At 37.0% G+C, this 144,179-nt stretch overlaps 4 protein-coding genes, 3 long non-coding RNA genes, 1 other non-coding gene and 3 pseudogenes across 8 annotated transcripts; 7 read left to right on the top strand and 4 right to left on the bottom strand.

Moving 5' to 3' along the window:
• Nucleotides 1–26,970: 26,970 nt before the first annotated feature.
• Nucleotides 26,971–28,542, top strand: LOC140810789 (uncharacterized). Its single transcript, XM_073168681.1, has one exon. The coding sequence runs from the start codon at nucleotides 27,742–27,744 to the stop codon at nucleotides 28,411–28,413; it is 672 nt and encodes a 223-aa protein (XP_073024782.1). The 5' UTR covers nucleotides 26,971–27,741; the 3' UTR covers nucleotides 28,414–28,542.
• A 4,782-nt stretch (nucleotides 28,543–33,324) lies between these two features.
• LOC140810082 (uncharacterized) lies at nucleotides 33,325–34,008 on the bottom strand. The gene is made up of 3 exons (XR_012113236.1): nucleotides 33,771–34,008; nucleotides 33,561–33,650; nucleotides 33,325–33,450 (listed from the first exon to the last, which is right to left on the bottom strand). It is a non-coding gene; the product is annotated as an uncharacterized lncRNA (long non-coding RNA).
• Nucleotides 34,009–37,657: 3,649 nt separating this feature from the next.
• Nucleotides 37,658–51,134, top strand: LOC140809633 (NADH dehydrogenase [ubiquinone] flavoprotein 2, mitochondrial-like). The gene is made up of 10 exons (XM_073167321.1): nucleotides 37,658–37,849; nucleotides 37,943–37,975; nucleotides 38,071–38,136; nucleotides 38,793–38,909; nucleotides 49,575–49,652; nucleotides 49,746–49,851; nucleotides 49,961–50,007; nucleotides 50,464–50,541; nucleotides 50,660–50,725; nucleotides 50,799–51,134. The coding sequence occupies exons 1-10, from the start codon at nucleotides 37,784–37,786 to the stop codon at nucleotides 50,904–50,906; spliced, it is 765 nt and encodes a 254-aa protein (XP_073023422.1). The 5' UTR covers nucleotides 37,658–37,783; the 3' UTR covers nucleotides 50,907–51,134.
• Nucleotides 39,707–41,421, bottom strand: LOC140809635 (uncharacterized). Its single transcript, XR_012113142.1, has 2 exons — nucleotides 40,476–41,421; nucleotides 39,707–40,338 (listed from the first exon to the last, which is right to left on the bottom strand). It is a non-coding gene; the product is annotated as an uncharacterized lncRNA (long non-coding RNA).
• Nucleotides 51,135–56,130: 4,996 nt separating the features above from the next.
• LOC140810333 (uncharacterized) lies at nucleotides 56,131–58,663 on the top strand. Its single transcript, XM_073168208.1, has 2 exons — nucleotides 56,131–56,736; nucleotides 58,209–58,663. The coding sequence occupies exons 1-2, from the start codon at nucleotides 56,131–56,133 to the stop codon at nucleotides 58,581–58,583; spliced, it is 981 nt and encodes a 326-aa protein (XP_073024309.1). The 3' UTR covers nucleotides 58,584–58,663.
• Nucleotides 58,664–64,475: 5,812 nt separating this feature from the next.
• LOC140810332 (uncharacterized) lies at nucleotides 64,476–84,885 on the bottom strand (annotated as a pseudogene).
• A 699-nt stretch (nucleotides 84,886–85,584) lies between these two features.
• Nucleotides 85,585–88,936, top strand: LOC140810331 (uncharacterized). Its single transcript, XM_073168206.1, has 7 exons — nucleotides 85,585–85,947; nucleotides 86,027–86,230; nucleotides 86,310–86,402; nucleotides 86,475–86,576; nucleotides 86,673–86,738; nucleotides 88,548–88,617; nucleotides 88,714–88,936. The coding sequence occupies exons 1-6, from the start codon at nucleotides 85,585–85,587 to the stop codon at nucleotides 88,575–88,577; spliced, it is 858 nt and encodes a 285-aa protein (XP_073024307.1). The 3' UTR covers nucleotides 88,578–88,617; nucleotides 88,714–88,936.
• A 2,354-nt stretch (nucleotides 88,937–91,290) lies between these two features.
• On the top strand, nucleotides 91,291–91,401 carry LOC140810994 (small nucleolar RNA R71). The gene has a single exon (XR_012113388.1). It is a non-coding gene; the product is annotated as a small nucleolar RNA R71 (small nucleolar RNA).
• Nucleotides 91,402–121,125: 29,724 nt separating this feature from the next.
• On the top strand, nucleotides 121,126–132,644 carry LOC140810330 (tryptophan synthase alpha chain-like; annotated as a pseudogene).
• Nucleotides 122,768–125,377, top strand: LOC140809543 (uncharacterized). The gene is made up of 2 exons (XR_012113125.1): nucleotides 122,768–122,902; nucleotides 125,109–125,377. It is a non-coding gene; the product is annotated as an uncharacterized lncRNA (long non-coding RNA).
• Nucleotides 132,645–133,492: 848 nt separating the features above from the next.
• LOC140809050 (uncharacterized) lies at nucleotides 133,493–140,027 on the bottom strand (annotated as a pseudogene).
• Nucleotides 140,028–144,179: the final 4,152 nt, after the last annotated feature.

The raw sequence follows: 144,179 nt of genomic DNA, 5'->3' as shown, positions 1-144,179 counted from the left end.
GAAGTCTGACTATCTCTCTGATATACAACTCTGCATACTGTATCATGGTGAAAGTCGTCTTAATGGGCAAGAAGTGCGCTGATTTGATAAGATGATCGACAATCACCCAGATAGCATTTGATCCTCTGACTGACTTCGGCAAACCGGTCACAAAGTCCATGGTAATATTCTCCCACTTTCAATCGAGAATAGGAAGAGGCTTGAGCAAGCCTGTTGGTCTCTGATGCTCCGCTTTCACTAGCTGGCACGTCAGACACTCGGATACAAAACGTCTTATGTCCTTCTTCATTCCGGGCCACCAATACAACAACTGCAGATCTTTGTACATCTTTGTACTCCCGGGATGAATAGAGTACGGCGAGATGTAGGCCTCAGATAAAATATCTTCTCGAATAGAATCACTGCTAGGAACCCACATTCTGTCTCGATATCTCATAATATCGTCGCTAACTGTATACAAAATACTGCCCTTGGTCTCATCTCTCTGCTTCTACTTTGCCAACTGCTCGTCTGCTGACTGAGCACTGTGGATACGGTCTAGAAGGGAAGACTGAATCGTCAAAGTAGATAGACAGGGAACTCTACCTCGAGGATACATCTCTAGATCAAACCTCTGCATCTCAGTCTGAAGAGGCCTCAAAATCGCTAGATGAGCCATCACTGTGACTTTCCTGCTCAATGCATCCGCAACTACATTAGCTTTGCCAGGGTGGAAGCTAATCTCACAGTCATAGTCCTTTACTAGCTCCAACCAACGCCTCTGACGCATATTCAGCTCTTTCTGCGTAAAGAAGTACTTGAGGCTCTTATGGTCGGTATAGATCTGGCACTTCTCTCTGTACAAATAATGCCTCCAAATCTTCAAGGCAAATACTATGGCTGCCAACTGTAGATCATGGGTAGGTTAATTATTCTCATGGATTTTCAACTGACGAGAAGCATACGCTATCACCTTCCCATGTTGCATCAACACTGCGCCTAAACCGCGCATCGAAGCATCGGTATACAAAACGAACTCGCCAGGCCCTGACGGCATAGCCAAAACTGGCTCTGATATAAGAGCTTGCTTCAAAGTATCAAAGCTCTTCTGACACTCATCGCTCCACACAAATTTCGCATTCTTCTTTGTCAACGACGTGAGCGGAACTGCGATACAGGAGAATCCCTGAATAAACTTCCGATAATATCCTGGTAGCCCAAGGAAACTACATAACTCTGATGCATTCTGCGGCAAAACCAAATCTCTGACTGCTGCAACTTTCGCTGGGTCTACCTCGATACCGCTGCTAGAAACAATGTGGTCTAAGAACGCCACCTTCTCTAACCAAAATTTTCATTTACTGAACTTCGCGAATAGCTTATGCTTCTGTAGGGTCTGCAAAACTGCGGTCAGATGTCTGCTGTGATCCTCTTGATTCTTTGAGTAGATGAGAATGTCGTCTATGAATACTATCACAAACTGAGCAAGATACGTGTAGTATCCCGATGCCTAATTTGAGTTAATTATTGGATTAATTATATTTCGGTGGGATCGGAAGGACCGAACAGAGTTCGGATCGTCCGAAGAGGGTTCGAATCGTCCGAAGACAGGTGGCTGGACACGTGGAAGACATGCAGAGTTCGGATCGTCCGATCAGGGTTCGGATCGTCCGAAGACAGGTGTCTGGACACGTGGAAGACATGCAGGGTTCGGATCGTCCGATAAGGGTTCGGAAGGTCCGAAGTGTACAGTGGATCGGATCGTCCGAAGTGGATCGGATCGTCCGATCGTTGTCTATAAATAGAGGCGCGAGGCTTCACTTTTTACTCGCCAATTCCGAGTGTTCCAGAGCAGTTTTAGTCGTTTCTGATGGGTTTCTAGTCTTTTCCCGAGGTTTAGGCACTAGCGGGGAGCTACTGGTTTTGTAGCGGAGCTGTGCTCTAGTTGGGAGCTAGCGGCATCAGTGGGCTGACTACGGACGCAGACTTGATTCTAGGACTAATTGCTAGGATCTACTGATTTGAGGTACGAAAGTACTATCCGAGATAGCAGGATTGATTATACTTTACTATGTGTTGCATGTTTATATGTTGCATTATTATCTGTCATATGATGCATGGTTTTTTATGCGGCATTTGCATAATCATGTTGAGCCTGACTATTTTTGAGATAGCCTGTTGAGAGGTTGCTCAGCCCTCGTTTGTTGTGGATGGTTGGACCCCGTTGGCCGACGGTGGTCATGGTCACCGGTATATCCACAGGTTTATTTTGGTATGGGAGCCACCTCCTGGTGCGACGGCGCAGAGTGCTACATACCTTGACGTCATTTACCTGAGCAGTATTTCGATATACCCAGATCCTGGTATCCAGTAAATTTTGCATACATGCATGTCATAGTCTTGTATACTCATGCTTTCGGTGCTGAGCGTTTTATGCTCACGTCCTCGGTTTATCTCTGTTTTGGACACCCTATTCGATGGGGCAGGTCTCAGGTTGGACGGTCCAGGAGGGAGTGGACAGGGAGCTGGCAGAGGTTGACCTATAGTTGTTGGTATTTATTCTTGGATTTTAGTTCGATCTGGTTGTTTAAGTATTTTGTACTTACGGATTCGATTGGGTTGTAATACTGTTTTTCCGCTGTCTACCTGATTCAGTTTTAAATGTTAATTTTGCATGCTTAAGTTCTGATTAGTAGGTGATTCTAGATCGGGTCACTACATTTATGGTATCAGAGCATGCATTAAGATTTTGGGATTTAGAACTGTTCTTTTGGATTTAATCTCTGGTAACTTTTATAGCTAAGAGATGTCTGGTTTTGACGACGATGCTAGTAGTCATGGCAGCGTTGGACGCTGGGGAGACCGCGACGATCGGGAGCGTCGTCGAGAGCATCGAGAACGTCGTCAACACCGTCGTGATGAGCCTCGGAGTTTTAGTATGCATCGGTTCTTGCAGATGGGGCCGAAACCTCTTTCAGGCGGTGAGACCCCGGATGTTGCGGAGAACTGGCTTGAGAGGATGGAGAGCTGCTTCAAGACTTTTCAGTGCTCGGCGGAGCAGCAGATTGATACCCTTGATTTCTTGCTGGAGGGTGGTGCGCGCAAGTGGTGGAGGTCTACCTCTGCACCGATAGTTCAGCGACAGGGTCGAGTTCTTTGGGCCGATTTCCGAGCCGCTTTCATGCTGCTTTACTTTCCGCCAGCTCTTCTGCAGACCAAGGCGATTGAGTTGATCAATCTGAAGCAGGGAAGTTTGTCTGTTGATGAGTATCAGCAGAAGTTCTTTGAGTTGCTTCCGTATGTTCCGCATGTCAGTGGCAATGCTATGGCCAAGTATAATCATTTTCTTCAGGGCCTCAATCAGGAGATTTATGATCGGGTTGTTGTCTGCGATGATCCGACATCGTATGAGGGCCTTGTAAATCGTTGTCGCCAGGCTGAGGGCAGTTTGTTGAGAGGTCGAGCCATGCAGTCTGCTCGTCCTACTAGTTCTTTGGGTCCCCGCGCCCAAGCATTTAAGAAGGCTGGATCTACTTCTTCTTCCTCTGGATCTGGAGGAGTTCACCATTTTGGGAAGAAGAGGGGCCCGTGTCAGCACTGCGGGAAGGATCATCCGACGGAGCGTTGTCGCAAGGTTGCGGGTGCTTGTTACAAGTGCGGTGAGATGGGCCACATGAAGAGAGATTGTCCACAGACGGGCGGAGGATCAGGATCTGGTTCTCAGGCTTCAGTTCATCATAGGCCACAGCAGGGACAGTCTACTCAGGGTTCTAACTTCCGACCGCGTACTCAAGGGCAGGTCTTTGCTCTTAACCAGGATCAGGCTGCTGAGGAGGACGAGAGAGTTATCGCAGGTTTATTTTTATTATGTGGATTACCTGCTTACGTTCTCATTGACACTGGTGCATCTCATTCATTCATATCTGCGAGATTTGCTAAGCGTCATGCATTACCTTTCACTTCTTTGGACGTTGTGGTATCTGTTTCCACACCGATGGGTCATTCGGTGCTAGCTAGACGTCTAGTTTTAGGTTGTCCTCTAGAATTTGAGGGTAATGTTTTAACTGCTAATTTGATGATTCTTGCGATGGAGGATTTTGATTGCATTCTGGGAATAGATGTGCTGACTGTGTTTAGAGCTACTGTGGACTGTTATCAGAAGTTTGTGCAGTTTCGTCCAGTTGAGGGCGACAGTTGGTTTTTCTATGGAGAGGGAGCGCGACCCCCGATGCCTGTGGTTTCTGCTCTGTAAGCCTGTCGTGCTTTAGAGTCGGGCGGGGAAGGCTACCTTATCTATGCTATTGATTCGTCCGCAGATAGTGTCGGTATCAGTGACATTCCAGTGGTTTGCGATTTTCCGGATGTTTTTCCCGAGGAGATTCCTGGTTTTCCTCCCGTTCGGGAAGTGGATTTCGGCATTGATTTAGTGCCAGGCACGGCACCAATCTCTAGAGCTCCTTATCGTTTAGCTCCATCGGAGATGCAAGAATGGAAACAGCAGTTGCAGGATCTTCTTGACAAGGGGTATATTCGACCCAGTGTGTCCCCGTGGGGAGCACCAATTCTTTTTGTCAAAAAGAAGGATGGTTCTATGCGGCTCTGCATAGATTATCGGCAGTTGAATCGTGCTACGATAAAGAATAAGTATCCGTTGCCACGGATTGATGATTTATTTGATCAACTGCAAGGTACCTCTGTGTATTCCAAGATTGATTTAAGGTCTGGTTATCATCAACTTCGAGTTCATCAGGGAGATTTATCGAAGACTGCATTCAGGACCCGGTATGGGCATTATGAGTTTCTGGTTATGCCTTTTGGGGTGACGAATGCACCAGCAGTTTTTATGGATCTGATGAATCGGGTTTTTCGGGAATTCTTGGATAAGTTTGTTGTGGTGTTTATAGATGATATCTTAATCTATTCGCATGATCAGCAAGAACACGCACAACACTTAAGGATTATTTTACAGACACTTCGCGAGAATCAGCTTTATGCGAAGTTGAGTAAATGTGAGTTTTGGATTGACAGGGTTGTATTCCTTGGTCATGTCATTTCTAGCAAGGGAGTTTCAGTTGACCCGAGCAAGGTGGAAGCGGTATTGAACTGGTCGCGTCCGACGACAGTAGCCGAGATCCGCAGTTTTCTGGGATTGGCTGGGTATTATCGCCGTTTCATTGTCAACTTCTCTCAGATTGCTAAGCCACTCACTCAGCTCACTCGGAAAGATGTTTCATTTGAATGGACATCAGAGTGCGAAGAGAGTTTCTTGGAACTTCGCAGACGTTTGACATCTGCGCCTGTTTTGGCTTTACCGTCTGGATCTGGTGGTTTCAGTGTTTACACCGATGCCTCTTTACAGGGACTAGGGTGTGTTCTGATGCAGAATGAGCATGTGATTGCTTATGCGTCGAGACAGTTAAAGCCTCATGAGGAAAACTATCCTGTTCATGATCTGGAATTAGCAGCGATCGTTTTTGCTTTGAAAATCTGGCGCCATTATCTGTATGGTGAGCGATTTGAGATCTTCACTGATCATAAGAGTTTGAAGTATCTGTTCACTCAGGCTGAGTTGAACATGCGTCAGCGTCGTTGGATGGATCTACTCAAGGATTACGATTGTGAGATCAAGTATCATCCAGGATCTGCGAATCTCACGGCCGATGCTCTTAGTCGCAAGGTGAGATTATCTGCTCTTCAGACTTGTGCTGTATCTGGGATTATTCAGGATTTCTGTTCGATGGGATTCAATTGTAAGCATCGGAAGGGAACGGAGAGTATCCGTATAGCTACTATTTTGTCTGAGCCAGTTTTGTATTCTCGGATTAGAGATGCTCAGATGTCTGATTCTAAGATTCAGAAATTAGCTCGGTTGGCTGATGGAGATAATACTTCTGGTTTCCACTATCAGTCCGAGGGTCTTTTGTGCTTATCTGGTCGTGTTGTTGTACCGGAAGATGACACTTTGAGGAAGGAGATTTTGTCCCAGGCTCATCGTAGCAAGTTGAGTGTTCATCCAGGGAGCAACAAGATGTATAAGGATTTGAGGACTCGATTTTGGTGGAAAGGTATGAAACGTAATGTTTATCAGTATGTCTCCAAGTGCCTTGTCTGTCAGCAGGTGAAGGCTGAGTATCGACGACCTGGAGGTTTGTTGCAGAATCTTCCTATTCCGGAGTGGAAGTGGGAGCATATCACGATGGACTTCGTGACTCACTTGCCTATGTCTGTGGGGAATAGAGATGCTATCTGGGTGGTAGTGGATCGACTTACTAAGTCTGCCCATTTTCTTCCGTATAACAGAGATTTCACTTTCGATCGGATGGCACGGTTGTACATTCAGGAGATTGTACGGTTTCATGGTGTGCCCGTGAGTATCGTTAGTGACAGAGATCCTCGATTTACATCTAGATTTTGGGGCAGCTTTCAGCAAGCTTTGGGCACTACCTTGAGTTTGAGTACCGCATATCACCCAGAGACTGACGGTCAGTCAGAGAGGACTATTCGTACTCTTGAGGATATGTTGAGATCTTGTGTAATGGATTTCGGGGCAGCTTGGCAGGATCATCTGCCGCTGATAGAGTTTGCATACAACAACAGTTTTCATAGGAGTATTGGTATGTCTCCGTTTGAAGCATTGTATGGTCGACGTTGTCGTACTCCTCTGTTCTGGGAAGAAGTCGGAGAACGACAGGTCGAGGGTCCAGAATTGATTCAGCAGGCCATGGACAAAGTTCTTGTGATCAAACAGCGGATTAAGACTGCTCAGGATCGACAAGCGAGTTATGCGAACTCCAAGCGCAGACCTCTTCATTTTGATGCAGGCGAGAAAGTGTTTCTCAAGGTATCACCTTTTCGGAGGATTCTGAGATTTGGACTCAAGGGTAAGCTATCTCCGAGATTCATTGGTCCTTTTGAGATCTTAGAATGTGTGGGAGATTTGGCCTACAGATTAGCTTTGCCACCGTATCTGTCTAGTGTTCACAATGTGTTTCATGTATCCTTGTTGAGACGATACGTAGCGGATGAGTCTCATGTTTTGCATCCGACAGAAGTTCAGCTGAATCCGGATTTGTCTTTTGTGGAAAGACCGGTTTCGATCTTAGACCGGAAGGATAAGGTACTGCGGAATAAGACTATTCCTCTTGTCTTAGTGCAGTGGACAGCGCCGAGGTACTGAAGAAGCTACTTGGGAACTAGAGAGTCGCATGCGGTCAGAGCATCCAGAGTTGTTCTAGTTGTAGTATTTTCAGTAATGATTGTAATTTCAGTTGTACTTTCAGTTGTAATTCATTCTTAAGTTGAATGTATTGTTATTCAGAATTGTCATTCTTCAGACTCGATTTCGCGGACGAAATCCTTTTTAGGGGGGGAGAATGTAGTATCCCGATGCCTAATTTGAGTTAATTATTGGATTAATTATATTTCGGTGGGATCGGAAGGACCGAACAGAGTTCGGATCGTCCGAAGCGGGTTCGGATCGTCCGAAGAGGGTACGAATCGTCCGAAGACAGGTGGCTGGACACGTGGAAGACATGCAGAGTTCGGATCGTCCGATCAGGGTTCGGATCGTCCGAAGACAGGTGTCTGGACACGTGGAAGACATGCAGGGTTCGGATCGTCCGATAAGGGTTCGGAAGGTCCGAAGTGTACAGTGGATCGGAACGTCCGAAGTGGATCGGATCGTCCGATCGTTGTCTATAAATAGAGGCGCGAGGCTTCACTTTTTACTCGCCAATTCCGAGTGTTCCAGAGCGTTTTAGTCGTTTCTGATGGGTTTCTAGTCTTTTCCCGAGGTTTAGGCACTAGCAGGGAGCTACTGGTTTTGTAGCGGAGCTGTGCTCTAGTTGGGAGCTAGCGGCATCAGTGGGCTGACTACGGACGCAGACTTGATTCTAGGACTGATTGCTAGGATCTACTGATTTGAGGTACGAAAGTACTATCCGAGACAGCAGGATTGAGTATACTTTACTATGTGTTGCATGTTTATATGTTGCATTATTATCTGTCATATGATGCCTGGTTTTTTATGCGGCATTTGCATAATCATGTTGAGCCTGACTATTTTTGAGATAGCCTGTTGAGAGGGTGCTCAGCCCTCGTTTGTTGTGGATGGTTGGACCCCGTTGGCCGACGGTGGTCAGGTCACCGGTATATCCACAGGTTTATTTTGGTATGGGAGCCACCTCCTGGTGCGACGGCGCAGAGTGCTACATACCTTGACGTCATTTACCTGAGCAGTATTTCGATATACCCAGATCCTGGTATCCAGTACATTTTGCATACATGCATGTCATAGTCTGTATACTCATGCTTTCGGTGCTGAGCGTTTTATGCTCACGTCCTCGGTTTATCTCTGTTTTGGACACCCTATTCGATGGGGCAGGTCTCAGGTTGGACGGTCCAGGAGGGAGTGGACAGGGAGCTGGCAGAGGTTGACCTATAGTTGTTGGTATTTATTCTTGGATTTTAGTTCGATCTGGTTGTTTAAGTATTTTGTACTTACGGATTCGATTGGGTTGTATTACTGTTTTTCCGCTGTCTACCTGATTCAGTTTTAAATGTTAATTTTGCATGCTTAAGTTCTGATTAGTAGGTGATTCTAGATCGGGTCACTACAATACGGCTGAAATACGCGATTCATCAGATCCATGAAAATCGCTTGGCGCATTCGTCAAACCGAACGGCATCACAAAGAACTCGAAGTGGCCATAACAAGTCCTAAATGCAGTCTTGAGAACATCGGCGTCTTTCAACCTCAACTGGTGATAACCAGAACCCAGATCAATCTACGAAAATAGTGAAGCTCCCTGTAACTGATCAAATAGATCTTCAATCCTCAGAAGTGGGTATTTGTTCTTCATTGTAACCCTATTCAATTCCCGGTAGTCAATGCAGAGCCTCATCGTACCATCCTTCTTCTTCACAAACAAGACTGGCGCGCCCCATGGGAAAAAACTCGGGCGAATGAACTCCTTGTCAAGAAGTTCCTGAATCTGCTTCTTAAGTTATGCCATCTCTGTCGGTGCTAATCGGTACGGCGCTTTTGAGATCGGAGCCGTACCTGGCATAAGCTCAATAGAAAACTCCACCTCTCGCTCGGGTGGCATACCAGAGACGTCGTCAGGAAAAACATCTAGAAAATCCCTAACAATTGGGACATCGGAGACTGACTGACTGGGTGTCTCGGGAACGGATACAAAAGTTGCCAAAAATGCTCGACACCCTCTATGCATAAGCTTCCTAGCTTGGACACAAGATATCAAACGCGGTAAATGAAAGTAACTGTCTGGCTCAAATAAGAACTGCTCCATCCCAGGCGGTCGGACCAGAACAAATCTCCGCTGAAAGTCAATCAAAACTTTGTTCCTTAGTAGCCAGTCCATACCCAAAATGATATCAAACTCTGGCATCGGCAAAACGATAAGATCCACATAAACAATATTTCCATGAAGCTCGAGGTCTATATCTCGGATCACATTAGTAGCTGTTGTCTCCTCACCAGAAGGCAATACTACTGAATAGGCTATATCTAGCCCAATGGTCTTGACCTTGAGAAAATTAGCAAAGATCTCCGGAATGAATGAATGAGTAGCCCCTGAATCTATCAAGGCTTTCGTAGGTGACCCGACTATAAAAATTTTCCCTGTCATGAACATCGTCTCCGGGTTCGTTTCCGCTGCATGGAGAGCAAAGACTCTGCCTTAGGTTTGCATGCTCGCCTGCGGGCATTGCTGCAGCAAGTAGTCTGGACTACCACACTTGTAACAATTCCCTGAACCATACATACACACTCCAGTATGGCGGCGTGTGCACCTAGGACAGACTAGGTGCTCAAAAGTCCTCGGGACTGCGTGTCCCCGCTGCTACTGCTGTCCTCTGTTTCTGGGTGGGCCGTGGAAAGGCCTCTTACTCTGGGGCTGCTGCGGAGGAGGAGGGCGGTGTGGCACTTGGACTGGTCGCTTGCCCTGGCGGTCTTTCTCTATATCATTCAGATCATGCTCTGCAGCTAGCGCTCTGGAGACAGCGACATCATAATTAGTATGGCCAGCCACCCTAACATTGCGGCGCAAGATCGGCCGCAGACCATCTAGAAAATGCCTCAGTTTTGCTCCAGCATCGTTGGCAATCAGGGGCACAAAATGGCAACCCCTCTCAAACTTACGGATGAACTCCGTAACAGTCATATCTCCCTGCCTCATGGTCATGAACTCCCTGGTCAACCTGGCATGCACCTCGTCAGTAAAATATTTTGAGTAGAATACCTCGGTGAAGTGCGTCCAGCTCAGAGTAGCCAAGTTCAGGGCTACGGATGCTCCTTCCCACCATAAGCGGGCGTCTCCTCCAAATATATAGGTAACACAACGGACCCTATCTTCGTATCCAAGCTCCATGAACTCGAAGATAACCTCGAGGGACTTAATCCAGCCCTCGGCAATCATAGGATCTGAAGTCCTTGAGAACTCCTTCGGTCTCATCTTCATGAACCGCTCATAGGTAGCCTCAGGCCCTGCCGGCCTAGTTGCCATAACATTGTTCCCCGCAAACTGTGAGAAAAACTGTGTCATCCCAGCTAACATCTGGGCATTCATGTCTGGTGGAGGTGGAGGTGGTAAATCTATCTCCTGCATCTGATTCTCACCTTCCTCCTGGCGAGGCTCATCATCTCTCGTGCGCTCAAGAATGCGTTTAGGAGGCATACTGTTCCATACATAACCCATTCGTAACTAACATGCATAATCTCTATTATTTCTTTAAATTTAAGTAAATACTGCATAATCATAATCTAGACATAGATCATTTCATGAAAACATGCTGTTAAAATATTTCATGCTTTAAACGAATTGCGTAAACGTAAAACTTACAAACCAAAGGCGTGACTTCGTGAGCTTCTCGAGATCAGTAGTGGTACAACCTTTTACAAGAACATAAGCTCTGATACCAACTGTAGAGACACGTATTTCGTGTTTGAAAATTTGCGGAATAATTTAAAATTTTCCTTTAAAAGTAAATAAAATGCCTCATTCATAAAATAAGCTGATAAAAATATTTAATGTTCAAAGTAGCAGCGGAAGTAAATATCTATTTCAAAATAACAACTTAAAATAATTCATCGTGATAAAAATGAGTTTGCATAAAAATGATAAATAAACTGTTAAATGATGTCCTCGGGTTCCTACTACTGCTGACCCAAGATGGCTCACTGGTCCTCGGCCTCGGCCTCGACCTCATCAGTACCTACAACAATCAAGTCTAGTGAGTCTAAAGACTCAGCATGCATATATCATGAATAACGAGTAAATGTATCGTAAAATCTGGCGTAACGTAAAAATATCATATCATAGAGCGTAACGTGAAAAGTCGTGCCATGAATAATTATAAATACATGCATAACTGAAAAATCATACGTAAAATGTTTGCTCAATAGAGCCCTGTCATGAAATAGCATATCAGAATGTTTCTGTTGAGAATATGTTCTACGCAAGTGGCCCATAACATGAACTGAATCGTCTGATCAGACTAAACCACAGTATACTGGACGGTAGAGATCATCACAGCCCTTGGACTGGATATCCATACCCATACATGAACATGAACCGGTCAGTAGCCACCAGATGAAGTAATAATCCCATAAGCTTCAATCCCATGAGTGTGAAGTGGCCGCAAGACATATCGAATATATCTCAAAAATAAACTTTTATATTTATGCACGTAATATAATTAAATTCCTGAGTTATTTTACCAATTGGGTTGGATCGTTTCCAAGCTCGCTGCGACCTAATTCTAACATGAAAAACATGCAAATAACTTGACTTGACCATGCAAATAACTTATCTTGACCAACGCTTCAAAATCGAACTAAAAACGGGACTATTCAACAAACTTAATATTTAACCATGATTTCGTACCAACCCGAACCAACATCGAACCATCATTTAGTCATGATTAAAATACACCTAAAATACTGGAAAATAAGTACCAAGGGCTGTAATACATGAAAATTGTGCATGGAGGCCAAAATCATGAAACGCTCTTTCGAGAGTCACTTTGGCACATTGCACCGTAAATTCTCGTACGATCTCTAAACTTAACCAAATCACAAACAGCCAGAAAAATGACCTTCCTAACTCAATAAGGTACTGTCCAGTCCAAGGCCATAGGCTAAAAGCCGACCGAGAACTCAGACGACGCCTCTGAACCGAAGCTAAAGCTGCTGTCCAATAGAATACAGCAGCAGCTCTTGTGCTTTCGTGTTTCGTTTTTGAGACTATCGGCCATTGGGGCTTGAACCACCGGCCAGAGCCTCTTACCAACATCCTAAGGTATGGTTTGAACCATGGCTAAGGGCCCTAGGCCAATTACAATCCAAGCAACACCCGAAACAACTCACAAGCTCCACCCGAGAACACACCTCACAAACGTGGGGTGTCTTGCTTGTTCTTTTTGTCAAATGAAGGATCCAATGGTTATGAGGTTAACCATGGTCCATGATAGACATGATAAGGTGTTGTATGAGTCATGGCTAATGGCTAGAAGCCAATCACAACCAACTCAACACCAAAAATTCGAAACCCAACTCACACAACCAAAACCAGAAAAATGAAAAACCGATGGGGCGCTATTCTTGTTTGTTTTAAAAACCGATGGGGCCATGAACCAAGCCCTGAAAGGGACATCTTGGTTACGTCCTAGACATGTCAAGGAAGGGTTCTAACCATGGCTACAGGCCTACAGCCCCTAGGACAGCCAAGATTCGAACTCTCCCTTAGACAATCCAAACAAGAAAATTCGAGTCTCATAATTTGCAACATGGAGAGTTGCTGTCAAAATTGTTTTTGCTGGGGCAAAAGGGCTCAAAACAATGAAAAAATCCCTTCCTAACACACCCTATATCATGTCTAAAAGCAGCCTTGAACCCCTATAAATTGAGCCAACCCTGAAACCACAAAACATCAAAACCATGAGGTGCACAAGTGAAGGCCGAAATCTATGCAGAATTTTTTTGTGAAAGTTGCTGTAAAATTTTAGTTTTTGCCTTTAAATCATGATCATGTATGGTTTTAAAATATTTATATAACTAGATTGAAGAGCAAAGAAATAATATAAACATGCCTTGGATTTGTTTGAAATGAAAACAATTCGATTACGGCGACACGGCGCGGAGGAGACGGAGTTTCTTTGCTTCTTGTTTTTCTCTCTTATTTTCTCTCAAGCCTCACACGATTTTTTCTTGCTGAAGAACACTGATATTTTCGAGAATGAGGGGAGGGAAATGGCTAGGAGATGAATGAAGAAGTTTACTAATTAAATGGAATTTGAAAGGCAAGATAAAAATCTTTCTATCCTAGAATTTGAGGGATGAGGGAAATGATTTGATTTGAGGGAGATAAAATGGTGAGGTGACCGATTTCTTTATGTCAAATAAGGGTAGAAAATTGCTTAAATCAATAATTATTGATGATTAAAATGAAGAGATTATCTACCAAGAAAGGGATAAGGAAAGGAATCAAAGTTTGTGAGTTTTCAAATTTAATTAAATCTAAGAAAGGAGTGGCCGAAATTTGATGTTCAAAATGGTGGTAAAATTTTGCTTAATTATTAATTATTGAAGATTTAAAATGAGGGAATTAACTATTCGATGAAAAGATTAAGGAAATATATTAAAATGGAGAGTTGCCAAAAATTTAAATCTTTTAAAGGAGGTGGCCGATTTTTCTATGATAATGGTAGGGAAAATATTGCTTAAATAATGTATTTTAAATCTTTAGAGTTTTATCTACCCATTAAATATTTTAGTGAATTAATTAATTAATTATTGAACCTAAAATAATTTATTTACTACTTATCTCAAATTACTTAAATAAATCCTTTAAACATCCTTTTACATTAAATTAACTTATTATTTATCTTAAATAAATTTTAGGAATGTTTTCTTAATATTAAATTTTATCTTCATACTCCAACTCCAGTCCGGCCTCACTTATTTAACTGAAAAGATAGTAACTAAACTACTACGTAAAATAATCAAATTTAAGGAAAAGAATTTAAATCCTCATGCATAAAATCATTTTAATTTAAAAAATAGTAATTATGCATGACTTATACGTAGTCTGGTTTAACGGGTTCTACATTTCAGTTGGTATCAGAGCAAAGTTCTTGTAAAGGGTTGTGCCACCATCAGCGCCAGAAAGATTAGTTGTCAAGCCTCAATTTGTAAGTTTGCATTCTTTATACGATTTTATGATGTTACCTGCATAAGTACATGTTTTATATGTTCATGTCACATGTTTAATAGCATTATGATGAGAAATGTTTTATATGCTGTAGAAGTTTTATATGTGATACGATATGAATTAAGAAACTATTTGATTTCAACTAATGTTGGCTTTGTGGTGGAATTGGACGATGTTTATTTTTGGGTTTGGTATTGATGTTCTACTTTTTGGGTTATAAGTTAATCGTGAATATTATGAATGTTTTATGGGACACGTAGATTTTTCTAAGAAAATACTGATGACACATGGTTACTAGTTGAATTAATTTTTGGGAATTACTCATAAGAAATAATGATTCGAGGATTTGCAAGGACTTGGGAATAAGAAAATGTATAAATTGGGATTTTAAGTTTGATGAAATGTTAGATTGATTATGAGAATTGATTTTTGGGTAAATAAGTTTAAAATTATCGAAATTATGTCATGGGAAAACTGTAGATGAAATTAAGAATACCGAGAACTTATGGATTAATTGTAAGATTTTCAAAATTAAGGTCCAATCAGATAATTTTTGAGGAAATTAAGAATTTATTTTACAATTTTAAAGAATTTGGGAACTAGCTTAGCAATAAGCGAGAATTGAATAAGTTAAAGGATAAGAATTTTCGATAATTTAGACTTTTAAGAATATTTGGAACCTTGTGATATTTTGGTTATAATGTGATAAGGAATGTTAATCAAGGATTTTTAAGATTTAATCAATATTAGGCTTGAAAATCTAAGCGTTAGCGGATGCGCTTGGGATTTTAAGATTGAAATTGATAGATTGATGAACATTTTGGGTATAAATTAAGAAAAGTAATATACAATAAGTATGGTCATGCATATTTTTATTGGAAACTGTAAGAAAAGTTGAAATTCGAGGTTATAATAGTAATAGTACTAAGTTATAATGGCTCTTTTTAAGTTGCAATTCGAAAATAAGGATTTAGAAGGAAAATTTAATTGGGATCAAGGAGACGTAAGGACATTCTAGAACTTAAGTTTTATCAGAGTAGCGCAGGAGAAACGTAGATTTTTGGGATACTAGAACTGAATCTAAACTTCGGGTTATTAAAGATAAGCGAATTTCGAGGACGAAATTCAATTTAAAGGGGGAAGATTGTAACGCCCCGAAAATTTAAAGGCCACGCGAACCACATGCATTTGAATTATTAAATTCTCTTGTATTTTAATTTAATGTTTTAATTGCATGAATTAATTATGTTGTGCATTTTGCATGTTTAAAATATATTTTTCTACATGATTGAATTAAAATATATTTTTAAAGGTTATTCGAGTTGCGATCGAGGAACGGAGACCGAGGGCTGAAAAGTAGAAAAAAATTTATTGGTTAATTGTTTTTAATTATTTAAAATAAGGGTGATGTTTTTTATTATTTTTGAAATAAGGAGTTTTGAGGTGATTTTATACGCCGGGACGTAAATTTTATCTATGTTGGTTTTTCAACTAAAATACGAATTTTTAATTAACCCGGCTATTAGATTCACCAACCTATTTTTATCAAACCATTTTTATGATTTAATTAAATCTTAATTTAGACTAATGGACTTAATTTAATTGGCTTAATAGACCTAAGCCTAGTTAGTAAGTTAATTAGTATTTAATTTGTTCTAAACCCTACACTATGCATCACAACTCACGCCTCCCACTTTTCAATTCAGAAAACTCTCCCCAAAGACACACAACACACACGACACAACACACACAACACTTAGAAGGGTTTTCGAAGGAGTTCAAGGGAAGGTTAGCCAAGGTTGCGTCCCGTTCTTCGTCGTCAACGGATTTTTGTGCGTATATAACGCAAAGGCACGCCATACATCTCCTTTTCTCATCCATCATATCATATTATTGTTTGAATTATTGTTTGCATGAAGAACATGAAATATCTTTCAGAATTTTCGGAACATTGCATGTATGCATGAGGAAAGATGACTTTTGATTCAAATTGTTAGAGTAGATGCCCTGCAAGCCAACGGTTGGCTAGGGAATTTATTGACTCAAGTGAAACATACAATCTTTATTTTAATATAATTTAACTTTTTATGGTCTTGTTATACTTTATCTGTATACCCATGCAAACAGCATAGATAAAGTCCTTGATTATGCTTTAATACAAATGAATCGTAATTCGATGTTGAAACTCATTTGTAAACACTGCATATTCTAAATTCGTTCCTAGTCGCTTCAGCCGCCTAAAACAGGGATAAAGGCCGCTTGAGCTCGAGACTAGCATCTGTGATGTTGTGTACTGCGTTTCTTGGTAAGGGCATAGTGATGTCCAAACATGCAGATGGGTAGTCATATGATGATTATACCGAACAACCCTCCCTCGGACTTTCCAAGTGGTTATCATTCATCGAGAGGATAAGTCCGTGATTATGATTGTACACCATTAGTCCTTACGACCCGGGACAACACTGAGGCTCTATATGCTAGGGCTGTGCTTTGACTCGTTTACCGGCTCCAGGAGAGTCATCAGGTGGCGAGGTTGGGTATAGTTGCGACACATATAGGAGCCAGTGCATTGTAGTCGGGGATTCACCGCTCACCTGCGGGTGTGGATATCCTATGTGATCTAATGTAATAATAGTGCATGGAATCTCTGGCCAGAGTATGAGATGTACGTTGGAGAAAGAGTTCTCCAATAGTACATGCGATGCCACTATTATAGTTATCACATAGTTATCGAATTAATATGCAACCCTCGATGAACCAATGGTTGCAGATTCGATCGGGATATATGAGATGAAGGGACCGTACTGTACGTTAATCATAATCGACTGGTTCTTGCAGGCACTATCAGTGATACCTAGGGGATCATGGGGCGATGCTACTAGACGCTCTTACCATGATCCGATGGGTGCAATCAGAAATGAGTTCTGACATTCTTGATCAAGGTGTTGATAGAAAGAATGGGGCTAACTAGGGTAAGCCCGAATAAAGGATTCTGTCCTGAATCACACAGAGTTGTGAACCCACGGCTAGCTGTATCCCTGAACCATTGAGGGTCACACAAGCACTGGATCGTTTGTTCCCGTTGAGATAATAATTCAAAGAGTTGAATTTATATTATGATATAGTAAATTCAAGGAGTTGAATTTATGATAATTAAATTTTGAGAAAATAAATTCAAGGAGTTGAATTTATGGGTTAGTAAATTCAAGAAGTTGAATTTATGAAATTTGGAGAGAATAAATTCAAGGAGTTGAATTTATAAAATTTTGATGATTTAATTTATTAAACTCAAAAGTTGAGTTTATTAAATATTAAATTTTGGAGGTGATAAATTCAAGGAGTTGAATTTGTAATATTAAATTCAAATGTTGAATTTATAATATATTTAATTTATTAAGTTCAAAGGTTGAGTTTATTAAATATTAAATTAAATATATTGAGAGTATGTTTAATGGGCTTGTAGGAGTACAAGTCCAACATATTAAATAATTAAAGTTATTAATGGACCTTGATTAATTAATTAAACTAGTTGGACTAGCCCAATTGATCAAGCCCATTAAAGTTAATTATGGAATTTAGGTCAAGATTATTGTTTTTAATATAAAATATAGATTGACCTAGCCTCCACCCATCTTTTGGAGATAGCCATCCACGTGAATGGCATAAAAACTCTCCAAAATTATTTAGGCCATTTTTCAAGAAAAGGAATTTGATTCCTCTCACAAATATTTGATCTCAACGTAAAAGTTCTTCCAAATTTTCTAGTGCAATTTGGAAGAGGATCAAACAATTCAGTCGTGGACCTGATTAGACGAAACGAAAGGAGCCTCTTGAAGAGAGTTCGTAGGGATTCATCAAGAGCCAGATCTGTTATACCGGATCGGTTGGTGTCCAGTGATTAATTCGCCAAAGGTATAACGATTCTAACACCCTATGAATGTTTTGATTTAAATCATACGAGCTCCCAAACATATTTTGATCGTCAAAATAAATAAAAAATTTTATACTTCCGCTGCGTTTGGACGTGTAGAAAAACGAGATCCAACAGTGGTATCAGAGCCAGGTTTTTCTAAATCGTATGGTTTGATATTGAATAATTTATTTCTTACCACACAAGAAAATTTTTCAGAAAATTGATGAACCACGAAAATTTAATTTTCCAGAATTTCGAAATTAAAAAAAAAAAAAATTTAAATCTGCCCGGAACTTGTTCCGGGCAGTCCGTGCGCGCAGGCGTCGGACGCCTGCGGCACCGCGCGCGCGCAGGCGCCGGACGCCTGCGCGCACAGCGCTAGCGCAGGCGCTGCGCTAGCGTCGGACGCCTGTGCGCACCGCGCTAGCGCAGGCGTCCGACGCCTGCGCGCGGCGTCGGCTTGCCTGTGCACGTTCTGCGCGCACAGGGCCGCTGTCCGCTGCCCGAAACGTTCGGGCAGCGGGCGGGCGGCTGCCCGTGAGCGTCTCGGGAAGCGCGCTGAATAATGGGCTTGAATTGTTTGGGCCTATGGTGCAATTTTCTGATTTTTCAAAATTTTGGGTAAAATTGATATTTTTGAAAATTGGTTCAATTTTTATTTTGGAAAATTAATTTTTTGAAAATTTATAATTTTCTTGTAAAATAAATAATTAGAATATGATTTTAATTATTTATGGTAAAAATGAGTTTTTACAAGAAATCAATTATTATTGGTTTAATTAGAAATTAAATAAAAGAGTTTATTTAATTTATTAAATCCTTTAATAATTGTGGTGGTTAGTGATAAATTATTAGATATATGATTTATCAATTAATTAAATTGTTTAATTAAATTGATGTTAATATTTGATATTAAATGCATGAAGGATGATCGAGAGCCTTGACCAATGTGTTAGGTGTATGTTAGGATATTTTACTGTTTTTTTTATTCATTTTTATAATATTTGATATTATTAAAGTGGGCCTGGTTTATGGCCCGTTCCCACCCCCATGAGATGTATCCCTTATGTGCCATGGCTATTCAAATGTAATAATTAGAAATAGTGGGAGATCAAGACTGGAAGATGGTGGGCCCGATTATCAAGACGAAGACATGTAAAATATTGGAAGCTTTTGTAATAAGTTGCATTTGCATCCCTGCATTCACCTAGGTTTGGACCTGGATCCATGTATGGCTCACATGGATCTAATAGTGTTGGCGATCGATCATCCTTATTTATTGTTGAATGTCATATTATGATATATGCGATATATAGTAGTATGCATGTATGTATATTATTAGATAATTTAGTTGCATGAATCCGGCAAACATACAAACTCGTGGCACGCGTTTTTTAAATTAAAATGATGAGACAATTTTAAAATTAAAATCCCTCATTTTGAATATGATTCAAAATTTATATCAAACCGGAAAAGTAAAAATTAAAAGAGTTTAATTTTTCCTTGCCTTCCATCAACCGTGGTTGCATGTTGATCGCTACCCGCGGACAGCGTCTGGCTCATATTATTGGGGAGGCCTGTACGCCGGAAAGCTGTGACTTCCACCGGACATATGATGTGAATTGAGTGGAACTCCCATAACTTCGGCTCATATTATTGGGGGAACTTATGGCGACCGTCTACTACAATTCAATATTGATGGGCCGGTTTGACACGCGAAAATAAACGACGTCATATTATTGGGTCCTTATTAAACGTGAGGCAAAACACGCGGAGGTTGCATAGGGATGCAATTGGACTCTACCTTTTAGAAATTATAATTGGCTTATATTATTCGGGATTATAATTGGCTAATTGGACTCTACGTGCCCACTAAGGAAATACGATTTCCCTTTTTCATCAGAGGGTGGTGAAAATGTCAAAATAGTGGGAGGAAGATTTATAAAATAAAATCCATATTTTATATCTTAAAATTATTTTAAAATAATCAGCAACCATTATTCTGTTTCCGTATCAGTATATTTTCGATTTCGTCACATAATCCAATTTTTCTATTAACAAGCTAATCGAATATAATTTTCAAGACTGGTTGGGAAAATTGTTCTGAATTCAGAGAAAATAGCATACACACTAATGTCAGTCTTGTTGAACCGACAGAGCATGCAAGATGGTAGGACCATAGTATGCAAGCTAAAGTGTAACATGCTCGCTTCTATGTCAAATGAACTGTAGGGACAGTTTGAGGAAATGTTGAATGCTGCTGACATTCAAATACACATGCAAGAGTTGCATGGTGCGTGAAACTCGTACATGATGCACACCACTTTTAAAAGCTCATGACTACACGCATGCAAGATGGGGCTTTGGCCCATGAGCGTGGTGTACATATGACTGTGCTTATTGAATATGTGGTGGGCTTGGAATATGTGATTCCTAACGAGTTACTAGATAACATCATTTTGTTGTCTCTCTCTTCCTCATTTGACGGGATTATGGTGAACTTCAATTTGAATAAGATAGATGATAGCCTTGAAGAGCTAGTCAATACGCTTATAACTTATTAGATCACCATAAAACAGGGAATTGTTGTTTTTCTAATGGGCCTCTCATCAGACGAAAAATAGCCCACAAGGTAAGGGAAAGAAATGTTCTGTCCTTCACAAGAAAAACAATCTCAATAAGAGGCAAACTCTGAAGGACACTTAAAGGGCCTACAAAGCCTGATAAGTCAGAACATATTTATTTCACTGCAAGAAGTCCGGACATAAGAAATTATATGCGCCAGAAATGTTTTGGAAATAATAAGTGAATGTCCAAGTACACGCTATTTCAACAACAAAAGAAAGTTAGATGATTCAAATCCCACACAAATATGACACGCTAGACTAGGTCGTATTTCCAAATAAGGATGCACAAACTAGTGGGAGAAGACATGTTTGACTCGTCAGACATAAATTCTCTACATGCTTGTAAATCCTGTCTAAAAGGAAAAATGACCAAGATTCCATTCAATGGAAACGTGGAACGTGCGCATGGTCTACTGGATTTGATCCAAACAGACGTTTGTGGCCCGCTAAGTGTTAGCACAAAATATGGGCAATCCTACTTCATTATCTTTACTGATGACCATTCGAGGTATGGATATGTTTATGTTTATGAAACAAAAAAATCTGAAGCATTTGAAATGTTCAAAGAATTCAGATCTGAAGTAGAAAACCGGCTAGAAAGAAGTATTAAGGCATTTCGATATGATCGAAGTCGAGAATACTTAAGTGCTGAATTTTTGGGTTATCTAAAAGAGAATGTGATTCTCTTACAGTGGACTCCACCAACAACACTACAATTGAATGGTGTTTTCTGAACATTGTAAGCGAACCTTGTTGGACATGGTTCTATCAATGATGAGATTCACTGAATCGCTTACATCGTTTTGGGGCTTTGCGATTGAAACTGCGGCAATGTTGTTGAATAATGTCTATACTAAAGCAGTGGATAAAACACCATATGAGATATGGATGGGAAAAACTCCCAAATATTCTTACGAGAGAATATGAGGATGTCCTGCTTACGTGAAGCAGACAGTGGGAGACAAATTGGATAGTAGATCCACTTTGTGCTACTTTGTCAGAGATCCAAAGAATTCTGTTGGATATTATTTCTATCATCCCAATGAAGCAAAAGTGTTTGTTTCAAGAAATGTCACCTTTTTGGAAAGGGAATTTCTATTAGATAGAAAAGGCAAGATGATAGAACTTGAAGAAATTCAAGATACTCCCTCAGAAGTTGAACCCATTTCCCAAGAACCAGTAGTTGAAGTACAAGCTCCTAGAAGGTCTGATAGGGCTATTAGACCGCCTGCAAGATATACGCTTCTTCATGAACAAAGTCACGATGAGCATTGTGTTGGATGTGATCCAAAGAATTTCAAAGAAGCAATATCTGATACTGATTCAACCAAATGGCTTGAAGTCATGCAGTCAGAAATGGACTCTATGTATTCAAACCAAGTCTGGACATTGGTGGATCAACCTGAGGGAATCGTTCCCATAGGGTGCAAATGGATCTACAAAAGAAAGCTTGGAACGAATGGGAAGGTAGTGACCTTCAAAGCAAGGCTGGTTGAAAAAGATTATACTCAAAGGCAATGAGTTGACTATGAGAAAATTTTTTCACTAGTTGCTATGTTTAAGTTCATTAGAATACTACTAGCCATACCAGCATAGTATGACTATGAGATATGGCAAATGGATGTAAAGACTGCATTCCTCAATGGAGACATCAAAGAAGAAATTTATATGTCTCAACCTGAGGGATACACATCAGTAGGAAGTGAGCATAAGGTATGCAAACTTCAGAGATCAATATATGGTCTCAAGCAGGAATCAAGGAGTTAGAACCTCGGATTTGATAGCACTATCAAAGAGTTAGGTTTTGCTAAGAATCCAGAGGAACCATGTGTGTACAAGAAAGTTAGTGGGAGTGTAGTGACATTCCTAGTACTTTATGTTGATGATATCCTGCTCATTAGGAATGATGTAGGATTACTGCAATCAACTAAAGTATGGTTAGCAAGTAAATTCTCCATGAAAGACATGGGTGAACCATCCTATGTATTGAGAATACAAATCTATAGAGATAGATCAAAAGGATGTTGGGCTCACCCAAGCGATTTATATCGATATCATTCTAAATAGATTCTCTATGGAAGAGTCCAAGAGAGGATACTTACCAATGTGTCATGGTACTACTCTATCTAAAGCTATGTGTCCCAAAACTGATGAAGAGATAGAGATGATGACACGTATTCTATATGCGTCAGCTATTGGTAGTATCATGCATGGTATGATATCGACACGTCCTGATGTTGCTTACGCTTTGAGTGTTACAAGCAGATATCAGGCGAACCCTTGTCCAATAAATTGGAAGGCTGTGAAAGATATTCTTAAGTACTTGAGAATGACTGAGAACTTGTTCATGGTCTAAAGGGGTGGAGAATTAAAATTGGAAGGCTACACTGATTCTAGCTTCCAATGTGACGTAGATGATTCGAAATCGACCTCTGGTTTTGTATTCATGCTATATGGTGCGGCTGTCTCTTTGAAAAGTTCCAAGTAAGACACCGTTGCGGATTCCACCACTGAAGCTGAATATATTGTTGCATCTGATGCAGTCAAAGAGGTAGTTTGGATGGGGAATTTTGTCCAAGTGTTGGGCGTTATTCCTAATGAAGTTGATCCAGTCCCGTCGTACTGCGACAACACTGGTGCCATTGCGCAAGCAAAGGAACTAAGGTCTCATCAGCGATCCAAACATGTACTGAGGAAGTTCCACATCATACGGGAGATTGTGGGAAGAGGAGACATATCAGTCGAAAGAGTCCCCTCTGCAGATAATGTTGCTGATCCACTTACATAGCCCTTGCCAGGACCATTGTTTGAAAAGCATCGCGAAAAAATGAGATTAAAGTTAAGGGTAGTTGGCTCTAGGGCAAGTGGGAGATTGTTAGAGTAGATGCCCTGTAAGCCAACGGTTGGCTAGGGAATTTATTGACTCAAGTGAAACATACAATCTTTATTTTAATATAATTTAACTTTTTATGGTCTTGTTATACTTTATCTGTATACCCATGCAAACAGCATAGATAAAGTCCTTGATTATGCTTTAATACAAATGAATCGTAATTCGATGTTGAAACTCATTTGTAAACACTGCATATTCTAAATTCGTTCCTAGTCGCTTCAGCCGCCTAAAACAGGGATAAAGGCCGCTTGAGCTCGAGACTAGCATCTGTGATGTTGTGTACTGCGTTTCTTGGTAAGGGCATAGTGATGTCTAAACATGCAGATGGGTAGTCATATGATGATTATACCGAACAACCCTCCCTCGGACTTTCCAAGTGGTTATCATTCATCGAGAGGATAAGTCGTGATTATGATTGTACACCATTAGTCCTTACGACCCGGGACAACACTGAGGCTCTATATGCTAGGGCTGTGCTTTGACTCGTTTACCGGCTCCAGGAGAGTCATCAGGTGGCGAGGTTGGGTATAGTTGCGACACATATAGGAGCCAGTGCATTGTAGTCGGGGATTCACCGCTCACCTGCGGGTGTGGATATCCTATGTGATCTAATGTAATAATAGTGCATGGAATCTCTGGCCAGAGTATGAGATGTACGTTGGAGAAAGAGTTCTCCAATAGTACATGCGATGCCACTATTATAGTTATCACATAGTTATCGAATTAATATGCAACCCTCGATGAACCAATGGTTGCAGATTCGATCGGGATATATGAGATGAAGGGACCGTACTGTACGTTAATCATAATCGACTGGTTCTTGCAGGCACTATCAGTGATACCTAGGGGATCATGGGGCGATGCTACTAGACGCTCTTACCATGATCCGATGGGTGCAATCAGAAATGAGTTCTGACATTCTTGATCAAGGTGTTGATAGAAAGAATGGGGCTAACTAGGGTAAGCCCGAATAAAGGATTCTGTCCTGAATCACAAAGAGTTGTGAACCCACGGCTAGCTGTATCCCTGAACCATTGAGGGTCACACAAGCACTGGATCGTTTGTTCCCGTTGAGATAATAATTCAAAGAGTTGAATTTATATTATGATATAGTAAATTCAAGGAGTTGAATTTATGATAATTAAATTTTGAGAAAATAAATTCAAGGAGTTGAATTTATGGGTTAGTAAATTCAAGAAGTTGAATTTATGAAATTTGGAGAGAATAAACTCAAGGAGTTGAATTTATAAAATTTTGATGATTTAATTTATTAAACTCAAAAGTTGAGTTTATTAAATATTAAATTTTGGAGATGATAAATTCAAGGAGTTGAATTTGTAATATTAAATTCAAATGTTGAATTTATAATATATTTAATTTATTAAGTTCAAAGGTTGAGTTTATTAAATATTAAATTAAATATATTGAGAGTATGTTTAATGGGCTTGTAGGAGTACAAGTCCAACATATTAAATAATTAAAGTTATTAATGGACCTTGATTAATTAATTAAACTAGTTGGACTAGCCCAATTGATTAATCAAGCCCATTAAAGTTAATTATGGAATTTAGGTCAAGATTATTGTTTTTAATATAAAATATAGATTGACCTAGCCTCCACCCATCTTTTGGAGATAGCCATCCACGTGAATGGCATAAAAACTCTCCAAAATTATTTAGGCCATTTTTCAAGAAAAGGAATTTGATTCCTCTCACAAATATTTGATCTCAACGTAAAAGTTCTTCCAAATTTTCTAGTGCAATTTGGAAGAGGATCAAACAATTCAGTCGTGGACCTGATTAGACGAAACGAAAGGAGCCTCTTGAAGAGAGTTCGTAGGGATTCATCAAGAGCCAGATCTGTTATACCGGATCGGTTGGTGTCCAGTGATTAATTCACCAAAGGTATAACGATTCTAACACCCTATGAATGTTTTGATTTAAATCATACGAGCGCCCAAACATATTTTGATCGTCAAAATAAATAAAATTTTTTATACTTCCGCTGCGTTTGGACGTGTAGAAAAACGAGATCCAACACAAATAACTTGTTCTTTGCATGAGAAGGGGCTGCCATGATGTCTAGTTATGTTTAAGTAAAACTTTTATGTGAATCAAAGTCCCTCACACTCACCTAAATCACGGCAGAATCGAAGAAACAAGCAGGAAGCGTAAAACTTGATGTCAAAGGGTTGGGGTGATCGGGTTCCTTGTTCAAGGGTGAGGCACGGTCTTGGCTTGGGCCAGGGCACGGCCAGAGGCTATCATGAGTCATGGTGAGAGTCCTAGACAAGCTAGGACCCGAGTAGGGGTTGGGGAAAGAGTCCTATCCATGCTAGGACTCTACCCGAGAAGCTGTCCAGGAAGTGCGCAGAGTTCGCGCTGCTTCGAGGGGTTTGGGACTCGGTCTGGGGTTCAAGGGCTGGGTCAAGGTGATGCACTAGAGTCCTAGGAGGGTGCTCGGGTGGTTGGTTCAAGGGCTGGGCTCGTTGGTAAGGGTTGGGAAGCAAATCAAAGAGTCCTAGCTCCATAAGGATTCTCGGCCAGCTTAGGGGCTGTTTGGGGTTGCTCGTTTTGTTGTTTGGGTTGGGTTCTTAGTGATCTAAGGGTCCAGTAGGTTACTTTATGTTATTTCATATTGAGGAAAAAGGAGTTTATGTTTGCATGTCATGAAATGTTATTTTTACGTAAAAGTATTTTCACTGTTGCGTGTGGTTTTATATGTATTATTTGCTATAAAGATTATGGTGTGTTGAGTCTTTAGACTCACTAGGTGTGATGGATGCAGGTGAAGTTGAGGGAGGACTTGACGGATGATTTTACTAGACTGAAGGCACACACAACCCAAGGACCAGTGCTTCTACTTTCTCCGCATTTATGATTTATGTTAAAGATTTTAAGACTATTTATTTATGTTTTTTGAGAGATTTTCGAGAGGTTTAGTATGAGCTATATTTTTCAAACTTATTGCTTTTTACGTTTGGTAAAATAGTTGACGATTTCATTTTATGACTATTGCACTTGATTTTTAAAATGCTAGTTGGTTGATGTTTTCTTTTAAGGAGTAAAATATTTTCATGTGGTAAATGTACGTCGTCGAAAATTGAGTGTTTAAAAAAAATTTCTAGTGCTTTTTAAGCAATAAAAAAGGGAGACGTTTCAATCACAATATTATTACCTGGCTGCGTCAATTCGATTGCAAGAAAATGGAAACTTTTCGTTGACAAAAATGGATGCATAATTCGAAATTTTATGTCCTTAAACTGGAAATCATTTTAAAAAACACTAAAGCATCAAGAACTAAAATAGCATGCTCAATTGATCAACACAAAGCACGACGATATAAGAAAAAATAAGAAGTGACAGACATCAGCAATTGCTATCTTCAACTAGAGTCAAAATCTGACCATTTATTTAGATCAGCACAAAGATTAAGTGGTCGGACGCGGCGGGCGGTAGCAGGAGTGGAGGAGACCTAGAGTACGCCTTTGTTGGTGAAAGGAGACGTGTGAGAAGGGTAAGGCTATTTCTTGTTTCTTTTTATTTTTTTAAATCAGAAAATGACATTGTCTGCCACGTAATCAGTCGCTTTGTGATCATGTTTTTCTCATATCAAACCACATATTCCACGTTTAGCCTCTACATTTCGTCCTCTCTGTTTCATCACAATTTCTTGAAAACCTCTTAATTGTCGAAAAAATTTGGAAATTGCATCTGAAAGAAACTTAATATTAGCCAGTGAAAGCTGGATCAAACATCTGCTTCCTCTGATCCAAGAAATTGCGTGTAATTTTCTTGATGCCTTTCTGATTATTATTCATCTCCTTCAACTCAACTTTTTGTCATCTTCTGAGACCTGATTTGCTCGTCTTTTCTTCACTTCCCAACAAATCCCTCTCCCACAAATTCCTCCCAAAGTCTTCTCCATTGTTTGGTTTTTTTAGATCAGTTTTCACCTGTTTTCCGTTCGTACGTGTTCGATTCCCACAACCCAATTCTTTCAGCGTCAATATCAAGCTAACAAAAAACTCACATCACAAAACCAATAAAAAAGCAACCTTTTTCTGATTGAATTCAGTTTTTATTTTCACCCCAAAAAATGCAAGATCCGTATATGTATCTTCAGATCAAAGCACAAGTGCAACAGCAGCCACAGTTCCCGGAGCAAGAACAATTGAAGTGCCCAAGGTGTGATTCCCCTAACACCAAGTTTTGCTACTACAACAACTACAATCTGTCTCAGCCTCGCCACTTCTGCAAGAGCTGCAAAAGGTACTGGACTAAAGGCGGCGCCTTGAGGAACATCCCCGTTGGCGGAGGCTCCCGGAAGAACGCCAAGCGGAGCTCCTCCGCCACAAACAACCAGCAGAGCAAGCGCCCGGCAGCATCTTCATCGCCATCTAACAACAGAAACAGCAACAATTCTGCTGCAGGTTCCGAGTTATTGCCCCTCAAGGGAGAAGACAACTACGGGCCTGGGCTATTCGGAAACTTAATGGATGTGAGTGGGAGTTTCATCTCACTTCTGGGGTCTAACGGTGGGCAGTACGGTAATTTCCTCGGGTCAAATTTGGCGTTGGGTGATCATTTCGGAGGTCCAGATCAGGGCCACCATGGTTTGGGTCCTCAAGTAATTGGTATGGCGAGTGGCAATAGCAATAATGGCGATGGGTTCTTGAACATTGAGGACGGTGGCGAATCTGGCTGTTGGAGTGGCGGAAATGGCTTGTCTGGTCTTGCTATTTATACACCAGGCTCAAATTTTCACTAGTGCAAAAAGGTAAGAAGAAAACTACAGGGAAAAAATGGGTTCACTCGATTAAATGTTCATTCAATGAGAGGGATTTGGCTCTTCGTTTTCTTCCAAGTCTCTTACGATCAAGAAACTTAAAGAGGAAAACAGTTGTCCACTCGATTAAATCTTGTGTCGATATTATATAAAATTATGAGTCCATTATATGTCGATGGTCCTCACTGATGATGGAGTTGGCACTTTCTCTATAGCTATGCCTTTTGTTTTGTTTAGGGATGTGTTTTTTGAGACATTGTATGTAGAGTTTCTCTAATGGTGGATTATTCGATCATGAAATGGCTTCTTGTTTCGTTGTTTCTCCATGTTTGATTTTGGAGGAATTGTGTTCCACCTTATGCATATGTTGGACAGATTAGTGCATACTTGCGGAGACTTGGACTAAATAACCGGGGGGAAAAATCTTCCGCTACGATGCAATTGTAAGATGAAAAATACGATGGAGTAATTCATCCGCATGCAAATCTAAAGAAAACGACAAATGACTAATTAAATGGTTTTAATGACATGAATTAATTATGATGTGCATGATTACATGTTCAAAATAGGGTTTTCTGTTATATTGTATAAAACCGTGTTTTAAAGGTTATTCGATCGAGGAACGAAAATCGAGGACCATATGAGGGAAAATATTTTTATTAAATAATTATTTTTAATTGCTCAATGTGTGGTGTAATTTAAATGGATCGAAAATAATGTGTTTTTATACGTCGATTCGTATTTTAAGCCGACAATCAATTTCAATAAAAATAAGAACTTTTTGAGAACTCGGAAAATATTTAAATAATAACTAATGATCTTAATTGGTTTATTATACTAAGTTAATGGGCCTAAACTTGCGCTATATGTTTTAATTAAAGTAAAAGGCCAAAACCCTCCCTATACACACACATAACACACGCACACTTCACCTAATAATACTAGGACTCTTCTTCTCCATCAGCAACACTCACTACACGAGTTTGAGAAAAAAATCACTAAATTTTGAAGGAAAATTCAGCAAGGGTCCCTATCCGCCAACGTTCCTCGCATCGAAAGCCAGAGAATTCCCACTACCGCTGGCAGGCCAGCAGGTCATTTCGTGTGTAGTAAACGCAAAGGCACGCCTTAATCTTTCTTCAAACATCTTTCACACCATATTATATATATTTGATTATCCTTGCATGAAAAACATGATACACCATTTGTTTTTTCGTTTTTATGGCTTTATATGCATTAAAGTACAGTTTTATTTTTTTTAAACTCTTCCTAATGATGCACAAAGGGGCTGCCATGGTAGAGGTACTTGAAGGGACGTTTTTACAACACGTTAAGGGTCCATAGATGCATAAATAAGGGCAACACATGTAAGGTTGAGGTCTTGAGCGAAAATAGGGTTCTCATGGGACAAAGGCTTGCATTTTTGGCCCTAGGAAGAAGCAGGTTGTTAGCTACTAGTAGGGAAGTGATTATGGGCCCTATTAGGGTATATTTATGGTCCTAGACGGCTCAAGGGGACGCTGGTGCGAAGCCTAGGAAGGAGAAGCACGTATGATGAAACGTCAACTACTCATTTTGTTTAAAAAGTACTATTTTTTTTACCCTCATATTTTCGGCCGAAATCCATATACATCCATAAAATATTTTTGACATTCTTTTAAAAATAAAACAACCAACTAATATTTGAAAAATCAAGGAAATGGTTTAAACATAAAATCATCCAACATTTTTCCAAACCTAAAAGCATCATTTTGAAAAGTATAGCACATACTATCAACCTCTCAAAAACACTCAAAAAGCATAACTAAATAATCGTAAAATCTTTAATCATAAACATAATCATAAGTGCGGAAAACTAGAAGCATTGGTCCTCGGGTTATGTGCACCTTCAGTCCAGTCAGATCAACCATCAAGACCTCCATTATCATTATTATCATAATCACCTGCATCAATCATATCTAGTGAGTCTAAAGACTCAATACATCATAATCTTGATAACGAGCAATACATATACAAATCATTTACTTAAAATAACGTTTCCATGATCATGCATAAACATAACATTTTTCATTTTCATCAATCCATATCATTCGTTATTTTATCATAAACATTTCCATTTTTTTCATCATAAGCATATACGTTTTTCTTATTGAATTTGGATTATTAATTGTGACTTTCGTATCATCATAAGGTCGATGGATCCATCTATCATGTAACCACAGTACTGAGCGGCGGGGACATCAGCGACACTCTCACCTGTCAACTGAGCATTGGTCTATCATCATCATATGGAAATATGATTGTCGGGCTCCCTCTGAAGCCTTCTCCAGTAAATGAGATCCCTCTGGGGCCTTTTCCCTCACGTTATCCCCAATTATATCATCATAATAGTCACAATTACTTCACCTCCTCCAACGTTTCATATTATCATAACTTTACAAAATCATGCATAGAAAATATCATTTTTCTTTTTAAATCAAACACGCAACATATCTTTTAATTGTCCATATTAAATCATAAAATCCTTAAATATTTAAAATAATCATTTTAACATATAAAACAGCATTCAGATCACTACAATGACATTTACTAATTTTCGGGTGTAAAATTACCGTTTTACCCCTAGACGTAAAATTTCATGTTTTTGACTTTTTCTTCATTTAATTGACTCTAACATGTCCCAAATATTTATTTGAGCTTAAATTAAATTTACCACAATTTTATTTAGCATAAATTCTATACTTTCCAATTATTCCACAATTTATCATTTTTAATGTATTTTAATCCCGAATTAATTCAAAGTTTAATATAAAATCCCTAAATTAAAAATTTAGACTTTTTATATTATTTTAACCCTCGTGAACCATGACTCGACCCCCCCGTGAGCCATGTTTCGAATTTATGAACCAAAAGAAAACCCTAGTCGATCCATGCTAGACCCTTACGAGACATCTTCAATTTTCATTAAGCCAAGCTCGGACCATCTTGAGCCGAACCCTGCCCAGCCCTTCCAGGAACCCTCGTGGGCCCTTAGAACCATAGGACTTGACCCCAGGCTTGAAACCGAAGCCCCCAACCCAGCAACAAAACTGGCCGAGAATTCTTTCTAGCCTAGATCCCTCGAACTCGACCCTATGACCTAGTCAACCAAACCAGCCCCTTGTGCACCCTCTTAGGACCCTAGTGAGTCACCCTAGCCCAGCCCGAAGCCTTCTGGCCGAGCCACCTTCTCCCTGCAATGTTGCGCAACCAGCGTGCCTGCACATGCTTCTAGGATTGGAGCTAGGACTCCTGCCCAGCCCTGGTGCTCGAGCCCTAGCGTGGCTAGGACTTTTTCCCTGACTCACACATAACCCTAGCCATCTCTGGTCCCAGCCAAGACCAAGCCAAGCAACAAACCCCACAAACCGAGCCCCTTGATCAACATGACAGAAAAATGGTTCCAGCTTGTGTTCATGTTCGTGTGCATCGTTTTGTGCAAGATCTAGGACCCTTAAACTTGTGTAAAACATGCCCCTTAACATCCTAGTTCATGGCAGCCTCTTTAACACATAAAAACATGTTTTTGGAACCAAAAATCAAGAGTTAATCACATGCATATGCATAGTTACGAAAATAATAAGTTGTATTACTTGTTTGAATTCAAAAAATAATCAAATAAATACTATGGTGTGATAGATGATAAAGAAGAATATGGCGTGCCTTTGCGTGATTTACGCACGAAATAACGTTGACGATTGAAGAACGACGACGAGGGAACGACGGCTTGAAAAACCTTGCAACTTTCGATGCTTTCTCTTGAAGAAAATGTGTGTGCTGTGTGATATGAGGGAGAGAGTCCTTGTGTGTGTGTGTGTGCTAGGGTGGGGCGAGAGTTTATGGTATTGGGGTAGGGTTTTTGCACTTTAAATATTAAATAAAATCCTAACCAAACACTAATTGCTAGCTTAGGCCCATTAACAATGTTAATTAGGTCCACTTAGCACATTAGTGCTTAATTAAAATATTTTGAGTAGAAAAGTTTGTGAATTTATTAACCAGGTTTCCAACCCGTTCGGTTTTTTGTTGAAAATCCAACACCGATAAAATTTACATCCCGGCGTATAAAATCACCTCAAAAGCCCTTATTTTCAAAAATAAGAAAAAATATCAATCATATTTTAAATAATCAAAAACAATTTTTAATAAAATTATTTTCCATTTTTCAGTCATCGGTCTCCGTTCTTCGATCGCAACTCAAATATCCTTTAAAAATTAATGCAACCATGAAAAAAGTACATTTTAAACATGTTACCATGTGAGGACCCGGACGCTAATTCATTTTCTTAATCGTTATTAATATCAAATGTAACAATTAAGTAATGTGGGACATAAGTTTTTTTTTTTACAATACAAATGCAGAAACGTAATGTAATCAGTTTGATATACATATCAACCTAAAAGTACAAGTCTTGTACAACATATCTTTATGTCAAACTAGGATTCAACATCTATACATTAAGTGTTGAGTCCTATTCTATTTCTGGGCCCAGGATCTCCACGCTAATTGTAATCTCTCATCATCTTCTTGTTCCTGATCCTGTCCCACCTGTTGTTATGCACACATACATACACAACAACAGCCGGATAACTCCGGTGAGAAATACATCCCAGTATAAACAACGTATACATGCAATCATATAACAACATATAATAAAGCATAACAATAATTAACAACATGTATCAATCTAAAACATGAAATGATATATAAACTGTAAATCAACTCGTGACTCGTCATCTCCGACTCGACTCATTTCTAATCTAAGGATCCCGGTTTCTGAACATTGTCACATATATCGAATCTCAGCGATAGGAGTTGATCAACAGGTACAAGTTCCAGGTACAAGTATAAAATTTGAAGAATATAGAACCACAGGTACAAGTTCCAGGTCAGGTATAAAATTTGAGTATGTTATTATCTTGGCACTGTCTCCTATCTGCTGCCTTTAAATGCTGAAAGGGAGAAGAATGACCTTGTTGCTGAAAGAAAATTCATTAGATAATATTAAAATCTGGAGAAAAAAAAGAATGCACCATGGAAAACTATAAGGGCGAGAAACTCAAGCAAAGAGCAATCTCGTCAATCTGACCTTTGGTAGTTGTCACAGAAGCTGAAGTGTAGCCCTCGTGCAACTGCCGGGATAAACTCTGAGAGTTGGATTCGCCAATAATTGCTTCATCTGAAACACAAATTCATTGCATTTATACAAATAAATGAGATCTAGTCTGACATAAATGAGAGAACATAAGAAACTATAATCAAAAATAGGATATGAGGAAATTGTGAGGCACAAAAGTACCGGGACGTTTTTGGTAGCTTTCATGAGTAGCTTTTGAATGTCCATTGTTAATTGATGGAAGGGTTACTTTCTTCACCAGATTTTCAGCACTTCTTTTATTTACAAATTTTGAATCCTCTGTGTCTTCCTCTCCTTCGGAAAATAAAGTCGGACTCGACCAACCAGTTGTATTTAAATCATTCTTACTCTTGCGAGCAAACTTTAGAAGCCTCTTAAATCCTTTAGGCACATCTTTTTGGAAGGAAAATATTTAGTCTCATATTGTGATATGTGTAGGATTGACCCGTCTCACAGATTAAGATCCGTGATACGGTCTCACATAAGACCTACTCGCACTTTAATACTTTTATTTTAATCAGCATTATCGATCTTGTCATTTACCTTGTCAAACTTGGAACATATGCTCATTCCGAACATTATTAGGAATTAAGAATTTCACAACTATGGTCATAAAACGGTCTGAAAATTCACAAAAAAGAAGATAAAGCTACGTGCCAGATAAATAGGCATTTCGAACATATTCTGGACACAACAGCTCATTTTTCTCTGCACAGTCATGTTATAGTATATAGGAGGATCTAACTCTAGGATTTCCTTGGATTTCAAACAACAATGAGGTCCTCTAAGTTTTTCTTCAAAATTAAAACACCATGGATTTACCTTGCAAACACCCAGTGATAAATAACAAAATTGATGGAAGCTGAACTTTAACAATGGGCATCACATATAGTAGAAAATAAAATTTTCAACGGAATAACTGGAGAGCAATCAAAACTCTCATACCTCCCAAAATATTTTAACCGTTCGACTCCCTTCGCTATAACCTTCCCGTATATTTAGTAATTTTTCTCAAATCATCAACATCGATGTATGAATAAAATAATATGTGTTAACAAATATTTATTTTATACATCGATATACCAATCATAAATGTCATATATGCCACATCAACTCAACAAATAAGACATATAAACACATATTCTAAGTCAAATCAATCAAACATATATCATATGACACAGATACCTGTCTTATGTTACTCGATCGCAACATACCTCAATTCTTCATCTCAGTCAATGTACGTGATCCACAATTACGATTTTAATATAGAAAATCAAACTACATCATTAACATATTCATTTCAATCAATGAATTTATTTAAAATTAACAATTCAAGTTTCAAAAATCTTTTGAAACTTTGAAAATTCATATCAAATTGAAATCATAACATAATTCAATTCCGACTTTGAAAAGTAATTTCTTGTCGGTTATTCTATTGCATATATTGAAATCAACTTCAAATACATGCTATTTCAGCGATTCAAGAAATAAAAGTTCTGAATCGAGAAGAAACTTACCTCAAAAGAACGCCCTCGATACGAGGATTCCGAATATATAATTTGTTTCGTGTTTTGACAATGTTTCGAAGAAGATTTGTACACATACAACTTGAATTCCTCGTTTATCTTTCTCGAACCTTCAAAATCTGCCCGTGAATGTCATTCTTATCACCATTAGATAGTGGTGTGCACACTGGAGCGATAAAGAAATGGCGTCCCCAGCGCTCCGAGCTCTGCCTGGAGCAATTTTTTATCGTGTCGCGCTGTGACGGTAAAGAAATAGCACCATAGCTTGCCATGCTATGTCTAAAATGTGCTTCAATGTCGCGCTAGGGCAGAAATGAAGTGGCACTCTAGCGCGCCGGTATTCTGTCCACCATACTTGATAAAGTCGAGCTGGGAAGAATTAGCGTCCTAGCGCGCCATGTTCTGTCCGAAACGCTAGGTTTCAAATCAGCAAAAGTGGTTAACATGAAAGTTGTAGATCTATGTCTTGGCTTCCATTTGCCATGAAACCTCGCTCAATTTGGATATCGGACTCGAAGGTTATGCTCGTTCTCCCAAAATGTGTTAGTGTAGGAACTTCAATGCACTAGATACTTTTTCGGGATGATTTTGACCCTATTTCCTAATAGATTTGGACAAAACTCAAAACATGAAAGTTCTAGTACTACGTATTAGCTTTCTAATGAAATTGATTTAATTTAATTTGGACTAATACTCATATAATTATGCTAAAAACCATAACATGGTCACTTATATACATCTACACTTAATAACATTACAATGTCATAAATTATCGATTCAACATATGATTTATGATAATACGATACATAGTCCTTACATAGAATGTGCTGAGTAATTAGACTCACTAGGGTTGAATGTTGCAGATGATGATATTAAGGGAGGCACTGACACTTGAGTGGATCGAGGCAGACAACACACTCCCGAGGGACATTTATTTTCCACATTAGCTTGATAGGTAAAATATTTAAAAGATTTTTGTTAATGATTTATTAGAAATATTGTTTTATGGTTTATTATGATGTTAGTTGATCTTGTTAAAGGTCGACATATGATTTTTGGTGAATTGACGATTTATGGATTTTTATGCACTTAAAATTTCATATGTCAAAGTATTTTGATTTATGAAATGTTAAATTATTTAAATTGTGAATTTTCGAAATAATGCTTATAAAAAAAATTAGTAGAATTTCAAAATTAAAAAGCGAGGGACGTTTCAATACCATATGTCATCGTCTTGAGCTGATAGATGTGTCTGCATTCTGATTTTTCAATTTTCATATTCTTGCTTTGAAAATATAGGAATTTTGTTAAAATAGGTTATTTGTTATATCATATGTACAAATATTGGAATAAATCACTCTGATACCACTTGTTAGGATTGAAGATAACAGTTTAAAAGGGATGAATGAAATGTTATGCAAAGTGTGTAAAATAATGTTAAGCTTCAGTTGTGTCAACAACTCAAGTCAATATTCCAATCAAACTGAGTAATTTGAGCTATTAGAAATAAGTTTTAAGTGTTGAAACTGGTCAAATTACTTAATGAGTATCATATAAAAGCAACAATTCAATTTTCTTCAGCTGACTTATCAGCACAGCTTGTAGTCTTAGCCGCAAGTAAATAGTAATAGTAACTAAAGAGGCAAACAATTTTTTTGTGGAGGTTCAAAGGCTAAGCTTCTACGTCTCTCCTTATTCTGTTTCATAAGGATTCCACTAGATGATTTGATCAGTACAACAAATTATACAAACTAATTTCAGTTCGGTTCCACAACCCTAATGAGCTGAAATTCCTAGCACTCTTTCTTTCAACTAGATTTGTTTTGAAACATGCTTCTGACAATTATAATTAATTCTCATAATACAACAACCCTAATGTGTAAAGGATAAGTGAGAATACAAAGTGCACGATATTGATAATTGATCGATATGATGGGAAACTAAGTGTGTGAAAAAACAACTTAAAGATGAATCTTTTGACGGATGTATGATTTGAATGTCGATGAAGATTGATAAAGCAGTAGCAGTTTTTTCGAGATATATTGTTCAGTCTTGATGCGTTTTTGATTTATTGGTGTTAGTCCCCAATGACAATAAATATATTCGATACTCACAGATCTACCGAGTAGCCGAAATCATGGTCAAATATAATATCAGCCAATTCAAATATACTGGACACTAGTTGAAATGAGTAACTAACAATTTTTTTTTTAAAAAAAAATTTTGCTAACAAATTTATTATAAACTCACAGATAGATTTTTTGTCATCAGAGAATATTGATAGACGGATAATATTATTATTTCCGTCTAATAATCATATAAAATATTAAATACGTATTCAAGTTATAAGTTATTTTATTCTCATATAATATATTTCTTGCTCCAATTACGTTTTTAGCATAATAAAATCGAAATATTTGGGCATGTTTTTGTTTGTTAACATGAGTGTCTTGGTCCGTTCACATTAAGCCCAATTTATGGAATGGGCCAGTTGAACCTGGTTCTGTGTCTATTGACCCGGTGTGGGTACTACGCACTCACGTAGAACATCGCGGACCTCGATCTTCTCTATTACCTGGATTCTGCCCCCAAATCTGTGTTCTCGGTGTCGGAGCTTTATAGCTCAGTATCCTCGAGTTCATTCGGAAGATGTTGAGCCGCCTCGCCTCTCGACGCATTCTTGAGATCCGTCAGGCCTTCGGTCAACTCCCCCAGGTTCCCTTTGTATTTCTCGCGCCTATAATCTATTAGAAACTTCGTTTTTGGTTTTGTTTTGTCATTTCGGGCTTATGAACGATGTTTATGCAGCCATCACGATCGTTTTCGACTGCCCTGAACTATGTAAGTTGATCATTGTTTTCCTTAGAATTAAAATTTTCGACTGTATTATTATGTCAGCATTTGATCCAAATAAAATATATTTCTGAGGAATGCAGCATATTGATAATCCAGACAATAATCCAGGCATTCCATGGGAATTCAGCGATGCAAACAAAGAAAAGGCTAGTGATATTCATTATTTGTGATTGTTTAACACACTCGATTTTTTGTGTGATTTTGGTTACACTACTTGGATATTGGCCTATCTACATCTGAGATTCCACTTCTTTATTCAGTTTGCAACTTAACTTGTCGCATTGGTGTCAGTTTTTTCTATTTATAAATTTTACCACGATAGATTTAGCTGATGATTTGGTATCTGTTTGAAGGAGTGAGGTTATCTTAGTTTTGGTTCTTCGGTAAATAGTATGTAAATTGGCTCGTTCAAAAGGAATTTGGTGTCGCCCAATGGTCTTTGTGTTAATATCTATGGTCATAGGAATCCAAGGACTGAATGACAGCTAAGAATAACAACTGTCTGAAGACGATGCACATGAATTGATGATATTTGTTTTTGATCTCTTACGGACACTTCACCATTCATTAATTTGTAGATTCACTAATCTGCCTTGGGGAATTTGTTTGTAGAATCTACTTAAGATCATAAATGTTAGATTCTTAATTGTTTTTCATGTCTATAACCTTGTTATGCAATGGAGCTTTAGTTTTTAGTCATGCAAGCTTTGCGCGCTGATATCCATAATCGTGTGAAAGTTCTCTCAATAGCTAAGATCAGGCTATTCACTGTTGACCTACTATTGTCTTTGGTTTTTTACAGGTTAAGGAGATTTTATCTCACTATCCTTCCAACTATAAGCGATCTGCTGTCATTCCTTTACTGGATCTTGCGCAACAGCAACATGGAGGCTGGCTCCCAGTTTCAGCCATGAATCATGTATGTTGGCATCATTGCAATATTGATTCATCTGATTTGAATAGGATGATGGGATTGAAAATGACCATCTATGTAAATCATGAATAAGATTAATGCCTCTCATCTTGCTGAACTAGAAATTATGAGATAAATAACCAACTTAACTTGATTCTTGTGCAATTCAATTTCAGTAGCATGTCATTAACATGATTTGCAGTGATAAATGTTCCTTTTGCTTGAACCGTTAAAGAATTCCCCTGTTATTGTTGAAGGAACGTATCTAATTTCTAGAAGGGCAATGAAGTCATCTACTTTACTTTAGCTTTTATGTGCATAAATGAATATCTAAATATAAGGTGCTTCAAGGACTCAATGCTTTTGATGATTTCCCTTGGAAAGAAGTAGGGCTGCTGAACTAGTATGTGAGGGCCTGTGCTTTTAATTAATATTTAATTGCCAAACAATAAGAATTAATTAGTGTAAACAACGAAAACGAGTTAAAAATATTCATTTGGGCCTACAGAAATTTCGGCATGACCTCCCCGTAAGTAGGACATCCCAAAAATTTCGAAAAACAACATCGACAATATACGCTCGTCGCTCGAAAACAACATCGAATTCAAAATCAAACAAACCAATATCCTACAGCTGCACTGGCCAGGACTAGACACAACATAACACAAACAATTCAAAACAACATAAAAACATCACAATACAACTACGCATGGCTTCTCACTGACAAATGTATCAAATCAGTATAATATATAGATATTTGGGAACTCTGACACAAACCGACTCCACTACTGGGTACCACTCGCTGACGCTCCACCAGATGCGTCAAATCCCCTGGAATGACCTGCTATGGCATAAAAAACAATCACAACATAAAAAGAAAACAGGGGTCAGACCCCAGTACGACAAACCAGTAAAATTACGACGTATATAAAAGACATGTAATTTTACCAAGTAAATGCAATGATATGCGATGCATGAATGGTAACAATGGAATAACGGATATCAAACAGAGTCCAAACGAATAGCATCATCAACAGTAACAGTGGCCACCCATGCCAGGAATGCAGCATCAAATCACCGCTCGTCCATGCACGTAGCATCGGGAATGCAAGTAGCTAAGTCGCTCGTCCCTAGCTTGTCATCTGGGAATGTGGCTAATCGTAACCCACTCGTCCCTCAGATGACTCAGTATATATCTCAACAGAATCAACATAAATCGCCGAGTTAAGGCTCAATATGTTATGTCAATACAATTAATGCATGAATGCATTAGAATAAATATTCAAGGGACATAATAACAAACAATATCCATGGAATATTTTTACACGCCAATATAAGAGTCATAATAATATAGGTTTGAGCGTACCTCAACTACAATTTACAATACCACAGTAATTGTTGAGGACTTTATGATGAACTCGTCCAACGATATAACCTACAATATAACTTCAATATATATACTTCAATATATTGCATTTCAACTGACTAAAACAATTTAAATCGGAGCGGTTAAAAATTGAATTCTCGGCAGCATATAAACCCATTCAAAAATCTGAATTTCAAGCTTGATACCTCATGAATCGAGGCTTAAATACACAACGGTGATCTCGCGAAGGTGGCTCGCCGGAAAAGTCGTCGGAAATATTGTTCAAGGTCAGAAAATAAGCTGGATGACTGGGAAAAACTTAATACTTCACTTCTATAAACTAATCCACCAAGAATAACTAAGAATCGAAGCCAAAACCTTGCCTAAAACCGAATCAACACTCACATGCTCAGTTGCTGGAAAACAAGCCGATCGAGCTCATCACCATCCGATTCATGGCAGGAAAAAGGCTAAAAGACTGGAGAAAAAAGTTTCTTGGCTGCTGCGCTACTTTTCAGTCGACCGGCGTTGCTCCGCAAGATTGGAGAAACAGGAAGAAAGGGGCGTCGGTTTGCAGAGACTGGAGAAGCTTTTATTCTGTTGTAGATTAAGCGATCTGCTATCTCATATCAAACGGGTTGGGTTAATTAATTAAGGTTAATGGGTTGGGCCCAAAATGATTATTGAGCTCTTACATTCTCCCCCAAGATTTCGTCCTCGAATTCTAACATATACAACACTGATATCCAAAACATTACGATTAATAATACATAGGAAATTCAGAATACACCGCGTAATTCATTACATTTTCAAACAAATGAGGCCATTCTTGTCGCATCTTTGCCTCTAATTCCAATGTAGATTCTTCTATTTCGTGTCTATTCCATTGTACCAAAACCAGTGGAATCGTCTTGCTCCTGAGTTGTTTTTCCTTGCGGTTTAAAATTTGCACTGGATGTTCAACATAGCTAAGGAAACTGTCCAACTCCACATCCTCGACATTCAAGATATGAGACGATTTGGCTCATACTTCCGCAACATAGATACATGAAACACATTATGTATCAAAGACAAACTATGCGGCAAGTTTAAATGATAAGCGAATGCGTCAATCTTCTCAACAATCACATACGGACCAATATAACTCGGAGCTAACTTCTCTTTATGTCCAAATCTCATAATACCCCGGAATGATGATTCTTTCAAGAAAACAAAATTGCCAACCTGAAGATCTAAAGGTCTACGCCTTTAATTAGCATAACTTGCTTGACGATCTTGGGCTGCTTTCATCATTTTTCCTAATCAATTCAACTTTATCTTTCATTTCTGGAATAAATTCTGGTTTTGACATCTATCTTTCTCCTACATCTTCCCAACATATCAGCGATCTGCATTTTCTTACATATAAATCTTCAAATGGTGTCATACCGATAGTTGCCCGAAAACTATAATTGTAAAAGAATCGAACCAAAGGCAATGATTTTTGCCAACCACCTTTGAAATCAATCACTACTACCCGTAACCCAACTTCAAGCATTTGAATGGTTCTTTCTGACTGACCATCTGTCTGTGGGTAATAGGCGGTGCTCATAGCCAACTTTGAACCCAAAGCTGATTGCAAACTTCCCCAAAACTTGGAAGCAAACCTTGGATCACGATCGGAAACTATGCTTAGTGGCACACCATGCACTCTCACTATATGATCAATGTACAGTTTCGCTATTTTCATATAAATACAAGTACGATCATACAGAATAAAATGAGTTGATTTTGACAATCTATCAACAATCACCCAAATCACATCACAACCACGATTAGAACGAGGTATATGTGTCACGAAATCCATAGCAGTATGCTCCCAATTCCACTGCGACATTTCAAGACTATGTAACATTCCACCAGGTCTCATTCTCTTTGCTTTAACTTGTTGGCACGTTAAATATTTAGCCACAAAATGAGAAATATCTATCTTCATGCCTTTCCACCAATAATGAGCTCTCAAGGTATGATACATCTTTCGAATTCCTGGATGAATACTGTGTCGACTACAATGTGCTTCCCGTAGTATAGTTTCTTTCAGATCTATCAAATTAGGAACACAAGTCTACCATTAAAGGGCTGATTACCATATGAGGCAACATTGAACTTTTTCTATCTGACCTGTCTTAGAAAATTCTTTTAATGTATGAACGTGCGGATCGGTCTTCTGTGCTGCTTTGATGCTGGATAAAACTATGGCTCAACTATAATAGATGACATTATAAAGTAGTCTCCACTGATCTGATAAGTCCATCCTGAAGTTCCCAAGTGTTCGTGAACTTTAGAGATAGTCAAAGTTGTCAGCATAGCGTTCTGAACTTTTCTGCTGAGGGCATCTTCAACAAGATTAATTCGATCTGGTTGATACTGAATCTCACAATCGAAGTCTTTGAGCAACTCCATCCATCGACGTTGTCTCATGTTGAAGTCATGATGTGAAAAAGATATTTAAGACTCTTGTGATCCGAATAAATCACAAACTGCTCACAGTACAGATAATAAAGCCATAACTTCAATTCGAACACAATGGCAGCCAACTCTATGTTATGAACTGGATATCGGGTCTCATGTGGCTTCAACTGACGATAAGCATACACAATCACTAAGTCCATTTTGCATTAAAACATAACCAAGTCTATTTAGATATACATCTGAACAAACAACATATCCACCTGAGCCTGATGGCAAAGCAAGCACTGGAGTTGTTGTCAACTTTTCCTTCAAAGTCTTAAAACTTGACTCACATTCATCAGTCTACACAAAACGTTGATCTTTTTGCGTCAATTGGGTCGTAGGCCTATAATAGAAAATCCTTCAGTAAAACGCTTATAATATCCCGTCAATCCCAAAAAGCTGCGAATATCGGAAATATTCGTCGGTGTTGGCCAATTGATAACAGCTTCCACTTTACTAGGATTTACTGATACTCTTTGAGCTGATATAACATGACCCAAAATACTACTCTGTCCAGCTAAAATTCACATTTAGAAAATTTTGCATACAATTGCGGTGGTCTGAGTGTTTGGAGCACTAACTTTAAATGTTCTCGATGCTCCTTCTTTGTTTTTGAATAAATCATAATGTCATCAATTAAGACAATAACTAATCTGTCTATAAATTCTCGAAAACATGATTCATCAAATCCATAAAAACTACTGGAGCATTAAGCAATCCAAAAAGCATTACAAGAAATTCATAATGTCCATAACGTGCTGGAGCCAAACGGTATGGTGGTCTAGAAATAGGTTTTGTCTCTGACACGAACTCAATGCTAAAATCTATTTCCCTCTGGGTGGAAACTTAGGAATTTCATCGGGAAATACATTAGGGAATTCCTTGACAACAGGAATGTCTGAAACTTCAAATCTTTTTCCCTGGGTCACATCAACTATATAGATCATAAATCCTTCATTTCCTGTTTACAAGAGTCTAAACATTTTCATTGTCTTACAGTAATGGAATACGTGATTGTGAATCACTACCGTAAAAATTCCATTTACTGCCAAAATATGGTCTGAATCTGACAACTCCATGGAAACAATCAATGGTAGCTCGATAATTTGACAGAGTATCCATTCCCAAAATGCAGTCGAAGTGATACATATCTAGCTTGATTAGATTAGTTATCATAATATTATCATAGAATCTAATCACACAATTCATAATTATCTCATGAGACATCAAACATACATCGGCATGAGTAGAGACACACATTATCTATCAACGAAGTAGTAGCAATCTCATGATCATCAACAAATACAACAGACACAAATGAATGAGATGCTCCAGTGTCAATCAGTATACATGCAGGATGATTAAAAATAAGGCATATACCTACAATAACTCCACCCGGTGCTTCTTGAACCTGATCCTGAGTTAGAGCATGAACTCGGGCCTGCTGTGGCCCTGGAAAATGCTGCTGAACAAAAGGCGCTCCAGCTATTACTAAAGTACAAATGGTTCGATTCAATCCTTGCATAAAATGCAATAGCTTGTTCTGATCACTGCTAGCAACATGAGGAACATAGACAAGAAGAGTTGAAAATTGAGAAGCATACTCTACTATAGTCATGTTACCTTGAGTCAATCTATTGAATTCAACTTCCTTGGTCGAATAATACGGAGGCGGTGAATATTCTCGAGCAAAAAATGAGCGCAAAATACATCCCAAGTAACTCTTTCACCTGATTCCTTCAGAGCTTCGTTAGTAGTTTCTCTCCATAACTGAGTTCGGTCTTTTAATTGACAAATAACCAACTTAAGCTGCAAATTAGGAGTGTACTCCAACATATTAAACAAGCATTTCATACTTTTTAACCATGCTACAGCTTTCTCACCATTTTCATTTCCAAAGAATCGAGGAGGACGCATGTTCTGAAATCGGGATATCACTAGTTCCATTTCACCCATTCCGCTAGTCAACTGATCCACATTCTTAACGTTAACATTTCGTTACTTCTTCCCCACGAAGGCGACGACCTCGTCTTCCCCAATCAGTCTCGTTAAGTCCTCTTGAATTAAGGGCTTTAGATTCTTGAACGGCATCCTTTCCTTTTTTGCCCCTGCGTCCAGATGCCATCTACAAGACACGAGGATTTAATCCACAGACAGAAAACAAAATAATCGGTTTAGTATAAGAGTATAAACTTAAACTAATAGACAATTTCTAAACTAAATGTCAAAACTTAATCAACTATACGCTATAGTCATGCTAAATCAATTAATTTAAAGCATAAAAACAAGCAAGAGCAAATAATTAAACACATGCAAAGTCATTTTATTTGTATCTAAACTCGAGTGTCCTAGACTCTAATTTGAGCGTATCCTAGTTATGCTCTGATACCAAACTGTGAGGGCCCGTGCTTATAATTAATATTTAATTACCAAACAACAAGAATTAATTAGTGTAAACAGCGAAAACGAGTTAAAAATATTCATTTTGGCCTACAAGAATTTTGGGCATGACCTCCTCTTAAGTACGACATCCCAAAAATTTCAAATCACAACAAACAATATACACTAAAAACAACATCGAGTTCACAATCAAACAAACCAATATCCTACAGCCGCACTGGTCAGGACTAGACACAACATAACACAAACCATCCAAAACAACATAAAAACATCAGAATACAGGTACACAGGGCATTTCCCTGGCAAATGTATCAAACCAGTATAGCATATAGATATTTGGGAACTCTGACACAAACCGACTCCACTATTGGGTACCACTCGCTGACGCTCCACCAGACGCGTCAAATCTCCTGGAATGATCTGCTATGGTATAAAAACAACCACAACATAAAAAGAGAACAGGGGTCGAACCCAGTACGACAAACAATTAAAATTACGACGTATATAAAAGACATGTAATTATACCAAGTAAATGCAATGATATGCGATGCATGAATGGTAACAATGGAATAACGGATATCAAATGGAGTCCAAACGAATAGCATCATCAACAGTAACAGTGGCTACCCGTGTCAGGAATGCAACATCAAATCAACGCTCGTCCTTGCACATAGCATCGGGAATGCGAGTAGCTAAGTCGCTCGTCCCTAGCTTGTCCTCTGGGAATGTGGCTAATCCTAACCCACTCGTCCATCTGATTACTCAGTATATATCTCAACAGAATCAACATAAGGAGTCAAAGCTCAATATGGTATGCCAATACAATTAAATGAATGAATGCATCAGAATAAATATTCAAGGCACATAATAGCAAACAACATCCACTGAATATTCTTACACGCCAATATAAGCGTCGTGATAATATAGGTTTGAGCGTACCCTCAACAATAACTTACAATACCACAGTAATTCTTAAGGACTTTCTGATCAACTCGTCCAACGATATAAGTTATAACCTACAATATAAATTCGCTATATACTTCAATATACTGCATTCTAACTGACTAAAACAATCTAAATCGGAGCGGTTATGAAACGTCCACTACTCATTTTTCTTTAAAATGTACTAGAAATTTTTTTCTTTCTAATTCATTCGGCCGAAATTACTATGTATATACATATATATATATATTTATTATACTTTTGCATCATTTTAAATAAATCAACCAACTATTATTTGAAAATCCAAAAGAAAGTAATTCAACTCCTAAAATCGTAAAATGTCCACCAACCTAAACTAACATTATTTTAAAAATAACTAACTTGAACATCCTCTCATAACCTCTCAAAGGCATCATAAGTCATAAAATCTTTCAAGTAACTTGAATCATTAGCATAAGTCATAAACATAAGTCATAAACGTAAATCATAATCGTAAGTTAATTGCGGAAAACTAGCGTTGGTCCTCGGGTTGTGTGCAACTTCAGTCCAGCAAGATCAACCATCAAGTCCTTCATTAACATCAACATCATGCTCACCTGCATCGATCATACCTAGTGAGTCTATTGATTCATCAAACCTTAACCATTATAACAAATAATACATATACATCCGCATGCAATAGTGAAAATATTTTTACTTAAAATAATTTTTTCATGAACATGCATAAACATGAACATTTTTCCTTTCATCATAAACATTTTTCTCCTCATCATATACGTATACGTTTTCTTTTATTGAATTTGGATCGTTAATTGTGACTTTCGTATCAGTTAAAGGTCGATGGATCCATCTACGTGTAACCACAGTACTAGGCAGCGGGTACATCAGCGACAGTCTCACCCGTCAATTGAACCTTGGCCTTACATATCATCGTATCATGTCGATGTAAATAAGATCGTTGGGCTCTCTTTGAGGTCTTCACCCATAAACGGGCTCCCTCTGGGACCTTTCCCTCACGATTTCTCCAATCATATCATCGTATCATCGTATTAGTCACAATCATTTCACCTCCTCCAACGTTTCATATTTTTATCATTTATAAATATCACTTATAAAAATTCATGCATACATATATAAATCATTTTTCTTTTAAACCAAGCATGCAACACGTCTTTTATCGTTAACGTTTCATCATAAAAATTAATTAACATTTAAAATAAAATTTTAACATTATTTACAGCATTCAGGGCACTGCCAGGACGTCTAATATTTTTCAGGTCTAGACACATAATTTTCCATAATTATCCCTAGACTTCGAAACAATGTCCCAAATCAATCCAAACTTAACATTTAACCTTAAAACATTCCCATAAATATTCTTTAGGCTTAAAACTTAGCTTTTCGATAGATTTCTCGACTCGTTTTTAAACTTAGACGTGCAAGCACAGCCCTACCTGCGCCCCTCTATGCCATCCATGACACCAAAAAGGCTAGCACCCTTCACCCTTCCCTTCCCTTCCCTTCCCTTCCAGCCCATGCACAGCTCGTAAAGGACCATGACTAGACTCTCTTAGGACCATTGAACACATCCCAACAACAGCTAAGAGCCGTGTACTTCTAGGAACCCTAGCCGAAAAACCCTAGCCCGTGAAACTCAATTTTTTCGTTCATGTTGCTGCCCTATCTTGTCCAACCCTTAAACATGCACCTAAGGACCCTTAAACATGTGGAAAAGCGTCTCTTCCCATAGCTCTACTATGGTAGCCCCTTTGTGCATCATAACCATAAGTTTTAATGCATAAAAATCAAAGTTTTGGTATGCACAAGCCATAAAAACGAAAATACATGGAGGGATTCATATTTTTCATGCACACATGATTAAACATACATATAATGGTGAGAAAGATGAGTAAAAGAAGATTAAGGTGTGCCTTTGCGTTTTAAAACGCTCGCTATACGAATACCGTAGCGGTGGAACGTCGGTGACGAACGGAGGACTCTATTTTTTTCCACCCTTTTTCTTGTCAAAATCCCGCCAAAAATCCACCTTGGGATACGAGGGAGTCGGGTGATCGTTGTTGGAAAGAAGAACGTGGAAGAAAAGCGAAGAACGAAGGAGAAAAAAATCGAGAACTCCCTTGCCCAAGACTCCTACGGCCGCTGCACTCTTTCCATTCTTATCAATTTTGTTTACGTGATTGTGTGTGTTTCGTGGGGTGTGTGTAGGTGTTTAGGTGTGTGTGTGTGTGTTTAGGAGTTTAGGTGTGTGTAGAACTCTTTTAAAAAGAATTTAAAAAGGTTTCTTAAAAACTTAATTAATGGGCTTAATTAAGCCAAGCTTTTTAAATAATTAAGTAGGCCCATTAAGATTAATAAATCATTAGGCTTGAATAAAAAGGATTTAAAATATCTATTTCCAAAAAAAAAATCCTTTATAAATTACATAAAATTCCTTACTCCCACTAGTTTTTTACCTTAAAATGCAATAATTCTTAAAATATTTTCGTAAACAAAAATTTAGCTTTTAAATCTTCAAACCTTAATCGTCTCCGGTCCTCCGTTCCGGCCAACCACCGATATTCGTTTGAAAACTTTAAATTATGAATTAAGCAGAATTACACAATTAATCATTTAGTTACTCAAAATATATCATTCATGCATACAAAATAATTTAATTAAAATATTTTAGCAATTTAATAATTTTCATACATGCGGTATGCGTGAACTGATTTTCGGGTGTTACAGGTTAAAAATCGAATCTCGGTAGCCTATAAACCTATTCAAAAATCTGAAATTTCAAGCTTAATACCTCAAGAATCGAGGATTAAATGCACAACGGTGATCTCGCGAAGGTGGGAAATATTGTTCACGGTCAAAAAACAAGCTGGATAACAGGGAAAAACTTAATACTTCACTTATATAAACTAATCCACCAAATATAACTAAGAATCGAAGCCAAAACCTTGCCTAAAATGGAACCAAAACTCACACGCACATGGAAAACAAGTCGATCGAGCTCATCACCTTCAGATTCATGGCAGGAAAGAGGCTAATAGACTGGAGGAAAAAGTTTCTGGGCTGCTGCGCTACTTCTCCGACCACCGGCGGCGCTGCACAAGACTGGAGAAACAGGAAGAAAGGGGCGTCGGTTTGCAGAGATTGGAGAAGCTTTTCTTTTTGTTGTGGATTAAGCGATCTGCTATCTCTTATATCAAATAGGTTGGGTTAATTAATGAAGTGAAATGGGTTGGGCCAAAAATGACTAATGGGCTCTTACATAGTATCACGTATTGAACCACTAGACATCTAGGACATGAAATGTGATTATTGTACAGATATCTTGTGGAGCATGTGTTCATGTTCAATCCTTTCGTATACAAATGATTACCTAGTTGCATATTAAGCAAAAGGTGTAGATGTGATAATTGTCGTTGTTTTGTAGTCTGATGATTTTTCTGCATTGCTTAAAGGTTGCAAAAATTGTTGAAGTTGCCCCAATTCGCGTATTTGAGGTTGCAACCTTCTATTCGATGTTCAACCGAACAAAGGTGAGATATTCTGCATTAATTTTGTGAATTAGGATTTTACAGTGTTAAATTTGAAACTCACTTAATTGGTTAAAGTACTTTTGGTGATCTAAGGTTGGCAAATACCATCTTTTGGTATGTGGCACAACACCTTGCATGATACGTGGTTCTAGGGAAATTGAAGAAGCATTATTGAAACATCTTGGAGTAACACGCAATGGTAATGTTCTGAATGACATGCGCAGTAATATTGTTTTGTTTGATGTGGTGATTTATCTTGTCAAAACCTTGTCTGATTCATATTTGGAATCATTAATTAATCTTTTCAGAAGTAACCAAGGATGGCCTATTTTCTGTTGGAGAAATGGAATGCATGGTGAGTTATTCGGATGATATTTTATATCTGGAATAACCACCTTTTATGTCTATGGACTTCAATTTTGACTACTTGGTCTTTTGGGACAAATTTTTTCCCTTGTTAAAGTACCTAATCAAAATAACTCTTGATATAGGTTGTATTTCTTGGTATTGGTTATGTAAACTTCCACTTGTCTCCACATACTTGAAAGAAATAGCGTATAGTTGTATACTTTAATTTGGACTTCACAACATATTAGATGAAGGGGTAGTCCAAAATTTATATTTTTTTCTTGAGGCAAGTGCATGGATTACCCCTAACGTTTTGAGTGAACTACGTAGAACATGAATTTTCACAAATACCTGCATCTTTTTTTTTTGAACTTTTGTTGTCTAAATTACCAAAAAACCGTTGAAAGTTTGTTTATGTATTTTGATTGCGTTGTGAACTGGGATATATCATTGCTCTCCCTAGGGATGTTGTGTAAATGCTCCGATGATCACAGTTGCTGATTACTCTAATGGATCTGAGGGATATGCATACAATTATTATGTAAGCTTATTTGTATATCCAAATGTTATTGCGCAATTGTCTCTCATTTTCATGTGATGATGGCACATAATTATTTGAACCGCATATGATATCATGCCGGTGTGTCTTTTACTCACAGGAAGATGTTACTCCTAAGCGAGTTGTTGAGCTGGTCGAGGCTTTGAGAAGAGGGGAAAAGCCACCGGTAAGACAAATAAGTTGAAGAGGCCTAATTTCAAAATTTATCGAATTAAATTTTAAATATTTAAAATGTTCAGCGTGGCACGCAAAATCCAAATCGCATCAATTCTGGACCAGATGGTGGGAACATTACATTGCTAGGCGAGCCTAAGGCTCCTCCATGCCGGGATCTTGATGCATGCTGAACAAGTTGGTTTTTTGCAATATTTGTTCATAATAATGATGCAAATTTGTTGGATTTGAGAGCATCACAGGCTACAAGTTTGGCTACTGAAATGAATTCTGAAATGAATTTGTATTAAAACCTTCCATTTTTTGATGTATGACTGTAATGGATAAACTTTGATATTTCATTTTATGTATCATTTCCTGATACACAGATGCATATGTTATAATTAGTTTTTAGTTTTCTTATGTTGCAAGCAAATAATGTAAATAAAAATGAAATTGATATTCATACAACATATAATTGTGTAGTAGGTAATGTATCACAAAATGGATGGGACATCATTCCGACTCAGTAACTTCTTATTCAGCGAAATATGTGTGATAGTTAGGTTAGTATGCTTAGCTTAGAGAATGTTCAATGATGTGAGGATGATGGTGGATATATCAATGTTAATGACTTCATCTTTTGGTTTTGCGAAAATGAGATGTTGTAGAGATGATGTAGAATTTATTAATTTTTTTATATTGAAATATTAATTTTTATTTCCATTAAATAAAATAAAATTGCAAATAATTGAAAAAAAATAAAACTACGCATAATTTTTCAAAAATCACATCTAATAAAAAAAATAGCACACATAGTTAAAACAACACACATAATTAGTTATTTTACTATGAAAATTCCAAATATATTTGATCAAATCCTTTTGAAGTCTGTGATGCAAATCTCGGTTACGTTGCTCTAGAAAAGCGTTGAACGGTAAAATTTCTTGAATGAATATCTAGTGGGACATATCTATCATCTTGGGCTTGGAAATCATGATCTTCAAGAATATCCTCCCTTTAGTCCTAGGAAGAATGATACTAAGTTTTTATTATATAATCTAAATCAATTTGATCCCACATGTAAGATGGAACTCCAACTTGATGCAAACGAGCGATGTGTTCCAAGAATTGATACTGTTGTTGCTACTGTTGTCTTTCTTTTTCCGGCTTCTTCTTTCTCGCCATTTTTTGTTCTTTGAGGGTTTTAGATTTCGATCTTGACTTCATTATAGTTTATAGGATGTTGGAATATTTCATGTTCGTAATCTTAATTTTGAAGTTAACAAAACTTACTATTTTTTTTTCTAATGATTTGTTTTAGTGCGCAGGTAGTTAGGAACTGATCAGGCTTTTAACTGATCAGTTAAGTGAGGTAAAACTGAAGTTGTCGAAGACGCCAACTGAAAGCATCAACTGATCAACCAAACTGAATCAGTTAAACTGATGTATCGTAAAAGAGTTCAACTGATTGTTTAGTCGATAGGTGATTCAGCAGGAGAACCTCAGAAACCCGGCCAGCTGAAGGAGTGTTCAACTGATGAGAACCCAACTGAAGACCAGTTCAACTGAACTAGAGTGAGATCAGTTCCACCAACAAGTCAACTGATTTCAATAGCCAAACTGAAGACCAGTTCAACTGACAGTTCAGAACATCAGTTTGGAGCAATCAATTGCAGATAAAGACAAGCTGAAACTAAGTGGAATCCAGCTGTGTGCAAAGGTACAAAGCCATTATCCTGACAAAGGACAATAATGGTTGTTGCATCAGAGCATTAATGACAAAGCGCTTCAGAAGGGCAGTCAAAAAGACGAGACACAAAGTCCAAGAAGCCGATTCAAATGCAACAGATACATTAAATGAGTCTTACTGTATGATCACCTTTTCCCGCCTATATAAAGAGAAGATCAGTGAAGACTCAAACAAGCGAAAATATTCGAGAGTGAAAAGAATTTAGATGGAAAACAGAAAGGGCACGCTCAGTTGCATATTAGCTTTCAGAAGCACTTAAGCCCAGAGGGAACTCTTCATCGTTGTATCAGCTTAGTTTAGAAGCCACTTTCCCTCAGTTTGTGAGAACATTCTTGTTCAGTTCTCACACACACACTCACTCTCAAAATCACTCAAATACCGTCTTGCACAAATACGTTAAACTTGTGTATGTAGTCTTTCTCACATAGACATTAAAGAAGTGTTGACTGGAAGGTGATGCCTTCAGTTTAGTCTAGGAGTTCAGTTAAGGCTGTGGATAAGTCCTTAGCTGGGTGTGTTTGTACAAATTGTTGTATAGATCAAAGTCTTACAGCAACCTCAAAGGCAGCGACCACTAGCAGCCACTGCTCCTAAACCAGAAGAAAAACCTTTTTATCCCAATTGTGAGAAGAACCATGGAGGAACATGCAAGATAGGTACACACATTTGTTTAAGTCTGGAACACCCGAGCACTTCGCCACTTCGCCAATATTGTCCACAATTGCAACAACAGTGAATGGGAGAGCATTCGTGATGACAGCAGAGCAGGCAGATCCAGTGGCCACAATGATCACATATATCATACTTTTAGCTCGCATAATTACTACATTGATTGATTATGGTGCTACGCATTCTTCCATTTATGAATCTTTTATGTTGAAATTACCTGTTTTCCCTGAGAAATTATTGGGGGCTTATTGCGTGACGGTATCTTTGGGGGCGGAACTTTTATCTTCTCATATTCTTAGGAACGTTGAACTAATTTAATGTAGTTGTAATAAAATAAATACTTCATTAATTTAAAGTATGTTTAAGTAAAATATTACCTACTACTTTTATGCTACAAATAACTTATGAAGTAATATGTGATCTTTGGCTTCGGTAATTTATGAAATCGATAAAGTAAAAGACATTTTTACTTTGAAATCGGTCTGACTGAGAACTTGTTTTGACTCATTGGATCTCATTGGATCTATCAAAGACTTCATTTTTTTTTATGACATATGACTTCGGTTTTTATGCTAAGTAAAAACATGCATTTTTATTTCATGTGCATCTACTTCAGTAGTTAGATTTCTACTAATTGTTTAATGTCTGAAGTAAAAATCCATTTTCTAATAGTACAAGTATTAATCCTTCTCAACTATATCTTTAGTGGCCTTTTTTATCCTTCAACTTCTTTGATACGTTCAACAGCTTTATCTCTCAACAATGTTATCTTTATTTCATGTTGAGAGGCGTTGGAAATTTCAGATGATCCACACTCTACAGGTACTGACCTTAAGGGAAAACAAATCGAGGTATCCTCACTTTATTCCTTTGATCATTTGAAAATGATTTTTTCCGTTGAGATGTTCTCCTTCATTTATTTGTCCTTCCTCAACCTAAATGACGATGCTCCTCCAAAGTAATGGTTCGTCGGCCTTTTAGCCATCGATTACCTACTGCACCTTTCATTCTCCTATCTGTCATGTGCATTCCCCCTAATGTAATGATGATAATCTATCTTGAAACACTCGTCTTTTCTTTATTTGGATTCGAAAGTCATATTATAGGGTACCAAAGCTTTGCATTGTTTCGGTCTACATATTTCTTCCCAATTGTATTCCTCTTCATTTCTTTAATCAAACCCGTAAATCGATGTTATTCACATTCACGTTGGCTATTGGAGAGAAATGATCTTCATCGATTAGCATTGCAATTTTTTTTTTCTAATGGAATTTTAAAATTCCTTTGTTGATATGTTCTTGCGAGATATTTTTAAAATCCCAACAAAAATTGGTTTAATGATTGAAGGAGTTCTGATACTTGCAGTAATATTTGCATTTCGTTTCTTCATTGGTTGACAGCATATGATCAAGAGGGAAAGTTATAATTTTTCTTTCAACAGATAATCAATAACCTCCTCGGTTTCCACTGTAGCAACTCATCATTTGAGAGAAAAAAAACCGCCTAGGTTTTTGACACATTGATTTAATATAGCACTTGAACTGGAAGATTTCTTTTTCTCAACGACTCCTCATTCTTTTGTTTTAATAAATGACCCACACAAGATCCATAATTCACCACTGCAGCCAAAGCCACCACCTCGACTTCTTCAAAGTAAGAACCTACAATTATATTCTTTTATTATTTTCTTCACGCAATAACTCCTCATACTCTGACACCTTGGAGGCGAGTTCTTAAAAATCACAGAATTCCATCCATTAGAATTTTTTTTGAGCTCAAAAACATGCCCTCGCCGTGCCATTTTTACGTATTCAAACTCAGGAAGAAAAACCATGCACCTACTTCTCATCTTCTTAAATTTGCATATAAAATATTGGCAGAATCCACTGACTTTTGGATCACCATTGACAATTTTGCTATGTTGATTTCAGGAATTTTCCTAAAAAAGAGTATGGAAGTGGTGTTTCATGTCATTCTAAGTCATAATAGAATTTCAGGACAATAATACATATTGTGTGAAAGCAGTTTTAGTCAAGGAATTAGAAAACACTCAGAGCATGTAATTAGAAAAATTATCCAAGTTTGTTAACTCACTGCATTGGATTGTAAACATCGTCACATGTTCTAGACTAGATTGGCCATCATATCCCAAGTACAACTTAAAGTCTAGGATGTGATATCCTCGTGGATAAGGGGTGTCTCGATCAACAACACCAGGTTACAGTTTGAGAAATTCGGGTCGGTTGATTGGCTGATAAGATCATAATAGTTCATATTTTTGTTATCATATTTCTCATTTTTCTCACTTATAAGATTCTTAATTGATATGCTTTTGTTTTATTTTGCTGTAGGGGAAATTTAATGATTCTGGAATAAATTTGGGATAAAAAGGTGATTTTTATATCACATTTGAATTTTCCAAGATGAACATTGTAGAGGACTTGAAACAAAAAAAAATCAGGAGCGAATTTTCCACAAGGCGCGCCTTGTGGCTGTTCTTCAGTTGCATGTGACAACTGAAGTTGGCGAGAATTTCAAGTAATGGAGCTCGAAATTTATGATAAAAATACCATATTTTAGGGATTCTAATTGTTGTATTTCATTCATTAAATATTTTCAAGAGAGGAAAACTTTTATTATTGAGATACAGAAAGATTTGATAGAATTTTTTTAGGGGAAATTGCATATACTACCCTCGTGATATCCCTAGTTGGCATAAATCTCCTCGTGAAAAATATATCATCTAAAAACTCCCTGTTTTTTTAAATGTCCAGCTCACGCATGCCAACCATGCTTTTAGTCAAACAAAATTTGTTTATTGTCCAAAATGCCCCTCCTTAAATAATAAGCTCAATTATTTCATTTTCATTTTTGCTGTGTAAGAATCCGATGAAGCTTTTGCCCTAAGCTTCTCGAAATCAAGCGTTGGAGCTGGGTGGGCTTTTCGTCGGTTATCTCAGTAAGTTAATGTTTTTTCTTTACAGCATATAGACATCATGGAATCGACAGTTAGGATTGAGTTGTGGCATGGTGGGAAATTTGATGAGCAGCGCAACAACATATACAGAGGTGGTAAGAAATTTGTTATTCCAGATGTTGATCTTGATAGGTTTTGCCTCGATGATTTGTTTGATATGTTAAAAGCGGCGGGAGGACAACAAATGAATGCGCATTTTTTCTTTAAATTGCCGAAAAATGCATTTACCACTGAAATGGTGCAGATTGTTGGTGATGCAGAGATCCGCACGATGTGTAAGTGCTTTAGGAATCATAGTGTTATAACATTGTGGTCACAAGAAAATTATTTCACTCCACTGAAAGATGCAAATATTGGTGTTGGAAGTAATCCAAGTGATGATACAAAGGCTGGACCACAAGTACTGAATGCAACTGATGATAATGAAGGTGGGACAAGTGAGTCATTTGGGAGTGACCCGATAGATGATAATCACATTGGACTTGATGATGTTTCAATTGGAGATGATGAAGACTCATTAGATGGTAGCTTTCATGAATCTGATGAGGATGTGGATTCAGAATCTTCTACAGAGAATGATGAAGGAGATGAAAAGGCCACAGAGTTTTGGTATAGCGACATTGAGGTAGATGATGAACTTATTAGTTTGGCAAGTTCTGATGATGAGGAAGCTTGTCGAAAACATCATTTCTTCTCTGACAGAATGAACATGAAAAGGTTTGAACTAGTAGTGGGTATGAAATTCAAAGATGTGCACGAATTTAGAAGTGTTCTTGTTGATTGGACTGTGAGATCTGGAGTGGAGCTAGTGTTTAAAAAGAATGAGAAAAGTAGGGTTACTGCAGTGTGCAAAGCCGGATGTGAATGGAGATTGCATGCCAGTTTGGTAATGGGAGGGCCAACATTTCAGGTAAAAACTCTTACTGGAAAACATACATGTGTTAGGGCCAGTAGCAACAACTTGGCGACATATAAATATTTGTCTAAAAGAATTGAAATGATTGTGTGCGAGAATCCTACAATTCCAGTGGAGAAGCTTAAAAGAGTTATAAGAAGAAAATGTAATGTAGATGTGAGCAAATATAAAGCATACAGGGCCAAGAAAGCTGCTCTAGAAAAACTTAAAGGAAAGTTTAAAGATCAATATCTTAAACTTTGGGATTACTGTGAGACCGTTAGGAAATATAACCCAGGTAGCAAGATTATAGTAAAAAGGGATCACTCATTTTCTGTGCCTACATTTCAAAGAATGTATTTTAGTCTTCAAGCATTGAAGTCTGGGTTTTTAGCTGGTTGTCGACCTGTTATAGGTCTTGATGGATGTTTCTTGAAAACAAATTACGGTGGACAACTTTTAGTAGCTATTGGCAGAGATGGAAATGAAAATGTTTTCCCAATAGCAATGGCAGTGGTGCAAGTGGAGAATTTTGATAATTGGAGATGGTTCATCAATGAGTTGTTGGAAGATATCGGATTCGAGAGATGGACATTCATCAGTGACAGACAAAAGGGGCTGTTAGAGGCGCTTAATGAGCTTGCACCAGAGTGTGAACATAGATTTTGTGTACGCCATTTGTACCAAAATTTTGCAAGGAAGCATCCTGGTTTAGAATTGAAAGGAATGTTGTTGATTTAGCTAAAAAAGAATGCAGCTGTGGGAGGTTTCAACTGTGTGGATATCCTTGTGCACATGCTTGTGCAGCAATAAGAGAACATCGGATGCAGGTTTCTGAATTTGTACACCAATATTACAAGAAGGAGGCCTACTTAAGGACATATTCTTACATGATTCATGCAGTACCAGGTGAAGATGATTATTGTAAGACAGAATATGAGCCTCTAGGGCCACCCGAGGTGAAGAAAAGAGCTGGAAGGCCTAAGAAAAAAAGGAAAAAGGGAGTAGATGAGGTACAAAAGACTTCTACAAGACAAGGATTGACCCACACATGCTCTAATTGTTTGGAAACAGGCCATAATAAATCTAGTTGCACAAATCCTACGCATGATAGATCTAGGTGTTATCAGGTATGAGATTGAGATTGTGTTTGTTGATGCTTGAGTAACGAATAAATGACTGAGTTTGTCTTCATTTTTCAGGGCTCTTCAAGAATTCAAAGCAGGAGAAGAAAAACAAATGCATCCACGAGTGTTAGAACAATTTCTAATCAGGGCACAACTCCTACCGAGAGTGAAAGAGCAGCAACTTCACCTCCAGTATCACAACATCAATCACTGTCTTCAAGCAAGAACATGAGGGTCTCACAACGACATCCATCATCCTCACAGCAAGAACAATCCTCTACTGCAACTAAACCACCGAAGGCAAGGTCTTGTAGTGGTAATTCTATCACTGCTCGTGCTCATGCTCGTGCTAGTGCAAGAACACATGAAAATGCAACAGCAAGTGCAATGGGAAGTGTATATGTGAGTGCAGTGGCAAATGCATCATGTCGAGGGAAATCTTTGCTGTAAAACATTGATATGCTAACAATGTTCATTGTGTCGTTTTGTTACTTTTCGAACCAGTGTACCTTTGATTGTAAGGAAAACTTTGATGTCAAGACTTTGCAACCTTATTATATCAATGGTATTTATTTGCATTTCACTTTGATGTCAAGACTTTGCATTTTATTTGCATTTCATGTTGCAAAATACTAAAATAACAAAGATATAAATCGACATACTAAATATTTCAGATTACATTAGAGTTGGTTGAACAACGTTTTCATAATGAACAAGACATAGTTACTGCAGATTACAAGCAAGCAAAGCTCAATAACCCCAAATTACAAGCAAAGCTCAATAACCCCAAATTACATCAACCTAACACAAGGAACCTTATTACAAAATAACTAGAATCCATCACACAAACTCATCAAAGCTTGCATCTGCATTAGGTGTTGGATCGGACTTTAAAAATCTTAAATTGAAGTATCACTTCTTCATTGCCGTTGTCGGGTGAGCTCTCAGTTGCTGGCCTTGGCGTTGAGGTCGATGTATTCCCAGCGTCCATCTCAGACTTCACTTCGGAGGAACCTCCAACATCAACACCTCGTACAATTTCAGGCAAACACCAGCGGAAATAGCCACATTTTTTAGAATAACAACAATAATACAGACGTCCCTTCGATGATTTGGTTTCGGTTTGAACAACTCTAATCTCTGCCCTAACATTGCACTTGCACATTGGAGTTTGGGGATATCTTACATCAACATTTGGATTCATAATTTTGGATCAATGTAGGGTTTTTAAAATGGGAAAATGAAGAAGTCGCGAAATGAAGAAGAAGAAAAGGTCTTCTATTTCTATACCGAACGAGGGCATTTTAGACAACAAAACTCATAAAACAATGACAATTCGCAACTTTAGGCGCGTGTTGTATAAACCATACTGGCGAGGGGGCATAAGCTGGACATTTAAAAAAACAGGGAGTTTTTAGATGATATATTTTTCAGGAGGAGATTTATGCCAACTCGGGATATCACGAGGGTAGTATATGCAATTTCCCCATTTTTTTATTCCATAAATACTCAATATTTTTTTATTAATAAACTTCATCCTATTATATTTGGACTATTTATTTTTTGTATTTTATCTTTACCAAACACTTCTCCTCTCTATCCTATCAACCTCACGTGGAAAAGAAAATTGAATTCATTCAACCCATCTTCACGTGAAGATAGAAAGAGAGACTGCAGAATTTTTCTTTCATTCTTCAAAAAACGTTGTTCGCATCTTTTCTTTATTTTTATTTATATGGAGACTGTAAACCGAGCTATGCTTCGCTAAGTTTTTATTTCTGATTCGAGGGATAATTATATTACTTCAATTTTATCGCTATGATGTTTTTGTGCTTTAATTTAATATTCTTGTTTGTTCAAGTATCTGTTGGTTTATGATTTATTTTGATGAAATTTATATATTAATTAATTTGAAAATTTATTTTGATATATGATTTTCTACTGCTATCCACGAATTCAGTGATCCATAATTTTCGTGAATAATTGGTACGTGAGTAGCGATAGAATAAGTATGTTGTGCTATCATAGCATATTTAGTCTAAATAAATCGATGAAACCGGATTTATCAATTGCAGATATCTTGATTCTAGATTTTATGATTAATTGTTTTCACAAAGCGAAAATTATGATGCCCAATTTTTCAATTAAATTAAGTAAACAAAAATATTTTAGCAGCTATTCCTATAATTCTAAGGTTAATTTCTTGGAAATACATTAATAAATAATATGTTAGTCGATTACCAGTGATATAATTGAATTGTGAAACACTTGAATAAGAATATATTAATATTTAATTCTTCATTTTATTTCACTCACCTTGGTTGATTAATTCTCATTTAAAATTTATTATTTCTCTAGCGTGCTAAATTTAATCTTAGTGTTATATTTAGTTCTTATCTCAAAATTTCCCGCTTTTTATTTTTTTTCCTCGAATGAATTAAATCTAGTGTTCTCTATGGATTCGATCCTATTCACCATTCCATATGGATTCGATTCTACTCACCATTAAACAGTGTTAATATTGGAAGTAGGAATTTATGTTTGTCGCTCAACGGCAGGACATAAATTTTGGCATCGTTTCCAGAAAAACAATGCAAGGTTAGTTTCTTTTGAGTGTAGTTAATTTTTTTTCTTTTTTTGCCTCGGTCTTCTCGTCTAGGTGGACTCTAACATATTCCGTATACGAGAAGACAACTAGAAGATTGAGAAATAAAGCAAGACTCTGGGGGTAAACAACCATCATCATCGTCATCTCCTAGTTTAGAAGATTTTTTGGCGAGCTCCAGCCGCTTCACCACCACGAAACCACCGCTGCTTGTTTAATTGTAGGCTTCCTATTTTGGGATTTTCAGTCGCTCCGATTTAATTTGTTTTCATCATTTATAATATGTTGTATAGACATATATATTGGGTTTATATTGTAGGTTCGATCGTTGAAGAGTTTTGAGGTATAATTCGAAGAGCCTATAAATTAGTATCGAATTAATTGTGAAATAATTTGGGGAATTATGTTTATACATTATTTTCGTAGTTGTTGGGAGTTTTAGAATGATAATTAGTTGAACAAATCGGCTTGTTTAAAGAGTTGGAAAAATAACCGAATTTTTGAATTAATTGTGAATTTTTAGTCGAGTATTGAATTCAATAAGTGATTTTTTGATACTATTGGGAATAATATGCGATTTGGAGAAATATTTGGAATATTGTGACGAAGTTTTGATAATTAAATCTATAAATTGGATTATTTATTTTTGTTGGAGTATTGTGGAATTATTCGACTTATTTATCATTGTTAGGTCGATGAGATTAAACTGATCGTCTTACTCTTATTCGAGGGTTATAGACTATGTACAGTTTTGAAACTTATGATGGTAATGTATAAATTATGTTTTAAACATATTTAGTATAGTTGTGAGTGTTAATGTGATTATGTGATTTTTATTATTTTGTTAAATTTCCAGTTGATTATATGTTTATTAATTTGACATATTTTATGGAATTTACTATAGGGTGTGATATTATGACATTCATGTTGATTTCTATCGTTCTTGATACCCATTATATTGTATTCCTGGCACACGTAGTTATTTCGGAATCAGAGAGTGTGTTAGAATATTTTATGTTCGCAATCTTGATTTTGATGTTAACAAAATTTGCTATTTAGTTTCTAACAAGTTTATCCGGTGTGAAGAAAACCTAAATTGATCACGTCCCATACTGTTCTGTTCTAGAGCCAAAACTGAAGTTATCGAGATGCCAATTGATTGTCAAAACTGAACAGTCCCACTGATATCAAAGACCAGTCCAACTGATATATCATAGACCATTTCAACAGATAGTCTAGCTGATAGGTGGTTTAACAGAAGACCTTTAAAAGTCCAGACAGCTAATGAAGAGTCCAACTAATGAAGAACCCAGTTGAACAAAACAACTGATACATTGAAATCAGTTTGTCAACAGACTAGTTCAGAATGAAGAGATATATCATAAGGAAGCACATGCAAATACAAGAGACACTATTATTGAGTCTTCATGTACGGTCAGCAAAGCCACTATAAATTCCAGATCAAGACCATTGAAGAACAAGCGAAACTAAAACAAAATATTAGTGTGTGAAGAAAACAAAGGGCACGCTCATTTCATATCAGTTTACTAGAAGCAATTATCTCTGTTGTGTGAGAACGCCTTTGTGCTATATTGATTAGATCAGTTCTTACACATTCACACACAATCACTCACATATACAAAGAGTTGAGCTTATTGTTTAGCTGAGCGAGCCTTCATATAAAGACATTAAAAGTGATGTTTGTAGTTTTGGTGTAAGTTCTAGGAAATTCGAGCTACGTAACCTGACTGCATGCAATCTAGGGTTTTACTAAAATATTTGTTTAATTATTTTAAAGTATTACATGCATGAATATTGCATGGATATGGGCTTTATTGCATGGCTTATTAAAGTTTCACATGTTAGGAATTTTAGTAGTATTTCGCGCTTGAACGAGGAACGGAGACCGGGGATAATTAAGGAAAAATATTTTATCAAATAATTATTTTAATTATTTAATATATGGTGTAAATAAGTGAGAATTTCAAAAAATGGCCTAGTTGGGATATTTCTACTCGTCGGGTCATATTTTAAACTGGTACGCAAATTTTAACAAGTCGGGGGACTTTTTGAGGGTTCAGCCAATATTTTCAAAAAAATACCTAAATGAAATATTTTTCGAAGTGTTTTTGGGCTTAATGAGATTATTTTATTACTTAATGGGCCTAAAATCCTTTTAATCCATTTATTTTTAATTAAGTGCGCACTACAATTAATACCTAAACCTAATCACTCACCTCTGGCCACCCACTATCCCATTCAGCAGCAGTTTTTTCGAAAGCTGCAGCAACTTTCTAGCCCACCTCTCTCAAGTTTTGCAAAAGTTCCTTCTCCGTCTCACCAGTGCAAGTTCTACGCGATCATCTCTAATGTTTCGAGCGTATAAACGCAAAGGCACGTCCTAAATATATTTTTTCTCATCATTCACATTTTTATATGCTGATTTGTGTGTTTTTGCATGAGGAATTCATAGATCTATTGTGTGCATCGGTTTTATACGGGTTTGACATGAAATATGCATTTTTTTTTATATAACTCACGTTTTCCATGGCTTTGGTGCAAGGGGCTGATAGATCTAGGGTCCTAAGGGCTGTACAAGCCGATATCTGAGGCGTCAAGGTTCTGGAGTCGAGATGTGATCGTGCTTGGGTGAGGGCCGATCAGATATCTTGAAGGGCTAGGGTTTCGGCTGGATCGGGTGAAGGAAAAAGGGAGAGCACGACCATGAAGGGCTCAAGCTGGCCGTGGTACAGTCCAGGAGGGTCCAAGCCTTGGCCTAGGGAGGTCCATGTATGGATGGTCTCGAGTAGAAGGGAGATCGAAGGGGCTAGCCGTGAGTTAAGGTTGAGCGATCGGGTTTCAGGCTTGCGTCGTGTAGATCTCATTTGCTGCATGGGTCTGAGAGCAGTGGTTAGGTCGGTTCAGGAGGGTCATAGAAACAATATTAATACAAAGTTTGCGAAAAGGTAAACATTTAAACAACGTAAAAAATCTCGTAGAAAATCAAAGTATTTGAAACAACATGCATAAAGTTCTTAAAACATAGGCGGTCCTTGGGTTTAGTCTCCTGCGCAGACCGAGCCGGCTCATTGGTCCCCACCCCTCGTTTCCTCATACTCGTCCTCACCTACATCGATCAAGTTTAGTGAGTCTAAATACTCAACATGTATAAACTGGAAGTAACAAGTAATACATAATAAAACAACATGCATCTTTAAAGTAGAACGTACATACTTAAGCTTGAACGTGATACATAAATTTCTACGTGTCATCATCGTAAAACTTTTCATAAACATACTTGCATCATACGTACTTGAACATGCATAATCTTCATCATTTTGCATAGAGATATGTTTAAAAGCCAGTGACACATACATAAATGACCCTGATCGGAGTAAAATACAGTACTGGGCTGGCAGGTAAAATCCACTACCGCATACATGAAATCCCCGGTCATGCTTTAGCGGGTGGATTGGTCACTGGTCATGCTTTACCAATTTCCAATCCTGATCTAAACTCGGTCATGCTTTACCGAGGTGGAGAGGTTCTCGGCCACGTTCACCGACTTCCAAACCCATTCATAATTGGTCACAATACATTTAGCATACCTAAAAAACATAAAACATTTTCTTTTGCACGCCGAACAAACTTACATGGCGTTGGGGGATTCATTGGGTCTCACTTGGGGCCACTGCTGCATATACTAACATGATTACATGCACTTAATTTTTCATAACTTACATGGACAAGTACCTAGGTGCTAGACTGCGCAGCGCTGCAGCGCGCCACGACGCTATGAATGCAGCAGGTCCAGCGCTGCGGCACCACAAGAGCAGCGTCGCGGCGCTAGATTTGCGTAGATCGGGAGCTGCGGCGCTCCCTGGTGAGCGCTGCGGCATGAACCCTGCGCACAACCAACCAAAATGACACATTATGATGCAAATTTTAAAAGTCACACCCAAACGACCCAAACCGATGCAAAGAGACTCAACCTAGGACGCTTTGGCAATGTTCCAAACTCACACAATGCCCAAAAACAATGATGCACAACAAACAACACAACACAAACCGTGAACACGACATTTTGACACCAACACGTTTCCTACGACTTCTAATGCAACCAAATATCTATCGAGACAAAACGAAGCACCAAAAATCATCCCAACCTCATACACAATATACATAAACGCATCAATGATCACCCAACGATCCACAACAAAGCCTGCATCAAATAAACATCAGTAACTATTCAAACACACATTTTCAGAAAATTGCAGATTGATCAGTCCCACAAACACGATCATAACTCAATCATTTTCCTGTCCAAAATTAAGAATTTCCTGTCAAATCGAAGGTATCAAAAAGTACTACGTTTTATATGTTGAAAACATTTCCATAAAATCCACCGAATTTTCGCATTAATCAAAATGACAGCAGACACGTTTTTAGATCTAAAAATTTGGATCTAAAATAATTTCAAACGTTTTTTCTCCAACCTTTTCGGAACATACATGGATTTTCACGCATAATAAATATCAAAACACATAATATGACGAGATTGATGCAGAAACAATAGAATATACATGCCTAGATCTTTGGAAATACCGAAACGACGATACTGAAGCGGGAACGATGCGAGGGTTGATCTGGAATGAACGTGGTACGATTTTCTTGAAGAAAAGTGGATGAGAATATGCTGGAAAATTGCAGAGGAAAGGGGCGGCTGCTTTGAACTCTTAGAACCCTAACTTTACTTGAAAACAAAAAACTGAAATGAGAAGGTGATGAAATGTGTGTGTGTGTCGTGTAGTTGTGTGTGGGTGAGAATGTGTGTGTGCGTGTGTTTTAAGTGATTAACGTGTGTGTGTGTGTGTGTTTAATTTAGATAATTAGGGGAAAATGCTTAATAAAATAATTAACATGCTATTTAAAAAATTTTAATCAAACACTAGCTTTACAGAAGTCCCCGTAACTAAAATAAAATATGCGATTGATAAAATTTAAGAGTTTAAAATCATAAATCACTTAATAAAAAAATTTAGGCTTTAAAATGCTAAAAAATTAATAACTAATTTCAAATGCCCCAATCCTAACTTAAAAAATACCGCATTTTAAAATCGTCAAAATCGTCGGTGGTCTCTTTTCCTCGATCTCGCATCAAATAATCTCCTGAAACATGAAACTCAAGAAGGCATTTTAATGTGCATCACGTAAGCATAAATAATTTAAAATAATGAAAATTATAAATCATGTAAAAAATCGTTTTAATTTTAAATAAATAATTTAAACAATTAAACAAATGCATGGCTTTTACGTGTACTGATTTTGGGCTCTACAATTCTTCCCCCACTTAGATAAATTTTTTCCTCAAAATTAAGTCTTACCAAATAGTTCTGGGTAGCGATTTCACATATCTGCCTCGACCTCCCAAGTGGCATCTTCCACTGATTGATTCAACCACCGAACCCTTTACCAACTTGGTCACTTTGTTCCGAAGTCTTTGTTCCTATCTGTCTAGAATTTGGACAAGTATTTCCTCATACGATAGATCTGGAGCCAACCGCAACGGTTCAAAACTCAAAACATGTGAAAAATTTTCTAGGTACTTCCTTAGCACCGAGACGTGAAACACATTGTGTACACTGGCCAAATTCGAAGGTAGGATTACATGATAAGCTAGTGTCCCAATTCTGTCAAGAATTTCGAACGGTCTAATGAATCTCGGCCTCAGCTTGACTCTCTTCCCAAACCTCATAACACCCTTCGTGATCTCCTACGGCAAATTCGAGATCTCTCCCCCTCTTCTCAGCATAACTCTTTTGACGACTCTGGACGGTCTTCATCCTGTCTCGAATCTTGACCACCAAATCTGCAGTCCGCTGAGCAATCTCTGGACCAAGTTCTGATCTCTCACCGATTCATCCCAATGAATCGGCGATCTGCACTTCCTCCCATACAGTGCCTTGTAGGGAGGCATACCTATAGACGATTGGAAATTTTTGTTGTAGTGGTAAACTCCACTAGAGGTAGCTTTGATTCCCAATTCCCGTGGAAATTGATCACACAAGCTCGCACCAAGTCTTCCAAAATCTGAATCACTCGCTCAGACTGGCCATCTGTCTGAGGGCGAAATGATGTACTGAATAGTAACTTCGTCCCCATGGATGCACGTAAGCTCTTCCAAATGGACGATGTAAACCTCTGGTCCCTGTCTGACACAATAGAAAATGGGATCCCGTGCAATCGGACTATCTCTCTGATATAGAGCTCTGCATACTGAGTCATGGAGAATGTCGTCTTCACTGGTAAGAAATGCGCTGACTTAGTAAGTCTGTCCACTATAACCCAAATGGCATTGGATCATCTAACTGACCTCGGCAAACCAACAACGAAATCCATGGCGATGTTCTCCCATTTCTACTCGGAGATATGGAGCGGCTTAAGCATTCCTACTGGCCTCTGATGCTCTGCTTTCACTTGCTGACAAGTGAGGCATTTAGACACAAATCGACGGATGTCTCGGTTCATACCAGGCCACTAATAGAAAATCTTTAAATCCTTGTACATCTTGATACCTCCTGGATGGATGGAATACGGAGATGCATGTGCCTCTGACATAATATCCTCTCTGATCGAATCAGCACTAGGCTCCCACATCCTTCCTCTGTACTTCGTAATACCATCAAACACTGTGTAGAGTACAATGCCCTTGGCTTCATCCTTCAGTCTCTATTTCTGTAACTGCTCAACCGAAAACTGACCTCTACGGATTTGGTGTAGCAAAGAAGACTAGTTTGTTAGATTAGACAGCTTAGGAGCCCTGCCCTTAGGATAAACCTCTAAACCAAACCTCTAAATCTCTGACTGAAGAGATCTCTTCACTGAAAACTGTGCTACGACTACAACTTTTCTGCTCAGGGCATCTGCCACAACATTAGCTTTCCCTGGATGGTAGCTAATTTCACAATAGTAGTCTTTCACTAACTCCAACCACTGTCTTTGTCTCATATTCAGCTCTTTCTGCGTGAAGAAATACTTGAGACTCTTGTTATCAGTGAATATCTGGCATATCTCGCCGTACAAATAATGTCTCCATATCTTCAACGCAAAGACAATGGCAGCTAACTCGAGATCGTGATTCGGGTAGTTCTTCTCGTGCAACTTCAACTTATGGAGGCAGATGCTATAACCCGCCCATGCTGCATCAATACTACACCTAATCCGATCTTAGAAGCATCGGTGTACAACACAAAATTGCCTTACCCTGGTGGCATGGCTAACACTGGCGCTAAAATAAGAGGTTGCTTCAAAGTATCAAAGCTCTTCTGACATTCTCTACTCCATAAGAATTTAGCATTCTTCTTATTCAATGAAGTGATTGGAACTGCTATTTAAGAAAATCCCTGAATAAATTTCCGGTAGTAGCCTGCTATGCCTAGAAAACTGCGGATCTCTGAAGCATTCTTCGGCTCAACCCATTCCTTGACTACTTAGCTGGATCCACCTTAATAATACTTTCTCCAACTAGAATTCACACTTGCTGAATTTTGAAAACAATTTGCGACTCTGCAAGACCTGCAAAATTGTACCCAAATGCTGAATGTGCTCCTCATAGCTCTTCGAGTAGATAAGAATGTCATCAATGAACACTATGACAAACTGATATAAGTAGGGCTGAAATACTCGATTAATGAGGTCTATAAAAATGCCAGAGCATTCTTCAGTCCAAACAGCATTACTAAGAACTCATAATGCCCATATCTGGTTCTGAAGGCTATCTTATGAGCATCTGCATATTTTACCTTCAGCTGATGATACCATGATCGTAGATCTATCTTAGAGAACGTTGTAGCTCCCTTCAACTGATCGAATAAGTCCTTGATCCTTGGTATTGGTATTTATTCTTGATCGTTACCTCGTTCAATTCTCGATAATCGATACACAACCTCATTCTCTCATCTTTCTTCTTTACAAAGAGCACTGGTGCGCCCCATGGTTAGAAACTAGGGCAGATGAATTCTTTATCTAAGAACTCTTGAATCTGCTGCTTGAGCTCTAACATCTCAGCTGGAGCTAAACGGTACGGTGCCTTTGATATTGGCACATTTCCTGGCACAAGGTCAATGGCAAACTCCACCTCTCTATCTGGTGGAAGGATTGTGATGTCATCAGGAAAATCTCTGACTACTGGTACATCATATATTGGCGAAGTGGGTACGTTCTGGCCAAGAAAGCCTGACACCCCTTATGAATAAATCTTCGTGCCTTCATGCAAGAGATCATGAGAGGGAAACTCCTCCATCTATCTGGCTCAAAGAGAAACTGCTCCATGCCCAACGGTCTTACCAACACTGACCTTTTCTAAAAGTCAATAAGAACTTTCTTCTTCTTCAGGCAGTCCATACACAAGATGATATCAAATTCTGGCATTGACAACACAATCAGATTGGTATAAACTAGGTGGCCCTGCAGTTCAAGATCGATGTCTCTGACCGTGGTAGTAGCTTATAGGTGAACTCCCTGGTCAGGCGGGAGCTTACTTACTCAATGAAGTACGTGTAGTAGAAAACCTGCTTGAAACCATCCCACGTCAGTGTTTTCAGGTTCACCGACACAGATGCGCTCTCCCACCACAATCTGGCGTCTCTTGTCAGTAGAAAAGTGGCACATTTGACCCTGTTTGCATCCTGCAGCTCCATGAATGCAAAATTACCTAGATGGACTTATCCATCCCTCAGCTATCATCGGTTCAGTAGTCCTTGAGAACTCCTTTGGGTCCATTCTCTTAAACCTCTCATAAACTGCTTTGGTCTGGGCCTCACCCCTGTATCCACTACAACATTATTCCCCCCAAATTGTGTGAATAACTGGTCTGGGCCTCGCCCCTATATCCACTACAACATTAACTTCCAAACTTCGATAAAAATAATATGCTCGTCCAAAAATATTTGAAATAGAAACAATTATAAACAAAGTTTAAGAAAAGGTAAACATTTAAACAATGTAAACAATCTCGTAGAAAATCAGAGTATTTGAAACAACATGCATAAAGTTCTTAAAACATAGGTAGTCCTCGGGTTTAGCCTCCTACGCAGACTGAGCCGGCTCATTGGTCCCCACCTCTCGTCTCCTCATACTCGTCCTCACTTGCATTGATCAAGTCTAGCGAGTCTAAAGACTCAACATGTATAAACTGGAAGTAACAAGTAATACATAATAAAACTACATGCATCTTTAAAGTAGAACGTACATACTTGAACTTGAACGTAATAACATAAACTTTGACGTGCCATCATAGTAAAACTTTTCATAAACATACTTGTATTATACATATTTTAACATGCATAAACTTCATCATTTTGTGCAGAGATATTTTTCAAAGCCAGTGACCATACATAATTGCGCCTGATCATACTAAACCACTGTACAGGGCTGGCAGAGAAAATCCACTACCGAGATCCCTGGTCATGCTTTATCAGGTGAATTGATCCCTGATCATGCTTTACCGTTTCCAATCCTGATCTAAACCCGGTCAGGCTTTACCGAGGTGGAGAGGTCATCGGCCGCGTTCACCGACTTCCAAACCCGTTCATAATTGGTCACAAGACATTTAATATACCTCAAAAACATAAAACATTTTCTTTTGCATGTCGAACATACTTACATGACGTCGAGAGATTCATTGGGTCTCGCTTGGGGCCACTGGTGCACATACTAACATGGTTACATGCATTTAATTTTTCATAACTTAGACGTAATAGTCATGCTCACCACCCGAATTGACAATTTACTTATGACGTTCTAAATCACTCGGGACTTGACCTCATCTAATCGTCATACTAAAGCATGACATCAAACCACAAAACAATCTCAATATGAAGTGTGAACTTTTCCCAAACATGGAAGACATGGACCTAAAAATAGTGGTTTAAAAGTCATGGACAAGCGCCTAGGCGCTGGACAGCGCTGCGCTGAGGGATTGCCTAGTGGCTAGGCGCTAGCAATGCCGCATGTATAGCGCTGCGGCAACACAAGGGCAGTGCCACGGCGCTAGACTTGCGTAGATCGGGCGATGCGGCACTCCCTGGTGAGGGCTGTGGCGCTAACCCTGCGCACAACCAACCAAAAGGACACATTTTGATGTAAATTTTAAAATTCACGCCCAAACGACCCGTACAGATGCAACGAGACTCAACCTAAACGCTTTGGCAATGTTCCAAACTCACACAATGCCCAAAAACAACGACGCACAACAAACCCGTGAACACAACATTTTGACACCAACACGTTTCCTATGACTTCTAATGCAACCAAGTACCTATCGACACGGAACGAAGCACCAAAAATCATCCCAACCTCATACTCAATATAACTAAACGCAGCAGCAATCACCCAAACGGTCCCCAACGAAGCCTGAAACAAATAAACTTCAGGAACACGTCAAACACACATTTTCAGAAAATCGCAGATTGATCAATCCCACAAAAACGATCATATCTCACTCATTTCTTGTTCAAAAATTATGAATATATTGTCAAATCGAAGATATCAAAAAGTACTACGTTTTATATATTGAAAACCTTTCCAGAAATCGATCGAATATTCATAGTAATCAAAATGACAGCAGAAACGTTTTTAGATCTAAGAATTTGGATCTAAAAATCATTTCTAACTTTTTTGCTCCAACTTTTTCACATCATATAGGGATTTTCACGCATAATAAACATTGCAACACATAATATGATGAGATCGATGCAGAAACAATAGAATATACATGCCTTGATCTTTAAAAATACCGAAATGATGATAGCAAAGCGAGAAAGATGCGAGGGTTGATCCGGGACGAATGTGGCACAATTTTCTTGAAAAAAAGTGGACGAGAATATGCTGAAAAATTGTAGAGGAAAAGGGCGGATGCTATGAACTCTGATAACCCTAAATTTTCTTTAAAAAAAAAACTGAAATGAGAAAGTGATGAAATGTGTGTGTGTGTGTAGTGTAGGTGTGTGTGGGTGAGAATGTGTGTGCGCATGTGTTTTCAGTGATTAACGTGTGTGTGTTTAATTTAGATAATTAGGGGCGAAATGCTTAATAAAATAATTAACATGCTATTTAAAAAAATTTAATCAAACTGTGGGGACTCGGACGTTAATTCATTTTTTAATCGTTCTTGGGAATAATTAGATCAATTAAATAAACTGGGTCTAAATTTTTTTAAAAAAATACAAGTGCGGAACATAATAGAATCAGTCTGATATACATGTCAAAATAAAAGTACAAGTCTTGTACTACAGTATGTCGTAACAACTACTGTTCTTTCACTACATATTAGATAATGAAAACAACTCTACTTTTGGGTCCGAATCTCCACGCTAAAATATAATCTCTCATCCTCGTCTTGACCCTGATCCTGTCCCACCTGTTGTCATGCACACATACAAAGACAACAACAGCCAGATAACTCCGGTGAGAATAATATTCCTAGTATAAACAATGTATACATGCAATCATATAAAAGCATATAAGAAAGCATAATAATCATCAATAACATGTATCAATTTGAAACATGAAATGATATAAAACTGTAACTCAAACTCATATCTCTGACTTGACTCTGATCTAGTCTAGTCTAGGGATCTTGATTCCTGTACATTGGCATATCATATAGAATCTCAGCAATAGAAGTAGATCTACTTCTAAGAAACATCGATATAAACCAATCATCCAATGTCTAGGCACCTCTGCCACAGACTTGGCACCTCTGCCAATGACTTGTTCTCGTAATCTATCTTCTATTTACTGTTATTCTATAAGTCAATAGAATAAGCATATATAATCAACTAATACAAAGGTATTAAAACAATAACAAACAATTATGTGGTTTAGGGAAACTCAAATCAAATCTGACTCAAGTCGATTTCCCAGGTAACATTGATTATACCTTTCTTTCGTCGGGGTTTCGGCTCTGTTCAGTCTTTGAAATCTTCAATATCAATCTGGAATAACATATTCGAGGAATGCAATATCAACATATATCTCAATCAATACCAGATATACTCAAAACACAATCTAATTCTGTTTCAACGGCATAACCGCATAATCTCAATATACCCAGCAATACAAATCAACAGATATCAATTCCCACAACTCATAATCGATAACAATACAAATCTGATATCAAATCTCAATCAAATCCATTCTGAAAATCATAACAATTTCATACGGTATTTGTTCTTCAATCTAGTTTCGATTATACGATGTCTACTATATCAAAAACACCATATATGAATCATATCCGATTCCTTCATTAGCATATTTTCAAATCATATCAAAACATGAGAAAACTTACGTCTTGTCGAAGCCTATAACGAAAGGATCACAGAAATATGTTCAGATCTAAATTCTGACGGACGGATTTTGCGCAACCTTCAAATTCTTAAAATAAAAGGCGTATTTTCACGGACGGATTTTCACGGAGCTTTCTGAAACGTTCTTCGAATTCTTTTGCTGCTGAACCTCAAGGACTGAGGGAATGTACATATTATATGCATGGTGAAGCCAAGTGGATCATTCTTGGATCTGCACGTCTCCCGCATATGCGCGACCCTCCTCGGCGCATATGCGCGAGACATTGTGTCTCGGTGCGTGTAGTCTCGGCAACTCGCGCATATGCGCGAGGTCCTCTGCCATACCCGAGCATATGTGCGCATCAGTTCCGCGCATATGCGTTAGGTTCTCTGCCTGTCTCGCGCATATGCATGCATCGGTGCCGCGCATATGCGCGAGACCTTCGGTCCTCGCACATACAATGTCACATGCAATCTCAATTCGTGTCTCGGTTGGGCCTTTCATAATCACATCAATTCATAAATTAATCATCTCGAATTAACAGGATAAAAATCTTGGGCATTACACAAACACTAGCTTTACAAAAATTCTCCTAACTAAAATAAAATACGCGGTTGATAAACTTTAAGAGTTTGAAATCTTAGAATCACCTAATAAATAAATTTAGGCTTTAAAATGCTAAAAACTTAATAAATAATTTAAAATGCCTCAATACTAACTTAAAATAAAATACGCATTTTAAATTCGTCAAAATCGTTGCCGGTCTCTTTTCCTTGATCCCGCATCTAATAATCACCTGAAGCATAAAACTCGGGAAAGCATTTTAACGTACATCACGTAAGAATGAATAATTTTAAATAATGCAAATTATAAATCATGTACCGCTAAAAAATGTTTAAATTTTAACAATTAAATAAATTCATGAGTTTTATGTGTACTGATTTTGAGCTCTACACCGTCCCTGACCCAACCATGTCCCAGCCAAGCCCTGGTCGCGCCCCAGCCGAGCCATGCATGGTTTAACCTCTTAACTGAGCCCTTGACACAAAATCGTGCATCCATGGTTCCATCTTGTTTCCAATTCATGTGCAGCCTACCAATGTGCATTCTAGGACCCTTAACTCATTTCAAAACGTTCCATATACATTCCTTAATCATGGCAGCCCCTTCATGTAAGTAATAGACAAGTTTTGGTGCAAAACCCATATTTTAAAACACATGTTTTGCACAAAACGAAAATAATAAAAGGGTAACTTGTTTTCATGAAAATTATATCAAATACATACTTAGGGTGTTACAGATGAGTAAAGGAAGAAATATAGTGTGCATTTGCGTATTTTACACACGAAAATCCATTGATGATGCGAAGAACAGCGACGAAAGATCTTGGCTGAATTCCCTTTCGATGCTTTCCTCTTGCAATATCTCGTGTGTGCTGTGTATTTGATTGAGGAAGAGAGTCCTTGTATTCATAGGGGTGAGGGGGCGTGGGTTTATGAACTAATGGTATGGGGTTTGGGCTTAAATATTGATAATAAACTTGTGTGCAAGGGCTTGGGCCCATTAGTAAGCTATGCTAGGCCCAATTGTGCATTTAAAAATTATTTCGTTTAGGAAATTTCGTGAAATTATTTGCCGAGTTGTCTAAAAGTTCGTATTTTTGTTAAAAATCGAATACCGATAAAATTTATGTCTCGGCATATAAAATCACCTCCAAACTCCTAATTTTCAAAAATAATAACAAGAATCAACCTTATTTTAAATAATTAAAAATATTTTTTTAATAAAAATATTTTCCATTTTCCTGCACTCGGTCTCCGTTCCTCGATCGCATCTCGATAACCATTAAAAATACAGTTTAATGCATTCAAGTAGAAAAATACTTAAAATTATATAAACATATCAACATAATCAATATAGATATTAAAATCTATTAATTAGATATTTTTCATTTTCCCTATATTTGCATGTAATTGGATTACGTCGTCTTATTTTTGGACCTTACGACTAGGAATGCTTCAACCACTCTCTATTCTCGAGTGGAAGTGTGAGAATATTACTATGGGTTTCGTGGTAGGATTGCCAAAAAAGACTAAAAAGACTCAATGCCATTTGAGTGATAGTAGACCATCTTAGTAAATCGGCACGTTTCCTACCAGTAAAGACGACTTTCTCCATGACTCAGTATGCGGAGCTATATATTCGAGAAATAGTTAAACTGCATGGTATTCCAGTGTCTATAGTTGCTACTACTTAAATAATAATTCACCCAAGTGTAGGTTGTCTGCAAGTAATATATTTCGTAAATACGAGATCGATCCACAGAGAGGTTGTTTTGAGTTTAAATTTATTAATTTATAGATTACCAAATGCAAGAATGAAGTTTACAAATTATAAATTTTGTCAATGCTTGAGGATTTATTCTTGGTTTATGTAATATTGTTTAACTAAAATTAAAACAAAAGAAACCACCATAAATAATAGTTCCAAGAAAATTAAACACACACGTAATATAATATAGTTCCCACTATAGAAAATACCGAATTAACCGATATTTTATATATGGTACCTATGATTATAATTATAACTATATAAATAAATAATTGCATAAAGTAAATGTTAAATTAAATCATTATATTTCATTTATAACAACCGGCAGAGCCACGCTATTGCCTAAATGAAATATATTGATTTAATAAGTTAGTTGCGGTAAAGTAAAAGTTAGTTGCGATAAAGTAAATGTTAGTTGCGGAAAAGAAAAAGTTAGTTGCAAGAAAGTAAAAGTTAGATGCGAAAAATAAAAGTTAGTTGCGATAAAGTAAATGTTAGATTGTTAGATGTTAGTATTAAATCATAATATTTCATTTAGAACAACCGGCAGAGCCATGCTATCGTCTAAATGAAATAATATAATATTATTATATAAATATATATATATATATATATATATATATATATATATATATATATATAATAATAATAATAAGCGATGAAATATTTATTGTATCAAAATTAAACAACAAATCAAGATAACCACTTTAATGATATCAAGCATTTGATGTAAATTGATAACAACAAATAATTCATTTTTATACCTACAATAAAAATAAGTTAGCTAAATGAAAATAAATAAAGAAAGAATATACAAAATATAACAATCTTACTTCACCAAGAATGCATCCTCTTCATCTTGACATAATAGATTTAGCTTGCCATAAGCTTACTTTTGATCAACACTAAAATATCACTCATAGTTGAGAACATGAAAGAAAATATATTGGAACTTAGAACTTTGATACACACTCACACTATATTTTACAATGAGATAGAATGATTCTCAAGCTAGCACAAGGCCTCTATTTATAGGCCAAATGAGAGAAAGGGTCAAAATTTTTATTAATGCCATGTAGTTGCAATAGTATTCTTTGTCTCCTCCAAGTTCAATTCCATGTCCCTTCTTTCAATGCTTTGTTCCACGACTTTAATCACCGAATTTGACTATGCTCAAAACGGCAAACATGTGGGGAATTGTCTGTAGATGAATTTGGCCACTTAGTTAACCTCATTTGGTTAAATATTGAAATAGTTATGATCTTTTTACTATATGCTGGTCGTAGTAAAAGTAAATTTGTCCTCCTTTTGATATTTGCACAATTTGATCATCTTAATGAATTTTTAGGCAATCATGTATTTTGCAAAATTGTAGATAATTTCTCAAGGATTCCAAACATGTCTGAGTCACATCCATTTGAATTTTCTAGATTGAGTTATCATTATTTTACCAACACGTAGAAAACCTGAAAATAAAACATATTTAGTAAGACAATTAAATATAAACAAACAATACTAAAATAACATAATTTTATAATTTTAATGAAACTTAAATTTTAAAATACAGGTTTTATCATATAATAAATTATTAATTTTAAGTTTCATCACACCCCGACACTATCTTATTACTAGTCCCTTAGTAATAAAATTTATTGGAAAATCACAACCTAGATTCTTTATTCCTCATATATATTCAAATACAAACATATTCATTAAAAACAAAATCATATACCGATATATATATATATATATATATATATATATATATATATTTCGTTTAATATAATAATATATAATTAGATGTGTTTTTATTATTATTCTTATTTTCACATAATATATAAAGTAACAATATATATATATATATATTTTTTTTAAATTTCTAAATTTTTTTATAATAATATAATCAAAAAGATAATTCACACCACCCACCATAACATGTATAATATCAAGAATATTATTGTAAAAGCCTCAACTCCATATATTCTTTCAGGTTAAAATGTTTAAGGAATAGCTAGTTTTCACTCATGGAGTTGGAATGAATATTAACTCCCATTGAAACAGGCTAAGTATTAAAGCAGACAATTAATTAAACTAATATTGAAAACAAAGAATAAAATCCCCTTTTTTTCTTTTTTTATTGTTTTTTTTAAATAACGTGACTGCAAAATTTTACAATAACATAAAATTTTTTATCCAAACATTCTAACATAAATATATATATAAATTTATATAACGGATACATCCGACTATCTTTGAAACTTATCTAGCACAAACAAATCTTTTTTTTAAGACAATATTGATGTTTTTAGAACACATTGATAGTACATCAATCAAATCTAAAAAAAATTACAATGAATAAAGTATTTTGCAGTCCGTTATATATTTACTTCTCTTTTTCTTTTTTCAATAAATATTTTTTTAGGGGAGTTATATTCTTGTAATTAACCATTTTTTAATAATCAATAAAAGTTTATTAATTGTTTTCTCATTTCTCACCACTCACTCACAAAAGATGTGTGAGTATATATTATACTTTTACAAAAGAATTCTTTCAATTATACATGTTAACAACCATATCTTTTAACTATATTCTCATAAAAATTTTAGAAATTATTTTATTTCAAAACACATACAATTATATATATATATATATATATATATATATATATATATATATATATGAACACATCTATTATATATTTTATATTAATTGATCACAAAATAAATATATAAATTGGTACATATGAAAAACTAATTTTTTTTTAGTCTTAATTTTGAATATAATTAATGAATATTAAAATCTAGTGTATTGTGATTTTCCAATAATTATTAACTAATGCGTCTCAGGTGCATTTTACTGACACCTTTACTCGACATTGAACTAAAAATTATTTTTACTATTACTATATATAAGTATATATTTTAATTTTTATATAAAAAAAAACTAAGAGGTGAAGAAGAAGAAATTATTCATACCTTAAAGAAAAACATTAAAACATACAGTTGAATCACAAGTTTAGCATCACATGAATTTTCTTTTCTTACTCTTGGATGTTGGCCAATTAAGTTGAGATAAGGATGGATCTGGTTCATGACTAAATCCTTGCAGTAAATCAATAAGTTCACCTTCACTTGTAGCAGAAACTAACATCCTTCGCGAAGCTAATGAAATAAATCCATGTTCCACAACATCATCAAGAAACGATAACAGTTTATCATAATAATTGTTAACATTTAACAAACCAATTGGCTTATTGTGGATATTTAATTGTGCCCAACAAACAGTATGAAATATTTCTTCCAAAGTACCGAAACCTCCTGGCAAAGCAATGAAAGCATCTGAATGTTCAATCATTTGAGTAATTCGTTCATACATGTTGTCCACTTTCATTTCTTCTCCTATTGTTGGTCCTGTAAGATTGGCTAAGGTAATCGGAATAATGCCTAAAACTTCACTTCCACCTGCATGCGCAGCTTCTGTAACTTTTCCCATGAGGCCAACTTTACCACCACCATATACCAAATGAATCTTTTTTCTAGCAAGTGTTATTCCAAGATTTTCTGCTACTTGTTCATAAATTGAATCTTTTCCTGCAATAGATCCACAAAATACACAAATATTTTTTATTTTACTTACCGTGGACGTGTTGAGAAATATGTTTTCTGTAATTGTTAGATCACAGCATATGAATTTATAAGCGTAACATGCCAAAAGTCAATATTTGAACAGGAAATTATTATTATTAAAAGAAAATAAAAATAACAAAATTAAAACAAATATATACAGCGTAGTTGTGATTGTGGCTCACATCTTCCTCTGATTTTACGTTCAGTAACGGTTTCAACGCCTTCTATGAGTCGAGGATATGCTTCCCATCCAATTTTCTTATAAATTGGCAAACAGGGTCTTTTAACGTCAGATTCCCAAGACGAAATTGTGTATATATATTTACTTATCTAAATAGATATGCGTTACTACAGTAGGATCTTTGTAAGGCTGATTCCACCGTCCATATTGATATTCCTCCTGTTGAAATTGCCACCATAGTTTAAGAAGTTCATTTTGCACAACCCACTAGAATGCGTATCAAGAACCTCTAGAAAATTATCCAAAGGCTCTTTACTCAGACCATTCTTAATGAATAAAATTTTATCTTCTCTATTCATTGATGTCATTCCAACATTTTTGCATTTTCCCTTACAAGTCCACCTTCACATTTATGACATCCACCTATACGTTTAGCTCTTCGCTTTTTGGCATATGTGGTTTTACCAAATCCTGGCATATGTCTTATTATTAATTCGCTTGCTTCCCCAACCAATCAGACTTTTGATTCTATTATCAAATGGACATCATTCGGTATGCCATATGACATCATCAACCTTAGCCGCTCACATCTAGCTTTATAAATTTTTTTCAACGCATTATCAGGTAAACAAGCAAAATATTTACGAAGATTCATAATACACGCATCCATATTATTATTATTATTATTATTATTATTATTATTATTATTATTATTATTATTATTATTATTATTATTATTATTTCAATTATTTTGGGAAAACTGAAGAAACCGACTTAAACAGTCACGGAGTACCGTTATCCGCCACTTAATCAGGAAATGAACTAGAATCTGCAAAACAAAATGAAAATATCAAACAACTATCGTGGATCATATAAAGGCATAAACTCATTATTAAGAATTTCATTTTCTATAAAAGGCTTAAGTCTTTGCCCATTAACTTTAAACACGTCATTATTTTTAGGATTTTCAATATCAACAGCACCATGAGGATAAACAAATTTTACTATAAATGGTCCTGACCACCTCGATCTTAGTTTATGTGGGGACCCGGACGCTAATCAAGTTCTTAATCATAATTGGGACTAATTAATCAATTAAAACAGGGTCTAAATTTTTTTTTTAAATGCGGAACGTAGTGAAATCAAACATATATACATCTCAGTATATAAAATACAATACAAGTCCTGTACTGCATGCATTCAAACTAAACTAAGGTTTAACAACTAATGTCAAGTGTTCCACCCCTATTATACATCATAATCAAAGTCCGGAATCTCCACTCTAATCACGATCTTTCTTCATCTCCTCAACCCTGTACCTGTCCCACCTGTTGTCATGTACACATACAGACAAGACAACAGGCGGATAATTCCGGTGAGAATATAATCCCAGTATAAATCAACGAAACATGCAATCATATAAACAAATATAAAGCATGTAATCAGGTAACAAATATATGTATCAAAATCTGAAACATAATCAATATCAAACTGTCGACAATGCTCGTGACTCCACGACTCAGACTAGATTCAATCCTAGCCTAGGGATCCCGGTTTCCAGACATTGGCATTCCATATCGACCAACAGTAATAGAAAAGACTCCAGTTCTATCCACGTCGATATAGTATCGATCACCAGTAATAGAGAAGCTCTGTTTCTATCCACATCAGTATAGTATCGATCACCAGTAATAGAAGAAACTCCAATTCTATCCACATCGATATAACATCGATCAACAGTAATAGAAGAAGTTATAATTCTATCCACATCGATACAATACTGATCACCAGTAATAGAATGAGCTATAATTCTATCCACATCGATAGCCAATTATCCAGTAGCAGACTATGGCACTTCCGCCAATACAATATCTCATGACATCGTGCAATGTGCCCGTGGTGATCCCACCACTATCAGGCACTTCTATCATAAGACTACTCGTCTAATACCTGCTATCTATAATCAAGAGAACAAGTATATCAATCAAATCAATGGAATATCAATGCAATAAAGTAAAGTATGTGATTTAGGGAAACTCAAGTCCAAGCTGACTCAAGTCGATCTCCCAATACCACATTGACTTATACCTTTCTTTCGTCGGTTTCTGGCTCAGTCGATATCCTGAACTCACATGCCTGTCTGGCAATGACAATACTAATAATCTCATATCAGTATACCTTTCAAATCAATACCAATCTGATTACTTTTTGATTTAATTCAAATCAATGGTACAACGGTACAAACTCAGTATCCCCGTTAATACCACATCACCAGATAACAATTCTCTCAATTCATAATCGATACCAATACAATCTGATATCATATCTCAATCAATTAACTTCAGAAAATCATAACAATTCCATAATCAGTCTGTTTCTTAATCTGACTTCGATTCTATGATGTCTAACATATCAAGAACAACATATATGAGTTCCTTTCAATTCTGACAATATCATAATTCTAAAACATGTCAAAACGTAGTAAAACTTACGTCCAGTTGTAGCCTACGTCGATAGGAACTCAATACCGAAGTCAGATTCAAAATCAGACGGACGGATTTCTCAGAAAAGGCGTAAGGATTTTTCACAACTTCATAGCAGCTTTTCTCAATTTCTTTTTCCTTTTGTTTCTGAAGATTTTCGTTTCTTGTATATATATATATATATATAAATATATATATATATATATAAATATATATATATATATATATATATATATATATATATATATACTCACGTACATGCATCAATACAAATGTCAAATTTTCCTTCTGCATGGCTCGCGCTCGGGCGGTGATAAATTATCGCTCGAGCGCGACATCCTCTGCCCAAACACTCGGCTTGACACGCACTGGCGCTCGAGCGGTCGTAAACTACCGCTCGGGCGCCACCTCTTCTGTCCGAGACATTTTCCTATTGAGCATTGGCGCTCGGGCGGTCATTTTCTACCGCTCGGGCGCCAACGTTTCTGCCCAAACGTACACAATCCATATGAAATCTCATTTCGTGTCCCGGTTAATCCTCTCGTAATCATATCAAATTATAAATCAATAATTACAGATTAATAAGATTAACTTTCCGGGCATTACAGTTTACCTGGAAATAAATGCAAACGAGAATTATAAAGCAAAACTTTTTGTCCAATTTCAAATGACTTTCTCATAATATTTTTATCATGAAAGGCTTTAGTTTTATCTTTATAAATCTTTGAATTTTCATATGCATCATTTCTTAATTATTCAAGTTCATTTATTTGCAATTTTCTTAATTCAGATGCATCATCTAAATTAATATTAAATGCTTTAATTGCCCAATAAGCTTTATGTTCAAGTTCAACCGATAAATGACAATGCTTACCAAAAACTAACCTATATGGTGACATCCCTAATGATGTTTTAAATGTAGTTCTATATGCCCATAATGCATCAGTTAATATTAAAGACCAATCTTTTCGATTTGGATTAACTGTTTTTTTCTAAAATTTGTTTTATTTCTCTATTTGCAAGTTCAACTTGACCATTACTTTGAGGATGATATGGGGTAGAAACTTTATGTGTAATGCCATATTTTCTTAACAAAGAAGAAAATGATTTATTTATAAAATGACTTCCCCCATCACTAATTATTGCTCTAGGTATTCCAAATCGGCTAAAAATATTTTCTTTTAAAAATTTTATAACAACTTTATGATCATTAGTTCTACATGCAATTGCTTCAATCCATTTTGAAATATAATCAACAGCGACTAAAATGTACGTATATCCAAAAGATAATGGAAATAGACCCATAAAATCTATCCCCCAACTATCAAATATTTCAATAATTATGATTGGATTCAAAGGCATCATTTTTCGTTTTGAAATTGATCCCATCTTCTGACAATTTTCAAAAGATTTGCAAAATAAATGCGTATCTTTAAATAAAGACGGTCAATAAAATCCACATTGTAAGATTTTTGTAGCTGTTTTATTGGATGAAAAATGACCTCCACATGCTTCAGAATGACAAAATTTAATAACATTACTTACTTCATTGTCGGGTATGCATCGTCGAAAAATTTGGTCAGGACAATACTTAAATAAGTAAGGATCATCCCAATAAAATTTTTTAACTTCTATCAAGAATTTATTCTTATCCTGTGAATTCCAATGAGAAGGCATTTTATTTGTCACAAGAAAATTTACAATGTTAGCAAACCAAGGCATAATAGTAGCATAAAACAACTGATCATCTGGAAAATTTTCATTTATTGGTATTTCATTATGAGATGATTCAGTCATTATTCTAGATAAATGATCGGCTACAACATTTTCTTTTTCTTTTTATCTTTAATTATAATATCAAATCCTTGTAACAATAAAATCCACCGTATTAATCTTGGCTTAGCATCTTGTTTATTTGATAAATATTTTATGGCAGAATGATCGGTGTAAACAATAGTAGTAGAACCAATTAAATAAGATCGAAATTTATCTAATGCAAATACTACTAAAAGTAATTCTTTTTCAGTAGTTGAATAATTTATTTGGGCACTATTTAAGGTTCTACTAACATAATAAATTGCATAAGGTTTTCCTTCTTTTCTTTGTCCTAACACAGCTCCTATAGCATAATCACTTGCATCACACATTAATTCAAATGGTAAAGACCAATCTGGAGGTTGTAAAATAGGTTATGTAACTAAAAGATTAATAATTTTTTTAAAAGCATTTTCACATTTCTGAGTCCATTCAAATTGTGTATCTTTTGTTAAAAGATTTGAAATTGGTTTAGATATTATGCTGAATTTTTTTATAAACCTTCTATAAAATCCTGCATGACCCAAGAATGATCGAACTTCTTTGACCATTTTTGGTGATGTTAAATTAGCAATAACATCAACTTTGGCTTTATCAACTTCAATTCCTTTTTCAGATATCACATGTCCTAAAACAATCCCAGATTTAACCATATAATGACATTTTTCCCAATTTAAAACAAGATTTTTTTCTTCACATCTTTTTAATACTTCTTCTAGATTTTTAAGACAATTTTCAAATGAGTTTCCAAAAACAGTTATATCATCCATAAAAACTTCTACATATTCTTCAATCATATCACTGAAAATACTTAACATGCATCTTTGAAAAGTAGCCGGAGCATTACATAAACCAAATGGCATTCTTTTAAATGCAAAAGTTCCAAAAGGACAAGTAAAAGTAGTTTTTTCTTAATCTTCTAATGATATAGGTATTTGATAATACCCCGAATACCTATCATAAAAACAATAATAAGAATTTCCTGCTACTTTTTTCTAGAATTTGATCTAAAAATGGTAGTGAGAAACGATCTTTTGTAGTTGCATCAGTTAATTTTCTATAATCAATGCACATACGCCAACTAGATGGAATCCTAGCTTGTAATAACTCTCCCTTTTCATTTTTTATAACAGTGATGCCTGACTTTTTAGGTACTACTTGTGTTGGACTTACCCATTTACTATCTGAAATTGGATAGATAATTCCAGCGTCTAATAGTTTTAATACTTCATTCTTAACAACTTCCTTCATACGTGGATTTAACCTTCTTTGTGGTTGTTGATATGTTTTAGCATTCTCTTCCAAATGAATTTTATGTGTACAAATTAAAGGATTCATACCTTTTATATCTTCAAAGTCCATCCAATTGCATTTTTATATTTTTTAAGTAATTTAATCAAATCTTCTTCTTAATTTGGCAAAAGAGTGGAACAAATTACAACAGGAAATGTTTTATTTTCACCAAGAAATACATATTTCAATTCTAATGGTAAAACTTTTAGTTCAAGTTTTGTACTATCATCTTCTTTAAAATTATTTTTAGACTCTAAACTTTCTATTGAAAAAACTTCAGATTGTTGGCTTAAGTTTTCTTCTTGTATATTTTCTTCCACAATTGTTTCAATTTCATTATCATATTCATTTTCATTAATACACTACAAGAAAAAATGGCTATACTGACATTTTCTTAGTGACATTTTTAAAATAATGTCGTTATTACATACATATCATGACATTGGTTACACATAAAATTTTTAATAAAAAAAATATTAAATTAGATATGTTATAATGACGTTTTTAATCAATGTCACTAAAAGTTCTTATTTTTCCCACCCATTTCCAATTTTTTAATCTCTCACGCACTCTCACTCTCACTCTCATTAAAAAAACAAAAAAAAAATTTAATTAAAAAGAAAAACAAGGAAAGAACGACGGATTAATTTATACATTGTGCCAAATCTCTCTCTCGCCGCTCTTTCTCCCAAATCTCTTGCGCCTTATTTTCCCTCGTTCAGCCGCTAATCCTTCCTTCTTATTTCTTTTTTCTAGTGTCACGGTTTTATGGACGAAGAATCTGATCAAGATAACCTATACGAAAAATGTAAGAACTCATTTCACTTTATTTATTCAATCATTTATTTCTCTTTTTTGCATCTAGATGTAGATAGCGAAAGTGAATCTCTTAACGCTGAGAAGAAAACTAGAGGCCCTACATTTATGAAAGAAATTTGGGGTAGACCTAGCACGCTGCCACGTATTAAGATTCGATGTGATGATATGGGACGTCCTATTGGATCAAGAAGAAATAAATTTACTGATTTTTTGGGTACTTTGGCAAGAAATGGTAAATTTTGTCCGATTGACGTGGAAGATTGGCATAAAATGCCCCTGGATAGTAAGAAAAAAATGCTAGATGTTATAAAGGTAATTGAAATGTTATTGAATAATTTTATTATTAAATAATTTTTTACTATGATGGTAAATTGTCTAAATTCCTTTGTAGGAAAAGTACGACCTTCCTCCTGGAACAGAAAGTTGGACGCTACGTTCAATAGCAACAAAATGGAGAAACTGGAAGGCAAAACTAAAAAAGAAGTATTATGATCCTGAGTTGCCAATGCAAGTTCTTCTTGAAGAAAGAGATAAAAGAGCTTTTGTAGAACAATATGTGAAACTAGTTGCTCAGTGGAACTCTGAAAAATCAAAGGTATACAATATTTTATATGTTTAGAAAAATGTTCATGTAGACATTTGTCTAGTGTACCAAGTTGAATTTAATGTATCAGGAGAGAAGTGAAAAAAATAAGATTGCTCGGAACCAAAAGATAATGAATCAGACAACTGGAAGAAGATCTTTCGCTCAAGTGCAACAAAAATTGGTAATTTATCTTATTAATCTTATAATTCTACATGCATTAGAATCTACAAACTTTTAACCAATTACATATTAGAAAAAAGAAAAAGGGCGACCTCCATCAAGAGTTGAATTATTTCATGCATGTTTCACTCATGCTAATGGAAGTCCCTCAGGCAACATTGTGGAAGAAAAATTGGTAAGTTGTTTTATAAACTTCAACTAGATTACTTTCAAAGATATTTGTTTTCATAATCATTATGAATAAATTATGGATTTTGATTTTTTGGTGAAGGCTGCAATGAAAGAACTAGAAAATCAACTTCCTGAAGATGAGGATGATCAAATTGGTCAAAATGACGTATTTGCTCAGATCATTGGACCAGATAGATCAGGCTGAGTGCGTATGCTTGGTGATGGTGTTAACCCATCTGATTTATGGGGAGAAGTTCCAAGCCGTAGTACATGCAATCGAATAGTGATGGAGCAAAAGACAAAGTTAGAAAAAATGGATGAGCAAATTAGAAAAAAGGCCAACACATTGCAATGTTAGAATCAAAGATTTGCAATCAACCAAACCAAAACCTTGGTTCAAATTACAACAATATACAACACACAACATCCTCTAGTAGTCCATTATCTCCAAGGGTAAAGTCTTTTTTCTAGTTTTATTACTTTATTATTATATTTAGTTAGTACTTTATTGATTCAGCATTGGATTTTTGGTTTAAGAATATACGTTAGATCATCTAGTAGACCTGGCGCGCCTAGGCGGGCTTATTTAAAAAAAAAATTGGCCTATTGAAAAAGACTTTCAATGGCTGTTCTTGCTTCTGCAAGATCAACCGAGAAACTACTCTCTAAAGCTTCATAGAGAGCATTGTGGTGTCTCACAAATTTGTCAAAAAATGAATTGAAACTAGAACAAGTGTTCATATCCTCCACTTCTCCATCACCAATAATTACAATTCCTGCAAAATTAGCTAGTAAGTCCTTGGCCATCTTTAGAAACTTATTTGCTAACTCACTCTCGCCTTTTTCAACAGCCTCTCCATAAGCCTTTAGTAGGTGAAGAAGACTGGATTCTTTGTCCAGATTTATTTCATCCACTAGTAAACATGTTTCTGAATTCTTGCTAGATTGCAAGGAAAAGCAAGGACTCCATTCATTTTCTTCCATTGTAAGTGACGAGGACAAGTAGACTTTAGTGTCATCTTCATCAAATTCACCATATAAATCTTGAAGATGGGGAAAATCAAGTAGACTTTAGTGTCATCTTCATCAAATTCACCATATAAATCTTGAAGATGGGGAAAATCATTAGAAAAGGTGGTTCCTATATCATCTTGCAATATCATCTTGTTGATTGTCCTCACAGTACATAGTAGAGTACAAATCTGTGACAATAGTACTACTTTAATAAGAAGGAATTAATTCGATTACAGATAATGGATATATATGTATATAGTATATATGAAGAAGACTAATAAATTCCAACACCACTAGTTCATTGATCTCGTATGATGATGACAAGTTTCTTTATTTATTGCTAAGATCCCTTCCAAGTCTTCTTTCTTAATACTGCATTGCTTTTTTGTAAGCTATGTTTTGTGTGAGCTTATAATTATCTCGAGTTAGCCATTTATTGATTTAGATAGTATATTTTGGTTGAGAATATATATTACATGTATATTTGCTGTCATGAGTTAACTAATTTGAATGATGTTTCTTTATGCTTTTTTGTTTTCTGGCTAGCTGGACATACTCATTAGTATAATGGTTGTTGATGATTGTACTTTATAATTGTTTTTATCAAAACTTTCTCTTTTGCATTTTCACATAGATTGGATGTTCTGTCTCAATAAAAAGTCTATTTGATTCGACGAAAATTGTGGCAAAAGGAGTGGTTCGTAGCATGGATCCAAATACCGAAGTAGGAAGACAGACGTTGGGACCAAATTGGTGTGAAATACAAGTTCTAGTTGTCCTAGAACGGGAAGAGAGTTTGATTAGGCCATATGATCTTTTACAAAAGGTTGGGGATACACTTGGAGGAATGATAGCTTGGCCTTGTCATTTGGTATGATATTCAACTTTTCAATTAACTAGTATTTATTATTATGTCCGTCATGTTAGTATCTTTTTAAACCAATATCAATTATATTTGCAGTTGACAGTTAATGAGGAAGATTTCTACTAGGTGCATTTGGATAAATAATAATTTTCCAGTTTATCATTTGGTATGATATTCACTAGTTGGAATTAAATTTTAATCTCTTTATTTGTGTTTCTATAATTTTATTTCATTCATACAAATATATGAATTTTTATTGTAGGTGACAAGAATATTGGATTTTGATTAAGATGAGATGGTTGAATAATGAAGATGCGTCACAAGTTTGCTTATGTATTGCTTTAGAAGACTTAATTGTTTGTTAGTTCTTAAACTAAATACATTTTGTACATTTGTTGTGATATAGATGTTTTTCGAGATAACAAATTAATTTGTCAGTCTTATACATTAATGATTGCAAAATTAATGACAATTATTGATTAGCAATTTAATTTCAATTTTAAATTTTGTATTTGTATTTATATTAATTTGTTATATCCTTGAATATTATATCATGAAAATATTGAAAATCGATGGCATTTCATAAAATATGACATTTTTTATGTCACAATAGAACATTAAATCATGTACATAAAAAATGTCATTGTAAAGCTCATATGGAGACATTTCAAAAAGTCATTATAAACAACTATTAATGACAATTTTCAATGTTCTTATATACTAGTATAGAAGACATTTGTAAGTGTCATTACAGATTACATAATGAGACATTTTAAATTAACCTTATAACATATCATTAGTGACATTTTTTATTGTCACTATATATAATATACACGACACTTTTAGTTGTCATTATAAATAATATATACGACACTTTTAGTTGTCATTATAAATTATGTTACTTGACATATAAATTTGTCATTATTGCTATAATAGCAAGGCATGTATAAATGTCTTTAAAACATGAGTTTTCTTGACATTTAAAATTGTCATTATATGAATAATTAGTAACACGTATGAAGTTGTCATTAACGTCTTCTAATGACATAAAAAAATGTCAGGAAGTTTAAGACGACATTGGAATAGACGACATTTGTGTGAGGTGTCACTAAAACTTAAATGTCACTAAATATTGAATATGATGACATTTATGAATGTCACCATAAGCATTTATTCTTGTAGTGATACTTGGTTGTTTACATAAATTGAACACATTAAGTTCTAGAGTCATATTTCCAAAAGAAAATTTCATTATTCCATTTCGACAATTAATTAAAGCATTTGAAGTTGCTAGAAATGGCTGTCTCAATATTACTGAAATTTCATTATGTACTTCTATTGGTTGTGTATCCAAAACGATAAAATCTACAGGATATATGAATTTATCAACTTTAACCAACACACCTTCTACAATACCTCTAGGTATTTTGATTGACTTATCCGCCAGTAAGAGAGTAACAGAAGTAGGTTTTAATTCTCCTAAATTAAGTTTTTCATAAACTGAATAAAGAAGTAAATTCACACTTGCTCCCAAATCCAACAAAGCTTTTGTAATTTTATTTTCTCCAATAATACATGAAATTGTTGGACAACCAGGATCTTTATATTTTAAACTAGAATTATTTTGAAGAATAGAACTTACTTGTTCAGCCAAGAATGCTTTTTTCTTCACATGCAATTTTCTCTTCACAGTACATAAGTCTTTTAAAAATTTTGCATAAGAAGGTACTTGTTTAATAGCATCTAATAATGGAATATTTATCTTCACTTGTTTAAAAACTTCATAGATATCAGAATCACTTTTTTGTTTTTTATGATTTGTTAATGCATGAGGAAATGGTGGAGGTTTATTTGACTTATTTACTATTTCAGATGATTTATCATTCACCATATTATTATTAAATTTAATGTATCATCATTCTCAAAAGTATCATGATTATTATCCTTACTCTTTGATTTTAAATGATCCTTGTTTTCATTACTATATGGATCATTAAATATTTTACCACTTCTAAGGGTAATAATAGATTTTATTTGATCAATTTTTTCATTTTTTAATTCTTGATTTTGATTTTTAGGTTAGGTTGAGGTTGAGATGGAAATTTTCCTTTTTCATGAATATTAAGTGCAGATGCAAATTTTGCAAGAGATTCTTTCAAATCACTCATAGATTAACTGTTTTGAATATTGATAGACTCTTGCTTTTGGATAAATGCATGAATTACATCTTCAAAGTTTTTTCTTGGAGGTGTAACATAAGGAATATAACCTTGATGATTTTGGTTATTTTGAAAATATTGTTGTGACGGTTGTGCATTATTATCATTCCTCCAACTAAAATTAGGATGATTTTTCCATCCAGGATTATATGATGGTGAAAAAGGATCTAGTATTAGTTTTTTTATAATTGTTAACATAATTTTCTTGTTCATGGAGACATTCTTTAAATGAAGGTAATGTTGGACAATCTTTTGTAGCATGATCATGTGTATCACATATATGACAAACAATTTCTTGAATACTTTTTAATTGACCACTCTTTTTCATTTCTAATGACTCAAATTTTCTTGCTAAAGATGCAAGTTTAGCTTGAATATCTATATCATCTTTAAGATTATAGATACCACCCCCATTTGTTGAATTATTGTTTTTACTTGTTGGTGGTTCTATTGTGCCTATATTATCCCAATTTTGAGCATTTTCTGCTAATGAATCCAAATATTCTATAGCTTCATTTGGGTTTTTATCTTCAAAAGTTCCATTACACATGAATTCTATCATTTGCCTATCTTTAGGTATTAGACCTTCATAAAAGTGAGAAACTATTCTCCATGTTTCAAAACCATGATGTGGGCATGTATTAAGTAATTCTTTATATCTATCCCAACATTGATAAAACGTTTCTCCTTGTTTTTGAGAAAAAGTTGTAATTTGTCTTTTAAAAGAGTTTTTTCTATGGGAAGGGAAAAACTTTTTGAGAAATTGTTGTTTCATTTCTTCCCATGATCTTATTGAACTTGATCTTAAATTTTGTAGCCATGTTTTAGGTTTATCTTTTAAAGAAAAAAGGAAAGCTTTAATCGAACTATATCCATGCTACAATTTTGATCATTATAAGTGTTACAAACTTCCTCAAATTCTCTTAGATGCAAATATAGATTTTCAGAATCTAAGCCATAAAAATTTGGTAAAAGTTGAATAATTTGATGTTTGAAGTTGAAATTAGATGCATCAGGAGGAAAAACTAAACAAAATGGGGCACTAGTTCTAATAGGGTTCATATGGTGCCTAAGTGTTCTTTATTGATCATGTTCTTGATTATTATTATTATTATTATTATTATTATTATTATTATGATCATCATCATCTTGATTATTTGAATTATCATCCATGTTTAAATTATTTTCAGATACTCGAATAAGTCTACCACTTTTTTTCGACTCCAAATACTCATACAAAAAAAACAACACAATACTTATAAATAAAACATAATTAACAAATATAAACTTAATTTATACCTCCCCGGCAACGGCGCCAAAAACATGCTACTACTTAAATAATAATTCACCCAAGTGTAGGTTGTCTGCAAATAATATATTTCGTAAGTACGAGATCGATCCACAGAGAGATTATTTTGAGTTTAAATTTATTAATTTATAGATTACCAAATGCAAGAATGAAGTTTACAAAATATAAATTTTGTCAAGGCTTGAGGATTTATTCTTGGTTTATGTAATATTGTTTAACTAAAAGTAAAATAAAAGAAACCACCATAAATAATGGTTCCAAGAAAATTAAACACACACGTAATATAATATAGTTCCCACTATAGAAAATACCGAATTAACCTATATTTTATATATGGTACCTATGATTATAATTATAACTATATAAATAAATAATTGCATAAAGTAAATGTTAAATTTAATCATTATATTTCATTTAGAACAACCGGCAGAGCCACGCTATTGCCTAAATGAAATATATTGATTTAATAAGTTAGTTGCGGTAAAGTAAAAGTTAGTTGCGATAAAGTAAATGTTAGTTGCGGAAAAGAAAAAGTTAGTTGCGAGAAAGTAAAAGATAGATGCGAAAAATAAAAGTTAGTTGCGATAAAGTAAATGTTAGATTGTTAGATGTTAGTATTAAATCATAATATTTCATTTAGAACAACCGGCAGAGCCACGCTATCGTCTAAATGAAATATTATGATATTATTATATAAATATATATATATATATCTATATATCTATATATATAATAATAAGTGATGAAATATTTATTGTATCAAAATTAAACAACAAATCAAGATAACCACTTTAATGGTATCAAGCATTTGATGTAAATTGATAACAACAAATAATTCATTTTTATACCTACAATAAAAATAAGTTAGCTAAATGAAAAGAAATAAAGAAAGAATATACAAAATATAAACAATCTTACTTCACCAAGAATGCATCCTCTTCACCTTGACATAATAGATTTAGCTTGCCATAAGCTTACTTTTGATCAACACTAAAATATCACTCATAGTTGAGAACATGAAAGAAAATATATTAGAACTTAGAACTTTGATACACACTCACACTATATTTTACAATGAGATAGAATGATTCTCAAGCTAGCACAAGGCCTCTATTTATAGGCCAAATGAGAGAAAGGGTCAAAATTTTTATTAATGCCATGTAGTTGCAATAGTATTCTTTGTCTCCTCCAAGTTCAATTCCATGTCCCTTCTTTCAATGCTTTGTTCCACAACTTTAATCACCGAATTTGACTCCGCTCAAAACGTCAAACATGTGGGGAATTGTTTGTAGATGAATCTGGCCACTTCGTTCACCTCATTTGGTTAAATATTGAAATAGTTATGATTTTTTTACTATATGCTGGTCATAGTAAAAGTAAATTTGTCCTCCTTTTGATATTTGCACAATTTGGTCATCTTAATGAACTTTTTAGGCAATCATGTCTTCTTCAAAGTTGTAGATAATTTCTCAAGGATTCCAAACATGTTTGAGTCACCTCCATTTGAATTTTCTAGCTTGAGTTATCATTATTTTACCAACACGTAGAAAACCTGAAAAATAAAACATATTTAGTAAGACAATTAAATATAAACAAACAATACTAAAATAACATAATTTTATAATTTTAATGAAACTTAAATTTTAAAATACAGGTTTTAACATATAATAAATTATTAATTTTAAGTTTCATCAATAGTGTCAGACCGAGATACACGTTCCACCTCATTGTTTTGGAAGAGTCTACGTGCAGCAATGGGGACTAAGCTACTATTCAATATCGCCATCCTCAGACCGACGGGTCAGTCCAAGAGAGTCATAAAAATATTAGAAGATCTACTCCGAGCACGCATGATCGATTTTGAAGGGAGTTGGGGATCGAAACTACATCTAGTTGAGTTCACTTACAATAACAGTTATCAGTCATCTATAGGAATGGCTCCTCACGAGGCACTCTACGGAAGGAAAGGCCACCTAATCTAGCGTTAGTTCACAATGTCTTCCACATAACAATGCTCCGTAAGTACATGTCAAATCCTTCAGATTGAACTTTGAGCCACTACAACTTACACCAAACTTGTCATATGAGGAAAGACCTACTCAAATCTTGGGTAGACAAGAGAGAAAGTTGCGAAACTATGATAAAGATGGTCAAATTCAAATGGCTAAATCACTGGGAGGAAGAAGCCACTTAGGAGACCCAGTCAGAGATGAGGAGTCGCTATCCCAAATAATTCGGTACGTCTTAATTTCAAGGACGGAATTTTATTTAAGGAGGGGAGGACTTGTAACGTCCAAAAGCCAACCTACGTAAACCACATGCATGCAAATGAATTAAATTACATTATTGTTTTATTTAATTGATTTTAAATGGCTACATGATGCATATTATATGATTAAGGGTCTAATGACATGATTTTATGGAAATTGTAGATTTTATCCGAATATTTGGTAATAGACTAGGAAAAGGAGATTGAGGACGACCAAGACAAAATAAATATTTTTCAATAAATATTTTAAGGCTTCTTAATATGATTAAAAATGATTAATTTTTTTAAAAAAATGATAGAGTTAAAATTAATTTACAAAACGAGCTCAATTTTATCCGGGAATCCGGTTTTGGGCAAACGAGGGACTTTTAAGATATCAAATGCATTATTTTGAAAACTTATTTCTATAAACATTTATTTTTCAATTAAATATGTGTTATTTGAGCTAATTTGCCTAGGATGAGTAGGCTCAATTGGTCCTAAACTTGAAAGCCCAAAACCCAAGCCCATTATCATACAAATTAAAACCTATAAAATAAAAATCTAGGCTTTGGAGACCACTATTCAGAGGAACACAACTCACACAACACGCACTAAATTTCGAGAACTCTAAGGGAAGAAAACAAGGAGCCTTCGTCGTCCTTTCGTTCTTCCTCGCACCTCACGCCGAAGATCGTATTTTCGAGCGTTATAAAATGCAAAGGCACGTTTCTAAATCATTTTACACATCATTCAAAAAATATTATGTATGTTTTGATTAATTATACATGAAATATATTTACGTTTGATGGGTTTACCGATATAACGATTATTTCAAAGTTTTGATGATTTTACGCTTGTTTATTAAACGCTATGATTCCTAAGGACACACTGCCAATAAGAGGTTTTTAAGTGACGGAAAAAGAGTCATCAAGAGATAAAATACATGCTGGAAATCGAGCTTGGCCGAGATAGGAGTTTCCTAGAGTTTCTTAGTATAACCGATGGGAATATGGCTCAGCTATGTGTCTTGGCACCATGCAGCTCGGCCAGGGCTCGGCTAGGGGTCATTTGGGTCATGGTTCAGGTTCTGATAGGGTTAGTACCCGTGGTTTGTCGATAGTGAAAAGTCCATGATCGCATGGACTATTCCCATGCGCATAGATTGCATGATCTGTTGCTGCGTGAGGGTCATGGCTTGGCTACGGTAGTCTAGGCTAGGTCTGAGGGTGGTCCAGTGAGGGTCAGGAGGTTCGGGCTCGAGTGGTAGCTCGACCAAAGCATGAGGGGAGTCGTGCGGTTCTTAGGGACTCACTCCTTGTTCCGCTCCTTCCCACCATAAAGAAGCATCACCCTTAAGCAAATAGATGGTACAATGAACCCGGCCAGCGTCCGTCATATCCTTTGTAACGTCCCGTAATTTGGACTGCGTATAAACCATGCATAATTCCTAGTAATTTAATTGCTTGAGTATTTAAATTCTTTTCTTTGAATTTATTTATTTTACGCAGTAGTTTAATCGTCATCTTTTCAGTATATAAGTGAGGCCGGTCTGGAGATGGAGTATTGAGATAAATTAATAAAGTCATGTTTAATTATTTTATGCATTTTATGCATAATTCATGCATGATAGGATTTGCTTCACGAAATTTTAAAAGTTCGTGCATTAAGATTTTTAAGTTGCATTTCACGTTCGAACGAGGATCGGAGACCGGGGAATTTTCAGAAAATTATTTTAATTACATGATTAATTTTTATAAATTAATTTAGAGCATTTTAAGTGTATTTTTCAAAAATGATAATTTTTGGGTATTTTTACCCGCATGATTTTTATTTTTATCGGTACGCTAATTTTATCGAATCAGAGACTTTTTAAGGGTTCGGCTAATATTTTCAAAAATCTTTTCGACGCGAAATATTTTTCGAGAGTGTGTTTGGAATTATTGGACCTATTTTTGAACTATTTGGACCTAAAACTCTTTTAAAACCTTTAAAATAAATTTGTGGCTTATTAACCTAGCATTATCTATTTAATTAGCTCTTAAACTCCAATTAACCCTAAACCTAAATCACACTCCACTCACCGCCGCCCACCTCCAATCAGTATTCTCCTCGTGGGTGCATTAGCAAGACAATTCGGTTGTTCCTTCTTCCTCAAACTCAAGATCTCTTCCACGTCGGGTTTGCATTCCTTCGATTTTGTGCACCAAAGCAATCATCATGCACGCTGTCACTCCCTTTTTGCCATCATACACGTTAATATTAATGCTTTGTGAATGTCCATACACGCATGTTTCGATCTATCCATAAGCATGCACGATGTTCGGTTCTTTTGTCACTCTTGCATCCTTTTGTTGCTGTCATGACTCTTTCTGAAATTTAGGTGCAAAGGGGGCTACGGTTATTGATTGTCCAGAGGTTACTAGTGTGTCTAAGAGCTGTCAGGTGGCGTAGAAAGATTGTTGGATCTGTCCCAAAGCGCTGTAGATCGAGAAGAAAGGAGACGAGCTCGGTTAGACGTTTTGGGGGTGATTAGCGAGTTGATGAGAGCAGCGGCTTGCATGGGGGCGGTGGGTCGGTTCTGATATATTGCTTATGGTCTGGTCTAAGCCTTTGTTAGGCTGCCACATGGCTGGATCGACGGGGGAGCTTGAGGTGAGAGTGTTAGAGGGATATGTGCACATTAGGTGGTTGTATGGGATAGGACCGATGGATGAATTTAGGTCCTAGAAATTTGCAGCCGTGGACTAGCAGCCTTGTTGACATTTGTTTAGGGCCTATTTAGTGTTTTAAGATATGATAAAAAAATTGGGAAAAATTCGGGTAAGTTTTGATTCGATTCGGGTTAAAATCGGGACCCCGGTCCAAGTTTTAAAACAAATAGACTAAGTTGGTTTTTGGGCTCGAGTTTACGACTAGGAATACTTATAAAAATGTTTTGGGAGATTTTAAGGAGTTTGGTAAGCTTCGGGTCAATTTTAGAGGTCCAGGGGTAAAATGGTAATTTTTGGGTTTCCAGGGGCAAAATGGTCATTTTGCACCCGGGGTGAGATTTTGGTCCTAGCAGCGCCCTGAGCACAAATCATGATATTTTTAAATATTCATGCATCACGTTTACGATTTTTACGCTATTATAATAATTATGGTGCATGCTTAATTTAAAGGAATTAAGAGAAAAAGTGAGAAAGTGAAGAGCACTCCGTCTCCGTCACGCCACGTCGTTATTTTGTTTGTTTTCTGTCAAAACAAACCAAGGCATGTTTATATCTTCTTTCACTCTTCAATCAAGCCATATAGATATTTTTAAATATCGCAAGTACATGATTTTAATACAAGATATTTCAGTATGCGATTTAATTATATTACGTGCATTAAACAGAAAATGATTATTTTTGAGATTTATGCGATATGGCTTGTGGTTCATTCACTATGTGGGAGCATTATTTATACGGTCGTCAGTGACCGCTCAGTTCAGGTTGGTACCATCGGGTCTTCAGTGACCGCTCAGTTCAGGTTGGTACCATCGGGCCTTCAGTGACCGCTCAGTTCAGGTTGGTACCATCGGGTCTTCAGTGACCGCTCAGTTCAGGTTGGTACCATCGGGTCTTCAGTGACCGTCAGCTCAGTTCCAGGCTCCCCGGTAGTCAGTTACCGATCAGTTCAGCTTAGTGCAGTGGCCACAGGCGTAAAACATAATCTCAACAGAAAATTTTACCAGTGATTTCAGTACAGGCTCCAAGGAGCAAATATTTTTAATGTGATTTTCAGTTCAGCTATGCACGTAATTTAATTGCTCAGTTCAGATTATTTTTAGCATGCCTCATGACATGATATTTTATCCCATGAACATTTTACTTTAGATTTTTACTCGTTACCTGCGATATATGCATGCTGAGTCTTTAGGCTCACTAGACTTGATTGTTGTAGGTGTTGATGAGGCTAGGGCCGAGGGCGGGGACCAGTGAGCCAGCTTGGGTTGGCAGTAGTGGCACCCGAGGACCTCAGTGCAGCAGTTGCTATTTTATTTCTCAAACAATACTTTTATCAGTCTGGATAAAAAGTTGGCACTTTTTCTCTGCCATCAGAAGACTGGTATCAAAAAAAAATTTTAAGACTTTAATCATTTAAAAAAAGATTTTTTAATTTCCTGCAAATTTTCCATTTTCGGCCTCAGATCCTTATAACCTAAAATCACCTCCAAAGACCTAATCCATCCCTCAGCCATGAATGGATCGGTAGTGTCAGAAATTCCTCGAGATCATCATCCTAATCGCTCGTATACTGCCTATGGTCGGACCATTGCAGCATTCCCAACATGCTGCTCCAGTAATCGAGACATACCGGCTAGCACACGAGCACTAGCATCCTGATTAGCGGAGGCAGTGGAATATCCCCCTCCTGCCTATCTCCCGATCCCAACCTATCCTCACTGTCTCTACGAAGAACTCGTCTAGGAGGCATCTCCATACAAGTTGTCCAACCAAACACATAACAAACATGCAGTTTTAAAATAAAAGACATCTAACATTTATCTTTGACGGTCATATAATCAAGTAAATCTAGGAAATAAAAAAATTTAAAACATTAAAACTCACAAACTTGAGGCGTGTCTTCTCGAGCTCCTTGGAAACAACAGCAAGCATAACCCTTTTCAAGAACCACCGTTTTGATACCAACTGAAACGACCCTACTTCTAAATTCATTTATTTTACACTAGTTTTTTTCCTAAACAATTCATAGTTAATTTATCATAAATAAACTAGCATAATTAATCAATAAATACATTCTATAATATCCAAAATCATTCAAGCAGAATAAGTAAAATAAGCTAGCTTTGTTTAAAATTTAACTCAATAAATTCTAGCATCTTAACAGTCTATAAATAACATCGATAATCCATAAAATCATCAAAAGTATTTAACATATGCTGAATTTCTAGGTCCTCGGGTATGCACTGAGCCTCCTCGATGACTCGATAGTCCGCACCTCACGACTCAATATCATCATCACCTGCAACCGTTCAAACCTAGTGAGCCTAATGACTCAGCATGTTCAAACCTAATATAGCAAGAACGTAAATATTCACTCACATGCATAAAAATTACTTTTACTAAAAATAGATTTTTCATGCAATCATGAAACATTTAAAATACGAAACTTTTTAAACCAAGATATCAATGTTTTCCATTTAAAATTATCATTTTCAGGTGAAGTCTGATCCTCGAAAGTGACAACATTTATTCGATTAATCAATCTATAAACCATAGTACTAGGCCGCTGGGTTCAACGTCCATTTCTTCGACGATCCAACCAACTATCATAAAATTAACCACACTATTCACTTCTTCAACGGATCCATTATCATTGATATTCTCACACCCGTTTTCGACGGTTCACTCGCTTTTCATTGCAAATTTATCGTTCTCGTTTTCAACAGATCCTTTACTACTTTTTCGTCACAATCAATTCACAGTCATCAAAAATATTTTCCTTTATTTTATCATTTCATAAAATATTCATAACTTTCCTTATTCAGGAAAAATTCCCAAAAAGATGCTTTATATCATTCATATACGCCGAGATTGATAAAAATAACATAAACGTGCAAACTACGTTAAAACTTCTAAAAATAGCATATATCATGCATATAATTTAAAAATTCTAAAAATAACATTTAACATGAATTGGAATTGTTTTAGAAAGTTAAAAACTGACCTCGAATTTCCTCGAACCGACCGCACAAGATTCAATGTTATACGTATCTGGACGACCTTAAAATTTGGCTCAAAGAGACGACTCAATTTCAAAACTTAAAGACTAAAAAATATCCAATAGCTAGCAGAAATTCAATCTTAGGACCTATGTTTCAAAAACAAATCGATTTGCATACCCAATGAATCGTTTACTGCCGTTTTCGCGTTTTTGGATAAACAAATGACTAAACTACCCTTCCGAATCGAACCAACCCAATACCAGACCTTTCTTAGCATCCTAAGACTCAAATTAAGCTGCTGGAAGTTCCCAAGCCCAAGCATAAACCGAAAGTTGGATTAAAATTTTAGCATAGGCTCAAATCGTCCATTTTTTGACACGTTCGGACAATTTACGACCCCGAACAGACCACTGCTCGAAACGATCCCAAACCAGGCCCTAGAACCCTTTTCCTTAGACCATAAACCATACCATGAATAGGCCCTTTTGGATAGAGGCCAGATGCCCATGCTCTTAACCCCTCACAACAGCAGCCCGCGGAATGACTCTTCGCGTGCAGCCGAGGAACAAACGCTCCAGCGGCTGTGGCTGCGGTTGACTCAACTTTTGGCTCACCCTAGACTCTCACCAAGACCCTAAGGCATGTCCCTAGCCCCAGGATCAGCCCTTGAACCAACACCTTAGCCCTAGGACTTCACAGGCTCCAAAACAGCCCCTACGCTCGCCCAATGCAAATACGCTGTTGGTCTTCTTCAGCTCATCTACGCCCTATCCAAAGCCCACCAAGACTCACCTAAGAGCCTAAAAAATGCCTCTAGACCATACCTAGGCACCATGCAGCCCCCCCATGGCCTTTGATTCCCAAGCCGCACTCTTTTCCCCTCTCGGCCTGCACGCCTTTGGTGTGCAGGTTTTGACAGCCCCTTGCAGCTCTTGTTTTGTCTTTTGTCCCTTCAATTATCTTTAGAAACGTCTATAACAGACCTTGGAACCCTCGGTTTGCATCCTTCCCTCAACAATTTTCAAATCGTTAGCAAGTTATTTGATGAAAACAAGTGATACACATGCATGAGATTAAAACCAACACTTTTGTAAACTTTTTACACAGCACGCATGCAATAATATGGATTGAATAGTACTTGAAAAAAGTTTGAAAACATGCCTTGTTCCTTTATTCTTAAGAAGTATGAGCGACGGTGCGAGGAGAGATGAACGGGATGCGAAAACTCCCTTCCTTCCTCCCTCTAGGGTTCGGCCACCTAGAGTCCTAGTGTGTGTGTGTGTGCGTGCTCTGCAAGTGTGTGAGTGGCGTGAGTTTTTGGTGTAGGGGTGGGTAGGTTTTTATTTAATTAAGTTGTTAGGTTGCTAATTGGGCTTAAGTTTACTTAATGGGTCCTAATTATTTAATTAAATATTTGCTAACCTAGGCCCAATTAAATAATTAAATAAATACTTAAATAATCCTATTAAAAAGTTTAGTCATTATTTAAAATAGACAAAAACTTGTGTGAGATGGTCTCACGGGTCGTATTTATGAGACATATATCTTATTTGGTCATCCATGAAAAAGTATCACTTTTTATTCTAAGAGTATTATTTTTTTATTGTAAATATCGGTAGGGTTGACAAGTCTCACAGATTAAGATCCGTGAGACGGTCTCACGTGAGGCTTACTCATTAAAATATTTTGTGCTACTCGTTTATAATATCGCACACCCGAAACAACTCTTTTTTTCATAAAAGTTTGTTACCGATTAAATTCGTCCCATACTATAAATAGTTTGTCGCTTTCCTAATTTGGACTTACTAAATATAGAATTTCTATTTACAACTTTCTAAAAGTAGAAACCTTATCAAATTTGTCCTCGGTTCTCTCGCCTTTGTTGTACATTGCGTATTCATGCATGCATGTGGTTAAATAATCATTAAACCATGCAAATACTTAAACATGCTTCTAGATCACTCATTTAAATAAATTTCAAATAAATTTTCATGCATGCATGTGGTTAGTGTGTTCGGGTTTTCGGATGTTGCATTAAACGTCTACTAAGCTAAAAATTCTATTATAATTTTTTTTTTTTGTAAATCTCGAAAATCACCTTCTAGGCATGCATGCAAGACTACTGAAAAATACAACCTTTAAAAATAATCGTAATTCAATGACAAATAAGATAATAAAGTCCAAAAAACGTTGTCAACTCGACCATCAATAATGTGCGTAGAATAAAACCAAGTAAAATTCGTGGAAAAACACCAACCTATCGTAACAAACGTATAAACTGATCATGCCTACTCAAAACTCATAAAAACATGATGTCCGGAAGAAATAAGGTCCACGGGTTAGCGTGCGCACATTCAAACCTTGCCTACTCAGTCTTTTGCACCTCCTATCTCCTGATCAACATACTCACCTGCATCATTCACACCTACTGAGTCTAAATACTCAACACACATATAACGTTAATAGCAAGTACATATATGTGGGGACCCGGACGCTAATTCGATTCTTAATCATCTTTGGGACTAATTAATCAATTATAATAAACAGGGTCTAAATTTTTTTTAACATACACTGTTACATGCAGAACGTAATGGCATTCATCTATTATACATATCAGTATAAATTAAGGTACGAGTCATGTACAACATGAATTTATTCAAACTAAGGTCTAACAACTAAACATCAAGTGTCCAAACCCTATTTCTAATCAAAGTCCGTAGTCTCCACTCTAATCACAATCTCTCTTCATCTCTTTGACCCTGAACCTGTCCACCTGTTGGCATGCACACATACAAACAAGACAACAGCCGGATAACTCCGGTGAAAATTACATTCTCAGTATAAATCATGTATAAATACATTTCATATAAACAGATATACAGTATGAAATAGATATTCATAACATGTATCAAATCAGAAATGTAAGTCAACACAAACCTGAATATAACATGTATCAAATACGACACATGAATCAACACAAACTCTGAATCATACTCAGTGACTCATGGACTCTGACTCGACTCGTCTTAATCTAGGGATCCCGATCGGAATAAGAACATACACCCACCTACACTCCCGATCGGGGTGGTGGCATGTTCTTATTCACGGACTTTGGCTCTTTCCATATCGAACACCAGTAATAGAAGAAACTCCAATTCTATCCACTCCGATATAGCCAAACGTCCGGCGTCTTGGCGAATCAGCCATAGACTGGGCCTATCGACCCTGGCGTCCATATCGAACATCAGTAATAGAAGAAACTCCAATTCTATCCACTTCGATATAGCCAAACCTCGGTAACAATGTGCAATGGGCTAGTGACGATTCCATCACAATCAGGCACCTCTGTCACGAGATCAAATGTATACGACTAGGCACATCAGCCTATGACTCAATACATACATTGTCTATAAGTCCATAGACCAAAGATATCAGTCACATTCAATTGCAAATAACAGTGCAATAACATAAATTATGTGATTTTGGGAAACTCAAGTCGAATCCAACTCGAGTTGTGCAATCCAACATCAACATCAATTTATACCTTTCTCTGTCGATCCGACTCTGTCGAAGTCTCGAACTCACTGTCTGTCAATATCAATCTGGCAATAACCATATCAATACACTGTATCAATGTATAACTCAATTTAAGACTTATTCTGATCAATACTCAAATCAAGACATCATCTGATCAATGTCACAATATAACAGTACAATCTCTGAATCTGATCAATATACATCTACTGATGTTTCGGCGGCATAATAATATTGTCTCAGTAATAATGTCAATCTCAATATCACAGACACAATATCAAAGCTCATAACTGGTATCTATACAACTCATAATCCCCAATAATAACAAGTCATAATATCAATTTGTACAATCTCAATCGTATCGCTTCAGAAAATCATAACAATGGTATAAACAGTCTGTTCTTCGATCTGACTTCGATTACACAATGTCTATTACATCAAGAACGCTATATATGAATCTTATCCGATTTCTTCAATAGCATAATTTCAAACGATATCAAAACGTAACAAAACTTACGTCCAGTTGTAGCTGTCGTCGCTAGGAACTCGATAATGAAGTCGGATTGAAGTTCGGATGGACGGATCTTGTATAATCACAAATCTACGATATCAAAAGGCGTAAGGATTTTTCTCTATTCTTCCGTGCCTTCTTCTTATCAATTCTGAAGGAATTGAAAGGTATACATATATATATATAAATATATATATATATATACATATATATATATAGTATACATATATATATATATATTATATGTATACATATATATATACACGCTGCATGATGAAGAAACGTGGCCCATTTCTTAAGACTGTATGTCTCGCGCATATGCGCGACACTACTTGGCGCATATGCGCGAGACACAAAGTCTCGGCGCGTAGCTTCACGGTGACTCGCGCATATGCGCGCCTCTACTCGGCGCATATGCGCGAGGCCCTTTTTCGATTCTTGACAAGTTTCTGCCACCCTCGCGCACATGCGCGGAATCATGTTGCGCATATGCGCCTGGCAGGGTCGCGCATATGCGCGAGGTCTTTTCCTCGCACGTACTTCCAACTTCTTTCCGGCTTCCCCAGTCTAATCTGTTCTGTCTATAATCATATTGATTTATCCACAAATCACTTCAGATTAGGATAATCAAATTCTCAAGCCTTACATTTCTCCCCTCCTAAGATACGATTTCATCCTCGAAATCACAGACAATTAGATCATATTACAGGTAATCATATCAAATGAGGAAGAAATGTATACGGAAGTTAATTCAGAAAACTCACCTCAAAAATCAATTCTGAAATCTTCGTCTCATCTCATATTCTGTTTCCCGAATAGTTTCTTCAGTATCATAACGATTCCATTGAACTTTCACAGACGGAATTGTCTTCATTCTGAATTATTTTTCTTCTACAATTTTGATTCCCATCTGGAATAATTATTCATGAAGTATAATATCCTAATACCACTCAGAAGTAATTCTGATAAAATTGATCTCAGAATATTGGCTATACAATATTTGTATATATCAATCAACAGCTCATAACAAATCAACATCAACAGCTATTCTCACATCTGTTTACTTCCAGTTAATTCAATATTCAATTTTCTTCCTCAAATACCAACGGTCATCATCCGACGTTGGCATATTCAGTCTGTCTATTCTGAGCTATCTTCACTCTTTTCGGAATCAGCTTCACTTTCTTCGTCATATCTCTGATCATATCAGGTCCAATCTCAGGTACCTCAAATATATTATTTCAATAAGGAGGAGATCTGCACTTCTTGTCGTACAACGCCTCAAAGGAGTCATCTTAATATTCTTCTGATATCCGTTGTTGTACGAAAATTCACAAAGTGACAAAGATTCTTGCCAACTAGTGCTAAATCAAGCACTACAGCTCTACGTACATCTTCCAAGATCTGGATAATCCATTTCGACTATCCATCAGTTCGTGGATGATATATGGTAGTCAGACGTGACTTCGTACCCAACTCTTGCTGCACACTCTGCCAAACATGCAAAGTCAATCGAAGTCACGGTCTGATATAATCAATTCTCGGCACTCTGTGTAATCGGATTACTTTTCTGACAGAAAGCTCAGTAATCTGCTTGTATCGGTACGTCATTCTGTACAAAATAACACATGCTGATTTGGTCGATCTGTCAATCATTCTCAAATCGCATCACACTCCTAGAAAAAATATCATAGCTTCATCACGATATCCCTGAAAATGTAATCCAATTTCCATTCAGGAATCGATAAGATATAAAACCTATTTCCTGGTTTCTTTCTTTTTGTCTTCATCTATCAGCAATTCAGACATTTCAGTACATACTCTGTCACAATTGATCTCATCTGTTTATATCAAAACTGTCTCTTCGACTTAACATACATTTCTTGTCACCAGAATAAATACTGAATCGACTACCGTGCGTTTCTGACCATATCTGTCATTTCAGATTCGAAATATTCGGCACAAACAAGTTGGTTATTCACATACAATACGTTATCACCTACCTGATATCCTGATCGACACCCTGCTCTGACTATCGACAATCAAATTCTACCCATTCTGATCAACTTTCTAAACTGTTTCAACTCTCCAAAATCAGCTCTGATTCGGCTGGCACAACATACAATCTCGACGATTTACTATCTGTTTCAAAATTCATTCAGAACCGAAATTTCAAATCGAATTCAAAACATTAGTCATAGATAATAGCCTGCTAAACTCATAGAACTGCAAATATCTGACACTGATATCAATCTCGGCTAGTTGATCACGGCCTCACTATACTCAGATCAACAGATATATCGTCTCCGGATGCCACATACTCTGAATACAATATGTCTCAGTCCAGATTCACAACACAACAGTTTCTGTATACCACATCTCAGTTCTCAGAATATTCAACAAAATCAGTCATATTCTTCGAATATCACAGCTAATACAAGCATAGAATCATCAAAATATGTCTGAATACAGAGTTAATCAACTCACAAACATAGCTGATACATCTCAACGATAAACACTCAATCAGAGGTAACTCTCGGCCAGTAATCTTCAAACTGATTTTTCAATTCTATCGATGCCATTCTGTACAAAGTTCTAAAGAAAAGAAACTGTACCTGGTATCAAGTCAAGGCAGACATCAATCTCCCTTCCTGAAGGCAAACTCGGAATATCGTCTGGAAACAATAGCAACACTCATGACATTGCTAAATCATCCAAGAATAGACTCGATTTCAGTAAATCAACTGAATACCTAAGGAATCCCTCCGCTCCTTCTGACAATCATCGAGTCATATAGAATACGGGTATCAAAGGAATTCTAAATCCAGAATTCTTACCGTATCATGTTTATCCTTCGGCCATGTCAGGTCCTAATCTTACCATCTTCTGGGATCGGTCTGTAGTAGCTTTGTACTTGGTCAGCATATCATTATTCAAAATGCAGTCACAATCAGACGATACAAGTAAATGTCAGCTAATTCAATTTCATTCTCATCATACTGTAGTATACAACGTTTCACAGAATTTACTAATATCAAAACTCTCCCCAAACAGTACGGAGATAAAATACTACAGTATACAGACTCAACAGACAAAGCACACATCAATGCAATTCTTTCAGAAATCAAGGGTAGGATGTACGAGTATCTCTCAATACATACACGTAATAATCATAATAGAACAGATACCTGCTACTATATCGTCAAGTACATCCAGGGTCTGTTCTTCTGTCACTGCCACCAGATGCTTCTGCTCCTTGGAATCTTCGGGAACCTCGCTGTGGGCATACTCTAGCAAAATGTCCTGACTGTCGGCAGATACGGCAACTACCAGTCACTCCCTGGCATTGCTTAGTCGGATGTATCCCTCCGCAAGTTCTGCAATAAACTCCAGTATAACTCTGGCTCGAACCACTGGAGCTAGAAAGACTACTACCTAACTTCTTAAACTGCTTCTTCCGAGCTTTCAAATAATCTTTCTTTTCACCACTACTACTACCAGTTTCAGGTCCGAGAGATATTTGTTGTGGTCTTGATGCTGAAGGCACAAACGAAGCTCATTTCTGTCTTGTCAGACTGGCTTCGGCTCTCTTGGCCCTTCCCAGAGCATCAGCAAAAGTATAGGGTCGACCTGTGCTCACCAATGTAAATATCTCAGGATTCAATCCTCTAACAAACTGATCACTCAGAGCTTCATAACTCCCAGCCACGTGAGGAGCAAAACGTAGCAAGGTAGAAAATTGGGCTACATATTCTTCAATACTCATCTGACCCTGTTTCAAATTTTCAAATTCTGCCCCCTTATCTTCTTGGTATGAACTTGGGAGAAACCTTTTATAGAACTCAACTTTGAAGATTTTCCAAGTAATCACTTTACCACACTGTTCCAAGGTTTCTTTGGTTGCAATCCACCAACTCCTTGTGACTTCCTGTAACTGATGTCCAATCAGTTTAACTCTACGTTCATCTGGGTACTCAAGTGAATCAAACAGTATCTCTATATCATCCAGCCAGTTCTCACAATCAACCATCGTCTCAGTACCCTTCAGAATCGGCGGTTGGAATGACTGAAACCTACTCAACTGTATTTCCATCGGAGTTTCTGACACATCCACCTGATCAATCAAGATACTTCCCTGGTTTTGGGATTCTTCGATGAGCTAATCTGATTATCATAAGGGTTAGTAACCAGATACCACAACCTGTTTCAAGTTTCAGTCCTCCTCTGATCATCTTACAGCTGATCAAGAATCGGTTCTGATTCAACCTTAATAATGCATATTACTATATCAAATCAGATAAATCAAGTAACATATATCAACAAAGCAGTAAATCATGCTAGCAATCACATGCAAGGAAAGAAAATTCATTCTACCCCGCTCACTAGCCTATATCTTAGTCTCGATCTAATGGATCTATCGCTCTGATACCACCTGTTGTGGGGACCCGGACGCTAATTCGATTCTTAATCATCTTTGGGACTAATTAATAAATTATAATAAACAGGGTCTAATTTTTTTTAACATACACTATTACATGCGGAACGTAATGGCATTCATCTATTATACATATCAGTATAAATTAAGGTATGAGTCATGTACAGCATACATTTATTAAAACTAAGGTTTAACAACTAAACATCAAGTGTCCAAACCCTATTTCTAATCAAAGTCCGTAGTCTCCACTCTAATCACGATCTCTCTTCATCTCCTTGACCCTGAACCTGTCCCACATGTTGTCATGCACACATACACAAAAGACAACATCCGGATAGCTCCGGTGAGAATTACATTCTCAGTATAAATCATGTATACAAACATTTCATATAAACAGATATACAGTATGAAATAGATATTCATAACATGTATCAAATCAGAAATGTAAATCAACACAAACTCTGAATATAACATGTATCAAATACGACACATGAATCAACACAAACTCTGAATCACACTCAGTGACTCATGGACTCTGACTCGACTCATCCTAATCTAGGGATCCCGATCGGAATAAGAACATACACCCACCTACACTCCCGATCGGGGTGGTGACATGTTCTTATTCACGGACTTTGGCTCTTTCCATATCGAACAACAGTAATAGAAGAAACTCCAATTCTATCCACTCCGATATAGCCAAACGTTCGGCGTCTTGGCAAATCAGCCACAGACTGGGCCTATCGACCATGGCGTCCATATCGAACATCAGTAATAGAAAAAACTCCAATTCTATCCACTTCGATATAGCCAAACCTCGGTGACAATGTACAATGGGCTAGTGACGATTCCATCACAATCAGGCACCTCTGTCACGAGATCAAATGTATACGACTAGGCACATCCACCTATGACTCAATACATACATTGTATATAAGTCCATAGACCAAAGATATCAATCACATTCAATTGCAAATAACAGTGCAATAACATAAAGTATGTGGTTTTGGGAAACTCAAGTCGAATCCAAATCGAGTTGTGCAATCCCGCATCAACATCAATTTATACCTTTCTCTGTCGATCCGACTCTGTCGAAGTCTCGAATTCACTGTCTGTCAATATCAATCTGGCAATGACCATATCCATACACTGTATCTATGTATAACTCAATTTAAGACTTGTTCTGATCAATACTCAAATCAAGACATCATCTGATCAATGTCACAATATAACAGTACAATCTCAATCAATACTGAATCTGATCAATATCCATCTACTGATGTTTCGACGGCATAATAATATTGTCTCAGTAATCCTGTCAATCTCAATATCACAGACCCAATATCACAGCTCATAACCGGTATCAATACAACTCATAATCCCCAATAATAACAAGTCATAATATCATTTGTACAATCTCAATCGTATCGCTTCAGAAAATCATAACAATAGTATAAACAGTCTGTTCTTCGATCTGACTTCGATTACACAATGTCTATTACATCAAGAACGCAATATATGAATCCTATCTGATTTCTTCAATAGCATAATTTCAAACGATATCAAAACATAACAAAACTTACGTCCAGTTGTAGCTGTCGTCACTAGGAACTCGGTACTGAAGTCGGATTGAAGTTCGGATGGACGGATCTTGTATAATCACAAATCTACGATATCAAAAGGCGTAAGGAATTGAAATGTATACATATATATATATACACATATATATATATATATATACACGCTGCATGATGAAGAAACGTGGCCCATTTCTTAAGCCTGTACGTCTCGCGCATATGCGCGACACTACTTGGCGCATATGCGCGAGACACAAAGTCTCGGCGCGTAGCTTCATGGTGACTCACGCATATGCGCGCCTCTACTCGGCGCATATGCGCGAGGCCCTTTTTCCATTCTTCACAAGTTTCTGCCACCCTCGCGCACATGCACGAAATCATGTCGCGCATATGAGCCCGGCAGGGTCGCGCATATGCGCGAGGTCTTTTCCTCGCACATACTTCCAACTTCTTTCCGGCTTCCCCGGTCTAATCCGTTCTATCTATAATCATATTGATTTATCCACAAATCATTTCAGATTAGGATAATCAAATTCTCGGGCCTTACAATATACATAACATTCAACACTGAAAAGTACTATAATTAAAATTCATTTCTTGAACATACAAATTCGTATGCATAATCATGGTCTATTAAAGCATTAACATTTTTCTAACATATCAACATATACGTGTTCGTAAAATTTGGATTCCGTTCATCAGCTGTTACTTTCGTATCATCTTATTAGGCGATGGATCCATCTACGTACAACAGCGGTACCCGACGGCGAGGACATCAATGACAGTATTACCCATCCACTAAGCCTTGGCCTTACATATCATCGTAGTAACATGTCATCGTATTAGTCACAACCAACTTCCTTCCTTCATAAAACATGTCATCATATTCATCACTTAGTAAAACATGCATATACATAATTTTTTCCTTAAAATCAATCATGCAACGTATTTTTTTCGTAACTGCATAAAAAGTCATATCCATGATGTCATAACATTTAAAACATATAAACTCGTGTTTGGGGCGCTGCTAGGACCGCTAACTCTACTCGAAGATGACCCCACTTAAATCATAATTCCAAGGTTCCTAATCAAGCTTCACATGACCTAATATAATCCTCACTAAGTTCGGTCATAACGACGTATCCATACCCAAACGAGACAATATCACATAAACGATAAGCTCTTCAAACCCTGGACAAGCGCCTAGGAGCTTACACTCTAGCGCTGTGGCGCTTGGTTAGCGCCTAGGCGCCCAGTGTCAGAACTGCAGAGCTGCCTAATTCGAAGCACAGGCGCTGCGGCACCTAAAGGGCAACGCCGCGGCGCTAAACCTACGATAGAAAAGCTCCCAAACACTTCCATGAGAACATCTACCCTACTCTCAACCAACCCGAGCTAGCCTCGAACCAACACTTCCTAGCCGACCATTGGACCCTTCCTAGACCCATCTAACCAAGAACCCTAGCCCATGCATGCTGCAAGGCGCAACAACCCAAGGATCACCCCAAAGAACTCCAACCGAGACCGACCTCAACCAAACCCCTTTGAACGTCTCCAAGACCCCCACTAGCTGTTCATAGCCCTCTCCTAGTGTAATGCCCGAGATGTTGTCACTGTAATCATACGTTGATTATTTAACAGAATTGAGATTTCAGGAGCGAAAGGATGATGCGAAGGGAGAATCCGGGCGTCGGTGCACTACAATAAAAATTGTGTACAGCACGTTGGCACCCGAGCGGTAGAAAAATACCGCCCGAGTGCCAGTGCACCACAAGATTTGAATTTGGACAGAAATTCTGGCGCCCGAGCGGTAGAAAATGACCGCCCGAGCGCAAGTGTATGTCAAGTTGAGGCTCGGATAGAACGTTCTGCGCCCGAGCGGTGGTTTTTGACCGCCCGAGCGCAGACTTTGATGAAAGAAAAATTTGCCACACTTCTTTCATTCCTTCAGAAGCTGGAGAAAGGAACGAGAAAAGCTCCATAAAATCCTTACGCCTTTACACTTTTTAGATTTGTGATTATACAAGATCCGTCCATCCGATTTTCAATCCGACTTCAGTACTTTACTTCTCTTGTCAAGAGCTTCGACAGGACGTAAGTTTAATTAATTTTTGTTATGATTTGAAAATATATTGTTGAAGGAATCGGATATGATTCATATATGGTGTTCTTGACATAATAGACATTGTATAATCGAAATCGGATTGATAGACAGATACTGTATGAAATTGTTATGATTTTCTGAAAAGATTTGATTGAGATTTGATATCAGATTTGTATTGTTATCGATTATGAGTTGTGGGAATTGATATCTGTTGATTTGTATTGCTGGATATCTTGAGATTGTGCAGTTATGCCGTTGAAACAGAATTAGATTGAGTTCTGATTATATCCAATATCGAATTCTGTGGTATATTGATATTGTACTCCTCGATATTGTCATTGCCAAATTGAGTATTGACAGATTCGAATTCAAGACTTCCACAGAGTAAGAAATCGACAAAAGAAAGGTATAAATCAATGTTAACCGGGAGATCGACTTGAGTCAGATTGGACTTGAGTTTCCAAAAAACCACATACTTTACTTTATTTCATGGATTTTTGCAATTGAATGAGATGGATATGCTTAGTCTATTGATTTATAGGAAAGAGTGTATTGAGTCATGGGCGGAGATGCCTAGTCATTGGCGGATATGCCAAGTCTTTGGCGGATATGGCGAGACACTGGATGTTTAGTTTATATCGATGTTGCTTAGAAGTAGATCGACTCTGATCGCTGAGATTCGATATATGTGTCAATATCCAGGAACCGGGATCCCTAGATTAGAGATGAGTCGAGTCTGAGATGACGAGCCACTAGTTGATTTACAGTTTTATATCGATTCATGTTTCAGATTTGATACATGTTATTGATGATTGTTTATACTTTGATATATGTTTTTATATGATTGCATTTATTCATTGTTTATACTGGGATTATATTCTCACCGAAGTTATCCGGCTATTGTCGTGTTTGTATGTGTGCATTAAAACAGGTGGGACAAGATCAGGGTCAAGAAGAGAATGAGAGATGACAAGTTAGCGTGGAGATCCGGATCAGAAGTAGATAGGCTTCAGCACTTGACTTATAGTAGTTGAACCCTAGTTGATTTTAATGTATTGAGTACAAGACATCTACTTTTACTTTTGATATGTATACTAAATTGATTCCATTACGTTCCGCACTTGTATTTTTTAAAAAATATTAGAGCATGTTTATCTTAATTGATTGAATTATTCCCAAGAATGATTAAGAAATGAATTAGCGTTCGGGTCCCCACAACAGGTGGTATCAGAGCCGTAGGTTCTGGAACTGTAGGTTCTTGAGACTGAGATAGAAGCTAGTGAGCGGGGTAGAATGAGTTTTCTTTTCCTTGCTTTTTGTGATGCTAGCATGTGTTACTACTTTACATAATACATGTTTACTTGATTATCTGATTTGATTTGGTAATGTGTATTATTGAGAATGAATCAGAACCGATTCTTGATCAGCAGTAAGATGATCGGAGGGGGAACTGAACTGAAACAGATTTGTTGTATTGGGTTACTAATCCTTTTGATAATCAGATGTACCTCCTCGACGAGTCCCAGAACAGGTCAGTACTTCGGCTAATCCGATGGATGTGACAGCAACGCCGATGGAAACGCTACTGAAGAGATTTCAGTCTTTCAAACCGCCAACCCTGAAAGGAACAGAGACTTCTGTTGACTGTGAGTGTTGGTTAGATGATATTGAGATTCTGTTTGATTCCTTGGATTATACAGGTGAGCGCCGAGTCAGACTGATAGGGCACCAGTTGCATGATGTTGCAAAGAACTGGTGGATCACGACAAAGAGGGCCTTAGGAGCATCGAGATACGAATATTACCTGGAATGTCTTTAAGACTGAGTTTTATCAAAAGTTTTTCCCAGTGTCGTACAGAAAGGACAAGGGTGCATAGTTTTCAAATTTTAGACAGGGTCAGTTGAATATTGAAGAATATGTGGCCAAGTTCTCTACTTTGCTGCGATTTGCTCCGCACGTGGCTGAGAATGACGAAGCTGTTGCCGATCAGTTCATCAATGGGTTGAATCCGGAGATTTTTACATTGGTGAACACTGGGCAACCAAATAACTTTGCTGATGCCCTGAACCGAGCCAAAGGAGCTTAAGCTGGCCTGATGAGGTAGAAAGGAGCTTCGTATGTTTCTCCAGCACCGAGAACACATCAACCACCTCCCAGATTTGAGAGTGGCAGCAGCAGTGGTGGAAAGAAAGATTATCTGAAAGCCAAAATAAAACAGTTTAAGAAGTCTTGCAGCAGTTCTTCTACCTCCAGTGGTTCCAGACAGAGCCAGAGTTATACCGGGGCTTATTGCAGAACTTGCGGAGGGAGACATCCAACCGAGCAATGCCAGGGAGTTATTGGTAGTTGCCGTATTTGCAGACAATAGGGAAATTTTGCTAGAGTATGTCCACAGAGAAGTTCCCAGGGATCCCATGGAGCAGTATCAGCGGGATCAGTGGCTCAGACTGATAGACGATCATCAGTTGTTCATTCTGTCCAGCTACCACCGACTACTACTCCGTCACAGCAGAGGCCAGGAGGAAGCCAGACAGTTAGCCAGCCTCCTAGACAGCAGGCCAGAGTATTTGCTTTGACTGAGGAGCAGGCTCAAGAAGCACCAGATGATGTTGTTGCAGGTAACTGTTCTTTATGTAGTTATCCTGCTTACGTATTAATAGATACGGGTGCTTCATATAAATTTATTTCTGAACAATTTGCTTTGATGCATGATTTGCCTGTTGAGTCATTATCTGTTGTAGTATCTATCTCTTCTCCTTTGGGGACAGGTTTGATATCAGTGAAATCTGTGAAACATTGTCTGCTACAGTAGATGGGCATGAGATTGAGTTAGATTGTATTGTACTCGGGCTGTCTGATTTTGACTGCATTATTGGTATCGATATGCTAACCAAGTACAGAGATACCGTTGATTGTTTCCATAAGATTGTGAGATTCAAACCTGATATGGCTGAAGAATGGAAATTTTACCGGAAGGGTTCTAGATCTAGAATTCCTTTGATATCTGTTATGTCTATGACTCGATTATTGCATAAAGGAGCAGAGGGGTTCCTTGTATATTCAGTTGACGTACTGAAATCGAGTCTATCATTGGCTGATTTTCCAGTGGTGTGTGAGTTTGCTGATGTCTTCCCAGATGAAATTCCGGGAACGCCTCCGATTCGAGAGATAGACTTCAGCATCGAATTGGTACCAGGTAGAGTTCCAATTTCTAGAGCTCCGTACAGAATGTCACCGATAGAATTAAAAGATTTGAAAGAGAAGTTAGAAGATTTACTGGCCAAGGGTTACATTAGACCGAATGTTTCTCCTTGGGGTGTTCCAGTACTGTTTGAGAGAAAGAAAGACGGTTCAATGAGACTCTGCATTGATTACCGGCAATTGAACAAGGCTACGGTAAAGAAAAAATACCCTTTGCCTCGTATTGATGATTTATTTGATCAATTGCAGGGTTATTCTGTATATTCCAAGATCGATCTGAGGTCTGGATATCATCAGCTGAGAGTCAGAGATTCTGATATCTCGAAGACAGCGTTCAGAACCAGATATGGACATTATGAGTTTATTGTCATGCCGTTTGGTATAACAAATGCCTCAGCTGCATTTATGAGTCTTATGAACTGTGTGTTTCAGAAGTATCTCGATGATTTTGTGAATATATTTATCGATGATATTTTGATTTATTCGAATAATATGATTGATCATGTTGAGCATCTGAGAACTGTGTTGGGAATTCTTAGGGCTAAGAAACTATATGCTAAACTGTCGAAATGTGAGTTATGGCTGAGACAGATTGTATTTTTGGGTCATATTATATCCGGAGACGGTATTTCTGTTGATCCTAGCAAAGTAGAGGCCGTGATCAGTTGGCCGAGACCTACATTTGTACCAGAGATACGCAGTTTTATGGGTTTGGCAGGCTACTATCGTCGATTCATTAAAGATTTTTCCAGCATTTCTAAACCTATTACGCAGCTGACTCGGAAGAATGCTCCATTTGTTTGGTCAGAGGAGTGTGAGTCCAGTTTCTTAGAGTTGAAGAAGAGATTGACCAGTGCTCCGGTGGTGACTATCCCATCAGGTACTGGTGATTTTGTTGTGTATTGTGATGCTTCTCACAGAGGATTGGGTTGTGTTTTGATGCAGCGGGGATATGTGATTGCCTATGCCTCAATACAACTGAAGTCCCATTAATCTCGCTACCCAATTCATGATCTTGAATTGGCTGCCATTTTATTTGCACTGAAGATATTGCGACACTACTTATATGGTGAGAAGTTTGAGATTTATTCTGATCACAAGAGCTTGAAATATTTGTTTTCAAAATCATAGTTGAATATGAGGCAGCAAAGTTGGCTGGATTTATTGAAAGATTTTGATTTTGAAATCAAGTACTATCCGGGAAAATCGAATGCAGCAGCTGATGCACTGAGTCGAAAGGTATGTTCTTTGTCCTTATCGACTATTGGGGTTTCAAATATGATAGAAGATTGTTGTTTGTCTGGATTGGTATTTGAGACAGATTTTAGACCGTTGAGACTTTATACTGTTCAAGTTGAACCAGAGCTGATTTTGATAATTAAAGCGGCTCAAAAAGTTGATCAGAACATTCAGAACTTGATTTCGATTGTCAGAGCAGGTTATCGATCAGAATATCAGGTTCGTGACAATGTTTTATATGTGAATAATCGTCTTGTTGTGCCAGATGTTTCGGATTTGAAACGACAGATATTGTCAGAAGCGCATAGCAGTCGATTCAGTATTCATCCTAGTGGCAAAAATACGTATAATGATTTGAAAAGACAGTTCTGGTGGAAACAGATGAAAGCTGATATTGCTGAATTTGTGTCCAGATGTCTGAATTGTCAACAGGTGAAAGCCGAAAGAAAGAAACCCAGAGGACTGTTACAGAGTTTGTCCATTCCTGAATGGAAATGGGATCACATTTCCATGGACTTCGTGACGAAGCTACCACGTTCCTCCCGAGGTTGTGATGCGATTTGGGTCGTGATTGGCAGATTGACCAAATCAGCATGCTTTATTCCGTACCAGATGACGTACCGACATGACCAGATGACAGAGATATATGTCAGAGAAGTGGTCAAATTGCACGGAGTGCCGAAGTCGATTGTATCAGACCGTGATCCTCGGTTTACTTCGCACTTCTGACAGAGTTTACAGCAGACTCTTGGTACGAATTTACATCTTAGTACCGCATATCATCCACAGACAGACAGACAGTCAGAGCGGACTATCCAGACACTGGAGGATATGCTGAGAGCTGTAGTGCTTGATTTTAGCACTAGTTGGCAAGATTCTTTGTCACTTTGTGAATTTTCGTACAACAACAACTATCAAACGAGTATTGAGATGACACCGTTTGAAGCGTTGTACGGCAAGAAGTGTCGATCCCCTCTGTATTGGGATGATATCTCAGAGGTTCCTGAGATTGGACCTGATATGATTAGAGATATAACTGAGAAAGTGAAGCTGATTCAGAAGAGAATGAAGACAGCCCAAGACAGACATGTCAAATATGCCAATGTTCGACAAAGACCGTTGGTATTTGAGGCAGGACACAGAGTATTCTTAAAGATTTCACCTTTCAGAGGAGTTGTCAGATTTGGCAAGAAAGCGAAGTTGTCTCCACGTTATATTGGGCTGTGTGAGATTCTCGAGAAGATATGAGATCGTGCATATCGACTCGCATTACCACCTTCTCTATCTGGAATACATGATGTCTTTCATGTATCTTTGTTGCGAAAGTATATTCCTGATGCTTCACATATTATTCAACCAGATGAGGCCGAACTGGACGAGACACTGAGTTATTTCGAGAAACCGATCCAGATTCTCGATCGTAATAAAAAACAGCTCAGAACGAAGACTATTCCACTTGTGAAGATTCAGTGGAGTCATCATGGCATCGAAGAAGCTACTTGGGAAACTGAGTCAGATATGAGACAGAGACTCCCAGAATTATTTCACTGATGTGATTTTTCTATTCAGCTTCTGTTATACATTTCTTTCTGATATGATTTGATTGCCTATGATTTTGGGGACGAAATCAGATCTTAGGGGGCGAGAAATGTAATGCCCGAGATGTTATCACTGTAATCAGACGTTGATTAATTAACAGAATTGAGATTTTAGGAGCGAAAGGATGATGTGAAGGGAGAAGCCGGGCGTCGGTGCACTACAATAAAAACTGTGTACAGAACGTTTGGCGCCCGAGCGGTAGAAAAAGACCGCCCGAGCGCCAGTGCACCACAAGATTTGAATTTGGACAGAAAGGCTGGCGCTTGAGCTGTAGAAAATGACCGCCCGAGAGCCAGTGTATGTCAATTTGAGGCTCGGACAGAATGTTCCGCGACCGAGCGGTAGTTTTTGATTGCCCGAGCACCGACTGAGATGAAAGAAAAATGAGCCACATTTCTTGACATGCATGATATGGATATATATATATACAGATTCTTTCATTCCTTCAGAAGCTAGAGAAAGGAACGAGAAAAGCCTCATAAAATCCTTACGCCTTTACACTTTTTAGATTTGTGATTATATAAGATCCGTCCGTCCGATTTTCAATCCGACTTCAGTACTGTACTTCTCTTGTCAAGAGCTTCGACAGGACGTAAGTTTAATTACTTTTTGTTATGATCTGAAAATATGATGTTGAAGGAATCGGATATGATTCAAATATGGTGTTCTTGACATAATAGACATTGTATAATCGAAATCGGATTGAAGGACAGATACTGTATGAAATTGTTATGATTTTCTGATTAGATTTGATATCAGATTTGTATTGTTATCGATTATGAGTTGTGGGAATTGATATCTGTTGATTTGTATTGCTGGGTATCTTGAGATTGTACAGTTATGCCGTTGAAACAGAATTAGATTGAGTTCTGATTATATCCAGTATTGAATTCTGTGGTATATTGATATTGTACTCCTCGATATTGTCATTGCCAAATTGAGTATTGACAGATTCAAATTCAAGACTTCCACAGAGTAAGAAATCGACAAAAGAAATGTATAAATCAATGTTAACCGGGAGATCGACTTGAGTCAGATTGGACTTGAGTTTCCAAAAAACCACATACTTTACTTTATTGCATGGATGTTTGCAATTGAATGAGATGGATATTCTTAGTCTATTGATTTATAGGAAAGAGTGTATTGAGTCATGGGCGGAGATGCCTAGTCATTGGCGGATATGCCAAGTCTTTGGCGGATATGGCGAGACACTGGATGTTTAGTTTATATCGATGTTGCTTAGAAGTAAATCGACTCTGATCGCTGAGATTCGATATATGTGCCAATATCCAGGAACCGGGATCCCTAGATTAGATATGAATAGAGTCTGAGATGACGAGCCACTAGTTGATTTACAGTTTTATATTGATTCATGTTTCAGATTTGATACATGTTATTGATGATTGTTTATACTTTGATATATGTTTTTATATGATTGCATTTATTCATTGTTTATACTCGGATTATATTTCACCGGAGTTATCCGACTGTTGTCGTGTTTGTATGTGTGCATGACAACAGGTGGGATAGGATCAGGGTCAAGAAGAGAATGAGATAGGACAAGTTAGCGTGGAGATCCGGATCAGAAGTAGATAGGCTTCAGCACTTGACATATAGTAGTTGAACCCTAGTTGATTTTAAGGTATTTAGTACAAGACATGTACTTTTACTTTTGATATGTATATTAAACTGATTTCATTACGTTCCGCACTTGTATTTTTTTTAAAAAAAATATTAGACCCTGTTTATCTTAATTGATTGAATTATTCCCAAGAATGATTAAGAAATGAATTAGCGTCTGGGTCCCCACACCCAGCCCTATCATGACCCAAGAGGGTCAGCTTCTTGGCTAGAATCGAGCCATGCACGCTACAACTCCCTAACCTCTCCATCTAGGCCTAGCCGAGGCATACACCCAAGGAAACCAATCGGCTATCACAAAATATAAAACTCCAACCATTTCCAACCCCTTTACACCTTACTCCTCAACATATACAGCCTCAAAACACCAAGCCATAATAGCCCCCTTACACAAAGATCAAGAAAACGTGAGTTGAATGCATAACATGAGGATATCATGACAAAACGAAAGCATAGAAGATTTAATATGCAAGAACCAATAACCCTTCACACGACACACATTTCAGCATATTTACAGCATGAATGATGTAAAAAAAAGATACATGGCGTGCCTTTATGTGTAGATGATCAAAGACTCGAAGAAACACGCGTCGGGGAAACACTGGAGGAGCGGGGAGGGAACTTGCTTGAGAATATTGGAGGAAAATTGATGAGGGCTGGTTGATGCTGCAAAAACGTGAGGGACAGGCTGCTGATGGGGGGAGAGGGGTGGGTACTAGGAGGGAATAGGGTTAGGGTTTGCTAGGGTAGGATTTAAATAAATAAAACATGCACTAATAGGCTTAATCTAAATTTTAAAATGATTAAAAAGTATTTTGAGCACATTAAACATTAAAACAAATCCATCAAGCCCAAAATGCTCCCGAAAAATATTTTGTTCAATTAAATTTTTGAATATACTGCCCGAGCCCTCAAAAAGTCATTTGAATCGTTAAAATTTGCGTACCGGCTAAAAATATGATCCGGCGAGTAAAAATGTCCACCAAGACCCATTTTCGAAAAATACACTTAAAAGCACATCTTATTAAATAAAATAGTTTAGGAGGATAGAAATTATGAAACAAAAAAATTTAGGAGGAACTTCAAAGTTAAGCGTGTTTGACTTGGGGCAATTTCGGGATGGGTGACCTCTGGGAAGTTTCTTAGAGTGCGTGTGAGTGAGGATATAAGCACGCTGGAAAGACTTGTTTTGGTACAATGGGGACAGTCGTCGAATATGAACGTTACATTACATCTATAAATACCAAGGTGGAAGGAAGATGAATGCACCATTCAACCTCTTCTTTTTTCTCTTAAAATAACTTGTAGTAGTTTTTTTATGTGTGTTGTAATTCCGGCTACTAATGGTAGATAAACAAGTTTCTCATTCTCTAGATGAAGTTACTATGTATTAATAAATATATTTGAATAAAAATATCAAGGCTTACTGCTCGTCTTATTTATTATTTTCAAATTGAACTACTTTACTATGCATCCTGAAGTAGGAAACGAAACAAAGTTGTGTTAGGTGTTTTTGAAGGAATATACGTCAAGAACCATATATAGCGACTGTGTGGTTGGATTGTGATGAGTAGTCTATGAAACCTAGTGGATACAACTCGACAGTACTCCGATCAAAAAAGTAAATTGTTCAGTTTATTATACGGAAGTATGATGGGTCATTTAAAAAATCAATCATCTAAAACATAGTTTATAGGCTATAAACTTTGCGTAGTTGTATGTTTTTGGGTTATATGCTTTAAAAAATAGACTCATAAACATAATAATGTCACGAATCATAATTATGAAAAATGAGAATAATTTTGATAAATTTAAAAGATTATGGTGCTCAAACAAAAATATTTAGGAGGATAGAAATTACGAAAAAAATAAAGTTTTTGTACAGAGATTTATTAATAGTTTGCCTTATTTATTTCCCGCTCTTAAACGTAGCATTTTTGCCAGTGATTTTAACCACAAATTTTTTCTTGTTGCAGTTGCGGATTGTATGAAGAGACACTAATGGCTGCAGGGTGATTGGAACTTGCTCCCTTCGTCTAAAGACCGAACGGAATATCTCCGACATCCGCTTTTCTCCCTTTTCTTTAACCAATAAATCACTCAAGCCTAGGCCCATTACGGCCACCATCGTATCTGCACCAATGTTTGGGATATCCGAAACTTTTTCAAGATTAAAAGAGTACGGAAAAGTGAGCATTTGTGTTCTTTTTATTAGAAATAAAGCGAGAAAATAATATGGAGGAAAAACTCCATTGATGGACGAGAAAAGCTCTTTCTCTGTATATCAGATTGCAATTTTGTACAATGAATTTTCTCAAGACTCAACTTGTAACGTCCCAATAATTTGAAGGTTCACGTAAACCACATGCATGCAAGTTATCAAATTTCTTTGGTATTTTATTAAATTGTTTTAAGGCATAATATGTATGCTTATTTTATTAAATTGTGTTTAAATATTTTTATACATGCATTATTATTGCATGATAGAATTTAATTCATTAAATTTTAAAAGGGTCATGCATTAAAGATTTTTAAGTTTCATTTCGTGCTCGAACGACGAACGAAGACCGGAGAATTTCCAAGAAATTATTTTTATTACACGATTAATTTTTATTAATTAATATAAGATGTTTTAAAGATATTTTTCATGAATTGGAATTTATTGGGTATTTTTTTAACCGCAAGATTTTATTTTTAACGGTACGCGAATTTTATCGAATCGGGAGACTTTTTGAGGGTTTGGCTAATATTTTCACAAACTTTCCAATACGAAATATTTTTCGGGAGTGTGTTTGGATTTAATGGGTCTATTTTTAAGCTTATTGGGCTTAAAACCTTTTTATTTTAATTGAGGGTCATTAACACATATTTTAATTAACCTAAACTACACTTAAACTAAACCTAAACTACCCCACCTCATAATAGCCGACACCCTCACTCCCACCAGCCTTTATTCTTGGAAAACAACCAGCCAACAACCCCTCTCCCCTTCATCATTTACGTGAAATGATCAACAGCCACCATTCCCCATTTCTTCTCCCTTCAAGCAAGATTGTTTCTCCGCTCTCCGGTGCCTCCTCGTCGTGATTTTCTTCAAAGTTTCGAGCACCATTCTTCAAGGCACGCCCCGTACTTTTATTTCTGCATCACATACGCTATATATTTGCTGTTATATGTTTATTTGTATGTGGAATTCTCGGTTCAGCATTATTCATGGAGAGTTTTCATTTTTGTTTCAAGTCTTTGCATTATTGAACATCCAACTCACGTTTGTTGTAATTTGCTGCAAGGGGACTGTTAACTGCTGTCATTAGAAGTCTGAACCACGTAATATTTAAGGAGAAACATGCTGGATTTGTGTTTTGGCCGTGGGTGGTAATGGCCGAGAGGTTGGGTGGAGTTGTGGCTTGTTTTGGGTTGTATTTCGGACCAAAGGTGAAACCGACGGTGTGAGGGCAACTCCAGGTCTTGGACTTGTCTCTGATGGGTCTGAGTCATGATCTGGAAAAGCTTGATCACTGCTGGTCTTGACTCTAGAGCCGCACGAGGGAGTCGAACTGAGGAGAGATCGGATTTGAGCGTTTTGGATGTCTAGCGAGAAGATGCGATTTCCAGCGTGCATGGGCTGAATTCTTGGGATGGTTTGGTCCAGAAGGGTCCTATGGTGGTCTAGGAGAGGTTGGTTAGGTGCTGGTCCACGTGGTCTTGAGCTAGGACCGATAATTTGCAAGTTTGGTCCATTGAGGTTTGTAGTTGTAGTATGCTGGAAACTTCAGCAACTTGCTGGTCTAGGATTAAAATGTCTAAGGGTCTGATTTTGAGGTGTTTATGACCTTCTAGATGTTATTAGGATGTGGTAAAAAGTTGGGAGAATTTTGGTTAAGTTTCGAGTCGATTCGGGTTAAAACCGGGACTCCGGTACAAGTTTTAAAACAATTCGGTTAAGTTATGAAATGAGCTCGAGTTTAAGTCTAGGGATGCTTTTAAATATGTTTTGGGACATTTTTAAGAGTTTGGTAAGTTTCGGATCAAAATAATGAGTTTTGGATTTATCCGGGATTTAGTCGACGCACGAAAGGTTAATTAAAGAATTAATTTAAACGCCTAGATTTAAGCTTAATAAAATTATGGAAAATTATATTTAAGCTCAAATAATTATTAGAAGTCTAAGTTTTTAATTTGGGAATTTTATGCTAAGGTTTTGTTTAATTCGGGATTAAAACGCACTAATATGTTATAGTTAAAGATTAATTTAAAAGTCATAGATTTAAGCCAAATAAAAATATGGAAAAGTTCACGTAGGCTTAAATAGTTATTTGGGACATGTTATAGTCAATAGAATTAAGAAAATGTCGGAAACATGGAATTTTACGTCTAGGGGTGAAACGATAATTTTTGGGTTTCCAAGGGCAAAATGGTCATTTTGCACCCGAAGTGAGATTTTGGTCCTGGCAGCGCCCTGAGCACATTTTATCATGATTTAAATGTTTATGCATCATGATCACGATTTTTTTAAGATTTTATGAAAATATACGTTGCATGCTTGGTTTAAAGAAAAAATTACGTATATGCATGTTTTTATTAAGTGATGAATATGATGATGTTTTTGAAGGATATGAGTTGGTTGTGACTGACGATGTATATGTATACGATGATATGATTGGAGATATCGTGAGGGAAAAGGCCCCAGAGGGAGCCCGTTTACGGGAGAAGGCCCCAGAGGGAGCCCGACGATCGTATTTCCATTGACATGAGATATGATAAGCTGAGGCCCGGGCTCAGTGGGCGGGTAATGCTGTCGCTGATGTCCCCTGCCGCCGGGTACCACGGTTTTTATAGATGGATCCATCGATAGAGCTGATACGATAGAGCTGATATGAAAGTCACAACTAATGAACTGAATTCAGTTAAAAGAAAATGTTTAAGTTTATGATGACACGATGAGATGTTTTGAGACGTATATGATGACATGATTTGACACGTATATGATGACATGAGATGACATGATTTGACACGATATGATTTTACACGACACGTATACGTATATGATGACATGAGATGACATGTTTTGACACGATATGATTTTACACGACACGTATACATATATGATGACATGAGATGACATGTTTTGAGACGATACGATTTTACATGACACGTTTACATTATGTTTTTAAATTCTTTAAAGGTATGTTGGCATTAAGCTTTTTAAGTTCATGAAAGATATGTTGAGTATGATATTTTTCACTGTTATGTGCCTGTATATGTACTTGTTATTCCTGGTACAGGCGTGTTGAGTCTTTAGACTCACTAGGCGTGTGTGATGCAGGTGAGCTAAATGCTGAGGAGACTGGAGGTGCCGAACTCTGAGTAGGCAGACTTGGTGGGTGACACGACCCGAGGACCACATGTTTTCCGCATTACGAATTATGAGATTGAGAGGAGATAATATTTTCATACGTCGATGATTTTAAGATTTATACTCGTTTATGTTTACGCATGATTTTGGGACGAGTATGGTTAATTTAAACTGTATTATTTTTACGGTCAGATAATTACGATTATTTTAAATGATATTTCAAAAATGCGAGTTTTTATTTTAAAAAAAAAAATATTCCGCAATTTATAAAACGAGTGAGATGTTACACAACTACGACAAGTCAACCTATTTATACCAATAGTAAAGAAGAGAAAATACGACTAATGATAAAACGTGTTTTATCAAATGACTTCTAATATTCCCCCTCAATATGGGGAGTGAATATTTTCAATTCCCATCTTGACCATCAATGCTCGAAGCTTTGTAGGAAGAAGAGCCTTAGTGAACATATCTCCAAGCTGCAAATGGGAAGCAACATGCAGTACTCGAATTATGCCTGGTTGTATTCTTTCGCGCACAATGTGACAGTCAATATCAATATGTTTTGTACGCTCATGAAATACAGGGTTGGATGCTATATAAATAGCTGCTTGATTGTCACAAAACAGCGTCACTGGTACGTCAACCACCGTGCACAAATATCCGAGCAATGAAATCATCCAGACTGCTTCACAAGTATCATTGCCATGGATCTGTACCCGACTTCATTAGAAGATTTAGACACCATTTGTTGCTTCTTTGATTTCCAGGAAACTAATGAGTTGCCCAGCATTACACAAAACCCAGTAACTGAGCGACGTGAATCAGGACATGCAGCCCAATCAGAGTCCGAGAACACATGCAATTTGGCTTCTGTTTTCGAACTATAGAACAAGCCCTGACCTACTGTACCCTTCACATATCTTAGAACTAAATACACAGACTGCAAATGAGCAGTCTGTGGTGCCGAGACAAACTGACTAAGTCTGTTTATCGAATAGGCCAAGTCCGGACGTGTGATAGTGAGGTAAAGCAGCTTTCCAACAAGCCTACGATATATGGACGGGTCTTTTAATAACTCGCCATCATCTTGACTGAGTTTCGAATTGGCATCCATAGGACTTGTGCGAGGTTTACTCCCAATGATTCCGGCTTCAGTGACTAACTGAAGTGCGTAATGACGCTGACATATGTATATACCTCGTGAAGATCTTGCTACCTCAATCCCCAAGAAATACTTCAAGTCACCCAAGTCCTTTAACTTGAATTGCATGTTCAAGAAAAGTTTCAAACTCTCGGCCTCAGTGTCATTATTTGTGGCAATTACTATGTCATCCACAGATACCAACAAAGCCAAGAACACATCACCGTGTGTACGAACAAATAGGGAGCTATCCGCATGGGATTGAACGAAACCAATTTTGAGAAGAGTGGAAGACAAGTAGCAAACCATTTCCGAGAGGCTTGTTTGAGTCCGTATAAGGATTTTTGTAGCTTGCAAACAACATTAGGTGGCAAAGATTCCCCCTTTCGTTCATATCCAGAAGGAAGTGACATGTAAACCTCCTCAAATAAGTCACCATGCAAAAATGCATTGTTGACATCAAGTTGCATCAAGGACCATCCTCGAATGGCTCCTAAAGCTAATAAGGTTCGGACGGTGGTCAACTTAGCAACAGGATAGAAGGTTTCAAAATAATCCACCCCTTCTTGTTGTGTATACCTTTTTGCGACTAAGAGGGCCTTATATCGTTCGAGAGTCCGATCTGCTAGAAACTTGGCTTTGTATACCCATTTGCAGCCAACGATGTGTTTACCAAGAAGCAAAGAAACAATGGTCCAAGTGTTATTGCTCTCTAAAGCACTCAACTCATCAGTAATGGCCTGACACCATTCTGGTTGCTGAACAGCCTGAGAGAATGTGTTAGGCTCAGGAATGGATGAAATATTGTTGACAAAAGCTCGGTAGGAAGGCGAAAGGCAATGAGTGCTTAGGACCAATGACAGGGGATGAGCAGTAGACAGCTCGGGTGAGCAGGAGGAAGTAGCAAAACAATTATAGTCACGTAAGTGACTAGGCTTGGTGGACAATCTTTTAGAATGAGATTGCGGTAGTGGGTCAGCAGCTGGTGATAGTAGATGAATGTGTGTGGAAAGGACATTTTCAGAAAAGAAATAAGAAGAAGAGTCGGTGGAGATGATTGTTCTGTAAATGGGAAAGTTTGCTCATGAAAAACAACATCCCGAGATATATAAACTTCATTGGTGTCAATGTTGAGAAGTTTATAGGCTTTATAGCATGAGGGATATCCAAGAAATACAGATTTGATAGCATGAGGAGAAAATTTGGAGCGTTGGCTCAAAAGTGTAGAGCCATAGCAAAGACACCCGAACGATCTAATGTGAGAGTAAGTTGGCAACTTTTGAAACAACAGCTCAAAAGGACTTTTATCAGAAAGACGTGGAGAAGGAGTTCGGTTGATGAGGTAGGCTGCAGTAGATACACAATCACTCCAATAAACTAAAGGGACATGTGATTGAAACAACAAGGCTCGAGCTACATTCAAGATGTGTTGATGTTTTCGTTCCACAACATAATTTTGTTGTGGTCGTTCAACACATGAATGATAGGATACAATTCCCTCGGCCTTGAAAAAATTGGAGATATTAAATTCTAGAGCATTGTCAGAACGAACAGATTTAACTTTGGAACCAAATTGCGTATGAACCATCTTGCAAAAATCAGGCCAGGTACACAAAACATCATATTTGGCGTTCATCAAATATATCCAAGTGTATCGTGTGTGATCATCAACACTCAAAGGATGTAATGGACCCCAAACATCAATGTGAATCAACTCAAAAGGAATATCACAAGTTAGATTGTTGGAAGAAATTGATAATCTCTTTTGTTTGGCTAGGTCACAAATCGAGCAGTCAAGTACATCACTTGAATTTATTGAACCATCATGAAATAACTTGCCTAGTACATATAACCTAGGTTAAGAGGGATGTCCCATTCTATAATGCCATAATTGGCTATGAGTAAGAGAAACATTACAGACTACAGGAAAAGTGTTGGATGGATTCAGAACATAAAGGTTACCAACGCGGCTACCCATCCCAATCTTCCTTTCCTTGGTGATATCCTGAATGACACAAGAATCAGAAGAGGACACAGAACACTTTAGGTGTTCGGTCAGAGAGCTAACAGAAACAAGATTCGAATGAAAACTGCCAACAAAAAGCACATTCTCGAGTATCAAGTCATGTGACAGCAAAACAGATCCTATATGTGTTGCTGCCACTGTGGAATTGTCAGGTAGCGTGACCGTGGAATTTGTGGCTTTATAGGAATGAAAATACGCAAGGGAGCAGCAAATATGATGTGTGGCTCCCGTGTCAAAGTCCCAATGATTATTAAGGATAGAAGAATTATGAAAGGATAATGAAGATATACCACTGAGACACGATGCAAACGCTTCAAGTTGTTTCGAATCCATAGTGGTGCCATAGCCAAGCTGCAGTTGAGTGCTCAAGAGGCAAGGAGCTGCTTGCATTGGTCGGGACTTATCGAATCAGGTGCACTGCTGGTTAGTTGTGAATTGACAGGAGTATCAACAACTTTAAGATGGTTTGCTCGAACTTTAGATGCATTACTGGTGGACACATAATATTGCTTCGGCTTATATTTGGGATGACTTGGTGGATACCCATGCAATTGGTAGAATTTATCACTGGTATGACCCAGGTAATGACAGTAAGAACAAATAGGCAGATCTGATTTTCTTCCTTTATCATTTTTACCATATGAAGATCCCTTGACAATCGCTATGCTCGGATTAGGAGACGATTGTGAAGATTGATCCAATGACGAAGCAGAATTGTCAGAATGCATGGATCGTTGACGTTCTTCCTGAACCACCAATGAGAAGATCTTCGAAATTACAGGAATTGGATCCATCATCAAAACTTGAGCACGAATCTAATCAAATGACCCATTGAGTCCCATCAGAAATTGCATAACATAGTCTTTATTTTGGTACTTCACCTAATTCTTCATAGATCCGCAGTTACACACCAATACCGGTTGGAAATCCTTCAATTCATCCCACAAAGTTCTCACACGAGTATAATAAGTGCTAACATCCATTGAACCTTGCTGTAAACCAGTCAATAACCTTTTGATTTGAAAAATGCGAGGTGCATTACTTTGATTGAACCTTTCTCGGAGATCTATCCAAATCTCATGTGTGGTAGCCATATACATGAGGCTATCAGCTATTTCTCGACTCACAGCATTAAGTAGCCACGAAATCACCATACTATTGCATTTAATCCAGGCACCGTACAACAAATCTTCAGCAGGAAGATGCACGAACGTTCCATCGACGAAAACGAGCTTATTCTTAGCAGTAAGTGCCATAGACATCGCACGACTCCAGGTATTATAATTATTACCTGCAAGGAAGTGAGATACAAGCACTAGACCAAGATGATCACCATTCTGGAGAAAATACGGGCTGTTCGAATCATCGATAATTCTCCCGCTCTGTGAAGTCGTAGCTTGAGGATGTGTACCATATTAGAAATAAAGCGAGAAAATAATATGGAGGCAAAACTCCATTGATGAACGAGAAAAGCTCTTTCTATGTATATCAGATTGCAATTTTGTACAATGAATTTTCTCAAGACTCAACTACCACAAGTCAACCTATTTATACCAATAGTAAAGAAGAGCAAATGCGTCTAATGATAAAACGTGTTTTATCAAATGACTTCTAATACTTTTTTCAATTCACTTTTTTTTTTTCATATGGGTCACTGTTAAATGTGTTTTGTGTTACTGCTGGATGGCGAATTATTGGTGATTCCGTTGAACCTTTTGATGGGTCAAGTTAACTATTAAATGTTTATTGAGTTGGAGATGGTTATTGGACTTTCTTCACCTTCTTGAATCTCTTGGTGTTTCATTGTGCAGAAGTGAAACATCTTCAAATCGTTTTTGTTCATGGTCATGCAGGCATATGTTGTTTCTAAAGATTCGGATTTTAAATATAGTGTGCGTTCATGTGTGTCTATGCCCAATTTTTATAGTTTATTTATTAGCATTCTTTTGGTGGGAAAGGTGGCGCTAATTCCATACATTACAGCCGGTGATCCTGACCTTTCAACCACTGCAGAAGCACTGAAGGTCCTTGACTCCTGTGGTTCAGACATCATTGAATTGGGAATGCCATATTCAGACCCTTTGGCTGATGGTCCTGTTATACAGGTTTGAAAATGCGGTGCCATGTAATCTTAGTACAACATTTCTTTCATGTGAAGCTTGAAGAATCTTAACATGATAGTTTTATTCTGTGTGGTTGATGCCCATTCATTTTCATCTTCTTTCACAGGCAGCTGCCACACGATCATTAGCTAGAGGAACCAACTTTGAGAAAATCGTAGCAATGTTGAAGGAAGTAAGTTCTTTTTACTTTTATCTAAGCCATAATAGAGAATACAAGTGATGCTAACTTGATATGCCAACGAATTTAGGCTACCTCCTTCTGCTACGTCCTTTCTAAACTTGTGTTTAGATTTTCGAATACTATATCATGTTTTGACATCTCGTTAAGGTAATTTCCCCATGGTTTCCTTGTGAAACCTATTATTTTTATTTTTGGGAAAACCAGACATTTTTTTCCCACTACATTTTATTTTTTTAGCAGCATAGCATCCATATTCCATAGCCAACTTTTAGCTTACTCTTGGTGACATCATTTCCTGATTTATGTTTTTTTGGTACATCACAGGTAGTACCTCAATTGTCTTGTCCGATTGCATTATTCTCGTATTATAACCCCATACTCAAGCGTGGTATGGAGAAATTCATGACGACTTTGCAAGATACAGGAATACATGGTAATTGTGTTCACTTTGCCCTTTCTTTTTTTTTTTCCTGTTTCAGCATATCATGACACACATTTATCCTGTTTGCCAAAGATGAAAACTTTCTCCTAGTCGTATAACCAATACTTTCGCATTACTCATGTGCCTTGTGTAACCAATGGGAATTTTGTTTTCAGGGCTTGTTGTTCCAGATGTCCCTCTGGAAGAGACAGAGATATTGAGGAAGGAAACCATTAACCGCCTGTAAAAATATCGAGCTGGTTGACCTATCCCATCGATAAATTTCTTCCTGACTTGATTTTTGAATGGAATTGGTTTTTTATTTTTTCTTAGAAGTTTCCTGTTGCATGATGCTGTACAGTAGAATTGTGTATTATGGGGTTGTCGGAGGAATGTCCAGAGGGAATGGAAACACTAAAAAATACTGCAAAGAAAAAGTTTCAACAAAATTCTTGGACCTTTTTTTTGGTTTGCTCATTGCTGTACCTTTGGAAACAATTTTTCTTAATACTAATGTGTAGATATCACACCAGATCACTGTATCAAGTTATTGAACAATTTCCAAAAATGCACTTATGGCTATAGTTAGCCGTATCCTTCCGAGGACTCATCAGTTGATCCATTTGAACCTGCAAATTTCAGGTACTGCTTACCACTCCGACGGGACGAATGAAAGCCATCGTTGAAGCTTCAGAAGGTTTGTCTATCTTGTAAGATTCATTTCTTTTTATTTTAATTTTGTCTTCTTTGAGTTTTGGGTGGTGAGGTGATGGAAAGAGTAATCTTGCGAAGTATGTTCCAATTTTTCTCTTTCAAGTACACAGTCATTTCTCTGTCATGGTTCACACTGAGTAAAAAAAGGGCAACTGGGTATTGCCACCACGAGTTCAACGTCAACATGGTTTTTAAAAATAATTCAGATGCGGCCGTAATTTTCGTTCTTTGTAAACTTATCTTTGAATAGGTGGGCACAGTGGGAGTCACTGGAGCACGAGCGTCTGTTAGTTTGAAGGTGGAGTCTCTCCTAAAAGATATTAAAGAGGTAAGATTTTGTTTTACCTTACCTTTTTATATTTGAACATAAATATTTCATGGCTTATCGTCGCGTTTTTTTACCCTGAATTCATATGGTAAAGCCTTTTCTATGCTTATGACCATCTTTTTCACAGGCAACAAGCAAGCCAGTAGCTGTTGGTTTTGGCATATCAAAACCAGAACATGTGAAACAGGCTCGAATTTTGTCAAAACCTTAGTTAACCTCAATTATTATCTATTTTCATGCATTTACATGTTTTATTTTTATTGTTCAGGTGGCGGGATGGCGTGATTGTTGGTAGTGCTATGGTAAAACTATTGGGTGAAGCAAAATCTCCTGAAGAAGGATTAAAAGAACTGGAATTGTTCACCAAAAACTTAAAATCTGCACTGTTATGATGTGTTTCTTGAGTCCTGCCTGTGTACCTTAATTTAAACCCTTCTACCATCGAGTAAGAATTGGATGCAGCAGTTGGATTGGCCGATAAGAAATTGTTGAACTTGTTCATCGAGATAGTGGTTATGCTGTTTTCTGATAATTAAATACATTTGTTTCGGACAATAAAAAACCACTCAAAATCTCTGGAAATCACTCTCTTTTCAACATCCAAAGACAAATATCAGCCTACAATCTAAAGACTAAATATCGAACATCCTAAGAGAAAACTGTATCAATAAACCAAACCACTCTGCCTGCATCCCAAATTAATGACTCGATTGTATATGTTCTTGCCCTAATTCCCAATTCGCATAATCTCATTTTTCTCTCCAAGCTACTGACTTTTCGCCGATCATGGGCTGCGATGACGCCGGGAGCATTATCGAAATTTACATTTGATTTCAAAGGCAAACTTCCAGCTATTTCAATAGATTGATTTTCGCGAAATCAAATGACGGAGTTGATGGCAGGGATGGTACTGGCCATGGGGATAAATTTTCACAAACGAGGGACAAATTTGATACTTGCAAATCTTTAGAAACATAACGAGGAATCGGTTGAAACTAGAAGGATGTTTTAATGAATTAACCCACCAAAAAACCTTATCCTATTTGCAAACAAAAGATTTTGTCGAGTCTCCTGTTGTTTTAATCCAAATTGATGAGTATAATTATACATAATAATTGCAATTAATTATTAAAATCACTTTTCATAATCTCATAATCAAATGGAATATATGCTTCATGTGGAAAACAATAACTCCAAATACCATCGCATTGCATTTGATTTGAAATAATAAATTTGTGATTTGAAGTATGAATTTAGGAGGATATAAATTTGAAATACCCTGAACTAAATTTGATGCGACAAACTACAACATATTTGAAATCATGGAACAACTAGAATATATTTGAAATCTTTAATCTTGGAATGAAAATCTATTATTTTAAATTACTCAAATGAACTCGTACATATATAAACCATTTACACAATGAACAGAGAGGTGGAAGACTGGACAATTTACTTTTTATTATAGTTTCTCGACATTCATAATCCACCCAAGCTCTGGAAATCACTCTCTTTTCAACATCCAAAGACAAATATCAGCCTACAATCTAAAGACTAAATATCGAACATCCTAAGAGAAAACTGTATCAATAAAACCAAACCACTCTGCCTGCATCCCAAAGTGATTATAATTGACTGGATATAGCTGTACAATTTATATAATTGTTACAACATAAAAGGTCTCTCTTCAACCTTCAAAGTCAACGTAATCGACCAGGTGTGCTTTGTGTCTAAAAATGTAAAGCGCAGTGAGGGTTGATTGATGGAACAAGAGTTTATGTATCATAAATAAATTTCTTCTATTCTGATCTTCGACTGTCTTTTTGATTATTGTATAGCGGTAGCATCCAACTTGAACCATGCTTTCTCTTCCCAAAACATCGCCAGTAGAGTATCAATAACGCAGCTATTCCCACAAGAGGGATCGCCCATCTGTTATCATTCAGCACAAGAGTTTACAGAGTATTGATATATAAATCTCATTAAAAAAACTGTAAGCATGCAAAAGTTTCTTGCTTTTTCTTGACCCCTTTTAGTCAATTTTAATCAAAATCAAACCTTCAATGATCTCCTTGCTCATTATTTCACAATCCAAGAATAAGACCAGTTAAGTAAACCCATTTCAGTATACGCATCAGTGTTAAAAAAACCCTCTATTTTATTGATACCTGTCTAAATCAAGAATGGGGCTGTACACCAGAGTTTCCCAAGTCCCCACAATAACATGCCATACTGGATTGTAATAAAGAGATTCCGCGGACCAAAACAACCTTGTATATGTCTCTAAGAATATAAACATTATCCAGGCTCCAATCTCAACCAATATAAATTTAATGATAAATCGGCCAACCACCACCATAACAAGTGCAAAAGCCACCAGCCAATTGAAGAGCCTGTGATTGTATTCTTTAATAAATAGAGCTTTTGACTTCCTCAACATCTGCATTTAGAAGCTGACTGCATGTTACAAAGATACCATCAGGAAATTAAATATCAAAATATCAACAAAAAATCCTAAACCTTCGTCATCCGTAGCTCATAGCTGCTTTTAGAAGGTCCAACACATTCTCTTTCGAAGCTTTGGTTGCATTGAAGGAATCCTGCATTGAATTTAGCCATAGTCGGCAGCCTGAGGACTTGGAGTTTGTCCATTTTGTCCTCGCATCTTGTATAAAGAGCCTCACAGAGTTTCGAGGATTGATATTCATTTGAGAATATAAAATTCTTGTACACCTGAGTAGATACATAAATTAGCACGATTTTGTAAAACCTCCAGCCATCAGAGTCTCGTTCCAGATATCATACCTCCTCTATTTCTTCAACCAACTTCTCAGCAGATCTTTTTGCATAGTGGCGTCCAAAATGTTGCTCATCAAAAGCTTTTATAGCCACTTTCTTGGAACCCATGTGCGCTTGTTGCAACAACTCTTCTGATGTGGGTAAACCCAGATAACTCATACGTTTTCGGTAAAGTCTCAAACAACGCTCCAGAATACCCTTGTTAAAGAACTCCACAAGGGATCCAGTAGAGGGAATCTCCCCTTTATTTATGGCCTCGAGAATCTGGGATATAGAATCATCATTTCTAATCAGGAGTCTCCAAGAGGCAAGACCATCTGATTAGAATTTTATTTAAGACTAAAATCCTAAATTGGATCCATTTTAAATGTAAACCCATCTCATAGCATATGGAACTGAACCCCATACAGTCAGTCCAGTGGTATCTTTTGCCATTAGGGGGAAATTTTTTACCAAAAACAGTTTCACCTTTGAGCAAGAAATTGAATTGTCCATATCAAAAGAAAACAAATATTAAAATCTTGACGTTTATAAAGGATTATGTTGCTCGTTTTCTGTACCATTAGACATTTAAATTAGCACAAATTGGCTCTAAAATCCAGGAAAGACCGTGAGGCTAAATGAGTAACATCATGAATGGATTAGTAAATTTTCACCTGTCCAAGAAAAGATACAAACTCCTTTCCATTGAGAGGTTTTCCCTGGACAATCTTTGGACGAATGATAGAAGAAACAACTTCTTTCAATTTTTCCCTCTTGTTCACATAAATAGGATCAAGCTCATCATCCTTCATGTCACAAAGCTTTGTGCGTTGCAGATGAGGCTGTACCAATACACAGATTGAGCTACTAATTTATGTTGAAATTATATGAATACATGCATAATGAGAGTAAAGCCCTATGTAAACAAGAGTCTTATCGAGAAAAATATCTACCAGAGGAATGCTAATTAATTAGCAGGAGGGGGCTTACTTCATACAGGCACGGTATATTTCTCACTTAAGTGATATGAAATATACTATTAAGATCTTTTAGTACAACTAAACCCAAAATTCATCGTGAAAAGTCTTGCCTATCGGTTAAAAAAGAAAGTTATTCCATATCTCATAAATCTAAAGCATTTCCTTGTGTGGGATATTGCCTGTTTCAGAGTTGGATAGTTCTGATGCTGACACATCGTTGTGAAAAACACGAATATATACATGAAAGAAAACACAGATTCTAGAACACCAAAACAACAATTATTTATATCAACAAAGTATACGGTACAAAGACAGTATGAACAGAAAAGTCTAAAGTAGCCTGCGTCAGTTATTTGCTATCTCAAACTATTTGACATATTTCTTTTACAGAGATAAAAAGAAAAATACATCGAGTTCAAAATGAAAGGACGATAAAAGTTACGTAGACAAAGGAAGACCATCCAACATGTTTCTTTCCATTTCAGCTCGTGCATATGCTATTTCACTCGAATTAAATTTTAAAAAAATATATGCATATATTTCTGCAAGTAAAAGTATTAGATTTTACAAGTGAACATTGCAACAGCAACTTACACCAAGAAACACAAAGTCGAAACATAGAGTAGCAAAAAACACAGACCTGAGGTAAGCTGAAGGCAGTACTGTTTCCACCCATGATACCTAAACAATCACGGATTCGGTTCACCTGAAATAAAATCCAAAACATGATGCACGTATTTAGCAAAAAATAATTATTATCATTCTGGAAGTAGAGGATTTATGTACCTGATCAATATTCTTGTCCCCTGTTCAGATTAAACAGCCGCCATTAAAAATATTATCAAACAAATTCTCAGCAAATTAGTGTTGACTTGCTTAGGTAAGCAGAGAAAACCTGACCATCAGTATTAGGGACTCTTTGGAGAGCCTCGTGGACCATTTCTTGCACTGACTTTCCTTCTATTAGTACCAACAAAGAGTATCAAGTTCAGAAATTGGCAAAACGGTAAGAAGAGTAGAAATATTACAAGCACTTCCCATGACAAAAAGAAGTTCATGCAAAACTTAGATACATGAATACTGTAGTTTTGTAAGAAAACTAACGAAGAAAATCGCGCTGGATTAACCATAACAACTTAGCAGGTTCAAAAGCCACATCTTCTCCCTGCAGAAATAATGTATTAAACATTTAGCATCTCATCTTCTCTTTTTTGTTTTCTTTTAGGTGAAAAATTCATTAAAACATAATGAAAGGAGATAACAGAGATGGGTAAATTACCTTCACTCTGCTCCAAATGCATACGCAAGAAACAACGAGGAGAAAGAAACATCATCAGAATAAATCAAATTGAGATGCAAAGTTAAAGCTGATAGAAACAAAATGTTGATCAAGTGAATGTCAATATAAACCTTCCATAAAATTCTTCGGCAAGTTCAACGGCAAATGACAGCCGAGATACATCTGCTTCACGTATCTAATCTTAAAGAAGTAAGAAAAATTGCCAAAGAAAATAAGTTTTAACATCTAAAAACAAGCGGTCACAGGTAATTTTTTCAAGTGAACAGAGCAACAGTCAGAGAGTGACATAGCAAGGAATTTAGGGGTGGCATCGAGGCGAATAAAGAGGGATATAGAATCAATAGTGTACAAGAAAAATTATTCTTGTTTGACCGAATAAAAAGATGAAGAATTAATAACTCAAAAGAGTTAAATGATATAAATATCTAAATAGATTTTGGAGCAAACTGGGACAGAATGGTGCCAGGGTAAGTGAGACTTCCAGACAGCAGAAGAATGTGAACAGCATCTTCCAAAGCACACCAAAAGCATAACCTAAACAACAACCCAGATTTATTGGACAATTCCAATAATCTTGCTCATACTAGGATGTGCATGAACATCACCTCCGATTAAATATGTAGATCATGAGTTTTATAGTCTCAGGATGGATCACTGTGGGTGGTTTATTTCTAAGAACTTTTAAATGACCAAGATTCCTATTGATTCCATACTAATATGATGCGGTAAAAGCGAATATTAAAATTTGAGAGAAGAACAAACCGTCTCAGGAAGGTTATACACAAGCACAGAACTCATGACAGTTGCCAGGGCAAAAATCCTGTAAAACAAGCGATCAGAATTTTCCCCAGAACCAATTGTTAAGAACATGTGTACGGGTTAATTTGTTTAAAATGAATTACAACTGCTTCAAAATTACCTATCATCATATACATTTGACTTTCCAACACTTTCAAATCCCTCAGTATCAAGATAGATGACAGAAGTTTTAACTCCGTGGATATCCATTTCAACTGGAGTACCCCAAACCCATATACCTACATAAACAAGCAAAAAATCTGAGCACCATTAAAAAAGAACAATGCATCGATCATTATATAAAAAAAAGGAAATTTCAGTATACACCTTTAGTTTTAGTATCACGCATGTGGCCAACACCAAAACCTGCCAAATTTGAACTTTACAATTAGGATTAGAACACAAAATGAAAAATGAAATTAGCAGCGTTACAAAATGTGATAAAATTACTGAAGCGGACCTTCATAACATGAAAGAGAAAGAAGCTGGTTAAGTAAAAATGATTTTCCAGATCTATATGGTCCAATAACCTGTAAAAGAACACCGCACGATGAGAAGATTGTATGAAAAACAAGCTTCGTGGAACACACAAACAGATGTGAAAGTTGCATGTGGAAATCCAACTAAACCATAGTAAACAAACATTCTTCAATCACGAACAACAATAAAACAAACTGCCTACAAATTTTGCTTCCAGATCCAATCTACCACTTAAAATGTAAGATATTGGTCATTCCCCACATAAAGATACTGTTTCGATATCATTTTTTATATGCTGATTGTCATTAATCTAGAGCTTACAGCAACAGCTGCAATAGGGGTTGGGATTCTTTCAATTGCCTCCAAGCCTACTCTTGAAAGACGAAGTTTTGTATGACCAGGATCGGGTTCTACAATAGGAAACCTGTACCGATAAATTGCACCATAAATTAAACCATAAGTACGGAAAGCCAACTGCAAGTAAGATTGGGCACTGGGAGTTAGCAAGGAGACAGAAAGAAGATAGAGCCAAAATAAAGCAGTTTAAATGAACAGGACATAATGTCTTTGGCAATATGTGAACACAAATTAACTTATTTACATATAACACACACACGTACACACACACACACACTTCATTTATTGATTGATAGCTAACATTCTGATTTTCCTCGGAGAAAATATTTTTGGACTCAAGAACCAAGCTTTGAGTTTTGACCTCCCCTTTTACATAAAACCGAATTTAAATCAAGAAGAATTTCCCATCAACACATCTTCGTAGCAAACCAAGGCCCGTGCTTCGAATCAAAAAGTACATGCACCATCGACAAGAAACGTGAAAAGGCTGGTCAAGGTAGTAAATTAGCGTGACCACGACAGATGAGCACGAATATAAAAATAAAAAGCAAAAAAGGCACCCACTAAGTCCATCCCTTTAGCACAAGAATACATAATTTAAATAAAAAATATGAGAATTTTCCTCGAACTCACCTTCATCATAATCACAAAACCAATAAACAGATTTCGAACTAAAAAAAAATGCATCGAACAAAAAATATCCTAACCAGAGAGAAAATGCACGTAACTGCGACACATTACAGTAACAGAAAAACAAAATCTAAAAAGGAACTCACGCTTGGTGGAAATTTTCAATACCAAACGAACCAGAGGCGAACAAACCAACAAAAAATGAAAAAACCGCTACCCCATTAAAAACACGCATCTCTGATCCACCAAAAATCCGTTACAACAAGAATGCGGAGCTCCCTTGAGAATAAAATGCATAAGATTGTGCGGGAGAAGACACCATCGGTGTGGTGGACAAAGGGAACCAAAAAAAAGATGTTGAATTGAGGGGAGATCTTAAGAAGCCACTACTCAGGGAGCAGGTAAAGAACCGTGAACTCGCCGTGGAGAAGAAATAGCAAACGATTTCCAGTTGTTGCAGGATTTGGATCATGAAAGTGGAGCGGAAGACCACAACGGGCCGCTAAGCAGGAGATTCTGACCCCCTCCGTTGTCAAAGGACCTATCGCTTTCCTACATGCTTCAACATAATAGTCGCACCACCTATACTCCTAGCGATTTTGATATCCAACCCCAAACCCAAAACGTTTGGTTTCATTTAGATGACAAGTCAGATTTTCATCCTTTATGTCGTTGTGACATTTTGGCACACTCGTTATTCATAAATAATAACTTAAAAAGATATTAAAAATATTTAATTAGCCCAGCAAGAGCATCTCCAATCATGAACTTATTTTTTTAGTTATTTGTCTTGTGTCCATTGTCACGTCAAAAATTAAAAAATTTCTATTTTACACATTTTTCTCGCACTCATAAACTCAAAAACACAAGTTTTTCTAGGCCTCACCATCCAAGCACATTCAATCCCGATATTTTTATTTATAATTTTCACTTATATATTTAAGTAAATATGAATATATATTTGTAATAATCATGTTATATTCTAAGTGTTTGAGTGAACTAGTCGTTGTGACATTTGGCACTCTTATAGATTACAACAGTAGGATAATTTTCAGAGGCTAACATCATGATCACAAATTATGACAATTTATGGGAATCTCAATGATAATTGATATCTCATGGATGGGTCCACTATCCCTTGTCCATCTCTAGTCTAAATAGAAGATAAGACCATCAAAGGTCCAGGTATTCTTCTATAAATACCATGTTTGAGTATATGATAATTCATTCACTATATTATTTTCAGCAGCACTTTTAGCTGCTCTCGACTTATATCCTCGGTTTCTGACTTGAGCGTCGGAGGGGCTACGCCAGGACACCCTCCTTGCCCCCTTATAACGGTCTTATTCGTGATTTCAAGCTCGGGACCATTTTGAAACATGTGTCTGAACTAGTGACACTCGCTGAAATCGGACCCTAAATTTCCTATGAATTTCACTTGGCGCTATCTGTGGGAATTTTGAGTTGAGACGTATAGATAGTAGGCAAGCGAGGTATTAGAAGATCTATGTAATGACTGGTTACTCGTACAAATGATAATAATGCGTTTATGTTGTTTATTATGTTGTTATTTAACTCATTAGATTTCGCGTGATGATTGAGGTATCAATATTGAGATTGAACATGATTTTTATATTGTCCATGGTGTATTGAGAACAAATATGTGTTAAAATAGTGATAATAAGATGTGTACATAAAGTAGTGTAATGAAAGTTGGTATAGGACTGCAGGAAATGAGATGAAATTGTGGTAGTTGTTACGGGTTTTAGCATAATGATTTGAATATTGATCCAAATTGAGTGAGACTATAACCATTAGAAAGCTAAGATATAATGCTACAACTTTCACGTTTTGGGTTTTGTTCAAATCATTAGGGAAGACGATCCAAAAGTGGCCCGAAGTGTGTCGTGTGTATCGTTGGTCCTGCACTGACACATGTTGGGAGAATGAGCATAACGTTTTACTCAGGCCTTCAAATGACATGAGGCCAATTGGAGATGTAAGAAAACACATAGGGCTACAACTTTCATGTTGATCACTTTTTCTAATTCGAAAGTTAAAAATGAGTTTTGTGGCAGAATGTGGCATGTATATGCGCCAGAACTCGTGCATGTGCGCCGGGTGGGTAGAACGGGCCGCGCATCATTGTCTCAGACCAGTATTCGTACGCTTGGACTGTAAGTTGGCATGTTCTTGAAGTAATACATGAGTAATATTATGAATTTCAAATGCTTCTTATTTTCTATTGCTATATGTAAATTGTTAGTATGTTAATTGATGAAAACATAGCACCATATTCCATTGTTATGTATTAAATATGAAAGGAACTCATGAATATTGAAGATGGGTGCTATGTCATGAAAATGAACATGGATATGAAAGGAAAATGACTGATTTTACATGATATAGAGCTTGTTAACATCATGGGTGGTTTTAAGTCCACCAAAGTTATTGGCCAATATATGTTCATGGGGCGTGGGGTTGCCAAAAGTTGCTCCCTGACGTCCAACACAGTAGTAGCTATATAATAAAGCAAGCACAGTACAGGTCAACTAATGAGGCTCAAGTACAAAAATGAACATGAATATATGCTATGATATGATATGGTTTAAAGATTCATTTTTGTCATGACTTGATATGTATGTTCCTTTGACGCATATTGATACGTACAAGTGCCAACTTATTGAGTTTTATAAACTCACGTAGCTCTTACAGGATCATGTAGTGAAGAGACGTAGGACGCCGATTCTCCAATTGATGCTTGTGACGTGCCTTAACTCGACAAGAACCGAGACATCTTATTGTATAATTTCCGCATATGTATTGTAGTAAATTTTATGTCAGGGTTTGAAACAAGTTCCATGTGATGGATGATGATACAAAGTATGTTTGTATATGAGAATATGTTTATAAGTGTGTATAAATAGTATTGCTTGAGTTTTTGGTGTATACCAAATATAGGGACATCGTGCCAAAATTTTTATAAACCGTCAAAGTGGATACCTCTTGTTTGATTTGCTTCATACTATAGTTATATCATTCAAACCTTATTTTGATTATGGTAATGATGCTAAGTATTGAGTAAGTGTGTGACATTTTTATGATATCAGAGCTCACGGTTCTTCGACAGGGAAGACATTGTACTTCATTCATACATGGGGAACTCGGCAAGTAATTATTTTTGTATCTCATAGTTTATGCTAAGTTATGTGTTTCTACGTGACCTATATGTAAGTTAAGATAAAAGACCTTGCCACCTAAACGCAAGGTACATGAAGGAGAGTCATTTAAGGGCAAGGCTCCAGCAGTCGGAGGTGAGGGCAGTGCGCCACGACCTATAGATGATTTTGCTCAGCTGCTCCAACAACAAGCGAAAGTTCATGGGGAGCAGATACAACAATTATTGGAGATGCAACGGACTACTCATGAGCAGGCACACGTACAAGCCATGATACCTAGACAAGGGCATGTTCAAACAGATGTATATGATCGTTTTCGACGTCTGAACCCTCCTGAATTCATAGGAAGCACCGATCCGGCAGTAGCAGAAGAGTGGACTAAATCATTGGAGTCCATCTTTTCCTACCTTCATATGGAAGATGCTGACAAAGTAACTTGTGCCATGTTTTTATTAACAAAACATGCAAGGATATGGTAGGGGAGCGCAAAAGTTTCATTACCGATTGGACCATTGACATGGGGAACTTTCAAAACTGTGTTTTACAACAAATATTTCAGTAAAGATGTACGAGCCAAGAAAGCCAGTGACTTACTGAATTTGAAGCAAGGAACCATGTCAATGATTGAATATATACAACAATTTGAGGCTGGAGTCCAATATGTACCATATATTACACAGGATGACACAAGTAAGGGCGAACACTTCATGAGGGGACTTCGCTCTGAAATTAAAAGAGATGTACGAATGTCGAAGATTGTTACATACGGGGAGATAGTGAAAAGAGCACTTATGGCAGAACAGGATGAGCAAGACATTGACAGAGATAGGCAACAGCGAAGGCAACAGTACTTTCAAAGAAGCCAAGCAACATGACAAGGCAAAAAGACCGATAGTAAAGGTACTCGACCAGAGGAACCCTGTGGAAAGGGTCCCGCCCCACGTAAGGAACATGACAGACCACCTTTTCCTAAATGTGGCAAACTTCATGGCGGGGAATGTATGCAAGGTTCCAATATTTGTTATCGTGGCAAAAAGCCAGGACATCTCGCCAGGAATTTTCCAGGAAGTTCTGAGAAAGTACAGGGACGTCTTTTCTCCGTGACTAAAGAGGAAGTGGATGCGGATACATCGATGATCACTGGTATGTTCTTGATTTCTGGTAATACTGCTATTGTTTTACTAGATTCAGGAGCCACGCATTCCTTTATTTTGGAGTCATTTGTAAGGAGACTGGGCATTACAACAAGTACAACAAAGACACAACTCGCCATAGCCTTACCTTTTGGGCAAGAATTACAGACAGATCAGATTGTGCAAGGGTGTCCAATATATGTCAAAGGCCATCAGATGTATGCTGAATTGATAGTTTTGAAAATGACCGATTTTGATGTGATATTGAGAATGGATTGGCTCTTGAAGTACATAGTTACTATTGACTGTGGCATAAAGATGATCAAGTTTGCACCAGTAGGAGCTGAACCATTCACAGTAGCAAGTGCATGTATATCCTTATCTCTTCAGATAATCTCTTGTATGAAGGCTTGTAAATTATTACAGAAGGGGTGTCAAGGATATTTAACATCTGTTTTAGTTATTG

Source organism: Primulina eburnea, chromosome 13 (genome assembly GCF_022965805.1).
Source record: "Primulina eburnea isolate SZY01 chromosome 13, ASM2296580v1, whole genome shotgun sequence".
Classification (NCBI taxonomy): domain Eukaryota; kingdom Viridiplantae; phylum Streptophyta; class Magnoliopsida; order Lamiales; family Gesneriaceae; genus Primulina; species Primulina eburnea.
Note: the sequence above shows the minus strand (reverse complement) of the source record. Positions and strands in the feature narration are given on the sequence as shown.

Excerpts from the sequence above, each read along its gene's own strand:
- LOC140810789 (XM_073168681.1), top strand. The coding sequence starts at position 27,742 with ATGCAAGATCCGTATATGTATCTTCAGATCAAAGCACAAGTGCAACAG.
- LOC140809633 (XM_073167321.1), top strand. The coding sequence starts at position 37,784 with ATGTTGAGCCGCCTCGCCTCTCGACGCATTCTTGAGATCCGTCAGGCC. Across the intron at positions 37,850-37,942 it reads CCTTCGGTCAACTCCCCCAG|CCATCACGATCGTTTTCGAC; the intron begins GTTCCCTTTGTA and ends ATGTTTATGCAG. Across the intron at positions 50,542-50,659 it reads GATATGCATACAATTATTAT|GAAGATGTTACTCCTAAGCG; the intron begins GTAAGCTTATTT and ends TTTTACTCACAG.
- LOC140810333 (XM_073168208.1), top strand. The coding sequence starts at position 56,131 with ATGGAATCGACAGTTAGGATTGAGTTGTGGCATGGTGGGAAATTTGAT. Across the intron at positions 56,737-58,208 it reads TTTGGTATAGCGACATTGAG|GGCTCTTCAAGAATTCAAAG; the intron begins GTAGATGATGAA and ends TTCATTTTTCAG.
- LOC140810331 (XM_073168206.1), top strand. The coding sequence starts at position 85,585 with ATGGACGAAGAATCTGATCAAGATAACCTATACGAAAAATGTAAGAAC. Across the intron at positions 86,403-86,474 it reads CTCAAGTGCAACAAAAATTG|AAAAAAGAAAAAGGGCGACC; the intron begins GTAATTTATCTT and ends ATTACATATTAG. Across the intron at positions 86,739-88,547 it reads ATCAAATTGGTCAAAATGAC|TTGACAGTTAATGAGGAAGA; the intron begins GTATTTGCTCAG and ends TTATATTTGCAG.